Below are 144,179 nucleotides of genomic sequence, written 5' to 3'. Positions count from 1 at the left end.
TAATATATTTTCTATTTAGGAGAATTTTAAGAAATGCCAATGAAAAAATACAATATATATTCTTCTTTATTTGTAACAAAAAATTAAATTTTAATTGAATACTATTTATTTATGCGATTATATTCGAAATTTGTTTTTCTATGAATCTCAAACGATTTTATTGATTTTCCTGAAAACCGCTACTACATTAATGCAATAATATTTCAAGGTCACATATATGAATTTTTTGCATAAAAATAATAATTTTGTTTTGTGGATATATTAATTTTTATTTTCCAATAAAAGTGAATACGATTATATCTCTTAGGACCTCGATACATAAAATGAGTATATCTACTTTGGTATAATATTTGGTATATTTCGATTATTACAATAACATGATCTACTAAACATAATGCAAATGAAAATATTAACTCATTTTATTTTTAATGACATCATATTTGTTGTTCGTCATCAAAACCATGCGTTTTTGAAGTGCATTCATGTTATTAACACGACCGAACATAATCCGTTGCAATCAAATAAATTATAATAAAGGTAAAGTGCGAATCGAATTTTGTATTTTTTGGCAACATTGACAGTTAACAACAACAGCAACTCAAGTCTGACGCGTATTAAGTAGTAAACAAAATATGTTGTGTGCGTGTCCTTAAGTGTTGATGACTTTTAAATACACTTCAGAAAATCCAAAATTTAATATGAATTAATACCCTACAGTCGGGCAACTATTTTATCGAGTTTTGCAAGAAAAAACGTTTCGTTAGTTTTGAAATTGTAATCGAACTTGCAATTTTTAATAGAGATTTGACATGTCTTGACACAAATATATATTTGCATATGTAGTACAGTATAGGAATATAACTATATGATTCTAATGGTGCCATTGTCTTTGGCACTTTAGAATCGAAATTTAGGAAAGAGAGTACCATTCAGTACTTTTCGAACACATAAGTACACATTTTGAAGGCTACCTCCATATATCAATCGTACTTCTAAGATCACTAAATTTAGTAACATTTAATACCAAATTTTAGGTTTCCAGCTCTTTCCGTTACGCAAATCTAAATTGTTCAAAATTTAGTGCATTTAGTGCTATTCGTACACCTATATTCGAATTATCAAAGCTGTCTCCATAGCTCAATCCTTTTCTTTTAGTACCAATAAGTACGAATTTCCAAAACTACCTCATTCATGCATCCAATAATAATCTTAAGTCCACATTTAAGACTTCCAGCTCTATCAGTTTACCAACTTCCAAATTGTACCAAATTTAGTACCATTTATTACTTTTTGTAGACGTAAGTTCGATTTTCCAAAACTTCTTCAATTCAACACTCCAACAGTAACTTTAATCAAAAATTTAAGGATCCAGCCCTATCCGTACTATATTTAGTACAATTTAGTACTTTTCGTACGTCTAAGTTCGAATTTCTAACACTACCTCAATCACGTACTCTAACATTAATTTAAATTCCAAATATAAGTTTTCCATATCCATCCCGATTAATGCTTAATCCGGATTATGGTCATTGGCCCCGGATTAAGGTCATTGGCCCCGGATTAAGGGTCATTGACCCCGGATTAAGGCTTAACCCGGATTAAGGTCATTGACCCCGGATTAAGGCTTAATCCGGATTAAGGTCATTGACCCCGGATTAAGGCTTAATCCGGATTAAGGTCATTGACCCCGGATTAAGGGTCATTGACCCCGGATTAAGGCTTAATCCGTGTTAAGTTTCATTGACCCCGGATTAAGGTCATTGACCCCGGATTAATGCTTAATCCGGATTAGGGGTCATTGACCCCGGATTAATGGTCATTGACCCAGGATTAAGGCTTTATCCGGATTAAGGTCATTGACCCCGGATTAAGGTTTAATACGGATTAAGGTCATAGACCCCAGATTAAGGGTCATTGACCCCGTATTAAGGCTTAATCCGGATTAAGGTTCATTGAACCCCCATTAAGGGTCATTTAGTACATTTTAGTACTATATTTAGTACAATTATGGTACAATTTAGTACATTTTAGTACTAAATTTAGTATATTTTAGTACTAAATTTAGTACAAATATGTACAATTTAGTACTAAATAGTACCATTACCTTACTTTAATCCGCCTTAATCCGTGGTCAAAGACCTTTAAATTCGTACTTATTGATACGAACAGTACTAAATGAACGGATAGAGATGGAAAACATAAATTTGTAATTTCGAACTTAAGGATCGAAAAAACACTAAATGGTACTAAATTTGGTACTAGATTGTACCCTATTTAGTAGTAATTTCTGCTATATTATATATGTACTAAATTTAGAACTAATTGAATTGTACCATATTTGTACTAAATTGTACCATATTTGTACAAATTTTATACAATTTAGATTGGTGTGAACGGATAGAGATGGAAAAGTTATACTTGGAATTAAAATTACTGTTAGTGTACGTGATTGAGGTAGTGTTGGAAATTCGAACTTATACGTACAAAAAGTACTAAATATAGTACAGATAGGGCTGGATCCTGAAATTGTTGATTGTTAGATTGTACAATTGAGGGTGTTTTGAAAAATTGAATGTTTTGAAATTACGTCTACGAATAGTAATAAATGGTACTAAATTTGGTACAATTTGGATAGAGCTGAAAGCCTTGAATGTGGACTTAAGATTATTATTGGAGCGCATGAATGAGGTAGTTTTGGAAATTCGTAATTTTTGGTACGAAAAGTACAAAATTTCGTACAACTGTAACTTTGGTGAACATGTTGAACTGGAATCCAATTAAGATAAATTCGGAGTGTTGGAATGAGATAGTTTTGGAATACAGGTATGAAAAATACAGAATGGTACCAAATCTGGTACAATTTGGATTTCGATTAAATTTATGATTACATACGATTACGATTTGAAAGCAGGATTGAGGTGTTTTTTTAATTCGTACTTATGAGTACGAAAACTACTAATTTTGGTAAATCCTGGACTTTGGTGGAATTAAAATTACTGTTAGAGTGTGGGATTGATGTAGTTTTAGAAATTCTTACTTATGAGTATGAAAAGAATTAAATGGTACTAAATTTGGTACAATATGTATTTGGGTGAATGCATAGCGTTGAAATCCTGAGATTTGGAATTTAGATTACTGTTGAAGTGTAGGATTGAGCTATTTAAACAGCTTTTTCGAATTTATTTGTACGAATAGTACTAAATGTACTGAATTCGGAACAATTTGGATTTTGGTAACGGAGAGAGGTAGAATCCTAAAATTTGGTATTAACTGGTACTAAATTTAGTGAAATTAGAAGTATGTAGGTAGTCGGGAAAATGTGTATTTATGTGTTCGAAAAGTGCTGCGTGGAACAAAATGTGGAACCATTAGGTATTTGCTAAAATATATAATTGAATTTCCCATCAATTTTGAATCTGTATAATGGAAAAAAGAAATAGATTTCGGAAAATAGGGTTTATGTTTATGAAGGATACTTAATGTTAATATAAAGTTTATGATATTCGATGTAGGAATATAAGTGGAATTCGGAATTATAGTACAACACGATTTCCATATAAATATTATTTATTCCCTTTCCGCATACTAAGTACCGGGCACTTCCCGAATATTATAAAACTATGGACCATTTTTCAAATACAATGCTCCATCCGTCCGTATATTGGATGGATACACATAAGTACATCAATTTAGCTAGTCGAGATATGTTTAGGGTCAATATTTCGTAGGGGTTGTGTAGAACACAATTATGGAAGTGCATTTTAGGATGTACTCAGAAGGTTACATTACGCCATCAGCAGGATATTTTTAGTGTGTCAGTTCATTACTATATTCAAACTTGATCAAATGGACAGACATGCCTGCGGTTTAAAACACTAAATCAGGATTCTAATGAGTCTTCTGAGACAGTTAAATTTTACAAAATTATTTAAGGCGAAATGGTATTTCGCCTTTGTGGTAATCACACCACATCATCTACACATGATGAACTTAATATGCCACCCAGATTATTAACAACCAGAAATTCCTCTTTAGATTGAGTGATTTGTACGCTGATGAACAAAACAAAAACAAAAAATACACTGAACAGAGTGCGATGCACTTTCATATTTTGTATTTCTGGTGCAAAGCGATTTTATGTAAATTTTGCATGAATGTCGTCGTTCGCGCTTGTATTGTGTAGATGTGTGATGTCAATGTTCGGCAAGGCAAAAAAAAAAACTTTCAAGAAGACAATTATTTTTATGTTGAAATGTGTGTCGGTATAGAGTGTGTGTCCTTGCATGCGTCTGTCAGTCTACTGGGTTCAGTTCAGCTTTTCGCATTTTTTCAATAATTTAAGCATATTTTGTTTGTTTGTGTGTGCGTGTCATCATATATTATGACAATGCATTTTTCGGAATATTTCTGCATTCTTTGAGAGACAAGTAGACAAAAAACAAAAATTATGAATTTACTTGCAGTCTTGTATTTACAACTTCTTGCTGTTAAAACTTCAACCGAAAAAATAAAGCAACAGCAGTTCATCTATTTGAAGTGTGGAAAGGATGAATGATGTTTTACGATTTTACTATTGCTCTGCATTATGGATTGACGGGATGAGTCGTCGTCGTCTCCAAAGTTGCAATTTAAATTAATGACAACTTCATGATATGACAAAAGACGTTTTTTTTTTTTGTTAAACGACTAGCTTAATGAAAGAGCGTTTTACTATATAATATCCTATTCGAATACAATGTCCCAGTTGTGGTATGCAAAATATGCGGATATAAACAAAAGATATTAAATTTAATGCTCTCGTTAATTTAATAATATTTCTCATAATTTAGTCCACACTTAGAAGAAGTGCTAATAAAATTAATAGGTTTTAATTAAAAAAATATTTGAAATTGTAGAAAAGGATTAAAATGGCTAAGTGATGGAATTAAACATCTATGGTATGGAGAAGTACCCGATCTACTCTCGAAAAAGAAATTGTCCAACATAATTTTCTAAAAATTTCCTGTTTGCATAGAACCTCCATGTTTTCGGTATACGAAATCGATTTCCAATCAAAATTCCTGTTTTTTCGTACGCTTAAAGTATAGACATCCAAAATCCTTTCCTTATATCAACCCAACATATAACGAGATGGAAATTCAAAGTATCTAAAAATATTGTTCACCAGAAAGAGTGGACCGATATTCCCCTTTTTCGAACTGGAACAAAGTTTGCAAGTAATATTATGATGTGCAAAGTATGGATGAAATCGAGTTATCGTGCGCACCAGCCGGCCAACAGACAGACGGACATTTGTAAATCGATGCCAAAGTGTCTGAAACAGATTAGGTCCAAAGAAACATGGGGACTAAAACCAATATTTTGATGAGGCACATTTTTCCAGTATCAAAGTATATATCCCTCATTAGCCATAAAGATGAGCTGGTCTAATAAGGAAAATGCGAATATTTATACAGTATTTTCCTTATTAGACCAGAAATATATTAGGTCGAAAACGTCGATAAAATCGGAGAAATTATCGAAGTTCACCGACATGTTAGCAGTACTAACTCGATCAAGAGCTAAAAATCGACCTTAAAACTATTTAAAAAAAAGCTCGATGTTTGGCTGCAACACCAATTAACAGAAAAAATAGGATGGATCGAATTTCCATCTGCGAAGCCTTGGTCAAACGGAATGAGATATACCGTGCGAAAACTATCGTGATCAAAGAGCGGTGAAGCACCTCAAACGGGTTCTGCTATGCATTTGGTGGAACTGGACGGGAATTATTTATTATGAGTTGCTTCCATATGGCCAAACGATAAATTCTGATCTCTACTATCAACAACGGGACCGTTTGAAGGTAGCAAGGTATAGCATCCGCCATACAATCAGTCCGGACTTGGCACCAAGCGATTATCATCTTTTCCTTGCATTTCAAAATTTATTTAATGATAAAAAATGGGTATCAAAGGAGGATCGACTACTGGAGTTCTATGCAAATATGGAGCAGGACTTCTATGAGAGACGCATTATGAAGTTACATTTAAAATGGCAACAATTCATACAACAAAACGAAAAGTTCTATAGGTTATATAAAAATAGTGGATTTAATTTTCCCAATCTAATATATAGTGGTACTCGGAGGATTTTTTTTTTTTGTCCGATTCAACAGAAAACCATTTTTGATGTGCTTCCATAAATGTAGTCATACTAATTCTACGTAAACTAGATCGGTTCACCCATTACTAAAGATTCAAAATATTTTTGCCACATATAGGAAAATACTTCACTTTTTTCCTTTCCCAGTTTGCCACGTGGTTTCCGACTTGGATCACTTGCCACGAAATATAATGATTCATGATTAGTCATAATTTATTCTAAATGTTTTTCTCACATTTATGTTTTTTATTAAAAAATAGAATATTTTGTTGAAACTTTAGTTTAGACGGAAATATCCGAAAAAAAAAGATTTGCCATCAAAGGAAATCGTGTGGAATTTCACAAATGTTGTTGCTAATTGAGCCAAAACATGCTTCCAAATGATGTTATTATGTGAGACGCGTGCAACAAATGGTTTGCACAACTTTGCGCCTCATGAATTACACGATTTCGAAAATCATAATTTGGCGATTTGCACAGACTGATGGCAGCAAAGGACGGGTGTCTGTGTGTGGTGGTAAAGAGGCGGAAAGCAAAATAATTTTGTGTGTTATGCTAACCAAATTGAATGGAAATTCTAAAACTAGGCAAAAAATCTTAAAATGTAAAATAATAATGATTCTTAAGTTTTAATCTAGAAATGTATTTTCTATGGCCTTCAAAATAAATAATTTTATGTAAATTTATTCAAGCATCGAATTTTCAGAATTGCCGCAATAAAAATCTCAATGAACATGTGTTCAGATTTCAGATCACTTAAACCTACTAGAAATCGTGATTATTTACAAAATAGTAAAATTTTCCCCTCAACAAGAAATATTTTTAATAGTTCTTTTCTACATTTCCCAAATTGGGGTAGGGAGTGCATGAAATTGAGAGGTCAATTGTAATGTTCTCTGGAAATGCTTTTGTGCATTTACACACTTCGACATGCCATTAAGTGTGTTGTTGTTTTTATATTCTTTATTATTGCTTTTTTATGAAATGATTTTCAAAATATTTGAATAACGATTGAACAACAAAACAACTAAGCACACTCTTTCACACACACTTCAAGGTCTTGCTCTTTTGATGTTGCAGCAGCAGCAACACAAATAATGCCAACAGCTGAAAGACGAGCATGATTTATGAATGAATGAAAGGAAGGAAGAATGCATTGGTGATGGTGATGAGGGGCGAATTGATAAAAAAAAGTGTCGGAAAATTAATCATTTCAATTGAATTCGAATGGAATAGAATCGAAGTACTACTTGACTGGAAGGGTTAGAAATGTGTAATGAAATGAATTGACCTTGACTGTTCTGTTCTGTGCTGCGGATGCAGCCAGAGACAGTGAGTTGTTAACGCGTTCTATCCAATTGTTTATGTGTAGTTTTATGGAAAATGTTGGTTTAAACAAATAATAAAATCGAATAATTATTTCAATTAATGGAAACATTAATTATATTAGATGATAGATGGAGAAAACATATCTAATCAATTTATCAATTCTCTTTGAACTTGACACAAGGTTAGCATGATGGATATTATGAATATATATGTAACATTATCGACTACTCCTGAAATGTTTGGTACGTCCCACGTTTTTATGGCCCCAGTTGTCGATATTTTGAAACCTTTACATGCATTTTCCTGAATTTAGGCATTTCGAGCTTTAAGTGTTTAAAGAACTTCTTCTCAAAAAATGTCCAATATAGGTCCACGTTTTGACATAGCCGCCATATACAAATCCGATTCTATTCTAGTTAGTTTGTTGTTTCTTGCGCAATTTTCCAACCGAAGTGCCTGTAATGTAGCATTCTAGGTTATTTGTGGGTAGAAAACTTTTTTACAAAATAATGTCGATATTGGTCCACGTTTTTGTGCGTTTACATTGGTTGTTCTTAGAGTGTGGAAGACATAGTTGTCGATGATTTTTAATATGGGTCCACAGTCACTAAAGTGAGTATAATTTATATGTTTGCAGAAAATGTTCGATATAAATTTATGTTTTGACATAGCTTCCATATAAAGCTGTCGCTCTATATATCATATTTGGAAGGATATCCAATTGTTCGGCTTCTTGGAGGGTGAAAAAACGTTGATATGGGCCACTGTTTCAACATAACCCTTATATTATGATCTCGATCCTTTTTTTGGTATACTGAAAGTTTTAGCTGCATTTTCCAAGCGAAGTAGGTGTAGTTTGGCATTCCGGGTTCTTAGAGGCTAAATAACTTTTTGACAAACAAATTGTAAATATAAATGGTATGTTTGGATATAGCTCACGCACCATTTTCGATATTTTTATGTTCAAAATAGGCTCACGAATTGACATAGGCCCAATATTATTGTAAAGGTTTAACCGAAATTGTGCACCAAAGTGACTGTTTTCTGCTGGGTTTCCTCTTTCATGGTGGTTGACAAGAATTTTTGCACACCATTTTTCATATGGATCCATGTAAAGCTGTTAAACCGTATTTTCCCACCGAAGTGGCGAATTAAAACCTATTTTGATGTGTATTAGATAATCCGAATGAATCCCGTTTAATATTCGGAATTAAATCGGTTTAAGTTCATAGATCGGTTTCCACCTTAAAAGCCTTAAAAAGTCTTTAAATTGATATTCACTTTTCTTAGATACATTGTCCCCATACAAAACCCGTACATAATTAAGGAGGATACACTAAGGTAGGTATTATCAAGAGATCGGCCGAACTTTACCACGTTTATACTTAGATTTGTGGCAATTCGAAGTGATATGACCTAGAAATTTACTTTTTTGTATGGAAACCTATAAATATTCAGGAATGTCCTTCTCGAATTTCATACCAGCGGAGAAGTATAGTCGGACGGGGCCGACCATGCGATAACCTACAAAACTTCCACGAAACTCTAACTTTCTGCGAATTTTTATTCCGAGCCTAAGCAATATGTCGTGATAATTGCACCTCTTGCACGATTAGAGGTCAACGGCAAATCTTTTCGGTCCACTTCATCCCAAAATTATTATCTGATCATCATCGAAAATTATAGGCCTTGTCCTTGACCATAACTGACGCTATTGCTATAGAATACAAATTTCGTAATTTTTCACACAAAAGTCTAGTCCCATTTGACCCGCTAAATATTGACCGATCTTTATCAAAACTGACATACCCAATCCCCTTCTCTTTGTAAAAATTCATCCTCTAAATATTAACTGATCTTTACCAAGATATTTATGTCCATATGTATAAGTTTTAATCAAAGCAGATATGAAACAATTTTAATAATTTTTATTTTATTATATATATATTTTTTACAATAGAAACACTTACAGTCCTCCCATCTGTGCAAGTCCCCCTTTAGCTATTTATTGTTTATTTCATTTCCCATAATTTTACTACAACTCCATGTCCTCCAACTAATCTCATCATTTTCATCAACAAATTAATAAACCCGAATTTAATGATCCGTTAAGTCATTGCCTGGTAATATGACATTGTAATTATCGTGTCGTTGTCATTAACAATAACCATTTCAAAGAAGACATTCATTTCAATTTCAATTGTGCACAACAACAAAAACACAAACATCAAAACAAAAAATTCGAATTTGAATTCAAATGGGATGAAAACAAAAAATATTCTCGTCTACAAATGAAGAGAAGAACCCGGAAAACAAAAATTCTGTCTATTTTGGAAAATGACCGACAATCGTGCCTTAGTTATGAACATTCTTTACAATTCCATTTTGATTTCACATGCTGCCACACCAGCCACTGCCACTACTGCTGCTGATTATCTTCAACAATATTGGCATCCAAACACCCAACATAAAAGCCAACCAACCAACCAGCCAGACACAAACGCCAAAAATGCTGGTGTTATTGTTGCCACTACTAAGACTGGTGGAAGAGTCACCATCAGACGAGGTCACACTGCTGGTCTTTGTCGATGTTGTTGTGTGCTTGATATTCATAGCAGTCAAGTGGTTACAATAACAACAGGAACAACAACAGACCAGAAAACACCATCACATGGCTGGCCACGGAAGCAGCATTGAAGCATTAGGTGTTTGATTATCTGCCTAAAAATTGAAATGGAAAACCAAAACAAAAGCAGAGCAAACAAAACAGACAGTGAAAACGCGTGTTCTCAGTGTATGCCACGCACCGTATGGCATAGATAAAAATCAGATTGTTTTTTCTACCGAAAAAAAGTTCAAACCGCTGGCACGCACTTCTCCGTGTCGGAACCACAATGCCGCAAGTCATTACACTCGTCGTTGTCCGTACGTACAATGCAAATACATTAATGAAGTCATAATGTAGTGCACTGTGGTGATATTGTGACGATTTATTCAGATTAGACTAATGATATGGACTCGAGAGGTAATAATGCAGGGTTTAACTAATATATTATTACATATGGCGAAAATAAAAGGCTATTTGAGTGCTAAATAAATTTTGAACTTTTGAAGTGTCTGTATATCCGATTCTTTGCAAAAAAGTAGGTCCATATAAAGGTCGTTCTACATTTTTGGACCAAAACCGTTTCAGACACTTTGAAGTCGATTTACAAATTTCTGACTTGCCGTCTGGTGCGCACGATCACACTCGAAGGGAGTAACCGATCTCATCCTAACTTTGCACTTCATAATATTACTTCCAAACTTAGTTCCAGTTCGAAGATGGAGAATATCGGTCCACTCCTTCCAGTACCTCTCCATAAAATGTTTTTTATTTATAATATCATGCACAGTGCAAGATGGAAACAAAAAATTATTAGCACATATTTAAAACTCAATGATGCGAAACAGCATCCTATTCACCGAATATTTTTCAAAATACAAAAAACCGCAAACAAATGCAAAATATTTTGGATAGGCATCTCACAAAGACAACACCACACAACGACATATCCGTCTAAGGAATTTAGCATAATTTTCATTCTGTGGCTATTCTTAGATCAATTTTTTTAAATACTGAAGGAGAAAAAATCCGCAAAAAAATAAGCTAATAAGTAATTAGCAACACACGCTCAAGTAGTAACGATGGGGCGGGTGTATCGAATATATATTTTTTTCATTTTTTTCCATTTTCATGGCATGAGCCTTCAAATTATTACAGACACTTGTTGCGCCGTTGTGGGATCGCTTTAATCAAAATTTTATTGATAGGCTGACTGCCAGACGACCAGCAAAACAGCCAAGCAACGTCGAACGATGACTGGGTTACTAGTCTGCTGTTTGCTGATATTTTCATCATTATTCGCGTATTTGTTTGTATTTTTTTCGTTTTTCTCTATTTTCAGTTTATAAATTTATGACATCATCGTTTTGTTGGTCTGATGGCGTAAATGAAATTCAAATCTATAATTAAAATTTACAATTTACAATGTGTTTGTATGTACAATTTACATACAGTAGTATTTTGTATGTACCCGATTAGTTGTTGTTGGCAGAAAACAAGATGATTACCACCCAGAGATAACGTCATCGTCGTCATCATTACAATTCAGCAAAAAAACACACAAACAACAACACCAACATCAACAACAATTGCCATTGATTGTAAATTTACAATTCTGTCTACAGCTATTTAGTCATTCTTGTACAGCAGCAACACTTGTCGAAAGACGCTGTTAACTCAATCAGTGGCTAGTTGACGGGTATTCTACCTCTATTCATTCGTTCGTTCGTTTATTCATTCATTGCTTCGTTGGTAGAGTGGCGTATGATTAACTCTGACACAACAACAAGTTCGCTCTACAAAAATATGGTAATTTAGAACACCTCCTGCCATTTTTGGAAATTGATTGAGATGTAAGGTTAAATTTGGCATAACATTTAATTTATAAAAAATTAATAATAGTATTTGAAATAATAATATTAATACTATGGATTTTTTGAGAGATTATTTGTGAGCGGAATAAACATTTTAATTTTTTGAATACTACAAGGACTGCGAATTAAAAAAAAATCCGTAATAAAGGGTGGACTTTTCATAAATACTTTTCCCAGAACTATCAAAGCTTGTAATTTTTTCATAAGAGTGGAATTTTAAAAACAGGATTTTTTCAGACTATACAATTTTTTTTTTTTAGGGCATAGACTCATTATCGTGGATTATACCAACAAAATTTTCGTAGAACTATCAGAACTTATTTTTAGAACTATCGCTATTATATGATCGATTTTTGATACCCTCGATCATAATGCGGAGTGTACATAAACGTATTTTCCCATTACAGAACCTCGGAATATTGACAGATTTAGTGGTGCCTGTCCGTCAGTCTGTTGGGATCACGGTAGATTTTGTAATATGTACGATAGATATACGCCATAGAATTCAAATTTAGTATTTTTTCACACAAAAGTCTTTATCAAAACGGGCATGCTTATTCTTTGGCCCGATCCCATTCTCCATATTAAATTTCGTGATGTTCGGGGTACCAGAAAAGCCGACAAAAATTAAATATTTTGTCCTTTTCATCTCTTATATATTAACCGATCTTTATCAAATATGGGTCTTCATCCTACATGAACAATTTCGTGAAGATTGGTCCATAACAGTGTTGTATCTTGTTTACAAATTGAAATGGACAAATGGACGGACACACATAGCTCGACTCAGCTAGTCGAGATATGACGATCGGTAAATAAAGGTGGGTCTAGGACCAATATTTCGCAATGTTACAAACTCTTGGGGCTGCCCAAAGCTATAATACCGTGACAACATACTTGTGTAGGGTATAAATATTGACTCTTTGTGGGGCCGATACCAGAAGGAGTTGACCAAGAGGTCCCATCATCAGATAATAGGTTCAGAAAAGTTTGGTTCAAATCGGACAATCCTTTCGCCTAATATTTCATTTATATGCATTGGAATTTTTGTGAAGAGGTACCCGAAGAATCATGATATTAGGATGTGCAAATTTCGTTAAAATCGGATTTTCCATTCAATTTATAAATCTTGAAAATGTTAGCCAGTTGTGGGAGATGTACCAGAAAGAGCGGGTCAGTCGCTTCTATTTTCGGGCATGTTCTAGGCTTGGTAAATATACTAGGTTATGCACAGTTTGGTTCAAATCAGACAATCCATTCAACTATTATTGGATTTGTAAATATTGAATGGGGAGGTACATGGTATAATAATATAAGGTAAAAGCAAGTGTTGTTGTACAAAAAACGATACAACAACCACATGGAAATTTGTTGTTGTAAGTTCTAGTGTCAACTCATTTGACAGAAAAATGTAAACAAACAAACAAATTATCATCAAATTATTTTTATTTTGAAAATGGAATATTTTCGAATCCTCAAAATAAAAATTGAAAAACATGAATGAAATTCTATAAAATTTATATTTCTATCGCTTCAACATCTTTCCTTTAATTGAGCCATTTCCATATACAGTGGCTCCATCGAATAATCGGACAAGTGTTTGTCAGATATAATAATGCTATACATTTCAAAAAAATGTCTACATGTGTAGTTTTTTTTCGCTTTTAGTTACACATTACTTACTTATATTTCTGAACAATACAAAAAGCAACAACTTTCCTAGTGATAAAAGTAAATTTCGTCAGAAAAACAAAATTAACTCAATTTATTGTGTTCAACGCAAAATCGGACAAAACAAAGTATCAATGTTAAAAGTCCCGTTATTATGCAAATATGAACTTCAAATCTGTATTTTGTTTGTCGTATTCATTTGTAAATTGCATTTAGATCAAGAAAGTGGTAAAACTAAATAAAAATAAATTTAAATGGCTCCAAAAGGGAAAAAATTCAGTGTGGAAATCAGACAATTAATAGATAAATTGAATTATGAAGGTAAAACAGTAAGAGAAATTGCCGTATTGGTTGGAATGAATAAATCTACTGTCCACGACATTATAAAGAGGTTCCGTGATGAGTTCAGATTGACCAATAAAAGCAGAGAAGGTCAATGGAAGATATTGAATGAGCGAGAAGAGCGTTCGATATTAAAAGAAATAAAACAATATCCATTTAAAAGCGCAAAAGAACTTAAAATAAATTTAAAAACTCGCACTTGAAAAGTTGTGTGCCTAAATACTATTCGCAATACATTACATAAATATGATTATTATGGAAGAGTTGCAAGAAAAAAAGCATTTATAAGCCTTAAAAATAAAAACAGTAGAATAAAATATGCCAAGGAGTATTTACTAAAATTAGAAGATTTTTGGAAGCAGGTAATTTGATGATAGATCATCTTAAAATACATTTCTATTGATAGTTTCCATTATATTAAGGATCTGTTTACTGACGAAAGCAAATTTAATTCGCACGGATCAGATGGAAAGATGTATGTGTGGCGTAAGCCAAATGCTGAATTTAATCATAAGAATACAAAAGCCACTGTTAAGCACGGATGAGGTTCTGTTATGTTTTGGGTCTGCATGTCGAGTGCGGGAATATACAATTTGCATTTTATTGATGGTAAAATGGACAAATTTGTCTACCTCAACACTTTAAAACAAAATGTAAATCAAAGTGCAGACAAATTGGGTATCGCGAACAACTTTGCCTTTTATCAAGACAACGATCCCAAGCACACATCAGGTGTTGCAAAGCTTTGGTTGATCCATAACTGTCCCAAACTTATACAAACACCTGCACAGAGCCCAGACCTTAACGTAATTGAGCATCTTTGCGAAGAATTAGCTAGAAGAGTGTATGAAAAAAATGTAACTCCTTGGTACAGCTTAAGGAGGCTTTACTGAAATCGTGGAACTCCATAGAGCCGGAGGTATGCCAGAATTTGGTCAAATCAATACCGAAGCGTTTACAGGCCGTTCTGGACAACAAAGAATATGCAACTAAATATTAATTTCTCGATTTTTTGCATTTTTTGACATTGATACTTTGCATTGTCCGATTTTGCGTTGAGCACAATAAATTGAGTTAATTTTGTTTTTCTGGCGAAATTTACTGTTATCACTAGGAAAGTTGTTGTTTTTTGTATTGTTCAGAAATATAAGTAAGTAATGTGTAAATAAAAGCGAAAAAAACTACACATTTAAACAATTTTTTTGAAATGTATAGCATTATTATATCTGACAACCACTTGTCCGATTATTCGATGGAGCCACTGTATATGTGTAACACATATGACAATGCTGGGAATAGCGAGTAATTCCTTCAAGAAAGATATGCTTCCTCAAACTTTCCCAGCAGGCAGATTGAGTAAATTGAATACGGGAGCACATTAATAAAGAACAATTTCAAATTGTATGCGTTCCCAATTTTCCTGTTGGGTGATTTTTAAAAACATAATTTGTCAAATTCATATTGACACTAGTATTACGTTGGAATCAAATCAGCTGGGATTTGCTGTTACCTTTTATAATTGTACCATGGGGGAGGTACCAGAAGGAGTGGACCAATATGTCCCATCTTCGGACTTGATTTAGGATTGGTAAAGATAATAGGTGTTACAAGATAATAAAAGATAATAGGTGTTGGTTCAAATAGTATAGTCGTAGTAGTTCGTATGATATTATAAAATAATTTTATGCACAATTTTGGTCATTAGAGGGGGGAGGTACTAGAAGGAGTGGACTGATAATCCCCATCTTCGAACTTGAAAATAATTTGGAAGAAATATTACAAAATTTGGTTGAAATCGTTTATTCCCTTCGAGAGTTATCATGCGCACCAGCCGGCCAGACCGAGGGACGGACGGACATTGGTAAATCGACTCCAAATTGTCTGAAACAGATTTGGTTCTAAGAAACATGGGGTCTAAAATCGATATTTCGATAATGCACCAAAGTGTATATACCCCCATTAGCCATAAGGCTGAGGATATAAAAATATTTTCCTAATATAATACGAACTTTAATACTGATTTTTTGCCATTTTGCGACATTGCATTTTTAATACTTTCCAGGACCCTATTTTTTAATGCTTATGTTCCTATAGCTGAAATTGCGTGAATTTTAATTAAATTCTGTTCTGCAGATTTTATCAGAGACATATGAGTGTTTTTTAAAGAATTGTTTTTCATAACACTATCTGAGCCGTGATTTTGTTAACCTATTTTTCATGGAACTACTAAAGCTAACGATTTTTAAAATGTTATTTGGAGAGAGAGAGAGATTTTTGAAGAACAAGCCTGACGGTCGAATTTTTTACATATTTTTTAAAGGATCCATCCTCGAAAGTGCATTTAATAAAAATTCTTAAAAAAAAACTAGCCATAAAAGTGGCATTTATAAAATTCAATAATTTTTAAATGCACGCCCAAGCATTTAAAAAATATTATGAGAATTGAATATGAAATAAATATTTTTAAACACTATTCCGACTTTTCGATTTGAGGTTTATTTACAAATAATTTTATACAAATTGTATAGGTTATAGTAACTTCCGCTGAGTTGTTTACTAATTTTTTTATCAGATATTAAAAATGTTTTTGCATTTTTTAAAATCCATAAAAAAATACTATTAAATGCTTATTATTAACTTCTGACAATTAAAAAATTTTGTTAATATTTTAATAATTATTGTCTGCGAATTTGGCAGCATGCCGCTTGCCTTTTAATAAGCATTCATATTTCTATAAACTGTGAACAATTTATGTCTGAATATTAGCCGTAATAGTAGCTAACCACCCACTGCCAATCGGATACAATAAAGGTGTTGCTGGTGGCTGGCTGACGTACCCAGTCGACGACATGGGTAGCATGAATAAAAAGGTGGAATATCAAGCAATAAAAAAGCATTCAATTCAATTTCATAGACTGCTAAAAAATTCTGCAACAAAAAAATAATAATCCACATCATGTACCTCCTCCCACACATATATACATGATAATGCATATAAATTCCATCTGAAGAAGATGCTCTCAGTTAAATAGATTCCCAAGAACCAATTGTGTGGAGGTATGATATGGGTTTCGAATTCAAATAGCAATGCCGCCAGAATAGTGATCTTTTAATTAGAAAAAAAAACAAACAAACATGTCTTACATTGAACAAATTTGTAATATGATTTATGCAAATTGTCTGATAATGTTACAAGGTACATCGATGTGTGCGTGTGTGTGTTGGTTTCCATTTAAGACTTATACAGGTTTATTGATTGGTGGAGATGATTTCCAGCAGAGTTTTGTCGATTGCCCACGAAATTCGTAATTATGACAGTTCAATGTTATTTTCGCCATAAATGGCGTACAGGTTTATGCCAAATATCATATAGTTGCTGATTTTTCTTTCAAATTCCCTGAAGGCCGCTGAACCAAAATATTATTTAAAAACAACAACCAACAACAATATGATCCGATGTATCTTCTATTTTTTACATATTTATCATAAATTTTTGTTATTTTCACAATGCTGACTACCATTTTCATCCCTACGATTGAAAAAATATTAAATTCCAAAATTGTTTGATTAATTCTCTCTCACCTTGATCTTGATATGTTGACATGCTATTATTATAACCTTTTTTTCATAAAATAAATATATCAATTTCTGTCACTACAACTACTAGAATAGTTTTTTTTTCAATTCTTCAATGATTTATTCCATTTTTCTGCGCACACATCTGCAAACGGTTGAAGTGCAAATTATAGAGGTATGAATGTAAATTTGATTAATTGCAACTATTCAATCGTTGCAATCACGAGTATACCACCGTCGTTTCGAAAAAAAAAATAGATTTATGCATATTCGACAGCCTTTTTAATGATTGTCATTAAAAAATCATTAACAAATTAATGACAACAATATCGACATATAATTGTTTTAAATAAATCAAAACATGTCTGTGCGTTTTAATAACGAAGCGTGAGATTATTTCGATTACAGTATTTTTTTTTTTTTTTTGTTAAATTAGGAAAATGCATGCTGATCAATGTCAATGTTGAACAACTGCAATATAAATATAAATTAGTTTTTTTTATTTTTAAATGTAAATACACTGTCAGGATGTTGCTAATCCTTAGAGAAAATTAAATGACAAACTGAAGGCACTCAGGTCGAATATTGGTCTAGAAAGTTAAACGTACCGAAAATTAAGTGAGATCTTTGAATTATGGCTATGGACATTGACCAAAATTAAAAAAAGAACTATAAAAAGAAACTAAAACTGTGAACTGACATTCCACAAATTCGATATTGATAATGTATCAAATATCTATAAAAATCATAATAAGGGTCTTAAAAAAAATTGTTCTATAAATTAATCTAATGGGTGTCTTTGGGGACAAGCTAAAGGGTGTTTTATGGATGAGCTGAAGCCAGACTTTATAAAAGAGCAGGGAAAGGAGTCTCTTAAGACTCAGTATTTTTAGACGAGGAAGCTGAACTTAAGAAAAAATCCTAGCTGACGAAACATTTTTATAAAATATAATTCCCCAGGAAGTTAGACAAACTTTTGTCTATAGAAAAATTATGTGAACCTTTTCATAAAAAAATAATTCCTCACATCACAGAGGAAGACTTTTTATAGACAACTCTACATGTTTTGCTATAGAAGAAAACACCCAGATCACTACGACGACGAAGTTTTCCTTAACTAATTTCAGCCTGGATTTACTTTTTTCTATATAAAAAAAATCGTCCGCCCCCAGGCTAATTTATTCACAGAAAAAAAAATCCCAAGCCTTTGAAGAGGATTTTTTCTATTGATGAAAATTTTTCCAAAAGAAACTAATCTGTAGTTCACTGAAGAAGACTTTATTCTTCAAAAACAACTTCATTATTTTTCATAATAATTGTTTCATATATTTAAAATAACAATTTGGTAGGTTTTGGCTGATTTGACCCATGGAATATTGACGATCATCGTCTAAACAGCCGTTCAAGTATTTTGTCAGATCCCCTTCTAAGTTATATTCTGCATATAATAATGGCCTCTTGAGCTACTAGAAAATCTAACAAAACAAAAAATGTTATCGGTTCATTGCACCCGCCTAATTATCATCTCAACAGCCCCAACAATTATTGAGTCCCTGTCCTTGACCATAACCGAAACTTCATGTAAAATTCCAAGGCGATTAGTGCTATTTTTTAAACGTCAACAACTCCTCTTGGATGTACAATCAACTTCTTGGTTCAATGGCCCTCAGGAGTAAAATATATTAGCCTTGGAATAATTGTAATTTTTCACACAAAAGTCTAGCTCAATTTGACTCGCTTTATATTGACCGATCTTCATCAAAACAGACATGCTTATTCTTGGTTCAGATTCCCTTTCTGGTGTAAATTTCGTGGTGTTTGTGGCATCTAGAGCTACCTAAAAATATAGACAAAAAATGTTGGTCCATTTCATCCCCTAAATATTAACCGATGATTACCAAACACAATAGGGGTCTTCTTTGACCAGAATCCGTCGTATATGAAAAAAATTGGGTCTATAACTTTTTTTTAGTCCATAACTTTGGCCTGTATCGTGTTTACAAATTAAAATGGACAGACCTTCTAGATCGACTCAGCTAGTCCAGATAAGACGATCGGTATACTTAAAGGTGACTCTAGGACCAATATTTCCGGCGTTACAAACTCTTGGGTCTGCACAATGCTATAATACTATGACAACATAGTTGTCAGTTTATATATTTATAGTTTATATACATATATATAGAAATGAATTAAAAGAAGACTTAGCCCCGAAGGAAACGTTCTTTCTGTAAAAATGTTTATTCCTATAAAAAATACTTAGACCTTTTTCTATAGAAAAATCTTAAGTCTACTGTTTGCGATTTTTTATATAACTATATAATCAGCCTGCCGCCAATGTATTTGTCTATAGTAATTTTGGCACTGGATTGGAACTATGGGTCCCATATACGGACTAAATTTAAAGATGATAAAAATACTACCATGTGGAGAGTTTAGATATATATGATATTTACAAGTTTTCAAATTTTTGACGCTTTGTAGGGGATGGCTAGAAGGAGTAGACCGATAAGTCCCTTATTATTACATTACAAAAGATTGGTTAAAATGTTAGGTTGTGTAGTTTGGTTCAAATCGGATGCTCTTTTCGTATTATAATATACTTATGGACGATTGCCTGAAACGAATTTGGTCCAAATAAACATGGGGTATACAACTAATATTTCGATGAGGCACATTTTTGCCGCAGGATGTATATATATTCGTCTGTCCTTTTTAATTTGTAATGGTCGTTCTACTGGTCACATCCGAACATTACGAAATTTCACACGGAGAATGTTTTTTTTGTATAAAATTTATGGGTCAATATTTAGCCGCTAAGGATATTTGTGTGAAAATTACATTTCCATTCTCTGTCGTATAAATTTAGTAAAGAAAGGCATGTACCGGAGAAGTTCCCGCTGGATAAAAGAGGGACAGTCGACCTCATGGCATTGATGTATGTGGCCGAATATGAAAGATATACTAACATATCGCGTAACATAACTCGATTCATATACTCCCGAGGGAAGTTAGTTTCTTTCGACGTAACTACCCATTTCCTATAACAATTTCCTCTCAAATATTAAACTCGAAGTTATTAATTATTAAAATAAACTAATCAACAACATTTCCTTTCCTAAGCTATTCTGTCTATACTAAATAATAATTGAAGGCCTTTGCCATCATAAATTAATAAAAAAACAATAATTTTCTATTTGTGTATTTAGTATTTAAAATGTAGTTGCTAAATATGTCATAAAATATATTTTAATGTTGTTGTTGTTCTTCTTTTCTTTTTATCATCGTTAATGAATTTATGGACAATTTTATTTATTTCTAAGGCTGATGCTGCGGCTGGTGTTCTTTTTTCCTCTGAAAAATAAACCATAAAGCTAACATAGAACAGACTGTTAATTGAACCAAATTATTGGCAAATTTTGAAAATGATTATTTGCTCATGAGCCGAATGGGTTGCTTCTTGGCCTTTCTGTGGAAATTATAAATGTTGTAAATATTGAAATAAAGAAATCATAACTATAAATTCTAGAATATTTGCAGAGAGGCAAAAATAAGGACTGTTACAGAACTGGGATGTTAGTAAGTGTAAAATATATATCCCAAAAATTCAAAATAAAAATCTCAAATTAGATTTTATCAAACCTGAATAAACATTTTTGTATTCAGTTTATTTTTTTATAGTTCATTTTTTTCCTTCACGGCCTTTACATCCAATGGAAATTTGTCTACTTGTTTCGACATGCAAAGTTTTTCTCCATTTATTTGCCTGCTTTCATTGTGGGTGTCATGGAATAGTTTTGAATTTTAATATGCTTGCAATACTGCTGATGTTGTAGTATATTTTATTGTGGTGTGAACTAGAAACCGAATTGCGAAAACAAAAAACAAAACATTTTTTTTCTGCAAACATTCGGCCGCAGTAAATGTTTGCATTTATGACTCGGTACATGGAGAACCAAACAGAGAAAAAACATGGTCCGAAATGCAAAAATCATATCAACTTGTTCGGCACATGGACCACATGTGTTCTAGTTGTTCTAACACTGTTTCACACTTCCTCCCACCAAACACAGACGAGCGCACACACATACACTTTTGCACTTTTCTAAATTATAGTCTTGTATGCGAAACGTTTTTTTATGTTTAACGTGTGGCGAATTGTGGCGATGCGTCTAAATTTTCATAGCTTCTCGCCCATTTCTGTTTAGTTTTTGTGTTTATTTCACTATTGAGCTTGTCCGACTACCATACATTTTTCATATCTGATGAATGTTTTTCTTATTTGGTTCAGTTCCAGATACTTTTGTACGCATTTCTATGGTTAGTTGTGATTTTGTTGTTGTTGTTTTTGTATACGATTGTAATTGAGCAATAAATACTGCAAAAATAAACTTGCAACACCAATATAATATTGAAATGAAAAGAATTTGCAATCGATATTCTAAATTGGACTGTTAGTATGGTTTATATCTTATTTATTTCTTAGGTTATATGTATAATATTCTTAAAATTAAAAAAAAAACCCCATGCATGAACAGGTCGAACAATTAAAAAATCCACGCTTCCGCAATTCTTCCATAGGTGCAGGAATAAAAATAAGGCAGTGGCCAGACTGTACAACAGATGTAGCATTATATATCACCATGATTAGTATTGTCATAGCGCACCACGATTTGTATCTTTTCTCCACAATTGTGGTGCACCACTCACAATTCTGCATATGACCACTTTTTCCAAATAAACAAGTGACCTGTTACTTCGAAGTGCCTCATTTTCGAGCAACTGTCCTCTTTTATTCGTAAAAAAATTGTGGGCTAACACCCAGTTGCTCAAACGGAATTGTCGTCACGTGACCAGTTTAGCGAAATAAACATTGCTTCGAATTTCCTCTTTCACGGCAAATTACTTGGTATTTGACACATATTCGAAGACCCACATTGTCGACTGCTTTCTTGCTTACGGTTCATTCACATAGATCCATGAGTCGTCACCTGTGACAATCATGTAAAGATCTATTGACACATAGCATTAATATTTATAAAGTCTGGGGCCAAACGATACCAAAACTTTTCGTACGATCAGGTTTTCTTGCAATATCAAATTTATGCTGGAAGAAGAAATCCGTGGTAATTTCATCCGCCAGTCTCTATCTTCAAGTGATTCGAAAATTTGTATAAACAGGCTTACATCCGCCTCCACATGAAATGCATGCAATGACATCTAGCATTCTATTAACCCAGGCCGACATCAACACTTGGGAATATCAGAATGCCAGGAAATAGCGCCATCCAGAGAAAAATGGCAGCACTAAATAAGCATGGATGCCAACCACTGGATATCATTCAAAGAGGCGTTACTTCTAGGCAACGATAGATGTCAACCTGATCTATAAAAGGCTACAAGAGGCCAATCATTTAGAATAAAACCAAAACACACTTGTCGAAATTGAAAAGAAGGCGTTCTTGCAATATCAAATTAAAGGGTTTTTCGAATATGCATTCACATGAAATGCATCCAGCATTCGAATTATCCAGCTCTGCATCAACACTTGAGGATATCAGAATGACAGAAAATATCGCCAACCTGAGGAAAATTTCAACACTAACGAAGTAAGGACCCCAAGCATTACACATCATTGAAGGAGGCGTAGCTTGTAGGCAACGATAATTGCATTCAGAATGACAGAGGATAGCGCCATCCAGAGGAAAATTGCAACACGAACTAAGTACGGATCCCAACCACTGCACAAAATTCTAGAAGCCGCTGCCTCTAGGCAACGATAGATGCCAGTTACATGGCCTAAGGCAGGCTACAACAGACCAATTATCTACTTAGCTAGAATAAAATCAATAAAATGATGAACGTAATTAACACAAAAGCTAATCAAGTAACATGGCGATGCCTGTGATACAGACAAAAATTGAATTGTTCTTCATCAGCATATAAAGATGTATGTTCACCTATATACACTTGTCGAAATTGGAAAAATTATGGCATGACATGTCCATTTCCAGTTTTTGGCAAACTGACTTTTCAAGTCATTGTAAACAACACAACACATGATCGTACGTCAAACTGTACTGAGTACGTTTATGCTAAATATGTTAATCTTTCCAAAGGAAATACCAAATGGCTTCAGATCTCCAGGTCAAGATCATGCCAAAAACATTTTCAAAAAAAAAAATCCATCTTCCTATCCCGATAGTCCACGAAAGGCTATCTTTTATAAATTCTTGCTTCTAGATCCGAAAGTCTATGGCAAAATATAATTTAGAAAATTCACCATAAAATCTGGGATAGTCCTTTAAAAATTCACGATTATTAAAAAAATCCCTCCTATGACCTCTATCCCCCAACAAGGTGTCGCAATGATCATAAAATCCACAAAAATATTTCTTTTTTTGTCATTTGAAATCGTCAACTGATTACTCACAAAGGCGAATGTCCGCCGTCAATTTTTGTTTGTTTTGCAAACTATAGCCAACATACATACATATTTTGAAATATTATATTTTGATACACATATTTTGACTATTTAAAAACTAATAATGAATGGTGTTAAATACACATTTATGACAAGCTGTGTGATATGTTTGTTTTCATTTATTCATTTCGTTTCCTTCAAAAACCACACCAAGAAGAACAAGAAGAAGTGTGTCAAAACGTCAACTGAATTGTCTGCCAAATTCAGATGATCAAAAGATTTTTGGAGGGGGTGACAATAGATTTCAGCGTACATAAATTTATGGCTAATCATTTAAGCAAGTGAATATAGCTATTTATATTTCGCAATATATATTTATCCATATAAGCAATAATATCAGTTTATATATAATAGTTGATTGTTTGAACCATATAATGTTTTGAAATGACAATAATATATATATTCAGCTAATATATAATTTTTAATTTTTGATTTTTCAAGTCACTGTAAACAGCACAACAAATGGTCATACGCAAATAATTAATTTCAAAAATTCCATCAACTATTTATTGTTACCGTGTTATGCATAGTAGCTCTCGTAGCCCTTGAAAAATATGCCTAAAAATCAACTCCTTTAGCTCTAAGAGCATTAACAAAATTCTCTTAAAATATTATAAATATTTTGAAATAAATAATAGACAATAACCAGAAATGATAACATGTTACCACAATCGATATTATATGTACAAATGTACATGTGCACATTTGCCCAAGGTCATTTAATTGCCAAATGTTTTAATTGCCTCCTTAAGCAAATATGATGCAATATCATAAATTGGCAGCTCGATACCCTCGCTGTCTTTATGTCTGTCAATTATTTTTTTTTTTGCACCATGACAAAATTCGAATAAAATAAATAAATGACGACATCGGAAAGACCGGTGCTTACCAAAGATCCGCAAAAGATTTCTCTCACGTTTTGTTCTATGTATGGCATAACAGCAGATTAGCAACAGGTAAAGAAAATTGGGAAAATAACATCAACAAAAAATCAAATGCAAATGCGAATGGAAAACACAAAAGAGAAAGGAATGCGAAAGAAAGTGAAAAGAAATGAAATTCGAAAAGAATTTCAACTATTTGATACTGTCAAACTATAGACAGGCCGCTGTCTGCAAATCGAAAAAAAAGTGTTGATGTTCATTGTCAATTTTTAACGTGATGATTAAGGTAGAATGACACTGAACAACGACACTATTAAAGCAATGGCAATTCTTTATAACAATTTTGTCATCATCAGAGAAGATTTTTTAGAGAAAAAGAGCAATGAATTTGTTTGTGGACATTTATGTCACAAAATCTATTTTTGATTACTTCTGGCTGTTGCCAATGTCATCTACATTCATACCTCCATACATACATCAATTTTTATTTGATTGTTCTTTATTGTATTTGCTGCCAATGTATTTATTGTCAATAATAAAAGTAAAATTGGTGTATTATTATGATGGATTGGCCATTAAGTGAGCCATTTTCGGAAATGTATTTTACAATCAATATTACTCAATTAAATTGACATAGAAAATTTGAACATTTCTATCTCATAATTGGAAATGTCATATTCATATGTAATGTTTATACATACATACATATATAAATATGTCTATCATAAAAAAACTTGTGAAAAAAATTGAAATGAAAACAGAAAAATCATTTTTTTTACCCGAATATGGAATTAGAATTATTCGACAAAAGGAACAAGAAAGGAATACAGTCCGACAGCGTTGACTACATGAAGATATGCAAGTGATGCATATTATTACAAAAGGGCTACTATAGAAATTTCTGATACATGCAAGGCTAAGTTTTTCCTGCACAATGACCCAGAATTGCCCTCTCCCTACAAACAGCAGCAAAAGCAACACTTGGGTACTAAAGACAACCATTAAGAAACACATGGTACGATCAGGAGTGTCGTAATGGTACTGATTTGAAAAATGCAGCATATATGGCAACCCTGCAGACAGTAGCGAAACAGAAAGAGAATTATCGGGAGAAAAGGAGAGAGGATAAAATCGGAGTACATCGAGATGTATAGGAGTTAGAACGAAGTCCGGAAATTTTACCAACGAGTAAAACACCAAACCGAAGACTTTGGTGCAGGCACATCTTCCTGTAGATATGAAGAAGGAAACCTGGTGACATATACAGACAGCGTGTTGAAGATCTGGAAGGAGCATTTTGAAAAGCTTCTGGTATCAAATAGTGGCGGTGAAGAAGATACCCCAGAACCAATAAGAGATGACGGTATAAATTGTATACCACCTAGCCAAGATGAGGTCAGAATAAAAATCAATCGGCTGAAGAATAATGAAGCAGCAGGTGCCGCTAGAATACCGAACTATTCAAGGCCGGTGGTCAGATGCTGATGAGTAGCATGCACCAGCTCATTTGTACAATTTTGCTGGAGGAATGCATGTCCAATGATTGGAACCTCAGCATCCTGTCTCCCGTGAACAAAATAGGAGACAAGACAATATGTGTCAATTATAGAGGAATAAGTCTTCTTCCCATCGCATATAAAGTCTGGATAGCACTTACTGTGTGAACGACTGAAGCCAATGGCTATTGTCATTATTGGACCATATCATGAGGCTTCAGACCTGGAAAATCCAACATTGACCAGATGTTTACTCTGCGCCAAATTCTGGAAAAGATCCACGAAAAACACATCAACACATTCCACCTATTCATTGACTATAAAGCCGCTTTCGACAGTTCTATCCGTTCAGAGGTGTTTAAAGCCATGTCTGCGTTCGGCATTCCTGCAAAATTTATACAGTTATGCAGGATAACATTAACTGGCACAATATCAGCAGCAACATCCTGCTGTAAAAGGTCATACGAGAGGCAAAGCTGAACAAAAATGGCAGTCTGTACACCGAACAACTCATGTTACTCGCCTAAGCCGATGGCATCGATATATCGAACATTGCGAGCGGTAACAGCAGGCTTTGAACAAATTGAGAGGGCGTCTGCCAAAGTAGGTCTGGCAGTAAACGGCGAGAAGACCAAGCTGATGGTATCAAAGCGAAAGACGTCCAATAGGCTTGGACCAATGGTACCGCCATAAATAAAACTAATGACATAAAGTATGAAATTCGGAGAAGGATAATGTTGGCCAACAGATGCTGCTATGGTCTAAGTAAGCAGTTTGGAAACAAAGTCACCTCCCGTCAGTCCAAACTCACACTCTACAAGACCATTGCTGTTATATGGATCTGAAGCATGGGTACTGGAGCGAGCAGATGATGCAGCTCTTGGAGTGTTTGAGAGAAAAATTCTCCGAAAGATCCCATGCCCATTCTCAAAAAACGAAACAGCTGATGGTTCACACAGAAGGGAAGGCCACGAATTAGAAGTAAAGATCAAGTGGATACAACATTTCGGAACATGGCCCTTCAAATTGGAAGAACTGTGCAAAAGGCCGATGCGCATTGAAATCTTTTTCGGTTTATGGAACGAAAGTTCTGTCACAAGCCAGCTAAGTAAACAAGTAAGAGTTGCCTGGCGTCTTCTGGCATTTACATTGGAAATTTTAACATATTTCAGCATAAAACTATTGAGCCTAATTTCTCCAGGTTCTCCTGGGATGTTTTGAACATCAGTATAGAATTATTTCCGTTTATTTTATTTTTAAAAAATATTCTTAGAAATTATAAATATTATTCTCACAGGAAAGTTAAAATTTCCGATGAAATATGGTTTCCACCACACACACTCACCCACATTTTACTAGCTGTGAAAATTCTTTTGATTCCATAATTTTACAAATACTCGTATCTTGTGATCTGTCACATTCTTGGTTTTTTTTCTTTCATCCATCATTGTCACTTGGCTAACTTCTAACATCTTGTTCGAATGTGTAAACGAAGCATCAATGATTAATACAACAAACAATGCAAAACGCCATTATTCCATCAACATTTAATAACAATTAAACAACAAAATAAAAGACCCAAAGAAATCATTTGAAACAAACAAAAAAACTAAACAATATTCTATTGTATTTCCTGTTACAAATAATAAAAAAAAACAACGATAATAAAAAATAAAAACTATATTCTAAGAAAATAAACAAATTTTCATTAAAATAAACCACACAAAACAAAAAAAAAGTAAGCCAGCAACAACTATTTGATCGGCAATAAAAAAAATTGGTGACCTTAATGCATTCCTCTCCTCTCAACTCAAACGAATGTCCGTTTGTCTGGTCTTCGATGGCGAGCGAAATGATAAATGAAAGCAGAAATGAATAAATGAATGAACGAGTGGACGTACGAATGGATGGGTGGATGGATGAATATATGGACGTTAAATGAATGAAAGATGCCACACACTTTAGTGACAGCACACTACACTCACAGCTCCTACAACTATAGCTGTTGCCGATGATGATGACAACAGCAACCACAACAACAGCGACAATAAAATGACAACGGCTGCCAAAGAAATGATATCATGGTTTGGTGCAAACTAAAACTGAAACTATGCGAATTGAATGAAATTGGTTTATAAATGAAATTGATTAAAAATGATGAATGAATTGCCAACAACAAGAACAACAACAGCATCAAATAAAGGAAAAGTGACAATATTTATTTAAGTTTATAGAAGTAATATGCAAGAAAGTGTACAATCACTTAGTAACGTCATTAGTGTCGGCATTAGTTTATTCTACTCCATGCGATGAGGGGTATGTTTGTTTTGCCATTCCGTTGGTATCATTTAACGTTTCATCATCAAACTGAGATGACAAGAATGGTTCTGTTTTCGCCGTTTTGAATATATAATGATCGACAACATTCTAAGATCTCCATGACTTTATGTAGCCTGAATTCCGCCCTGTTGCCGTTTCTACGGCATAAGTCTATCACAACATTGGGATATATCGCACTCAATATTCAAGATTTTTTGAACATTTTTAAACCAAATCGCTGTATTTTTATATTTTCTCATTGAGTATAAAATCTCCCTTACAAAATCTATAAATATTTGCCAATTTTGGTACTCCTAATTTTTTGCTATTCTTGGCTCGTTTGTAAACCGAATTGGCTCTAAATTGATAAATTGTGTTCCCATTGAGTGCGGATCAGTATAGTAAGGGGTTTAAATCCCGAACTTGTGCAAATTATCGCAACAGTTGTCCAATATTTGCACCTCTATACACCAAGATATTGGAAATTATTTGCATATTTTGTCAAATTCTATAGACCATGGCTTCCTGGGAAAAAATGTACTCAATACATGGAACATTTTTTAATTTTCCAACAGATCATAATTCAGGTTATTCATTGTCCAGATTCGCTACCATGTGGTGGTCGGATCATAAATGTGATCATCATCGAAAACTGTACACAGAAAATAAGTATTTTCATAATATTATTCATAGTTAATTATACCCTACACAACGATGTTGTCACGGTATTATAACTCTGTGCAGACCCAAGATTTGTAAAACTGCGAAATATTGGTCCTAGCCACCTTTAAGTATGTCGATCGTCATATCTCGACTAGCTGAGTCGATCTAGACATGTGTGTCCGTCCGTCTGTCCATTATAATTTGTAAACACTATACAGACCACAGTTATGGACCAATTGTCATGTAGGACGGGTTCTGGGCACAGAAGACCCCTATTATTTTTGGTAATCACCGGGTGATGAAATGGTCCAAAAACTTTATTTGGGTCGCTCTGGATGACACAATTATGACCCAAACACTACGAAATGTTACACCAGAAAGGGAATCTGAAAGAACAAGCATATCTGTTTTTATGAAGATCGATCAAAATTAAGCGAGTCAATTGAAGCTAGACTTTTGTCTGAAAAATGACAATGTATTCTATGACGAATATATTTACTCCTGAAGGACATTGAACTGAGAACTTTATTGTATATCCAAGAGAAGTTGTTCAGCTTTAAAAAGTAGCACTGATCGCCTTGGCCGGCCCGTCCAACTATACTGCTCGCTCACTGTTTTTTCGCTTTCAATACAAGTACAAATTCTTTTAATCATGAGAAAACCACTATTTATTACAAAAAAAAAAATCATTAATTTCACAACTATTTTCCTACTTCGCTCCATTTTACCAATATGTGTGTTAATTTTTCCTCCCAAGAAAAAAAACACCACCACCACAACCATAATTCAATTTTGTTTTAGTATCGTTCTCCTCCTCTCCCCTTACTTGGTGCTTATTATTTTTGCAATCGTTTCAGGATATGAAGGTCGGTATACTAAAAGGTGGACCTAGAACACTTATGCCCAAATAGCACGATTACGTCTATGGTATTCTCTTTTCGACAGTCATTTTTGATGATGATCACTCAGTTACAATCTCAATTTAGTTCTGCTCAACACTGACCTAGAACCAATATTTCATGGCGTAGGTAAATATAACGGTACCTCCAATTTCCGGCACAAATTAACTTTACGTATTTTGAGGATGGTAAAGGATATAAAAAGTTCAGCCCAGTTCAGTCAATGTTGTCAAATATTTTATACACAATGTCGTCCGTCAAAGTGTAGGGTATACATAAGACGATTTCACCAGGCATAGTTAAAATTATTTGCTCTATTAATTGTGATGGATAGAGCAGTTTTAAAAGCATTTAAAAAATCGTTTGAAAAATTTTAAACAAGGGGCACGTGTTCTATTTTTCCCACAACAACAAAAAATCAAATCAAACTAAACTACTAGACTGGACATTTTGGCACCCATACCACTAATGAAGCAGCAGCTATTGAGGAAAGTCATCAACAGCAACATCGTGATCATCAACGCAGACATAAAGACAAATTTATTTTCATTATAAATCAATTAAGAATTCTAAAGTAGCCACAAGACACGCAACAGATCAAAAGATTGGAGCAGAATGTTCGTTTTCTTTGTTCTTGTAGTCCAACTTCAAAAGGCTATTATGCTTGCAAGTCATAAAAATGTTCGAAAAACTAAAAAAACCATATAGTTTTCTTTATTTACGAAATAATTAGGTGGAAGGTATCAATTTTAGATCAAGCTATTTTCACAGCGATTTTTTTTTCATTTGTGGCGATTTTGTTTATTTTTAGTTCTTGATATTAGTTTTTTAACACATTTGTCTACCATAGTTTTTTTCCTCATTGTTATTTAGCTATTCATTAAAATGTATTTTTTTATTTTTGCTTTTGATTTCTTCGCACTTAAAACGAGGTGCCGAGTTGTTAACATTTGATTGGCATCATCCCATCGACAAAGGTTATCATCCACTATCAGCACACCATCATCATTTTAACAACAGCGAAGAAAAATCAAACAGAGAAAACGTTTTGTGAAAACTATTTAAATTGAATTCTTTTAGCAAAAATTTTTTGTTATTAGAATTTGTTGCAGATTATCACACTTATTTCTTCAAAGAATTTTCTTTTTAAATGAAATTATTTTATAATTTAGAATTGTATACAAGGATTTTTGTTAACAGCTAAGAAAAACATTACATCATCTTAAAATTTATTTAATATCTTCCAAGAAGTATAAATTCAATTGTTTGAAATGATTTTTATTTGAAAAAAACTTTTATAGTCTATAAAAGTATTTATAACAGTTTTCTAAAAAACATTTTTTATTTCCCGCCTATGATAGTACTTAAAAAATATTTTTTTAAAAATCTACACTTATTACAGTGTTTGAAGTATATTTTTTTGTAAGTCCTCGTCTAAGATAGTCCTTTAAAATATTTCTGATTATGAAAAAGTATTTTGAACTATATATCCTTCTTCGAAAAATATGTAAAAATAAACCCATGTTTATTACTTATGATAAAACTTCAAAATAAAAACAAATTAACAATCCACGCCATTTGTAAAAATCTTTCAAAAACATTTAAAAACTTTCCTTTCCAAAAATATTGTAAGCCAGTGGATACGAAATGCTGGACTTAAATTGTTAGTGGCAAATGTCAATTCTGTACAAATTTGCGGGACATTTTCTCCATATGTATTCATATGTCCGAATACATACTTCACTTACTTAGCTTGACAAAACTTTCGTTCCACAAGCCGAGCTTACAAAAGATTTCTAGGCGCGTCGGTCTTTTAGGCAGTCTTTCCAATTTGAAAGACCACGTTCGGCAATGTTGTCTTCCACTTGATCTTTCCATCTAATTCGTGGTCTTCCCCTTCTGCATGAACCATCAGCTGGTTCGCTTTTATATGTCTTTTGAGCTGGGACATCTTCATCCATTCTCTCAACATGGCCTTGCCAACGTAGTCGCAGCATCTCGATACTTCTAACAATACCGATATTCGAGAATAGATAGTGCAACTCATGGTTCATTCGATGGCGCAGATCAGTCCATAGTTCTTTCGGAGAATTTTTCTCTCAAACACTTCAAGAGCTACCTCATCTGCTTGCGTAAGTAGCCATGCTTCTGATCCATATAACAGCACGGGTAGGATCAGCGTCTTGTAAAGTGTTTGGTCGGACGGGAGGTAGCCTTGCTTTTGAGTTGCTTGCTCAGACCACAGTAACATCTGTTGGCCAACACTATCCTTCTCCGAATTTCAAAACTGATGTCATTAGTTTTATTTATGTCGGTACCAAGGTTTATAAAATCATTGACTACCTCGTAGTTCCACAGTTGGTCCGAGTCTTTGGTAGACTCCTACTCAATTTGTTCAAAGGTGGCTGTTATCGCTCGCAATGTTCAGCCCATTATATCGATGTCGTCGGCGTAGGCAAGTAACATATACTGTTTGACGTGCAGAGTGTCATTTCTGTTCACATTTGCATCTCGTATGACCTTTTGCAGCAGGATTTTGAAAAGGTCACACGACAAACTGTCATCTTGTCTGAATCCTCGTTCGGTATTGAAGGACTCCGAGTTATCCTGCATAGCCGAAATTTTGCAGGAATGCCGAACGCCGACATGGCTTTAAACACCCCACAACGGATAGGGCTGTCGAATGCTGCTTTATAGTCGACGAATAGATGAAATGTGTCGAAAATCTGGTCAATGGTGGATTTTCCAGGTCTGAAGCCGCATTGGTATGGTCCCATAATGTCATTGACCATTGGCTTGAGTCGTACGCACAGCACGCCATGCTATCTGTATATGTCACCAAATTTCCCTCTTCATCTCTACAGGAGGATGTGCATGCACCAAAGCCTTCGGTTTGGTGGACATTTTTGCTGGAAATTTTACCAACGTGTAAAGGTAAAATTTCCAGGTTTCGTTCTGATTCCTGCACATCTCGATTTGCCCCCGATCAAGTTTTTCTTGTTCTTCTTTCTTTTTTCTGAAAACACGTTTCTCTTCTCTCATTTTCTCCCGATAATTCTCCATCGAATTGCGTCTTACTACTATCTACAGGATTGCCCTCTACGCTTCGTTTTTCACATCAGTAGCATTACGACACTCCTGATCGTAACATGGGTTTCTTGATGGTGGTTTTTGGTACCCAAGTGTTGCTTTTGCAGCAGTTTGTAGGGAGTGGGCAATTCATTGCCTATGTGCTTCTATACTATTATCGGGACAAGAAGTGATTTTGTCAAGCAGGTGGGTAAGTTGAACGGAGTAGGCCTCGGCTACCTGTTGTGTTTGCTGCTTTTCGATTTTCCATGTTACATTAGATCGCACCTTTGCTGCTACATTAAGGCCGGTGCGAACCTTGGACGTCACAAGGTAATGGTCCAAATCGATATTCGCTTCTCGTATCGATCGAACGCATAAAACACTGAATGAATGCCTTCCGACTATCACAACATGATCAATTTGATTTCACGTTACTTGATCAGTAGAAATCCATGTGGCTTTGTGTATATCGAGATGCTTAAATCTGGTGCTGCTAACTACCATGTTTTTTGCTGACGCGAAGTCAATCAAGACGAGGTCTTTTATTCTCCTGTTAGCCACAATAATGACGTCATTGTACCTCTTGAGTACATCCGCCAAAGCGAGAACTGCGCCTGTTCTGTACAACGTGCGCACATTCCAAGTGCAGATTCGCAGATCGTGGTCCTTTATACGTGGTTCGGTTTTATTTTGTTTTGCTTTTTCATTGTAAGAGGGGTTTTCCCAGTATGGGCAACTAACTCGACCTCTCAACCCATTTTTTATAGTTCTTATGGGTGAACTCGCGTACATATCAGCTCACTATTTCAACGGGTGATGAAAGTAGCTACCCCAGGTGACACCGTGGGAAAATCAGTGTCCACAATTGATGAAAGAGGAGGTATTGCTTAGTATCTATCCACATCATTCCATTTTAAAAATACACAATATTAAAAAAATCGAAAAACATTTTTAAAAACCACGTCTGGACCTTTGATTGATCTAAAAAAATCTGATAACTATCCTAAATCCTATGGAATTCTCTATATTAATATGAACTACAAAACGTAATTATCATTCAAATATTCATTCTTCGAATTGATAAAACCTTGGAAAATGTCACTCCATCTCCCTTGAAAACAAAGTGATTTTCAAGATGTCTCATGTCAATCAAAGCATTAATTCAAATTGACCCAATTAATGACATTAAATTCAGACACATTTATGTTCGTATGAGTGTAAATTTTAAGAACTTCATTTTTATGGAATTATTTTATATTTAATTAAGTCAATTAATGTATCCATCGAGCCGCAGACTGCGTGCGTGTGTGTGGCGCATCATTGTTTCGTTGTGTGTGTGTTCTGTGTTATTGTAATTCTGGTGTTAATTTGATTTAATTCTGAAACATCCATTCAGCCAGTGAATCTGTCTGTCCGTCCAACCATGTCCATGCTTTGTGGCCATAAATGCCATTTACACAATGTGTTACAACATTTGGAGAGGAACAACGAGGTCATGGTCGATGAAATTTCAATTGTCGGCGAAAAAAAACAAAACTGACAATGTTGACACATTGTTTGGAGGGTTTATTAACAGAAAAAGTTCAATAACAAAACTAATGAGGCGGGTTATACAAATTTACAAAATAAATTTGTTAATTTGCCAAGAATAAAAAAAAAACAAAATTGTAAGAGAGGGAAATCATCAGAAATTTATTTCCGACAGAAGGCAAGGCAACCCAGATACCCCTATCTGGGTGGCATTATTGATTTTACAAAGACATATGTAATTTCTGTATTAAATATACAATTTCTTTAGAAACCTATATGTTTAATTTCCATGTTCAAGAGAATGTAGTAGAATTCTTCCGATGCAACTATAAAATTTAGCAAATATTTTAGACCTAACCTAATATTTGTTTTTGGTAATCTTTTTTATTGTTTGCCATTTTTCTTTCAGATTTTCTGGTAAACAAAATAAAGTATAAATATTTATATACAACATGTTGCAAGGCAACGCTAAACAAGTTGTACAGCATTTGTTGTATTTTTGTCATTTTATAGAAATATATCCATGCGACTCATACCAATTTCGTAGAAATAAAAATAAATGTCAAAATTATAACATGTTCTGCAGTGCGTCTTCACCCCACACTGAATTTTTATCCTATACAATTTTTATGACTGCATTAACAACAGAGTGAATCATCCGGCTGGTGAGTGTGAGTGAGTGAATGGGAATACAAATGTGCAATTTGCCGGTTATTCTCTGTATTCGTAAATAGAAGAAACAAATTGTGGCTAAAACAATAAAATATTTATTTGTGTTTTTTCTGTTGTTGTTATATGCACACTGTTTTGGCCTAAAACAAATATAAACAATGACAAACAAGTCAATACAAAGTAAGGCAAAAACTAATAAATATTTAATTTAGTTTAAAAAACTAGCGTTGGAAATTATTGCTTACTAGCGTTATAAATGGGCTAACCGCCATGAATGCATTGCGCCTGCTGGGAAATTCAAATTTATGATTAATTTTTACAAAATAAATATTTGTAAAAAAACTATCTAAAAACTATGAACTATAGGACTTTACTTAACTGTTTTTGCTGTATTGCGGATGAATTAAAACTCCCCAACCAACCTCCCGCAGTTTCTGGCGAGTCACTGTAGATGTGTGTGGTCTAGCGTTGTCCTGGTGGAACACCACACCTCTTCTTTTGGCCAATTCTGGCCGTTTCTGGTCAATTGCCAATGGATTAAAATAGTTTTATGGGGGTCGATGGGTAAACACATTTTCTCTTTCTTTCTCCTTACGTCAGCCGTTTTTAATGGTGAATTCTCAGTTACGCTCGCACACACTTGCTCTCAATTTAATTTTGGCCAACACTGTTATAAATCCAATAGCAAGCGAATGGAATGTGCGATTTGCACCAAACCTTGCACAACCTGTTGTCTTTACTCCGAAGATGGGACCCATTGGACCATTCATTCTGGTGTTTCTCCCACAAATGGTAAAAATTCTCAATATTTATAAATCGAATCTTAAGCGAACGAAATGTCCAATTTGGATCACACCTTACACAACTTATTATCTTCACAAAGCCTAAATCATGTTCTCCCCCAAGAAGGGTCAGTATTTTTAAACATATATTTTTTTTACTTGAAACAAATTAAATAAACAAATCTAAACCCTCTTTAATAAAAACATACCATATATAATTGGTCCAAATGCAATTTTTAAAGTAATGCCAACTATATCGGAACAGTTATATTTAAATATTTATAGTGGCCTATTTATCCATATATTGTCGATTATAAACATCGAATTTTTTATATATGACGACAATCGTGGCGATGTGGGATAAAGTTACATTTTTGATGATGATCGACATTAAGGGAGCAAATGAAGCAAATCGTTGATATTGTTTTTTTTTAGTCGCTCTATAGACCACATTTAAAAATAATAAAAATTGTCATTCATTCTCTAAGAAGACAGGGTTTAGAAAAGTCTAAACATATGGCAGAGGATCGTTTGCCCTATTTTGATACACATGATTCTATATATTCAAATATTGTATATTAATGATAGAGACTAAAGTATGCGCTACATCCAGTGTAGATGTGTTGGCTTTTACAATTTTGGCATTTTCAGTTTACTTTTTTATTTCCATTATTTATTTAAAACACAATATTTTTTTAATAATGACTATAGCTTGTATTTTCTACCTCCAATTAGTTATGGAACTATTTACTCTTCACTCATCACGTAGTGATGTATCTGAACCACTCAATTTATTTAACACGAAAATAAAACGAAATCGCTTACATAAATTTGCAAATAACTCTTTTAAATGTAAATTCGTCTTCTGCTTAACAAACATTTACGCGAGTTGTTAAATTGTACAAACAATCACACAAACACACACACCTAAACAAAACAATACAATAAATTTCAATTTCAATGAAGCAGGCTGACTGGCGTTAAATGCCTACAGCAGTCGCTTTGAATTAAACGACCCACCGACCAACCTAGCGTTTTTCTTTTTAGTAAATCTACTGACAAACAACAACAAAGTAAAACTGCATAAATCAGCGGCATAATAAATTGGCAAAATGATTATTTGGCGGCTCTTCGTGTTGTTGGCGGTGATGTGTGGCCCACAGTCAGTCAGACAGACATTTAAACAATTGAAGTGTAATCGATTAATAACTGTGCCAACAAATTTAACTGCAAAAATGTTCGACAACAAAATGCAATTAAATGTTAAAACAACAAGATTAGTTATTGTTGTAATTTGGCTAAAGCGCATGCGTAACACATTTAGCACGAAAAACTTAAAAGCAGTCAATCAGAACTGCATTTAATCTGAGAAGTAAAAACGATGCCGCCATCTGATGCCAGTCAGACAGTCAGCCACTCAGATAAATAGCTTAATCGCCTAAAGACAACATCAACAACAACATCAATTGATAATGATCAGATCCGACCAAAGCGTTGTTGATGAAACACGTTATCATTAAATATTGATTCAAAAACCTCAATGATTAGCTTGAAATGTCATTTCCGTTACTCAACGCCAATCGTTTTCTGGGAGGGAGTGAGTTTTTGATATGCCAGAAAAGAGGGGGTGAGAGCAATGAGTAAGTATGGAATATTTTTTTTTATTATTTGTTGCAATATATACAACGCAATCATACCAAAAACGTGATAATTTTACTTAGCATAAAATTGATTCACTTTTTAGCCATAAATGTCGAACAATTTCTGGCATTAGTCATTACCAGCAAATTGGGTTACACATGTTACAAACAGCGGGCTATTTCGATCAGAGATGGAGTGTTTGATTAAACAATGTTGATTTTCTCCTAAAAACCTATAAAACTGTTTAAAAGTCCCTGCTTAATCTACTTTTACTAAACTGAACTCATGAAACAAGATCACACGAAAAAAGGTTAACAATCACATTTATAACATTTAAAAACTTACCTTTGATGTTATATTTGTCAAATCCAAGTCTGTTTCATTTGTTCTCTTCCAAAAAAGACTGAGAGAGAGAGCGAGTGAGTGAAGGAGAGTCGAAAGGTAAACAAACACATCGACCGGCCGAGAAAAAACAAAACGAATGTCAACAAGAACTTCAACTTTCGTTTACAATTTACGACGGCACATCCACACAAAACTATTCAATAAATTGACAACAAATGATTAAATTATTAACTAATAATTAATATTATCACAATAAATCACAGTTTTATTAAAAATTACACATTTTTATCACAAATTTGCAAACATTTGACGCGAACGAAGTAAACGACAACCGACGACAATGAAAAACAAAACAAACTGAAGACAAAAAAGAAAATAGAGTTGCCAAATGCGAATTATTTAGAAACTAGTGTTTGCCAACCTAGAAAAACACTTGGGGAACACATTGGGGACGTATTCCTTAAAAATTAGAAATGTTTAAAATGAATCAATGGCTCGGAACAAAATACGAAATATATTGCATATGCAAAGACGAAAGCATAACAATGATTTATACCAATTTAGATTAGGTGAGTTTACTTGCGGCAAGTCTTTGTTTGTAGGAGAGAGGGGAATAGAAATGGAAAAAACTGCTCGTACCGCAATTTTCTGGCAATTCGTTTGTGTATTTCGTATTTGTTGACATTTTATATATATATTTATATGTGAAAAAAAAAGAAAACTATTTAACAAATAAAGAAGGACATATTTTTGAAACCGAATTGCCTTATATAGACGCCAGATGCTAGATGATTTCGACCGAGCTGTCAAAATGCTTTCAATTTTGACTTTGTCGTAGGAAAACGTAAACCAAATATGTAAAAAAAGTGTGAGTCGTTGTTGCCGACAGATATATACCCTAACCCTCTGGAGGAGGAGGTCTTCGGAGTTATAGACTCCTTTTATTATTCTTTTTATATAAGGTGTATGTTTAATTAAATATGTTTCGAATTTTATGTGGATCGAATATATAATATTGACCCTTATTATATGATGTTCCAGAGGAGAGGGCAGACCGATCCCACCTTCAGACTTGATCTAGGCTTCTTAAAAATAATAGGTTGTGCAAAATTTGGTTCATATCGGGCATTCCATTCGCCTAATATTGGATTTATAAATATTGAAAATGTTGACCATTTGTGAGGTAGCTACCAGAAAAAGTGGACCAATGGATCCAATCTTCCTACTTGATATAGGCTTGGTAAAAAAATTATTGGTTGTGTAAATTTTGTTCAAATCCGGCATTCCGTTCGCCTAATATTGGATTTATAAATATTTTAAATGTTTGCATGCTATTATACAATTTTTTGCACAATTTTGACCATTTTGTGGGGGAGGTACCAGATGAAGTGGACCGATATTCCCCATCCTCGAACTTAAACTAAGTTTGGAAGAAAGTTTGGATGAAATCGATTATTACCTTCGAATGCTATCGTGCGCACCAGCCAGACAGACGGACAACGGACGGGCGGACTTACATGTGTAAATCGACTCAAAACTTTCTGAAGTGGGTTTGGTATAAAACCAATATTTCGATGAGGGACATTTCACCGTATCAAAGTGTATATACCCTCATTAGGCAAACGGCTAAGGGTATATAAATTGAAAATATGGGGATTTTCTACCAAAATTACCGATAAAATTAGCTTCTTACATAACCTGTTTAATGGACCTTGGTATAGTCGAACGGGACCAGTCATATGGTACCCCACACATCTACCTCTGGAATTTAAGTTACTTCAATGCTAATTCTATTGCCTAGACAACATTTTAGATAAGTTCAAGTGTAGTTTTTGGCCAGAACCGAACCTACATGTTATTGATCAGCGTGAACTTTTTATACGCTCCACTCCAATCTGCCTAATTACAAACAGTATCGGAATAGCCAGACTGGAGAAGAACCGAAATGACGGAATTGACACCAAACGGGGTTTTTTAAACATCAATCCCCTTACAAATCTGGTTCATAGTCTTCCTAGAAAATATCAGCCATAAGCGTTACCACAAAATGTTTGATATTTTAATGACCCGAAACGAATTTGCCGTAATTTAGCGTATCGAGCTCGTAAAGGGATAAATTACATCATTGTAAAAATGTCTGCGTTTTAAAATACGATATTTTATTATAAAATATTATCTCACAAAAACGTTATCCCTGCAGATGGTTGACGATATCAAACGTTTAATAACCAAATTTAAATAAATAATACAAAAATTAAATATCCTTTACTGACCTTAAGCCTAATTATATTAAACAAAAAAAAGCTCATTGAGTAGTGTAGTAGTCATTTCAAATGTCCATCCCCGCGTTTATTAATCATTCTTCCGCATATTCTTCGAAAAACACACACACACACACATTCTATTGACGCATTTATCATTAATCGTAATAGAATTTGACATACAAAATTCCGACTGATATTTACATGGAAATACACACAATTTCTAGAATTTACAAAATCATAGCCAGAAAATGAAATAGTTTGTCTATAGTGGAAAAAAACTGCAAAAATTAATCATATTTTTTCAGCATAATATTATCTGGACTCAACGTTTCTTAATTATTCGTCGTTGAAACAGTCCATCAATGACGTCTCCATTTGAATTACACATCCAATTTATTTGTTTATTTTTTAATGTACATTTTATCTAGTTATGTACACTCGTATAAAACTGTAATCATAACGGTGCTGATCTTTACAAAACCACATTTTACAAATCCCCGGTATCGTCTAGAAAACAGCAACAGGTAATGTCATCAGCAAAACCCAACGGTTTCGATGCAGTCTTTTCTCAGGAAACTCTGAAAACGTGCAATTTCCATAAAACCAAAGATGATGAATAAAATGTCTGTCCGTTTGTCTATCTGTCGCATATCTGGGGTTAACAACAACTTAATATTACTCAGTCTCAAGTAGGGGGATATGTAGTTGAGTACTTATGCAAATTTTAATGGTTTTCATTCACAATAGTGATGTTTTGTTGTTGTTATTTTTATATTCTTTCAATACAACAACTTGTTGTTGTACAAGTAATTCCATTAATATCAAATGTACCGTTTTATACATTATTCATTTATATTTTTTATTAAGGAACTACATGAAATAAATATTCAGTTAGCTTCATTCACAGTTGCTGATGATGATGACCCATGAATGATGACGAAATTTAAATATATTGAACGTGATGGAACTGTTTGGAAAAATATGATGATATGCATGTGACATCATATTATATATTAAATTCGATGTTTCGTCATTGCAATTTCATGACTCAGCCAGAGATATTGTAACTGTTTTGAATATTATTACACATATTTGTTGCTAGCATATTTATATTTTAAGAGATATCAGAGCCATAAGGGAAAACATTTAAGGAATAGTTTTCCTTGGATTATTTAAGGTATGAGCGTGGATTACATTTTTTTCAAAAGCTGTTAGTGGAGAATCTTACAGAAATTTTTTCAAGTGCTGTCAGAGGTAAAGGCGTCGATTTAAAGAAAAGAAATGTGGACGTGGATTTGTTAAAGAATGTTATTTATAGGATTATCAGTTCCTAGATGTTGGGATTTTAAATATTTGTGGAGGTATATTTTTCTTCGGCTGTCGGAGCCTAGAGTGTGGATTTTAAAACATTTTGGAAAAATATTTTTCTCAGGATTAACAGAGCTCCGAGTGTGGAATTTTAAAGATTTTTCATAGACTAACAGAGATACAAGCGTAGAATTTTTAAGGACTAATAAATAGGACTTTTGTTTTTTTGTGATTTTTATTTTCTTTGGTCTATCATAGCCACACGTGTGACTATGGTGGGACCAACTGAGCCATAAACGGGATTTAAAAAAAATGTTCCCTATGACAGAGTCAATAAGAAAATATCGAAAGTCTTCAAGATAAATTAAAAGGCTTTGAAGAGTTTCCAGAAGGCCTCTCGGGACTTTCAAATAATATTTATAGAAGGCTTATGTTGTCAGGGAATTATGGTTTTGTGTGGCCAAAAGAGTGTGTAACGTCGCGAAATATTGAATCTAGTCACACCTTTTAGTATATAACATAATATATCGTAGTAAAAAGTAGTAGATTCTTGCAGTACGGGAACATACCAATAATTGTATACCCTACACAACAATGTTGTGAACCAATTATGGATTTGATTTTGGCCAAAAAAGACCCCTATTGTGTTTTGTAATAATCGGTTACAATTTAGGGGATGAAATTAACCAAAAACGTTTTGTCTTTTGTTCTGGTCGCTGTAGAGACCACAATAATGACCCGAACATCAGGAAATGTTACATGGGGAAGGGGATCCCGTCAATGATTAAGCATGACTCTTTTCAGTCAATATGTAGCGCATCTAATGGACCCAGACTTTTGTGTGAAACACGCATTCTATGGCGTACATGTTCACTCGTGAAGGGCCAATAGCGAATAACTTGATAGTACATATATGTAATAGGAATGGTTGACCGTTAAATAAATACCAGTTACAGTATGTACTGGAATGTGGGAGTTGTACTTAAATATTTAAAGAGGTCTACGTATTCTGATACTGTTTAGTATCCTATTGTAACAATAGAGGAGAGAAATGTCGCTGTAATCGCTTTGAAATTTTACATGAAGTTCTGATTATGGTTAGGGACGACGTCTATAATTTCCGGTGAGGATCAGATGACATTAGATTGGAATTTTTAAGAATATTTCTGTTAAGACTACCTGAGCCATAATTACGAACATTATATCGGTCTATTATTAGAAGTCCTATCTGACCCATAAATCTGAATTTTTTAAGAATATTTCCAAAAGGTCAATGTTTACAGGAGCATTTTTGTCATTTTTACAAATATTTGTTCTGTTCCCGTACTGCAAGATTCTACTACTTTTTACTTCAATAACGAATTTTCCTTCATGGTATCCAAGAAAATAAAAAAAAATCTTGTAGATTCTAGCAGTACGGGAACAGACAAATTTTCTTCTTTGCATTAGAGCGATTTTTAAATATTTTATCAGTCTATATTCGAAGGCCAAGCGGAACATAATAATTAATTTTTTAATATATTCCTTAAGCCTCCTTTCTGAGTTTTCTATGAACTTCTTTCGGATTTAAGTCCGCTATCAATCGAATCGAGACCTCACTCTATATACATTTGAATAAAAAAATCTATTAACAGCAAATAACGTGTTATGAGTCATTCGTTTAAAAAGGCCTACTTTTTATTGGAATTTTTTTCTGTCGATTTGTTATTATTATTTTATTTGCATACGGCACAATTTCTTATTTAAATACCTATGTACGAACACTTGTTTGGGTATTTTCAAATCAACATCATCATCACTGCTGAAAAAACAACAACAAATTGCCAACATCGACATATTCAAGCCCAATAACTGAATGGTTATCGTATTTGGAATAGATCCATAAATTTTAATTGCCTAAACGCCTCGTTTTTTTCTGTTGTTATTCTTGGCATTGCTTACAAAAAGGGGTGGGTGCACCACCTCCTGCCTGCTTGTCATCGTCTTCTGATGGAATTTTTCTTTCTTTACGATTGTGGTGGCTCAATTAGATTGGCAAAAGAAATATGATTTACACAATATTTTAATTGCTATTAATTTGTAAGATTTTTGTTCTATAGTGTACAAAACACAAATACAACTGTTATGTTACCCCGAAGAAGGAACAAATATGGGGCCAAAATATAAACCCATATATATCCTTCCAAATCTCAACTCTATCACATGAATTTTTAAGGCTATTTTTGGGGGACCGTTTTATGTTAATATTTAAATAGACGATTTTTTACAAAAATTTTAGTAGCACAATTTTTAGGTGTACTGTCGGAGGTATAGGAATTTATTTAAGGACTTTTTTCAAATTAACATCAGAAGATTTTTAAGACTATTTTCATGTGGACCATCAGAACAATAAGCATATATTTTTTAGGAATATTTTTTGGTGGATCAATAGCTTGGATTTTTAAAGTATTTTTGGGTTAGTTTTGCAAAGGATGTCAAATGTACATGACAACTTTAAACATTAGTTCAAAAAAAATCTGACCATTGAACGGGGTTTTTAACAAATATAATTGTCGTAGCCCCAACCATTCCAACAATTATTTAAAAAATATTAACCTAACAGAAATTCTTTGGCACAATTATTTCGATGACAATATTATGTCAAGGTTTTGAGAACATTTAATATTTTATGCGACACAAATGTGTGCTGCTAACCACAGACCATATGTTCGGCAACATTTTTGGTTATTAGCTGAACAGATGCGATAGATGAATGAACTAACAAAATACTAAAAATATTGGCACATATTTAGTTTTCAGAAAATGCGCTATTAACAACTACATACATATACGCGAAAACAATTTTAAAACGAATATTCCATCCTGACGTCATATCAGAATATTGACTAAATTAGCGGCATATTTATGTAGATGAAAAAGAAACCACCGGCTATTGGCCAACAAGAAAAAATAGAGTGCTTAAGAAAAATTGATTTTAGTTTGAACCGCAAACCCCATCAACATCATCGCCAATGTCAGTGGTTGGCTATCAGTGATAAATTGGCTAATATGTCCATTATTGGCTGCCAGCCATGGTGGCGAATGATATTTACAAAAGAAAAAAATAAGAGAATAATGAAAAATGTTAACTATTAATTGTTCTTCATTTGTTTGGTCACCGCTGAAACATTGTTTTTTTCAAGAAGATGGCTGATTTGGGCGCCAGTTTTACAAAGGGCAAATATTATAAAAATTGTCGGTTTTGGGTAATAATATCAAAATTATTTTAGGTAATTTTACTCAACTCTCTCAATTACAAACTAAAGAAATTAGGCCTAATGTTAATTGGGACTAACAAAAATAAATTCAACATGAAATAGAACGTATTGGAAAATATTGTTTAGAAATTCACACTATTGGTTCTAAAAGTCCTTTGGAAAATATTATTTCCAAGACTACACTTTTGGGTCTGAAAGTCCTTGGAAAATATTCTTTAAATATTCATACTCAGATGTAGCTCAGATGGTCCTTAGAAAACTATTCTTTAAAAATCCACGCTTATTCCTTAAATAGTTCTTCGAAAAAATATACTTAAAAATACTGGCTTGTAGTTCACATGGTACTCTGAAAAATATTCTTAAAAACCACTCTTGTAGCTCAGATAGTCCATAGAGAAGTATTCTTTAAAAATCCACGCTTAAAGCTCTGATAGTCTTTAGAAAAATATTCTTAAAAAATCCAAGCTTGTAACTCAGACGGTCCTTTTAAAAATGTTCTGTAAAAATCCTTGCTTAACTCTGATATTCTTTAAAAAACCACGTTTGCAGCTTAGATGTTCCTTTAAAAAAGATTCTTTAAAGAATCCAGGCTTAGCTCTAATAGTGCTTTGAAAAATATTCTTGTAAAATCCACGATAATAGCTCTGATAGTCTTTAGAAAAATGTTCTTAAAAATTTACACTTATGGGAAGTGTTCTTTAAAAATCCATGCTTGGCTGATAGACGTTAGAATTTTTTTTTTTTTTTTAAAATTTTCGAAATTTTATAAAACAATATAAATATTCTTTAAACAATCCACAACTATAATTTGAAAAAGTTCTTATAAAATCCACGATTGTACATCTGAAAGTCTTTAGAAAAATTTTCTCAAACAAAATCGCGATAATGGGTCCTTTGAAAAATTTTCTTTAAAATCTATGCTGGGCTAATAGTCCTTATTGAAAACGCTTTAAACAATTTACTCCTATAGATCTGATAGTCCTTCAGAATTAAAAAACTGAGCTCATTGAAAAATCGGGTAAAAAATCCACACTCAAAGTTTTGATAGAGACTACCCTTATGTCCTTACAAATTATTCCTAAAAAATAAAATTTGTCCCCTAACAAATCATACCAAACCTTGATCCCTAATATAGTTCAGTTCATTCACATGTAAATTTTATTTTGAAACACTATTCAAACCTATGGAAATTGACATTTTATTTCCAAAGTTTTATGAAATTTGATTACAAATGGATATTGACAAATTATCTAGGTCGTAAGCGAATAATTAAAAAAATACAAATTTAATATTTTTCTCAATTCTATTGCAGATCTTTCACATCCCGTTTTAAGGCAGTAAAGGAAAATTCAAAATTACATTTTTCCATTTTTCGTTTGGGCTTTGTAAAGAGGAAACTTCTAAAAGCATTGACGGTGTATGTGGCCACAGCTACCATTTGTCAAATGGCATCGAAATGCAAGTGAATTAAAAACAAAATTCAAAAAAAAAAAAATGTCTTCGTAGTTAAGTTCTAATCAAAGTTTGTAATTTTATTTAAATATTTAAAAAACACGTTCTATGTCACATATATCTACATATGTATATATGCATGTCTATAAGGATGGGTATATCTTGACAAATAAACTCTTTAAAATATCAATATTTATAAATACTTTGCAATTTTTATTTCTGATGCCATAACATTTCTTTCTCACACTACCATGCGTTTATCTCTCGGCTGTGTCTGTGCCTCAAAAATCACAGACCATGATTTTTCGGCATGTTGTATTTTCTTCGGCACGTTCAAAGATTGAGTTTTTCTAAAAAGAAATAATTATAATTTACAACATGGCTCAGTATCATAAGATATTCGAATATATTATCTAATTTCCAAATCAAATCTTACCTTAAATCATGCAACACCTTTTGACAATCTTCGGGAATACATAGCAATTTAGGCTTAGGCCGTAATTCAAATAAATCACTATTTGACTTGTTCGATGTTGTGGCACACAGCATCCCACTTCCTGGAGTAGATTGTAGGGATCGAATTTTTGGTACAGCACCGTTAGACATTTTTTTCTTGTATTTTTGTTTTCACCAAAAGAAAATATGAAAATTAAAGAAATATTTATTTTCGAATTTTCTACTGTACTGACATTTAACGATGTCAGATATCGACATTATAGCTATGTTCCAGAACCTGCACGAATGCAAAATGATAAAAAAATGTCCTTTATTGGTCTGTTCCTGCAATAATCTATTAATTTTTTTCTTCGATATTATAAAGGAAAAAAATTACATTTTTGCAGGTTCTGGAACAGACAATGATATCGACAATATAGTACAAATTAGTAGATTCTTACAGTCCTGGATCTGATCATATATGTTTCTTTATATAAACGCAGTAATCGGAGAAATATAGCAAGGAGGGAACGATTATAGAGCTCAACTCTTCCGAAATGCATGTCCTCTAGACAAGCATATTCTTTGGTGACCTCTAGAACAGACAATAATTCAATTGTTGGACCATTTGTTCTCCTAAATATTCGGTCATGTTTTCCTAAATATACGGTCATTACCAGAAAGTATAGTCTACCGAAATACAAAATTTCGTGACGATGTCATTCAAATATCAACGCTACTGGATGTCTTCAAAAAATCCACGCTTTGGCTGCGATAGTCCTTTACGAATAACTCTTTAAAAACGAAATATACGCTCCCCCGGATCCGATAGTCCTTAATATGATATTTAAAAAATCCTCGATAGACCTAAGAAAAAAATATTCAAAAACGTACCGCATTAAACGGCATACATTAGAACTTTTTACCGGGCTAACCTACTTTATGAGGATTTATTTGACATATATGCAAAGGAATTGACAATTGGAACCCACTTGGTTAACGAAATCCGGTTAAATGTAAACGATTATTTCACTGGTTATTGACATTATAGTTTCGTTCAAGAACCTACAAATTATTTTGTACACTGAGAGCGATTTTGAATTTTTTCCCATTTCTAGTTTTACTACTAAAAAAAGTACTGGAACAGACCCTATGTTAACCCTTTATTTTTTTTCAAATGTACTTCTTTACCTAATTTGTCAATAATTTTTCAAAAAAAATTCCCCATTTTTTTTAAAACATTTTGTGTCATAAACTTCAAAATAATAATAAAAAAATAATTTTCAGCATAAAGTCGATAAAACAAATAAAATATAAGAATTTGTAAGAAATTCCCCTCGAAACATGGTTCGTTACAACCGAATAGTGGTCGCGATCCTGATGATACCCTACATAGCTGGTGGCATCTATTTGGGCGTACTTCTCATGAGGAGATACCATTGTGATTCGAGATATTATTATTCGGGAGATCCAGCTTTGAATGATGCTGAAGCGCCTAAAAAGAAAAAAGATGGAAAGGATGAAAAGGCTAAATTAGTAGATGAGAATAATGCCCTTGTTCTTGAACCACAAAAACATTTGGATGAACGTTATTGTGCCGGAGGCTATCATCGATTATTGTGTTTGATTGCAACTTTGTTGCTGGGATTTAGTGAGTTTTTGAAAAAGAAACAAATCAATAGGAAATTTAATTAATTATTTTGGATTAATCGCAGCCATTATTATTTATCGCCTGCTAAATGGATACCGTACCCGCACCGTCAAATACATTCATTTGCTTCTGCATTTGATCACCTTGAGTCTGCTCGTGGGCAGTATCTGGTGTACCCGTTATAACATGTACACCATATCCTACCACAAATACGATTATCACACCACATCTTCATGGGTGGTATTATCTCTATACGTTGCTCAGGTTCTGCTTCCAAGTCATATGCCTTCATTTGCTTCGGTTCTATTTAATTGATTTAAACTATTTCTTTGTAGTTTGTTGGTGGGCTCTCGATCTTCGCCTATTTCTATGAGAATAGGAGATTACGTTTGTTGGCTGCCCCCTTCCATGATATTATCGGCATTTGGTTATACATTAGTTTTGTGGCCTGCATCATCTCGGGCAAACGTCACGCCCTAATGGATTATTCGGAAGCGAATGATATCTGGTTCACTGGTGTGGCCTATGCAACATTTGCTTGCATTCTCATTGTCATTCTAAGTCCATTCTTTGAATGGGATCTGGTAGGTAAGGCTTGGGATTGTTGGATATTATTAATTTTCTTATTTTAGGTGGGACCTTTGTAAATGCCATATGGGAATTCAAGATTTGTGCATTTTGAATTTAATATTTTTTTCGAAATAAATGTTAATTTCGTTCAATGGAAGATGTTCACTGTTGCAGTTCTTATTGTTGGAGAATGCTAATGGCAAACGAACAATAGAAGTTTGTAATGTTAATAATTAAAAAATTAGGATTTAAAATAATTTGTCTGCATTACCGTTATATTCGAAATCGCTTAAAACTACGCAGTCTATAATTACATATCGATTGCGAATATTATCGGCAAATTTGGTTGAAAATCGGCCAAACTATAACATTGTTTACATTTTCATACGATTAAGTCAAAATTAAAAGCATTTTGACAGCTCGGGTGAAATCATCTGGCCTTTTTGACCATTGTGCCGACAATAATTTCGCTTTTATGACGTTTTTGTACTTTTTACAACGTGTCAAATCTATAGGCATTGATATGAGTTATATTTTGGTAATTTTTTGGTTATTTTTCTTTTATAAAAGCACTTTTGGTCATTTTAGGTCACATGAAAATGGTGTACATGTTTGTATGAGAAAAACAAAGCATCAGCATGATCTTCAACCCATGTGAACGTGAACACGTTGCTTCTATCAAATTATGTAGCATATTTTTAGGCGCTTTATTTAACATGACAATTACACAGTATTGTGAATATCCATATTTATCTACGCTCAACGGCATAAACGAAGGTTATGTTAAGTTTTTCATTCCGTTTGGCTTCCTACCTCCCCGAAATCTTCTGGATCGGAATAAACTTTATTTATATATCGCTCCACAAATATATATATATATGGGCAATATTGCCAATTTTTAACATAGCTGAAGCGGAGGTTCACCCCTTTATAACTCGTGAACTACTTAAGTATATGAAAAAAAGTGAATAGTTTTGGGTTAATTGATCTGTCCTTGCAAACTGTTCATGATATTGACCTCCAAACTTTATCTTGGTGGAAGCTGTGTCTACTTTAATGTAAAAAATGTGTAAAAACAGGTTGAGTCGAACCAGTTTTTTTATGTTCTCTATCGATTTGTGACTAAGCAACTCATTGCACGGTCTTTGTGTCAAAATAAAACTAGAAGCCAACAAAATGGGGACTACGCCCCTTATGTATTATTTTTCAAAATTTTAACTGAATATACCTTTAAATGATGCTGACATTTTGAGGCTCGGTTTTGAGTGTTTTTTTTTTAATTTTACTTCTAGCTTTAATACGCAAACAGGAATTTATAAAAATCGATTATAAGATTATTGTAGTCGCGAATCTGGGTAATTTGATATGTATTTTGTGTATGTAGTATGCACAGCTTCAGAGTAATACTCATCCGAAGGTGCGAATTTTGTGCGATCAAATTTCTAAAAAACCTATTTTTCGGGCCAAATTTTTAGATCTCTCAACTGAATGATATGGGTACCCGCGATCAATAAGGTTTTTTACGTTTCGGATGATATAAAATCTTCTTCCTGAAAATCCATCTACTAGAACGGCGGGAACTGGCCTTCCAAAAACACGAAATTTGACAAAAAATGTTTTTGAAAATATCGCGGATTTATTTGCGTTTTCTATGGATCATTTCCGCTTCAATAAATGACCTCATACGGATTTTGATCTTGTTCGAAAAGAGAACTTTAAAAACTGCAGCCGAAAGAGAGATGTACCCAATTTATCTCAAAACTAGTGTGAGCCGGCACATCCATAGATAGATCGATGTATTTTTTTTAGGGTGCACACCGAAATCGGATGCGCGTTAATGGCATATGGAGTTTTCGAAAATTATTCGCGTTTTACGATTTTTTGGGTACTTCAATGTAACGTGCGGCACATCTTAGCCGTCAAATGAAATTTCGCAAAATATATATGGATTGGAAGGTAAACTTCAGTACTTCCTGGAAACCGCATGCGCATCAAATGATTTTGAGAATTACGCGATTTAGACGCAATTTATCTCAAAAATAGTGTGAGCTGGCACATCCATGGTTCTTAATGGACCACATTGAAATCGATATAGATCGATGTATTTTTTTAGGGTGCACACCGAAATCGGATGCGCGTTAATGGCATATGGAGTTTTCGAAAATTATTCGCGTTTTACGATTTTTTGGGTACTTCAATGTAACGTGCGGCACATCTTAGCCGTCAAATGAAATTTCGCAAAATATATATATTAAAACCTCGATAACTTTTGCGCGCATCAACCAAAAATTTGATCGCGAACGGTTTCGGAGTCAGAACATTTTTCTCTATATGTGTACCAAAAATCATAGATGTGCCACAAAAACAAAAAAGCTGATTTTTTGAAAATGGAATATTAAAAAATTGGCAATATTGTCCATATATATAGACCTCATATTATTTACCGTCTTTCTCCCATATGACTTTAAGGGACCATATGGCAAATAGTTTTATAGAGGACCATATAACACTTTAATAAAATCCTTATTATCCTTAACTATGGTGATGGAGATTTTTTATACCCTCAGTCTTATGGCTACTGATGGTATATATACATTGCAGACGCTTTGGAGTTGATTTACAAATGTCCTTCCGTAATATTTTTTTCAAACATAGTTCAAGTTCGAAGACGTGGAATTTGAGTCCACTAATTTTATAATATCATGCGAACGGGCTAGCTGAAGATGGGACCCATTGGTCCACTCCTTCTGGTACCTCCCCATATTATATAAATCCAATATAAGGCGAATGGAATGACCTTGACGTAATAGTTTTATCATGCCTAGATTAAGTCCGAAGATGGGATCCATTAGTCTACTCCTCGTGGTCAAAATTTTCAATATTTTTAAATTGGAATGTCCGATTTGAACAAAACTTTATACAACCGATTATTTAAAAACAACTGGGTATTTCTACAGCAGATCTTCTTTTGAGACGTAATGAAGGTCTTATAAAAATATCAACGAGTATTGCTTATAAAGGGCGTTTTTAATAAAAATACAATCGTACTGGTTCTGATGCAATTGGTTGTATTGAGTTTTGTTGTTCTTAATGAATCGAAAATATTACTTTAAAATAATTTCCTTTTTTTGCTTCTGCGAAGAATATGCCTTCGTTGAATCTCACATATTTTTATAACTTTTCATAACGACACACTTTACGTAATTGTTGCTCTTACATTTATGGTTACAGAATAACCCATCCGAATTATTTCACAGACCAAGCGTCACCAAACTTTTAGTGATTTGACCATTGAAACTATGGCCAAATGGCAAAATAAATAAACCGCTAAACAACCAACCTTCAGCCCCCTCAACAACGGACAAAATATTTTTGGTGGCAGCTACCAGGTGTTTTTATAGTAATTTGTCATTCGAAAACAAATCAAATAAATCATATCGACCGAAATCGACGTCACTGCGCTTTAATGACCCAAAACAAGCAACAACAAAATTGACACAATCGCAAAAAAGCAGTACCATTAAGTGTACTTAAAATATCCATCAATTGCACATAAATAGGAAATCAAAAATAAAATCAAAACAATACGAGTTTCATTCCTTGAATTACCTTGATTTTATTTGCAAAAATGTAATTCCAATATGCTAAAAATTCAATTGAATTGTGAAAAAAAAACACATCGAAATGTTTGCTCTTGCCCATTTGAACCTCTAATGACGAACGTCAAGTTTAAATGGCGACCTTGCCTTAAGCACCACATCTGTTGCGGCTACTCTAATTTAAAGATGAAACAATGTACGGACGCACACACACGCACGCAGACACTCATTTACTGGAACGTATCACTTCCCAAAGCAAGATTTCGATAATGAAAAAACCTGCGAAGCAAAAGAATTAGAAAAAAATCTATCGTAACAATCAATCAGTAGGTCATTAATTCGTCATGCCTACTATTATTCACTTAAATATTTAAAGTATTTTTTGGAGCACTTCAACATTCCAATCTGAATTTTAAGAACATTTTCTAAAACGATGTGTGGTATTCACAACGACATTCACATACCCTATAGATTTCCCAGCATTATTTTTAATCCTTTAGTTAATTTTATTGGTTGTCTATTTGTTTCACTGATTCTGCAACTTCCTAATGAAAGGTCCAAATTTCACAAAATGTTATGCGGAAAATCTGATCCATTCATAGACAAAATAAACTATTGCTTAAAATTTGTAAATGTGTTCACGAAGAGGAAATGCTGTCAGCCCCCATCGGTAGGGTATTTCCCATATGATTTGTTTGGGTAGCAATTCAAAAACCGCTTAGTAATTAAAGCATCGTTTTTAAATATTCCGACACTTGTTTAGAGGTAAAAATAATTGACAAACGAATTAATTCTGACATTAACGGAGCAACAAATCCATTTATGTGCAAAACATTCAATACGCACTTATCTTCGTATTTATATCGACCAAGATAACCAATATTTCATTGACGCACAGTGGACGATTTTTAATCAACATTTTTAAAAGACTAATAAAAATGTGATGTACGAGGGTTAATATATAAAGGGCGATTTTCTAAGAGCTATTGGAAAGTTTTTAAAAATCATTATTTGAATTTTTGAAGATAACGTCCAAAAAATCAATCTTTATCTGGCATTGGCAACACCAAGTATTGCCTGGAGCAATTTGACACTTCCATTGGAAAGTTTGACATTTTATAATCAGTACGGTTGTACGTACGATCAAGTGTTGTATTTTTTATAGTGACTGCGCTAGGAAGCACCATCCACTATAAACCACTGGTTTAATGAATTAAATACTAGTTGACAGTCGGTCAAAGACAAATATCGTCCACCTTGCTGCAAAATAGTTTGTTCTACTAAGATTCCGCACAATTTGGCTGAACTTCCACAGTGATTTGGACATTCAGAATACCTTAAAATCCACAAGAAAATTTATGAGAGAACTGTGTTATGGTAAATTGTTTCCAGGAGAAAATGAAATACCAAACTACGGGCAATCAGATTAAAAATAGAACATACCAAAAAAGAAGTGGACCGATATTGATAATTTTTGGTATGGGGATCTGATACCCTATCCAAAACATCAAATTAGAACCAATTCGATTGGTTGACGTGCCAAAGTCCATAAAATATCGAATATCCATTATCCAGGTATCGTTATATGGGTTCCATCCTGAATATTGGGCCCATCTATACCAATAAAAAAGTAAAGTGATTGACTGACTGACTTAACGATTTTCAACGCCCAGACGAAACAGCTGAAGCTAAAATGTTGAAATTTTGGGTGAGGGTCAATCTTGCCCCAAGGGTGACATATAAGGCTGTTTTTTTTTTTTTTTTTTTTTTTTTGGAAATTTATACTAGAAGGTATCGGAAAGTACTTAAAAGTAATAAATATTGTATAATTTGTATTTGACGAACCGGTAGAGCTAGAACTCTGAAATTTAGATTGAGGGTATTGATAAAGTCTACCAAAGGGTTTTTGGAATTTCGAATTATAAGTATCCGCAAAGTACTAAAATGTACTAAATTTGGTACAATTTTTCAATCTGTGAACGGATAGAGCTAAAAAAATTGGAATGCGAATCATGTTCATTATAATGAGGTGGTTTTGGAAGTGTGTACTCATGTATACGAAAAGTACTAAATGTACTAAACAGTACTAAATTTGAACTTGGCGAAACTGATGGAGTTGGAATCCTGAAAATTCACATTACATTACCGTCCGAGTGTAGGATTAGATTATGTAGGTAGTTTTGGAAATTGTTTACTTATGTACACAAAAACTACCAAATCGTACTAAAATTGGTACAATTTTGATTTGGGAAAACCGATGGTACTAAATGCTACCAAATTTGGATTTGGGTGATATATTTTGAAATTTGCAGTTAGGATCACTGTTGGGGTGTAGGATTGGTCTGTGTGGGAAGTCATGGAAATTCATATTAATGCGTACTAAATTTGGTACAATTAAAATTTTGGATGAAACGATAGAGCTGGAATCCTAACATTTGGGGTATATACGAAATACATACTAAAGTCGAGATTTGGGAGGTACCATTATATGGAATCTACCCTAAAAAGTAGACCAATATTGACCATTTTTGTTAGGAAGATATATCAAAATACACACATTCATTTGAAAAACTTGGAGAGCTATACCAAAACGTGACCAATATATACATTTTCCAATACCAAATCTCCTGGGAGTAGTAGCAATGTATGTTCAAAATTTCAAATGTCTATATTAAATATTGCGATCTCTATCGTGATTTTAAAAGACGCGCATGCCTAAATCGGCTTCATAGAATCTCCGACATGTACAAAGGGAATGACTACACCATGTAATGCATCAAAAGGAGATCTTAACAAAACAGCAATCAAACATAAATATTTAAAAAAAATTGAGCCAAATTGTTCATGGAAGGAAAAGTTCGAATCAAATAATCTCCACTTTCTTCGGCCAAACTTACCATATGACACTTTTTGCCTGAAGTCTTCGGGAAAATCAAAAAAAAAAAAAACATACAAGAGAAGGTGAATATTGTGCACCATGACTATATCACATATCGGCTCAAACCAGCGCATTTTTGGTCGCCAAAAACGAGGAATTATTCCGCACTTCTTTTTGATAATAAATATTCACATAAATTAAAAAATATATTAGGCCAAAAATATATAACAGTTGTCCTCAAAGTATCTACATAACATAAAATATTTAATATTGTTTTTCATAAAATCAAAAAATACAAACACCTCACCCACTGTGCCACTGTAAAAGAAATATTTTAATGAATGAATGCCTTCAAGACAAGTGTGGCGAGCGTGACACACAAACAGACACACACGCAACAATGCTACGCTATCAAAGAACAATTAACAGGTAGTAGTTGGAGTAGTAGGGCAGTGGAGCCAATGATTCAGCATTGAATTGGAGTGGGAGAATTATCGACGAAGAAACCCGAACGCACACACACACACTCAACACTGATCACTGATAGACATCTAAACAGATCAGCAACAAATCATTTGACAATTGAAATTGAAATCAACATCAAAATAAAAAAAAAAACAAAATAGAAATATTTTAAGTATTAAAACTTAATAATACATTATAAGGTGATTTATGTACATCCACACACACACCATGGTAAGTATCGGATGTCTGTTACTGCCAATAGCACAACAAAAACAAAATGACAACAATTAGTTATAAAGTATCTTAAACTAATTTGTGATTTGTGTGTGTTTTTAATTTACCATTATTATTTGGTCTTGTTTTGATTGTTGTTGTAGTTCTGGTTTATTATTATTTTATTTTATTAAGCGTTGTTTCCGCCAAGTTGTTCTGTTACTGTGTGTGGTATTTTTTGTTCGAACTTCTTCATAGACAAATTGCGTTCGATATTGTGGCCGTTGGCCGTGTTAATGGAATGCTTAAATTTGGTGCTTGTCCACTTGAATAGAAAAAATAAACGGCCAGAGTCAATGGGATTCTTCGTCGTCGATGTCGCCTAACAACGGGGGAAGTTTGACTTTGGTGTCGATTTGGTGGATGCTTAAAGATCTGAAGGCCTCTTCTTCTTCTTAGCCACCATCAAGTACTAGTTTTAATTTCAATTTTTGATTGTAGTATAAATAGTCGCCGTTGTTCTTTATTTGACAACAGTTCCTATTACATACTCTACGAATTAACAAAGAGCCCATCTTCTATTGTATAGTGTCGGGTGGTAGCATCAAAAGCGGAAGTAAATTCTATAGTCGAAGAAAACAAAATGGTAAGTGTTAGACATAGGGAGGATGCAATTAAAGAACATTTGGATTATTAAGGAACAATGTGTGGAAATAAAATAGGAATACGTAAAGTTTTGAATGAAAGCCGATTTCCAGTTATAATTGAAAGTATTGAGTTATGTGTGATAATCGATAATAACATATTATTTATTTATTTTTTTTGGAACTTCAAAATGATGTGTGATCATGAAGATTTATAACCTAATTTTACTCCTCTTACATGTAATAAAAATAATTAAAAAAAGAAATGAATATTTACAAATCGGGCGACACAATTTTGCCAAAGAGAGAATCAATGGTGAGTGGTTTTCCAATATATAGAGCATTCATCCTTCTACGCAGTTTTTCCTTTTCATAATCACAATTATCATCAGAAAAAGCGATGCTGTTTTCAGTCGAAGATTAAACATTTTGTCATTGGGCGCCACGACTGAGCTGTATGGATTTTAGCCATGATTTCTGCCTTTTGCTAGGCGTTGATTTAAGCCGATGTGAAAGAGTTCGCAATACTATTTCAAACCAATACATAGTCATTTTCATACAGATTTGCCCTACCAAAATTTTGTACCTCTGCCGTGACAACTGGACAGTATTATAAAATTTTAATATTATTTTCCAGTATTGACCGCATAAAAAATGTAATATTTTCATATCCCTGTAAAAAAAAAATTCGAATCAGAAATTATCTCCACTTCTATATGGTATTTGTCCACATATTAGAATTGTAAAATTTTTAGTAACAATTTAAGTTAAACCCCTTTAAACTTCTAACATATATTCCACATTGAAGTGAAACATTCCACACTCTTCTTCAATGTAATTCAAGGCCATTAAATACACCCAATAATAACGTTACTTCCTCATCCTGTATCCTTGACCTACTACTATTAACCATTATACAAAGACAATATTTACTCACCCCGCTTGTTGCCCTCTTCTGATTTCAGAAAACACTTCTGGTATCATTAGCAATTATTGCTGTTGTCACAGCTGATGTTTCACATTTGACAAATCGTTATTTGCCACCAAATCATCAGCAGCAGCAGCAACAGCATCATCACCATCACGAACACCCACAGCAACGCAACCAAAGACCTTCAAATGAACGTGTCGAAACTACCATCGAACAACATGAAGTCATTGAATTGCCAACACAAATTGAAATTGTCAAGGATGGCCAACCTATCTATGGCATCCAATCAATGCCCGCTCGCACCGAGGACATGCCAGAAATAAGAAGTCATTATTTACCACCACCACAAGAAATTGAAAATCTCCAACCACCACCAGCTAGCGTGGAAACTAGGGAACAAGAGGTGCCGTTTGAAATGCCCATGCGGACATATTTGCCACCCGTGGAAGTGGAAACAACTATGGCCCCCGAGACCACCACAGCTGCTGCCACCGAAATGCCCACAACAACAACTGAAGAAATCATTTCCACCACAACTACAGAAGTGACCCCTGATTCCACTACCACAACAGAAATGAATGAAGACACCACTACAACGGAACAAATGAGCACCATGCCCATGTCCACCACAACGGAACAGGAAGATATCGACAGCACCACAACTGTAGCAAGCGAAACTACAGCTGTGCCAATCAATCATTATTTGCCTCCCACAGCAATGCCCAAGAATCACTATCTGCCACCTGTTACAGCCATGTTGGAGAAACAATATTTGCCACCATCGGAAATGCCCGAAAAGCAATACCTTCCACCCGCACCGCTAGAGAAACAATATCTTCCTCCCGCACAAATGCTTGCCAACGAATATCTACCACCGGCAAAGCCCGAAACTCACTTCCTTCCACCCGAATTACCCGAAACACAATATCTGCCACCCACAGCCGAACCCGAAAAACAATATCTTCCTCCCGTAGCCGCCACCGAAAATCAATACTTGCCACCTGAAGTACCAGAAAATCATTATCTACCCGCAGCTGCCGATGAAAACACTGCCACTGTCCCAGAAAAACAATATCTTCCACCCATGGATGTAATGTTGCCACCACCTGAACCCCAACCCCAGCCCACCTATCAGCAATACCAAGAACAACTTTTGCGCCAACAACTGGAACAACAAGCCTACCGTGAGGAACAAATGTCCGATATGATTGATGCCATTTCGCAAATGGAAGAGCAAAATATGCTCGCATTGGAACCAAACGACGATGCCGACATCGACAGTCATCAGCCACCACAAATGCAACCTGTTGCCCCCGTTGAGCCGGGCCATGTTTTGCGTGAAGATGGTTATCATTACAAAACCGGCGAAGATAATTTGAGACGTTTCCGTTATCGTCATTAAATTGACGTTCAATTTAAAGAGAAAAACTGGAAGCGATGTTATGTTCACGTTTTGTTAGTTGTTATTCACATACAAATGTTTGTTTGTATGTAATCGTTATTATGATAATTTTTGTTAAATGTTTGATATGTATGTAGGTTTTTTTAAACGACTGTTAATTTTTATTAAAATGAAATTTAAAACGATTTTTTGGAAGTTTCTCTTTTACCAATTATTACATACGTACATACATACATATATATGTATATATTTCCAAACAGGTATCAAGATTGGACATTTATCCCCTGAGAGGCCCAATGACTAAATTACTGACACTTCTGTTGAAAAATTTAGCTTGGTGACTTGTGACAAAGACCTATATTGTAGCATTTTTCTGAAGAGGTAATTTGTACATTTCCAGTAGCACCCTTTCAAGTGACCCAAATAAAATCGATCTTGTCATAATAAAGTGATTGTTATGTTCATGGATTTAAAGCGTTATACCTTGATCCCACTTGGTGAACATTTTACTCCTCATTGCATCTTCAATTGAAAATTATTCAAAATGATCATCAAATTTGTGAATTTTATTTCCAATACACAATTTCCACACACACATACTCATGTATTATGATACTCAATGATTCTGGTTTGAGCTTGTACCACCAGCCTCACCATCCTCCTCCTCCACCGAAGCATTCTCAGGTAACGCTTCAACTTTGTACAGCATAAATTGGACATTGTAATAGGGAATGTTCAGCGTGACGACGAGGCAGTAGAGTAAAATTTGTAAATATTTTGTACGCAAGACATAGGCCGCCCCCTGGCCCTTGGCAAACAATGGATGATCTCGACTCTGACAGTCGAACATAAAATAACCACCATCCGGACCGGCTGCTAGACGACCAAATGCCAAACACTTCTTGGAGCATTGTAATAATCCCAAATTATGATGCGATCGAAAGAAATACAACAAAGCTTCCGCTAAATTCATGCGATTACAATTCGGACGTGAATACAATTTTCCGTAGCACAGCGGCTCAAGGTGTACCTCAAATTTTACATTATCCATTTGACATACAATATCCAGATCTTCGACACGCATTTCATAGTCCCGAATCTGTATGTCGGCAATACTTTGCGCATGGTACCGATCGCCATTGATGATAATCGAATCCACCAGTGCAGAACTCCAATCGACAAGTCTATAAAGGCGTGTAGCACACAGGGCCATTACACAACAGGCCAGATATTGTTTACCACGATTGTTGCTATCGAACACGGCGGCTTGAGGATGTAAATTACCCCACAGTGACCAGAGCCGGTTGTCAATTTCAATATCGAATTTCTTATATTTCGCAACAGCTGCGCCACGGTAAACCCCAGCGGAATTTCTTCGATTTAAACGACTCCATATGGGGAGGCAATGTTCCAGCCATGCAGGGGTTTCATGGTGAGCACATATGGCGGTTTCTTCTTCACCGGGGATGTTGCAGGGCGTTACGCCGGTAAGTAATTGGAGCATATTGGCTGTTAGGGGGGATTTCTTATAAGAGATAATATCGAGCACCTAGAAATAAGAAAAAAATCTGAAAATTTATAAGGTCATGCTTAAGGAATAAAGATTCATAAAAAAACCTTAGACCTTCTACATAACGAACGCATTCTAATTGTAGAAGAACTTTGACATGTTTTTCATCCACAGAAGACCCATAGATGGTTCTCTATCTATAAAATACCCATCGAAGGTTTTATATCTTCAGCAGTTCTTCTTGCTATAGAAGAACTAAAGAAAAAATTTTTGAAGACCCGTAAAGCTGTGGGATACTACACATGGAAAAGGTCTTCGATCTCTTCGATTATAAATGGGAGAAGATCTTATATCATAAAATTGTCCCCTTTAGAAGCTGCTCTTCTGCAATCTCTGTTCTATTTATAAAATATCCATAAAGGCTCCAGAAGGCCAATAGAAGGTCCATATATTCTTCCCCCTTCAAAATAACTATATAATATTATATTCAGAAGACATTCACTCTTTATCAGATCTACAGAAGAAGTGCCAGAAGTGCTACTTATAAAAGTGCCATGAATACTTTTATATCTGTAGGAAGGCTATTGAAGATATAGAAGGTCCTTTTACTATAGAAATCTATATAATATATATATATATATATATATGTAAATCTGTAAAGTATAACTCACCAAAAAAGAATATTCCTTATTTTCCTTCCACGATGGACTGCATGCCCGTTGATCCATATAATACACCATCGACTTTAAATCCGCAAATAAAATCCATGAGGCGGCATTACGTTCACGATAACGCTTAATACCCCTAACAGCTTTCGGTCTCATTTTTCTCCTCTGCACTCCGTCATCTTCTTCCACCTCATCGCCATCACCATTTTGCATTTTATCCAAAACATGCATAGAAGGATACGGATCAAATAAATGATAATAGGTGTCCTTACAAATGGTGTCCTTACAAATGGCGTACGTGCAATTTGACGTTTGCAGCAATAAATATTTTCTCAACTTGTTTGCCCTTTCAATTTGTTGGCCCAGGTCTCCTATAAGACCCAAAGGTTGAAAAACCTTTATCCATATATCGAAGGTGTAATCATCGGCACTGATATTTTTAACAATTCTTTCCGATGAATTGGAAAAATCGTCAATGGCCGTGCAAAGTATAAGGGTGGAATCAATAACTTGATCTATCCTCTGGCTGGTCCATTGATTGTGGGGTTTGAGTATAGCATATAGGATTGCAAGGGTACTGGCAAAGAAGCAGGGTTTAATTTCATCCATAAGACATTCATCACGACCTTCTAAGAATTTACTGCCTTGGATCTTAAAGAGATAGTCCTGGTGGCGTAAATGATAACCATAGAGCAGAGGTTGAGGTGGTGATGGCTCCTTCAACTCGGCCAGGTGGGAGCCGAATTTATGTTTAGTTGGCAACGAAACGTTGTCATCTTCATATTCATTATCTGCAACCACGGTGTGATCATCTTCTTCATCTGCTTCCATTTCGGAAGAGGTCTCTATATTCCGAGGCCATTTCGTTTTTCTTGGCTTCGCTCTCGCCTTGGCCATTTGAAATTCTTCTAGCCGCTCCCTTTCAGCCAGTAATTCATTGTTCAAAAATTCTAATTTGAATTTCTTACTGGCATCACGTTTTTGCTGTTCATTCAGACTGGCTTGATACATGCGTTCCTCCACATTTCTCGGCCATGGCCTATAGCGACCAATTTCCTCATCGGTAATATCGAATACCTTAAATGGTATCACCACGTAATTGGTAATTTCACATCCTTGAGGATTGCAACCGAATTCAATACGCTTTATTAACGAGTCCAATTCAACGGATCTAAGTAAACATCCTGGGGCCTTCTTAAATTGACGATACCCCACCGGGGTAACTGGATAACCAATAAACATATAAAGGAAATTGTAACGCTTGACAAGGACACAACTGAATTGCTGGCATATAACCAAAATCCGATTGTAGTCAATCAGACAATCGAGCAGGACATGTCTTAAGGGTTTCTTCAAATCTGATTTTATGATTCTCTGTACTTTGAGCTCGTAACTGCGATGGCCCAAACACAACGAGGGTATTCTTGACGATAAAATGGCGCCCAACAAATATTGATAGGATTGGAAATCCTCTTCAAATGTTGTTGTGGAATTAAGGGCATAATCGATTAGCTGGCTGGTCCATGAGGATATTTTATAACGGCCTGTGAGGCTGAAAGTAACGAGGCACGACAACAAACCCTTGACCTTGGTTTGTTCCTCATCTAAACGTGGCTGTTTTTGGGAACCCAGAATTATCCACGTACCATCTGACAAACTTTGGAAATTACTGGGACTTGCTAATTCTTCTTCTAGGCTTATCATAGGCGGTTCGTTTGGCGGATGTGTGGGGAATGCTTCATGTACATTATCATAATCCTGATCGTGTTGGACCATATATTTCAATTGTTGCAGATATTCTTGATCGGATCTCAGCAATACCTGACCGGCAGGTTTATACAATTTCGGTCTATCGACAGCCGATTCTGGAAGGGAATCAATTATTTCGCAAACTATTGCCTCCGCCAAATGCTCAATGATTTCAGAATCCTCTAAGAGAGGTATTCGTTCATGTTCCTTTAGGGATTCAATGCTGCAAACCCTTTCCAATTTCTTTTTATCCTTCTTATCTTTTTTGGTCTTCTTTGATTTTTTGGCTTTCTTGTCACCATCTTCTGCCGCATTATTATCATCCGGCTGATCTCCTGCAGCACCACCTTCCGCGGAGTCATCTTTTAGATTTTCAATCACATATGTCTCAGGTGTCAATTTTAATTTGGGATACCTCAACTTCCTTGTTTTCCCATCCATGATGGGCTTGATGCAGCCCACATTGATGGCATGCAAAAACAATTTTCCACCTCGGCGCATTTGCAATGCCTTTTCGTGTAGTATTTTCAAAAGAGATTCAAAATTCGAATGCATCTGCAGGACGGCATAACCTTTGGACATATAATCTTCAGGATCCAATACTTGTCCCACCTTTCCCCGGCGAAATGGATCATAGACGTAGAACAACTCACCATCCCTCCAAGTGGACACCACCGAATTATCGATTTGTATTAAAGCTGCCTCCCATTTGGCATCGAACAAACCTTTCAGGCCAAACGCCAGCAAAGAATCCATGAACTTTTTACACGACTCGTTAACGGTACCCGTATAGAAGAAAGCGGCCTTTTTCAATGAGGCCTTAAAGGTGCCCAAAACATATTTATCTGGCAGATCGTTGACATTTATCTGCTGATTATCTTTCAATTTCAGCTTGCGTCTCAGACTTTTATAATAGGCCGTTCCAAGGCGTATTAGTTCATCCACTGTATCCGACTGCCATTCCATTGGCCTTTCGATCAATGCATACAATATGGCCATGACCGAGATCAACATGGATGGATTTGGTATTAAATCTGAATTCGGTTGAAATAGGCCATTATTACAACCCGGTATTAGGGCAAAGCTTTCATTCACCACAATCCACAGTTTGTGCAACGTCTTCGGTTGGGGTTTCTTGGCCAAGGGTTCTGGGATCTTACCAAAACTTTTCAAATAGATTTCATACAAACGGAATTCCTCGTCCATATTAGCCTGGCTAATGTTTACCACCAAATGGACCAAATGTTCGACGAAATTAGTTGAAATCAGTGAACATCGGCCGTTCTCAAAATCCCGCTCACAATTCTCTGCCCGCCCATTGGGATCGAAAATGTAATAGGAATTTTTACATCTTTTCCATATCAACAAATATAGGTGGGCGGAACAAAGGACACAGGCATTGTATTTGTTGAAATACAAACTCATTGCCTTATAAATGTTGGGTTCACATCTCAGGGCACCCTTGAAATGCAGTTTCAAGTCCAGCTCTGCTTGCCTCTCTTGTATTTGGGGTATAATATCGTAATCGCCACCGGGGCTTTTATAATTCATTTTATGGCTTTTGGCAATCAGTTTGTCAGCCATTTTCAAGATGTTATCCAACGTTTCCATAGTCCAAAAGTCAGCATTTAAACGAAAACTTTCTACGAAGGCTACAAAAAGGCAGGCCATTTCTTTGGGTCGGTTATATGATCTTGAATCAAAAGAATGATCAGATAAAGATTTTGTATCAAATTTAAATCTTGGTTATCAGGACTTGGTACTTTTAAACATGTGTTGAAATATTTTAAACTCAAACACTTACTTACCCCTTCTTTTTTATTAGTGTTTCCAATGTGAGAGCCCGGGAACCAAAAACTACCTGGGCCCTAAATGTCTTTTCCAAATCATTGGGTATTTTATAAACCATAAGTTCCGCATTATTGCAATCTGTGGATTACATTTTTATTTCAATGTTTTGTTTTATGTTTCAATTGCCGAATTCAAAATTTTTTACCAAATTTATGCACCGCAGCATCTATAAAACGACGATCCAAATCACTTTCCCTCTGCTGCAAACCCAAATTCCAAGTCCACAAATCCTTTGACGTTCTACCCGTTATTATGTCAATTTTCTTTAGCTGTTGATTATCAAATTGTTGTTGTAGCACCCGGGGATTATAGGTACTAAAGGGTATGCCATCGGTGGGATAAAAATTTGGTGGCTCACTTTCATTGATATACACACCACTTTTGGGACGTTGTAATTCAAGCTGTGTGGTGGGGCAGGAGGAAAGAAGAGTATGACAATTAGAAAAAAAGATCTCAAGAAAGATCATTTGATATAGAATATAATAGGGGTTCTGTACAGTTAAATAAGGTGTTCTTTTCATAAAAACAACAACGAATGGTATTTTATATACAGAAGACTCCACAGAAAGACTAAAGGTTATATACAAGTTGTACTATATATAGAAGATCTAATAATATATATTTACTATACAAGAAAAAAGAGGACATATAAAAGATTTCCTAGGAATACAATATCTATAAAGTCTTCCGTTTATAAAAGCTCTAAGGAACTAAAGAAGGTCTCCTAACTATAGGTCAAAGAGGCATATAGGGCCTACATAAGTTAGTCTATCAATAAAATTTATCTACAGAAGACCTGTGGAAGATATTTTAAACTTTTGGGAAGTTTTCTCAATTAGTATCTATATTTATACTATATAAATGCCCTTCCTATAAGGTAAGGGTTTAATTGACTCCCTCGCTGAACCGACTGTCGATCGACCGAAATTATATAAACTTGCCGGTCAGGTATTGCTGAGATCCGATCAAGAATATTTGCAACAATTGAAATATATGGCCGAACATGATCAGGATTATGATAACCTGCATGAAACATTTCCCACACATCCGCCAAACGAACATCCTCTGATAAGCCCGGTAATTCCCAAAGTCTGACAGATGGTACATGGATAATTCTGGGTTCCAAAGCCAATGTCATGGGTTTGGTGTCGTACCTCGTTACCCTCTGCCTCACAATACGTTATAAAATACGCTCATGGACCAGTCAGTTAATCGACTATGTCCTTAATTCGACAACAACATTTGAAGAGGATTTTCAATCGTATCAATATTTGTTGGACGCCATTTTATCACTAAATTGTTGTGCAGCTACGAGCTCAAGGTACATATTAGAAAATAGCCTATTTTAATTCAAGAACTAACCGAAATCAGTGATCCAATGTCGTGCCTTGTTACTCTCAGGCTGGCAGGGCGTTATAACATATATTCAAAGACCATTCAAGTAATATATTCTACTGCAATGGAAATTGAAGAAAATAATAAAGACTGTCAATATTTTTTGGGCGCCATTTCGACATTACGAATGCACACATTGGGTTTGAAACAACAACATAAATTTCATTTATGTTTTTACTGGCTCTTCAGTTGGCCAGAGTTATGTCAGTTTCAATGGAATCATTCATGTGTCTTACATGTCAAGAAAACCTATAAAATGTATGCTAGAAATCAAAAGTGATCCGCACATGAAGGATTTCATATATCTAAGATTTTCAGTAAAGCACTTATGAATTGCAGAAATAGAGAAATTTTAACGTAAATAGTGAAAATTATCATGGATATATATCCGATAATATTCCCAACATATCTAGGTTTAACCAAACTTCAAGGGTGTGATATGTGAGTGGGTGACACTGTATATACCACATATTAGACATGTTTTTTTTTTCTTTTTTGTTCTCTTTTATGCGTCCTCCTACATAACCCAATTCTGTTACTATGGTTTCCATAGCCACTATTCACAACAACACAAGAATGTAAGTAACCTCATAAACATAGCAGCTATGTATGTGTGTGTGTGTGTGTGTGCGTTTTCCCCTCAATTGACAGAAACACCTCTCCCACCACCCCCTATGACTCATGTTTTATAATACGCATACACTCATATATATTCACCTATACTCTGTAAAACGTATCATAATGGGTGACAGTAATGCCATATCTGAAATACAAACAAGTATGCAAGCAGAACAAACACACGTACGCACATGTGTACATAGTAACAAATTTACATAAAATATAGTAGACATCAGACTACTGCTGTTCTAAACCGACGAAGCCATATGAACTTTTAAACCAAGGCAGAGTTCCTCAGCATAACTAATTATTGTCATTACAATTGAAATAGAGGTTAATCCAGAACATAGGGGGTTCATTACATTAACTCACAGCACATATACACAAATACACTTTGGACAATTTTTACAAAGGCAAATACTGAAGTTCATTGATTCAAATTCTGGGAGTCCTATCACATTGATCTTAAACAACAGTACATACTTCATAAATTACCAGAGAATTATTTAGATACACAAAGCCGTACATAACCAGAATAGCTGCATTATTCTTTGGAAGGAATTAGTAGCACCTAAGAGGATTGCCTACCACACACAAACACGTAGATTAGAACATTGCTCACATACATTAACACAAAACATTATTAACAGGATCCAGAACAATAGGGACGAATGACGAAACGAGAATTGCAGGAAAATAAAAACTAAAGCTTCACTTTTCAAATTTGTCATAACAAAACAGACTTTTTGCTCGGCCTTAATTTTAATTTTTTTTATACATTCTAGTTTTGCTTCACATTGCCTTATCACAACTCCATAGCCATGCCACCGTGGTGGTATTATAAAAATGTTTAAATAAAAACAAAAAATTCTTACAAATGATAACAACAACCGTTAACATTCATACATACACTTGTCATTGTGAACGAATGACAACCATTTCAGAGAATCAGCCACGTAAGTAAACAAACAAAGAGCAGGTGTTTAAAATGTACACACACATATCAAATATGTCTGGCTAACAAATACATGCACACACATGGACAGATGATAAACAATGAAATATTGAGTGTACGTTATGACACTCACCTGTATTGTGATTTGATTATTTGCACCTTTCCATCAAATGCTGAGAGAAATATAGAGAGGGAGAGAGTGTGTGGGTGTTCGTTCCAACTAAGAAGAGTAACTAAACTGATATTGTCAATAGGTTGATGAGCGTATAATAGACCAATTGGAATATATAATAAAAATATATATGGAAATTATTCTATGAGATATGGGAGAACCATTAATTATGGAAGTCTCTCTACAATGAAATCATAGGTAACATTTTATATCCTTCGCCATATGATGGAGGATATATTAAAATTTCTCATTTTATGAGTATAGAGTATATGTATTCCTGATCAGTTGCATATGACTTGCATATGTTTTGGCCCAGCTAAAATCGAGTTATCCATTTTGTCAATATATTTTACAGCAAAATAGCAAACATTTCTGGGAAAATTTACAATTACAGTATTTTTCGGTTAATTGCACATCAAAATTTGCACAATTTTTCGTTCAATTAACCGAGAAACCAATTATCCGATACCCGCTTAATTGAACTGTTTGTTCAATTACAGAAATCACGCATAATTCGGCGAAATTAATTTCTAATGTTATTGTTAAATACAAATTTAACAAATATGATTTCTCGCGGCTTTTCCATAGAAATAAACATATGTTTTCAATTAGTAGAGATGTACCATAGAATTTTTCATAAATGATGTCAAATATGTATGTAAAGCCAGTAAGGACTGGGCCGACTATATGATACCCTTCACCATTTTGGTGTATTCCACATATGTATCCTAATAGACGTCGTTCTTCGAGGAACATTGACATGAACTTGAACGATATTAAATATGTGATCTTTATCTATCTATATTTATGTGAACCGACTAACATCAATCCATCCATATGGCTTTTTACAACCTATGCTAAATTTCAAATTGGAAGTTTGGTGCACCATTTACCTAAAATCCAACGAAAATATATGTGGGAGCTATATCTAAATATGAACCGATTTCAACGAAACTTATAAGAGATTAATTTATATTAACTTCAGTACATAGTACAAAATTGTGTGAAAATTGGACAAGCTTTGGGACTTTCGCACACAACTTAAATAAAAACGGAAGAAAATACATGTATAAAGGAGCTATATCTAGTTCTGAACCGATTTTTACAAAACTAGCACAAATCATTCTAGACTTAATTCAGTACGCTATGCAAAATTTCGTGCAAATCGAAAAATATTAAGGTCGGACGAAAATATATATGGAAGCTATATTGAAATCTGAACCGATCTTCACGAAATTGGAAATCGAAATCGGATTATAAATGCTACCTACACTTTGTTTATAGACGGACGGGCATGCATAAATCGACTCAGAAAGTGATTCTATGCATATTCTAAAATGTAACCATGGGTCTATAAAAATGCCAGATTATTTTTCAATACAAATGCAATTAACTGGTGAAAAATAAGGGGAAATTTATATTAGATGACATGCATTTTGAACCAATTAAACGGGAAAATCAATTAACAGGGTTTAATTATCCGAGGAAATTTACATGTGTTTTCGTATGCAATATTTTTTTGTCCCATCATGTGGTTCAATTAAGCGGGGAAACCAATTAACCGTAGGGTCAATTAACCGAAAAATACTGTACAGTTTCAACTGAACCTAAAGCATTGAAAGATACCAAGTTAACCTATTTTTAAAATTCAAATAAACATTAGAATATTTCCACATATTCATTTTCAGTTGCATATGTTTTGACAACCACTGTATTTGTCCACGTGTTCACAAAGTCTTCTTACCAAAGTACCTTCCGATTTTCAAAGAAGTTATTCTTAGAGAAAATTTTCTTACAGAATGTCAGAAGGCTCTTTTAAAGAAGACAAGAAGTTCATATTATAGAAGAATTTCACCATATTACATAAATAGAAAATATTCTTGTAGACGATCGGAATCTCTGCTTATATGTGACAAGAAGAGCACCTTATCAAAAGAACAGATTAGATCAGAATGTGTTATTTTAGAGGAAAAGAAGGTATTCTTACAGAAGAAGGACAGAAAGTTTGCTTAGTAGAAGAAGAACACAAGGGCACCGTACAGAAGACAACCAAAGAGTCCTCTTAATAAAAAACAGAAAAATATCGTAAGGACTTCTTAAGAAAAAGATGTATTTGTATTATTTTTTAAGACCAGGAAGTCTCCTTATAATTGAAGACCAGTAGAAGAACAGAGGTCCTTCTAACAGAGGGCGACCAGGTGGACTCGTTAAAGCGAAATCGCAGAAAATCGTCTTACAGAAGAACCCTTAGAAAGGTCTTATCCCAAAAAGTCTTCTTACGGTAAAAAACCAAATGGTCTCCAACATAAGAAGAACGGAACATATCTAGAAAGTCTTCTTTGAAGAGCCGAAATTTATTTTACAGAAAAATATGAGAAGGTTTTCTTTAAAAAGAAGATCAGAATGTATTGTTTTTATGAGAGCAGTAATTTTTCATATAATAGAAGATCAGTAGAAAAACAAAAAAAAAACCAGAAGTCTTTCTACCAAAATAAGACCAGGTGGCCTTTTTAAAGTGAAAGTTCAGAAGATCTTCTTACGAAGAACCCCAAAATTTTCCTACCCAGAAGATCTTCTTACAGTAGAAGACCAGAAGGTCTCCTAGACTTCTAACAGAAGGAGGTCTTTTGACCATTAGAAGCTAAGAAGGTCCGCTTACAGATCAAGATAAGAAGACTAGATGATCACAAACTTGAACGTTTTCTTATAGATGAAGACCAGAAAGTCTTACTACTGAAGAACAACGGAAAGTCTTATTACACCAGAGATTTTTTTAATTTAATTTGATTTAAAATAAAAAACCATTTATTCAATATGTTCCAAATTTTACCACTTTATTCTGGACCTACATAGCTATAGTATGAATTAATATAAATATAATCCTGACCTCATTTCCCAGCTTAGGCGATTTTCCAAAAAAAATAATTTTCTTAAGACCGCCATTATCGAGCGACGTCAATAATCCCAATCCATACCCAAAGCCAGATATGTACTCTTTCTAGTTGCATTGGAATTTTGAGATTTGGATGTACCAGTGATCGTCGCCGTTGAAATGGAGGACTTTTCTTTATTTGCAAAAACAAAAACAACGCTTTGCCAAACTATGTTCTTCTTTAAGTCTTCAGATACATGTATGCAAAGGTACAAGTCTTCAACATAGTGTATGCTCATTTGCCAGGTGGTAGAAAATCGGCTTATAGCAGAAAAATACCAGAAGATCTTCTTACATTGGAATATCAGAAGTATTTTTGCAATAGAAGACCAGAAGGTCAGAAAAAAGTCTAAAGTTCTTACAATAGAATATCGGAAGCTCCATTTATAGTGGGTGATCAGCAGGTCTACTTATATAGATTTCTATCAATTTAATAGCATTCTACTTAAGATCAATAGAATTTTACCATTCAATTTAAGGGTTTCTACCAGTAGGACATTTGAAGAAGTCCGTATGATTTATAATAATATACCTATATTCCAAGGATAGGCATTAAAGAACCTGAAAAAAGTTTATAAAGGTTTTATGGTATAACAAATTCCACGTACATTTGAAATCATTTATAATGAAATATCGGTTAAAACGTCACAATTCTGCCATATATTTGATATCGTTTATAACGATAAAGCGACCAATTCGGCCAATTAAAGCGACCAATTTCGCTAGTCCCTTGAATTGAATATTGAATAAAAATAGGTTATCCGATGCGAAACATATTTTAATACTATATTTTAATTTCAGATTCAAATAACACAGATCTAATTAAACAAACATTAACATTGATAAATATTTGTTATAACTTCAAACACGCGTCTTATCTTTATACAGACATATGTATGTATGTGTCACCTACTATGGTTAGCAAAATAACAAATAAAATAGCATTTGCTAAATAGTATGCGGAATTGCGACAGCGACACTATCTAAATCACCCCCCACAAATATGTTCAGAGACACACTATCTAGCCAAGTCGGTCGTTACACGTTAATAGAGCTAACTGATATTATTTAGTCATCTGGTAGCCGACTCGTAGAACTACAAGTTAACCTGCCAACCGACACACATACACACATGAACGAACGAACACACAATACCACTCATGCATAGTTCCACAATTTGATTGTGACACGAAATGTTCTGACGACTGATATGATGTGAGCGTAAAAATAGAGAATTTGTTCGCCCATTTGCCCGTTTGCTGTTCTGGCGAGCTTTATTCTGGTGTATATTGGGCCAAATACAATAAGATCGTATATTTGTTTAGAATTTTGATATTGTTTAACATGCTCGTATTTTTAATTTTTTCTGGTAAAATCAATTTATAAAAAAAAATGATGGTATATTAATGCTTAGTAATTGAAGACAAAAAAAGGCAGATTGTTATCAAAGCAATAGTGTATCACTCGTTATTTGCCGACAGATACACATATACCATAAGCCTATAGGATTTATTATTAAAGAATATTTTGTTGGGGTCCCTAATATTTATTAAAGAATATTTTGTTGGGGTCCCTAAGAGGCGTGGATTTATTAAAGAATATTTTGTTGGGGTCCCTAAGAGGCGTGGATTTATTAAAGAATATTTTGTTGGGGTCCCTAAGAGGCGTGGATTTATTAAAGAATATTTTGTTGGGGTCCCTAAGAGGCGTGGATTTATTAAAGAATATTTTGTTGGGGTCCCTAAGAGGCGTGGATTTATTAAAGAATATTTTGTTGGGGTCCCTAAGAGGCGTGGATTTATTAAAGAATATTTTGTTGGGGTCCCTAAGAGGCGTGGATTTATTAAAGAATATTTTGTTGGGGTCCCTAAGAGGCGTGGATTTATTAAAGAATATTTTGTTGGGGTCCCTAAGAGGCGTGGATTTATTAAAGAATATTTTGTGGATTTTTATTAAAGAATATTTTGTTGGGGTCCCTAAGAGGCGTGGATTTATTAAAGAATATTTTGTTGGGGTCCCTAAGAGGCGTGGATTTATTAAAGAATATTTTTTAATGGTCCTCAAGAGGCGTGGATTTATTAAAGAATATTTTTCAAGTCCCTAAGAGGCGTGGATTTATTAAAGAATATTTTGGGGTCCCTAAGAGGCGTGGATTTATTAAAGAATATTTTGTTGGGGTCCCTAAGAGGCGTGGATTTATTAAAGAATATTTTTTTGGGGTCCCTAAGAGGCGTGGATTTATTAAAGAATATTTTTTTGGGGTCCCTAAGAGGCGTGGATTTATTAAAGAATATTTTTTTGGGGTCCCTAAGAGGCGTGGATTTATTAAAGAATATTTTTTGGGGTCCCTAAGAGGCGTGGATTTATTAAAGAATATTTTGTTGGGGTTCCTAAGAGGCGTGGATTTATTAAAGAATATTTTGTTGGGGTTCCTAAGAGGCGTGGATTTATTAAAGAATATTTTGTTGGGGTTCCTAAGAGGCGTGGATTTATTAAAGAATATTTTGTTGGGGTTCCTAAGAGGTGTGGATTTATTAAAGAATATTTTGTTGGGGTTCCTAAGAGGCGTGGATTTATCAAAGAATATTTTGTTGGGGTTCCTAAGAGGCGTGGATTTATTAAAGAATATTTTGTTGGGGTTCCTAAGAGGCGTGGATTTATTAAAGAATATTTTGTTGGGGTTCCTAAGAGGCGTGGATTTATTAAAGAATATTTTGTTGGGGTTCCTAAGAGGCGTGGATTTATTTAAGAATATTTTATTGGGGTCCCTAAGAGGCGTGGATTTATTTAAGAATATTTTATTGGGGTCCCTAAGAGGCGTGGATTTATTTAAGAATATTTTATTGGGGTACATAAGAGGCGTGGATTTATTAAAGAATATTTTGTTCCACGTTTGAAGATATATGAAATCAAAAATTCATTTCAGTTTTATTTTTCAAAAATGTGACAATTTATGGAGAAGGTACCAGAGGGATTGGATTCTAGGAAGAGGTAACGGAAAGCGTGGCCGAATAGACCCCATCTTCAGATGAAATATAGAGTTTTTAAACACTTTTAATTTTGATTCTTAATTACGATTTGCACATATCCAAAATGTTGATCATTTGTGAGGCAAGTACCAGAATTACTGGTCATTATAGAAAATATTAGGTAGTGCGATGATTAAAAAATCAGTAGAACAGAAGGTCATTGTACAGAAGACAAGCAAAAGATCATTTTAAAGAAGATTAACAGAAGGTCTTCTTTTAGAAGAGAATCAGAGGGTCCTTTTACAAAAAATTACCACAAGGACTTTTTAAAAACCAGTAAGGAAAGTAGTAAAGTCGGACAGGGCCGACTATATGATACCCTTCACCACTATGGGTATATTAAACAGGACTATTATCATGAAATTGGATGAAATAAAATATGCGATATTTATCTAAATGTGAATCTACCTAGATCTATCCATAAAGTATGTAAATCGACTTCAAACAAATATAAATAGGTCATCCGTTGGGCTATGTCTGCACTTCTAGAAAACGCAACTATATAATTTTATGCTCAATTTTGTACGATGTGCAAACTTTGATGTCAATCTGACTAACATGAGGAGTTTGATGCCCAATTTACTTGAAATCGGGCGAAAATATATATAGAAGATCTATCCAAATATTAAGCGATTTCAAACAAACTTGTCACAGGTTAGGTTATACTAATTTCAGAACGTTTTGTTCTTATTGGTTCCTTGGTGCGTCAATTACTTAAAATCAATCTATAATAAAAGAGAGCTATATCTATCTAAATCTGGACCGATTTTCACGAAACTTGGCAGACATCATTCTAGACCTAAATGATTAGGCTGTACCAAATTTCGTGCAAATCGAAAGATATATAGGGACTTTGGGGCACCATTTACATGAAATCGGACGAAACTATATATGGGAGCTATATATAAATCTGGACCGATTTTCTCGAAAGTTGGCAGACATCATTCTAGGCTCAATTCAGTACGTTATGCCAAATTTCGTGCAAATCGAAAGATATATAGGGACTTTGGGGTACCATTTACATGAAATCGGACGAAACTATATATGGGAGCTATATATAAATCTGGACCGATTTTCTCGAAACTCGGCAGACATCACCCTAGGCTTAATTCAGCACTTTATGCCAAATTTCGTGCAAATCGAAAGATATATAGGGACTTTGGGGCACCATTTACATGAAATCGGACGAAACTATATATGGGAGCTACATCTAAATCTGGATCGATTTTCTCGAAACTTGGCAGACATCACTCTAGGCTCAATTCAGTACGTTATGCCAAATTTCGTGCAAATCGAAAGATATATAGGGACTTTGGGGCACCATTTACATGAAATCGGACGAAACTATATATGGGAGCTATATCTAAATCTGGACCGATTGTTACGAAACTTGGCAGACGTCATTCTAGACCTTAATGATTAGGCTGCACACAATTTCGTGCAAATCGAAAGATATATAGGGACCGTTTACATTAAATCGGTTAAATATATATATGGGAGCTATATCTAAATCTGAACCGATTTTTCCCAATTTCAATAGGGTTCGTCCTTGGGCCGAATAAGTGACCTATGCCAAATTTCATCCAATTCGGATCATAAATGCGACCTGTACTTTGTTTACAATTTAACATGGACAGACAGACGGACGGACATGCATAAATCGACTTAGAAAGTGATTCTATGCATATTCTCAAAAGGGACCATGGGTCTATCTCGATTATTTTTGCCTGTTACAAACATATGCACAAAGACATAATACCCTGTACCACAGTGTGGTGAAGGGTATAATAAGATCAGAAAATATATTTACAGTAGAAGACCAGAAGGTCGCCTACACAAGGAGACTAGTCTTCTAAAAGAAGATGGCCAGCAGAAAAGACTATAAGAAGACAATAGGGTCCCCTTACAGATAAAGATGAGAAGACTAGAGGATCAGAAAATAGAAGGATTTCCTACAAGTGAAGACCAGAAGGTCTTCCTATTGAAGAACACCAGATGGTCTTATTACCTCAGAAGGTATTCTTAAGGCGTTTGAACTAGGATAAATGTAATCAGTGAAGATCTTCCCTATTTTCCAGCTTGGTTTATGGTCGAAAATATACGATATTCCAAAAATAATTTTCTAGGTGCTAATTTTCGAGTGAAGTCCATAATCCTTGTTCATACCAGAGCCAGATATGTACTTTTTCTAGTTGCATTGGAATTTTAATATTCGGATGTACTAATCGTCGTCATTTCCTCATACCCTAGCTGACCACTCACATCATCGGCTCAATTCCTTCACCAAATTATCTAAAATGTGTTTTGTAGGTTTTGGTCCTCGGAGGCATTTAATTTCACAATTTGTGCCCTAATCGTAACTCTATCATAGCCCTGTCATTTGTGATACTGATATTTGCTTTTATATATAATTATTTTATATTTCCCTGAATGCATTACTCATTACATTCCTGCCTCATGAATAACTGAACATGATGTGTTTGTAGGTAGGTATGTGCATATGTGATATACATTTTCAATGAAACGTCTCTAGAAATATAAACATAATGCATTATGAACAATGTCACATACCATACACGCACACACATATTTATGCATGGTATATGACATATACTCCAGTGTATTTTTGTTGCAACCATTGTACACATACACGCGATTGATAAGATTACAACGAAGTATAATGGAAAACAAGTTGAAACGTAGAAAGAAAACACGCTGAATTTATGAACGTTCAAGTACCACATTCACTATATCAGATATTGGTAAATGTGTGTGTGTGTGTAGGTTGATGTACGAGAAGCTCATTCAGATGCCTTGAAATCCATACATTCATTTGTATGGATACTTCATTAGCCGATTAAGTCTACAACGCAATGTCTCGCACACGAGAAGCAGATTCGCGTCTGTGAGCGTCCCCGTCTCGCATTTAGACAAGGCTGCACTGCACTCAGATCTTCGACTACTCGCATTTAACAAACGTGTCTGAATGTCTTTTGATGGTGTTGTTGTTTGCCAACATCCAAGTTTCACTGTGTGTATATTCACAATATTAGGTTGTCCTGGAAAAAAGGATCAATACAAGAATTTGTATCCTGTGTATACAAAGCTATGTTATGGTAATATTTGACATTATTTTCAATGTGAATATTTCAATTTTAATTTTTTGTAATAGTAAATATTTCCATTTGCCCGCACACACCAATATTCGTGAATAAAAATGCTGTCGTATCTTTTTAGTACAATGTAGCAACACGCGCACATTCATCACGAGCGCATGCTAACGTGAGAACGATTTTTCTTTCAGATATGTGGAATCTCTAAATAAAAGAGCGCCTCGCACAAGTTTACTAACCTTTTTTCTCTGGCTCAGTTAGTCAGGCAGGCACTCAGTCTGTTTGTCTGCCGTATGGCTAGCTTTGTTTATTTTTTGCGTTCTCTTATCGGTTGTTGGGTTTTACTTTTTCTACAACTACACCAAAGCGAGCAGAATCGTCGTCGTCACAACCACACAGACACATCGTTTTATTTCGATATTTGCTTGGCATATAAATATACTGTGAATGCTGAGAATAAATACCCAAGACTACTACCATGCCAGACAATGAATTCACAAACTCACACAAATACAATTTGATGTGAGCATAAGAGCACGACGTTGTGCCATAGTCATCATGTTCGTGTGCATGCAATGGATTCGTGTATATATTTATGTAGGTAGGTAGTGTGTTTATTAAACAACATTGGAATTTGGACTTTGTATTGGGAAGACATGAGGAGTCGGCTTTTGATCGAATACAAAGGAAATGGAGAGGAAAATAATAAAAAAAATTTAAGAAACGCTGGTTAAGAATATAATATCTGTATGCGAACGCTCAAAACATTGTTACAAAGTTCGTTGCGAGACAAACAAATATTTAAGGTTGTGCTAAGGTTCTGCTTTCACTGGAAGAAAAAATCCGAAGGGATTAAATCGATTTCTTAAGCCGCCCTTAGATTGCATTAAAAAGTAACGGCTAATTCCGATGATGTTGTCTCCTGCAGGGCGTCCCTGATTGCTTGATATTTAACGATCTACAATCTGAAATATAGAAAAATCCCATTTATTTATTAAGTAACATCCTTTGGTGCACTAAAATCGTACCGAAGGCCCTGTTAATGCAAAATTTGTTATCCTACAAGACCAAGTTTCATTTTGAAAATTTATGACTGAATAAGATGGGGTTTTGATTTTATAGATTGGTACACACATTGTACACACATTCTCGCTTTAAAATAGTCGATTTTTTATTTTTATTAATTTGAACCTATAACTTCTCAAAATGTCTCATTTAAATTTCAAGTGAAAATCTCAACTACTCTTGAAGATATAGCCGATTTATTGTGTCAGCATGAAGAGATTGCAAAACAGCGTTTTTACGGATGACGGGCACGATAACCCAAAAACTAATAATTCAATACGTTCCAAACATGTTATTCTGGACGTACATAGCTATCCTATGAACTGGAATAAATATATTCGGTAAAACTCTGCTTATTTCCTTGTTTTTTTTTTTCAATTTTCCAAAAATAATTTGCCTATGTCCCCCATTTTGCTCATTTTCGTGCGAAGCCAATAATCATAGTTCATACCAGAGCCTACATATCTGGCTCTTTATAATTGCGTTGAAATTATGAGATTCAGATGATTCAAGTCATCGGCAATCATGCTTACCTCCGAAAAGGAGTTAATTTCAAAAAACAACATTAATTAACTTAATTACAACAACAACGTGCCGATCATATGATACCCTACTCTAACTTTCTACGGATCTATATTCCAAACTTGAGCTCAATTTCGATACATTTTCAATTTCTTAACCGATTAGAGGTCTTTCTTACCCTGCCATCTTTTCCGAATCATTTTTTCTCGTAGTGAACATTTACGCCATAAGGGTCAAATTTTGTTATTTTACACACAAAAATCTCATTTGTCCCGTTTAATATTTTCCGATTATTATCAAAACAGGCAATATAATTGATAATCCAGATTCCCTTCCTTGTTGCATTTGTGAAGTTCGGCGTATAATTGTTAACTGTAGAGCTTTTAACAAAACAGTCACACATATCATCCGATTGATACCGAAAATCATATGCGTATATGCATGTACAATTTGAAAGCGATCAGTGCGACATTTCCACACTCCAGTGAGGTAATGGTAATACTAAACAGTATCAAAATATGTATACCCTCTTAAATATTTATGCATAACTCCCACATCCTGTACATACAGCAATATAATTTATATCGATTTAATGGTCAACCACTCCTCTTGGATATAATGTCAACTTCACCGTTCCATGTCCTTCAGGAGTAAACACATACGCCATTGAATTTTTTGACACAAAACATTATTTTTTGACCAGATCCCCTTGCCCATATACACACTTTCGTAATGTTCGGTTCATAGTTGCTGCCTCTGGATCCAATTTAAAAACAATACAAAAAGTTTTTGTCCATTTCATCCCTTAAAACCTACGCGATCATTACCAAAAACAATAGTGGTTTTCTCTGATACATGCAAAATTTTGTGACGATTCGTCCTTATCTGTGGACTATATCGTGTTTGCAAATTATAATGGACAGACGGACGGACACACATGAAACTCAGCTAGTCGAGATATGACGATCGTTTTCGCGGCGTTACAAAGCTATAATGCCCATAATTGTATAGGGTATAAAAACTACTAGTATTAAATTAAAGAGAAGATAGCTGGTAATACTGTCAACTTTGTTTAACTACTTTTCATATTTAGTTACTGGATTTTTCCTTTCTTTTTGAACGCAAAAAATATTTTCTACTGTTTCGTGCTGATATTAGGAAATCCGGTTTCACGAGCAACAGTAAATCCATTGTATATTGGAATGTTCCATACGTTCTAATTTTATATTATATAACATGTTCTATGTTTTAAAAAATATTGTATTTTTTCTGCCTTTTGTAAACGCCGGTTAACCAGTTTTAAGTATTTTCATTCAAAACATTGTGAACGGCAACACCTTTTCTATGGACGTGTAAATATCACACGATCATCTGCATAGCATCATAGCCATCATCAACTCTCATTTATCGAAAACTTCAAAACAAACGTGAATCTCATCTTCATTTCGATGACACCTCCATTGAGAAGAATTGGCGAGAGAATGGGAGTAGAGGAGAATACCAACGCTGTTATTGTCACCATCAACAACCGAACAAGTAAGTGAACAATGGAGTCGAAGTGCAAAAACAAAACACACACGAGTAACAACAATAACAATTGCTAAATGCTAATAATATGATGGAGAAGGTAAGTAAAATAAAAAACAATACAGCAACAACAACAACAAAATAAGCAATACTCATTGCTGGGTACTCTGAGACAACTCACATGAACAAGTGCAGCAACCTACGTCGTCGGTATGTATGAATCGGCATAGAAATAAAGCATACAGTCATCATATACATACATACGTATGCGATATGTACGAATAGCTTCGTATGTTTGCATGCATGTTCGACGACTCTTGTATGATATGCCCAACGAATGTAGTCATCATAAATAGCAATAGCCAGTTGACTAACTGACTAGTCAGCCAACCAACCAAGCAGCCAGCCAAACAGCTACTCTCACACAGTCAGCTGAGTTAAAAACAAATGAACATTGGTTTGTAACAAAGCATTATTTCGATGAGGGGGGTGGGCGACCAAAGGGGTTTGCATATTGCAGTTATGCACAACACCATCGGCAGTAACAGCAGTCGTTGTCGTCATCACCAACGACAACAACAACAGCAACAACAATTGCAAATATACCACTATGAATAAGACTCACTTTTATGTGGAAATGTTATGCACAATGACAGCCAACCAGCCATCCGACCAGACGGTTAGCTTTTTAACTAACCGGTGAGTGGTGCATAAACTGAGGTATTAATAGTCTGCATGGTATATTAAGTTAAAAATTATATAAAGACTAGAAGTTATCTCCTGCAACTAAAATGTGGGTGTTAAATTAATAAACTATACTTAAAAACAACATTACGGAAAAGAGGTTCTACAAATTTTAAATATTGTGCCCTGTAGGTATATTCTGTAACATTTTAACAACATTCGATATTGTTTATTTTACAACAATTTCATTTGTTTGTTTAATTGTTTTTACAATAACGAAAGAAATTTAAACAATATCGAATGTTGTTTAAAGTTACAGAATAGGCCTACTGGGAAAGAAACCTAAGGTAATAAATAATCAAAATCGGTAAATGTTATCCAGGCTTTGTTTCGATCAAAATGACATACAATTGAAATCTAATTTATGTACATTAACAAAAGTATAAAAACTTGTTTGATAGTTTTGATACTACATCGACAAACTTCTTCCATTACATGATTTTGCATAAAATTATTTTAATGAGATAGAAATTATCAGTCGGCCTCCGCGACAGATTGATAACCTCAGCATGCGACACACATATCTGCAAAATCTAGGTAGAGGTACTCGTATGTCCCAATAGCCTTTGCACAAAATTTTCTTTTAAAGTGTGCAAAGTTTGGACTAAAACGGATAAAAATGTTGCCCATTTAGGGGGTAGATTCCAAGAGGAGTGAAACGATTGTTCCAATCCTTTTTAACTTGATCTAGTGTTGATAGAAATATAACCATTTGCGAATTGTAATGTTCTTTTTGATGGTTGAGTTTAGTAAAATGTATACGATTAGCAAGTTAAATCGTTAAGTTAGGCAGGGACGAACTTTTTTATACCCTCCATCATGAGATGGACATTTAAAATACTTGTAGTCCGTTCGGGACCTTAAAATATGGTGGAGTATGCCCTTGTGCATTTTTCGTAGGGAGATTTGAAAAGCAATAAAAACCAAATAAGAGCCAATTCCTTCAAGGGGACCCCACCTCGATTTCAAACACCGAAAAATTTCATCCGGCTGGCAAATTGTAATACATTGGGCTAAAACTTGTAACTTGGCATACATGTTTACATGAAGACTTTAAGAAGAAAATAATTTGATAAAATGTTGTTGTCTTGATTTTTATTTATTTTATTTTTGTTTTGTAATTAAAAAACTTCTTTTCGACGGCGGGCATGATTGCCGACTGAAACATCCGAATCTCAAAACTCCAACCCAATTAGAAAGAGTACATATCTGGCTCTGGATTGACTTCGCTCGAAAATGAGCAAATGGATTAATAGTTTCTGAGTTATCGTGCCCGTCGTTTAAATTTTGAGAAGAACTCTTGCCATCGCTTGATGCTGACACAGTAAATCGACCATATCTTCAAGAGACAATTTGATTTTTTAAAACCGGGAATGAGGGGTCCCTTTAAGAAAGCGCCCTAAAATACACAAAATGCCGAATATGGGGGGGCTTTCCTGCCTTTATTTAGGGTCTAGCCTGAAACGTGGTACAATATAGATAATTTTTGGTAAGAAAATTTACAATATAATTCTAAATTATACCCATATGGTTGAAAGCGTGCCTAATCGAAATTTGTGAGGTACCATTATATGGGGCTTATCCTAAAAGTAGACCAAGATTTATAATTTTTGGTAGGAAGATTCGAAACAACAGCCTATTTATAATTAGATTTATAATTTTATAAATTTTTGACCACTTGTGGGAGAGGTTGCTATAAAATGCAGCAGAATTTTTCACGATGCCCCAAATATCAACCAAATCGGAACTACATTCAAGAGTTAACGTGCGATCTTTCACAAAAATTGTCCAAATTGCACCAAACGATATTTATTTGAAAGATAATTTTATTGGTTTAAAATCGATTATTTTAAAAATTCTTTATTTTTAATAATAATAAAAAATCTTAAAAACTAACGGTTTTTGACCATAAAAGGTTCGTACGATATTAATAAACCTATTTCAGAATTAAATGACATTACATTTTTTCATTAATGAACGTATTTATTCTAATATTCATATTCATTTGTGCACATTTTGCAGTAATTTGTTGCGATCAAATCCATATATCATTAATTCCCCCTGCAGTCATTATGGGTTCATTTCTAAATTGCCTTTTTAATATAGCCCATGCTTTTTGAAGTGGATTTATGAAGACACTTCCTCTTACAATTGGATTTATAAAGACCAATAGGTCTGCAGAGAGACCCAGGAATGTATATAGAGGCCACAGGTCGAATTGTTCTGCATAAAGACCACAGGACTTTATAAAGACCAATTGCTGTGTAAACAAACAGATGGAAAGTGTATAGATATCACAGGTCTGCTGAGAGAACATAAGCCTTTAAAAAGACCAAACAGTCTTTTTTTAAAATTCGTCGCAAATTTCTAATTAACAAACTCAAATATAAATACAAAAATTATTTAAAAAATTATTATAAAACAATGAAATCCAATCATCAAGCAATTATACGCAAATGTTTGTTTTATTAAATCGGTAAACGCGTTTTCTTCATAATATGTAGCTTATAAATATATAAACACATTTTCTTATTTAAATTAAAACTACAATCTTGTAAATCCCCCACATTTGATAAGGAATGGGGTTTTACTGAGTTGATTTATGCGACTTGTCACCATAAGGTGTTTTATGTAATATCAATTGTCTTGAGATTCCAACAATGAAAAATCGATTATCCCACCAATAATAGTAATTCCCATTGACATGTCGTGGTCCTTTTGATATCATCTCTAACGAGAGAAACTCAAACGATGCTCATTAACAATTTGATATAAATCGATAAACAAGAGATCTCTTGGAGAGTAGAGACTAATTGATTATTATAACTAAGATTTTAATTGCATATTAATGCAGCTCTGATCTGTCTCTCTAGTTAATAATAAACACGAGAATATAGAATAAACCACCAGCATTGTTATTGGACTTGATTTAATCGTCAAGGCCATATGTGTTGAGTGTGTATGTGTGTATGGTATAATATTTTTTGCAAAACCTAACAATACCAAAATCAGCATTACTTTCATAAAATAAAACAGCAACACACACAGCAATTGCAAATAATCTCGTTGTTGCTTTTCTTATGACAAACATATGTACGACGTAAGAAGTATTCCACATTTTGTACCTTCTTCTTACCGAGTTATGTTCTGTTCTCCGTGTTCTTATTTCTCATATGTGCATTTGTGTTTGTGTTGTTATTGTTTTTGTAGCCCATATAATAATACACATACACTCACACACACACAACAACTACAGCTAGTCCACAAAACACACTCTTTCTTCTGCTGTATGGCAACGACACCGACGAAAAGCAAACAGGCGGCAGTTGAACAACGAACAGCACATAATTTTATACAAATAGCAACAACACAACACAATGATATACTACTCTGACAGTACAACGAACAAAAAGCACTACTGGAGAAGAAAACAAAAACAACTGGCGTTCGTTGTGCGACGCGCGAACACAACAAAACACCAACACAGGCTCACTTAATACCGTTTTTATTTCATACGGGGCGGTAAACGTAACGACAACGACGAGTCTGCTTTTATTTCATTTCGTTTTGTGTGTGGTGCTTGTGCTGTTGCTGGTTCTGCTACGGCAGCCGTTGTTTAGTATCAAAGTGTTACTCAGCACATAAGCACACACAGAATAGAACAGAGAGCCAGAGGACAGAACAAAACAAAAATATCAAACAAGAATTTCAACCAATTTATGGAAGAAATAAAATAATAACAATAACACGAAACGAAAGCAAAACAACCGTCGTTCGTACGTACTATTGTGTGAGATAAACAGTCGTAGTGGATGGATAGATGGTTGCTTGGTCAAACAATTTGTTTGGCAATATAAAATTGAGTTAGTCCGTGTGGAATAAAAGTGAACTACTACCAAAAGAGACTACTTGCCAAAATTCTTGACAGATAAGACAAGTACATTTTGTTTGGATCACAAACATCAGTTGGCAGAAGAGCAACGAATTGTATAATCGTCGGCCCGAAGCCAAGACGTCAATGAGAGATAGAGAGAGAGAGAAAAACAACTATAATAACAAAACAAAAACGTAATAAATGTCAAAAGTTTTAGTGTCCATATGAAGTAGTTGTTGTTCCTAAAGTGAGTTTGGCATCGACTCCTTGTGGCATTAACATAACCTCAACACAAACACACACCGACACGCTCGCAAAGGCACATCGAAAGCAATATAAAAAAGCTATTTGGCTGATTTTTCAACCAATACATTAACACGTTATTGTGGCATTTAATCGCCGGCAGAGTGTGCGGAAAGAAATAAACTTGTGGGACTTTATGTTATATGAAAACACACATCTATTGAATTCGTGTAGGTGTATTGCGAGTGATTAAGCGAAATAAGACCTTTTGCAGCCGTAGTAGTGTTTTCTTTTATGGCATAACAAAAACAACGACACCAAGAGAGCTTGTAAACTATTGTGACATTTTGATTTGATGTGACATATCACTCACTCTCATTCCATACCAGAGTTGTATTTTGTTAAGAACTATTCTGATTGAGTAAACAAGAGAGCAAACGACATAAGAGATATTTATATAAAGAAAGAAATGAAATTGGCAACAATGCCCCGGCGATCATCAGGTGGAATTTCAAAACTAATGGCTCCAAAAACAACTGAAACGGATGTTGAGACAGCAGTTCCCGCAAAGAAGGTAAGTTGTTGTTTTTTCTTTCATATTTTACTATAATTATTAACTAATGTTATTTATTATTACATGAAGTATGTTCCAGTACTTTTTCGCAACCATTACTTCCTTAAAAAAATATATGTAACATAAAATCTTATTTCTATAGTCCGATATTATGTTATAGCTCTTAGGATGTTTCGCGTTTTGTATAGCATCCATATAACGTAACATTTTGGTATAACCGCCATATAACGTTTCAGCCCAATTTTCTGTATTTTGGACACGCTTTTAATCGGCTGAACAGTAAAATATCGATAATTCGGATTTCACAACTCATTGCATATTCTATAGTCCGGATTGTAGCAGGGCACGAAACAACAGTTAAAATTGCGAGCAATGAATGTTTTCCTTATCTGTGTAGTTTTTTTTTATTTTTTGCATGAAGAGTTCACACAAATTTTTACCTATTTTAGGGAAAATTTTACCTATTTGCAATAAATGATTTTTTTAATAAAAACAAAATTATTTACATTAACACTAACTTAATATAAAAATTTAAACCAATTAAAAAGAACTCTTTAATCCGGATTTGGGTATGTAATCAATTGTCAAGATTAGCGAACTTTTTCTGTGGTTTCTCATAAGACAAAAAAAACATCCTAAATTTCGGTATATTGAGGAGTTTTGTCAGGTTTTTCAACCAAAGTTGTTGTAATTTTCATGGGGTATAAAATCTCCCTACAAAAAAATTATAAATATTAGCTTCGGGATAAACCACTATTATTCTGTATTTTAGAGATTTGATGCTTTTTTCAATAGAATTGACTTGAATTTGATATTATGGATTTTCATTGGGTGTCAAACTACGTCTTGGCATAGTCCGATATAACTGTACCCAAAACTTCCAGTATTTTAGTTTAATTTTAAAAACATTATAGTCTGTAGTTAGGTATGTCGTTTTATCCTGGCAGCAATTTACCATCCCTATATAAAAGTCTTGTATAAAGATGGTGGATGTGGATGGTATAAAGTGTTTTGAGGAGATTTCTACCCATATACATGGTTTAGAAATGTGCCTTGAGCTATCTATTGAAAACATTTCGACTTCGAAGTTTACGCTGATCAAAAAATGTATGATGCTATTCTACGAGATACAAACCGAATAACAAAACCATTATCTTCACTATGTTAGAAAATTGGAGTCACCACAAAAACGGAGTTAGAATCGACGTTTAGCCAAACGTTGTTTGAATCCGTATCCTGCAAATTGAAAATAATATATACCTAAAGGGAAATTTTGAGTTTAAATGATAAAGCAGATTTGTGGATAAGAATATTGTTGATCATATAAGGACAAACTTCCTCCAAAAGACTGGAATCACTTTTATAAGGCTCCCCATAACTAAGGCATTTACCCAAGTGTCTTAGACGTTTACGATTATTTGTAATTCTCCATATTTATGAACTAGTTTTTTTTTCTTTTCTTTTAAAAATGTATTAATTACTCGTGTCACAAACGAATATTATAATAAAACGTAAAAACTGCTAACCCTTTCATCAGGCACCACATTCACATTCATACGCTCACTACATGCACATTTCCATACTTACATACATACATATCAATACTATTATTATTGAACAACATTGTGTTGTATTGTATTAACCCTTAAAATCATTAAAACCTCCAACGAACAACATTTAGAACAAGGCAACAGCAAAAAAACGAAAGAACAAATGTCTATGTGAACAGACAGACAAACCAAAAACAAGAATGTGCTATTAAGAACTGTCATTATGGCATATTCTCATTGTTGCAAACTACAAAAGACATTCGCATAAAAAATTGGGGTTTTCTTCGTGCACGTGTATGAAACCACTCACGCACACACACACGCGCTCTCATGCTAATATTGTGTACGCAATATGGTACGAACTAAGAAAATAAACAGAAAATATTGTTGTCGTTGTCAAGTAACTGAACGCCAGCTTTTACACAGAGCATTACAACTACCACTACAACGGCGACTGGTTGTATGAAAGACAGCCTGCCTGCTATAACATCTGTGAGCCGTACTAGCTAGCTGGCCGGGTGGCTGGCGAGGAAATGGCAAAGGTGTGAAAATGAATAGGAATTTCATACCAACAACGAATGTCGTCGTCATCATCATCACTATCGTCGTCGTAGTCATAGTCATGCAATTGGCATCGATGGCTTAAATGCGCACTTACACCACGTTATTTATATATCGCAATATACCAACACATCGATACATTTACACATGCATGAGTCTCGTTGTCGTTTATGCCATTTCTGCTGTGAATAATCATCGTGTGCTCTCTAGTTTTGCTAATGTGCTAAAGTCTCCCCCTCCCACGTCCCTCACCTGTTTGAACCAACTGATGGAGCAATGAAATAAACACTGAAACAAACGACTAGCCAAGCAACCAAACAACCCATACAGTAACAGCTTTCATGGCGTTTACTATTGTTTCTGTCAGAAGTATTAAAATTAAATACCAGCTGAAATGATCGAAAAACAAATAAAAACGTAAACTTAATAAGACTTTGAAGTATGGTATACAATGACAGGTGGCAGGTAGCAGACTCATACAATTTTAGGGAGACTTTTGTATGTGTAAGACTTCTAAGATAACTTCTATTGGTGGGAGGTAAGGTATTTAAAGAAAACTATATATTTATAAAATTATATATATTATAATTAGAAAAACTATAAGAAAAAAAATATAAAAGTTATTATTCGTATAAGAAGTAACCTATTTAGACCAATCCACAAGTTTTTTACAACATTTCTAATTTTTCATTGTAAAAAATTGCGGATGTGTCTTTTTTGAAAACCTTTTTCTATATGAAGGAGTTGCCAGATCGGAACAAAATTTAACTTGTGTTCATAACAGAGATGGAAGTTTCCAAAACACTTTACTTTTATCTTTTTATAACGGGCTTTTTGTGCTACGCTAAGAACTTTCCGAACTACCCTCGTATAAGAGGTATTACATGCAATTGGCATCGATTCTTCGTATAAAAGACTTATACGAGATATTATATATATATATAGAAGTTCTATATGGAGGCATATATGTTTAGGTTTTATAACAGGTTTTGTATGTAAAGGAGACGTATAAGAGGTCTTCCACATTGAGAAAATTTATAGAAGGTATTCTATGTATAAAAGATCTATAAGAGTATAGAAGTCCTATCAGAGGTATTATTTGTATAAGATACATAAGAAGTTGTCTATGAATAAAAAATTTAAAGAAGGTATTCTATGTATAGGAGACCTGTAATAAATTGTCTATGTATAAAATACCTAAAAGAGGTATATGTATGAAAGATTTATAATAGATCTTATAGAGGCCATAGAAAGAAATCCAAAAGGTTAAATGAATGTGTATGGGCTATATAGATGTATTCCATTCCAGGTCTATATGAATAGAAGTCTTAAAGAATTTGGTTAGTTTGTGGATAGAATACCTACAGAAGAAGATTTCTACAAAAATAACTATGTTGCCAATTTTCTTTCTCTTCCTTTCCAACATCCTCATATTCCCGCACTTCTCACATCTCCCCCGTTAAGCCGATTGTGGGTGGTGGTAGTTGTATGTTGATTTAGTTTGTTTGTTAACTCAGTCAACAAGCATTTCATAGTTAACAGTAAAATATGGTTACAAACAAATGTATCGCAAGCCACAACGTTGCTACGGTCACGGCACAGATACACACATACACATACATAACAACAGGCACGCATACTAATACTTAGCCGGGTATGCCATAAGCGATGGTTGTTATTATCTTGTGTGTGTTCTGTTTTCATTTTCTTTTTTTTTTTTTGGTTTCATGTGCCGCATGTTGCAAGTAACCAAGAAAAGAAAATAATGCCACCCAACATACTATCAGACGGCTTAGGAAAACAGTTGGCAAACAAATGCAAGATTCATGTAGGACGACGTTGTATGCATTTTTTGGGAGATGGAATTATGGACACGGGTAACATATTCACATAATGTGTTGGGAAAAAACAAAAGGTAGACCTTGTTGGAAAAGAATAACAACACGAAAGGATATTTCGATTATAGAAATATTATACAAAAAAGGATTTTAATGGATTAACTACAGTTTTAAAATATATTATAATTGAATGTATTTGAATGTTCAGAAAAGTGATTTGAATTTATTTATTCATTCAGTAATAAAGAAGCCTTAACGGTCAATTATATATTACAAATTCAATATACACCAGAGAATAATTTAATATTAATAATAATAATGAACCGAAATTCTTGTATATACAGATTTGTTTTGAAATGTTATCGATTTCTGTAAACCAATTTCAATTTTTCCAACAGGGTATTCGAAAAAACAAATGTAGTAATGCTGCTTTTCGCGGCAATATTTCTGGGGTGGTAAAACACAATTCGTTTTTAAGCCCTATTTGCAATTGTGGTCGTTAGTAACAAATGAAACGAGTATTATAGCCGTTCTTTACACAACACACACAAGCAACATTGGAACAGAGTCACCTTTCGAATAGCCCAACAATGATATAACAACAAATGTTGCTTCCTGTGCGTAACGACAAACTCATATTCCATATAATGAACACTCACACAGGTATACAACTTTACAGATACCAAAAAAAGATTCGAATAATTTTTGTTTAGGAGATCTTCAAATATTATAGAGGGTTTGTTAAAATGTTAAGAAAGTATTAGAAATATTGGTTAAAATCGAATACTGCGTTAGCATCCCCATTCTGATACACCATTTCCAATCCAATCTGTATTCCTTCACCCAATACCAAATATAGTATGATTATCAATTCCAGTACACTTTTAGTACATACTAGCATATGTCCGCTACTTCGTTAGCGAATGTGTCATTTGAAAACCAATACCGTATTTCCAGAACAACCTCTACCAATTCTGATCGCAACACAAATCTAGCTCTATACTAAATTTGGTATCATTTATAACCCGTTGTACTTGTTTCCAAAAAAATTTACAAATTTCAAATATAGATTCACTTCAATCCAAATTTTGTAACCGTTAGTATTAATATACATTTCCATAACTACCTACGTTAACAATCATAAGCACGAAACTTCCCAACATACCCCAATTTTAATTCCAAATTTCAGGATTCCAGCTCTACAGGTTCACCTAAATCCCGATTGTATCGAGTTTAGTACAATTTAGTACACATAAGTAAAAATTTCCTTTACTACCTACATTATGCAATCCAATGTAAATCTTACTATCGGTTTAACCAAATTTAGTACACATAAGTACGAATTCACAAAACTACCTACATACCGCAATTCTACAGTCCTACAGTAATCATAATTTCAAATTTTTTACTGTTCCGACTCTAAATCTAAATTGTACCAAATTTAGTGCCATTTAGTAGACATTTCCAAAACATCCTACACCCCAACAGTGATCCTAACTCCAAATTTCAGGATTCCAACTCTTTTGGTTCACTCAAAATTCAAATTGGACCAAATTTAGTACAGTTTAGTACTTTTCGTAGTTTTTAGCTCTATCCATTCACATGATACGATTTTGTACAAAAATTATTACGTTCCGATACTTGTAGTTTGAATGTCCAAAAAATCCTTTGCTACATCTATTCTACACTCCATAACTGACCCTCATTTCAAAGAGTTCTAGCTCTACCCGTTCGCCAAATAAAAATGGTACCACATTTAGTACATTTTTTGACGTTCTAGTACGAATTTCCAATAATTGGACCAAGAGTGACCTTCACCCCGAATTTCAAGATTCTAGCTTCATCTAACCCTTGCCTTTAACAATTATCGGTATTCTATTCTAAATTCAATTTATGTGCCACTCATAACTTATTCCTACAAATATAATTATTTCCACTATAAGACTTATTGCTCTAAAAATATACAACAACCACAAGGAAACGATTATGTGCGCTGCGCTTTGGAGTTAAATATATTTTAACTTTTGCGTGCGTTAACGCGATAACAAAAAATGCTCAACGCGAACATTCTGTTTAGCCCTTTAGAGCTTCAATACTTCCGAACTAAATATTTTTTATAGTTGTCAAGTAACAAATACTAATTAACAAATTGCCTACTAATAATCAGTTTATTTATTTTTTACTTTCAGCCCAAACGTCGCAATGAACGTAACATACTAACATTTTATGAAAAAATTGCCGTTATACGATATTACGATGAGACGAATATTTCACGCAATAGTTTGGCGAAAATGTTTCACTGCTGTGCAACACAAATCCGACGCATACTGGAACGCAAACAGGAGCTACTACAACAACTAGCAACACTCAGCGAAGCTGATGCTTCAATAATCATCGAAGAAATGACACGGAAACGGCGAAAATTCGAAATGAGCGCAATTAGTTTTATCCTGCATCAATGGGTGGAACGTTGTCGTCATATGCGCCTGCGTAAAAGTATCACCAATGACACGCTTAAGGACACGGCAGTAAAAATGGCTGCCATCTTAAATTTACCAGCATTCCGACCATCGTATAGATGGTTGAATCGTTTCCGTGGCAAATACAAGTACAACGATGAAGATTTGGGTGCAGGCAATGGCCCAGACACAGTACCCGGTGAATTGGCCGTTGAGGATATCATCATCGAATACAAGGATTCTCTGCCTAGTTTTATGCAAAAAGAAATCTCTGCCATAACATCGACAGCCAATGATTCTCTTCTCAGTTCATCGACGACGGCCGTTGCAGCAGCCGTGGCAAGTGAAATTCTGAAACCACGTCAAACGGATGTGGCAGCAGGCAAGGAGACGAATCTGCGCCAAAGTATGGATGAATTTGAAATATCTGAAGATGATGAGGACGATGACATGAATGATAGTACGGAAAGGCAGAGTGAGGAAGAAGTTATTGAAATTAACACGGCGACATCAAATGCCAGGCAAGAGGCGACAACAAAAACAACCACAGAAGACACAAATAATAACAATAATGAATTGTCCACTGAGGAGGAGAAAATCACCGATTCTACACCCAACCATGAATTCCCCATGATGACAGCTGGCTCGGCTGCCCTGTTGCACAGTATATTCCCACACCTGGCTGTAATCCATCAATTTGCCTTACTCAACTCGGATGTTAAAGCCTTGGAACTGATCTCCCAACTCGGCGTACACATGCAAACACGAGCCGAAGAAGGTGCCTACAAACAATTGTCGCTGGCGACAACCTCAACAAACAACAACAACGACGACGACGATGCTGCTGTTGTTGACGATGTTGATCCCAATGGTGATATGTATCCCGATATAGATGATATTGTTTTAATTGAATAGAAATGAATCGTAATTAAATTTTTTTTAAATTTCTATTTCCAATATTTTTAAAATCCAAATGAAATCTACCAAATCGTTTCAATGCCACCACCGCTGCCGTTTTTTATACTTAAATCATCGTGATGTATTTATTCAATAATGAATTAGTCGTAGCAGTTAAGTTAGTCTTAAAAAACAGTTTTACTGTATGAAATAAATATTTTAGTTTTTTTTTTCTTTTTTTTTAATTTTTAGTCTCGTTATTTACCATTCAATATATTATTGAAGTGAATTGAATTTAATCACAACTGTTTGTCATCATATTCCAGACAGATAGATTTATGTATTTAAAAGAAAAACATGTAATTCATGTATGTGAAATAAATAAAAATAAAATTTAAAAAAATATTAGTATTATTTGAATTGTCTATAATTATTTGAAACGAAGAAGGATTTATACATAACATAAATCATTGTAAATTGTTTATTCGCAAAACTGAAGAGACCTATTATACATAGGGATATATTTTTGGAGGAATTATTTGGAATTTATGTGCTAAAATTCTTTAAGGTATTGAATTTTGATTCCGTTCTAGACAAAATCAGTATAAATCACTTTGTAGAATTTTTTTTTTTTTTTAATTTTAAAAATATTTTACTTACAATTCTTTGCGTCGGTACATATAGCAATTCCATACTACATTCAGGACTGGCTAATTGTGGTCTAATGTCAGTTTCCCCTTCTTCTTCTCCTTCCCACTCTCCGCGATCATCTTCATCCGAATCCCCGGGAGGACTTTCTAATTTTATCATATTCGCATGAACAGAATAAATATCATTGACGTCGTGAACATATTCTCCCATATTCCGTTGTAAATGTAAATATTTTTCACGTAATACCCCGTGACGTTTCAAATCTTTTGGCGAACGCTGAGGCATTACACAGGTCAAATATGAATCAGTTTCCTGACATTTTGCATTGTTGCAACGTTTAGTGTAAATATTAGCTCGCGTACGCCGATGAATTTTTCGTATTTCCTCTTCCAGTGTAAGTGTCCTTCGTTTATCCGGTATTTGAGGACGACTATCACAGTGACGATCATAACCACAATTTTCGGTTCTCCATTCCGGATGTTGTGATTTAAGAGGTTCTCCCATATATGTCCGTACTTCATAGGGATTTTTCGTTGGACTCTGTGTAGCATTGAGGGGTACGAATTTTTTGTACATCTTTCTATTTGCGGGAGAATTTCGATTTTAATTGATAATTTTAAAAACAAAATATAAGAAGAAAATTTTCTAATTGAATTTATTTTTACAAATGAATGTATAACACAAAATTCAAATATATTGTGATTTTTATTTTAAATTTGTTGACATGTGTAGGTATTTTTGAAACGTTCAGTAATTATCGATAATTTTGGTACACACGTAACGTATACCATACGATCTGCTACATATAATTCTAATTAGAAATCTTCCATAAAAAAACAAAAACAAATTTTGAACAAATTTAGAACGTTTGGATTCGATTTTGAAACATCGGTATATCAGGTTCGTTAATTAATGGAAATGATCGAAATGTTGAATATTTTAATATATCTTACAAATTCATACTTTGTTCGCAAATGGTGATTATCGGTCCACAACAAAATTCTCAAAACATGAAGGAAACATAAATTCACAATATGCCTGCAAAATGACCTATTTGAACCATATTCCTAATGCCATTATATATATTTATCTAACACATGTATTTTACGTGTATTTTTCTTTTGCTGTCAAAACATATGTTTTATTTGAGTACCTCCAATAATCTTCTATTAATCAAAATTGCTTCTGATTGAAATAAATTGAAAAATGTTTTACCACTTATTGGGTACTGTAACAGACCAATAAACGTATAAAAATGTACTAATTTTTCCTCCATCAGAATAATTTATTTCCAAATCTAGTGATTTATTGTAAATTTGCCCATTACTTATCATCTGCCACACGTTGATATTGAGTTTCACCATTTGTGTCACAGATGTGAACAATTAATCGAAAAAAAAGATTTATCGATTAGTCGAAAATATAAAACAAAACAAAAATAAAGCAAAAAAGAACAACACAAAGAAAAGAAGTCGCAAAACGCAGTTGCAAAAAAACAAGTTAGAATCTATAAATTCGCATAAAATTCTTTAATATTATCGAAGTAAACATTGCATATAGCTAATAAATTGGTTATTGAATAAAGAAAATGTTTTGCGATATTTCCCAATATCGGAATGTAAACAAAATACAAATTACAGTGGAAATAAATAAACTTCAAGTTACATAGCGATTGCAAAGTGATGACACAGGGGCTTAAAAACAAATTGGGAAAACTATATGGAAATCAATACACCATATAAGGAGTATACCTAGCAAATCAGTGACCGGTTGGCAGTCAGTGTTTTATTTTGATTGTTTTATAAAATTGGAATATTTTTAGACACATCCATTGGAATTTTAGTGTCTCAATACGACTTTGAGCCACTGTGTGTGTGTTTGTGATTTTTTCAAAGCGATAAAGCCACAACCAAAATAAAGTGTTGGGAAAGAACAAAAACGAAAACTTAAAGTTACTTTTTTTGCACACAAAAAAAGCAAATAATAGTGCGTAAAAATAATATACAAAACAAAAAAGAATACTAACTAGCTCCACTCACAAAAAAGTTGAAGAGATACACAACAACAACAGCAACAATTGCAAATTAATTGGAACTAATTGTCCATCCAGCCAGCCAGACATCCATTCACTTGTTTTTCTGTGTATTATTTTAAGAGTAGAATTATTCTTCTTTGCCTGCTGCTATTGGATTCCATAACATCATCAGCCATCGGAGGGCAGGAAGTACATGCGGCAATAAAATGTGGATAGAACCTAAAGAACTTTTATTACCTTCGCCATTTTGGTAAGTCCACAATCTGTTTTTTTTTTTTTTGTTTTTTTACTAGTGGTTAGGCATCCAAAAACAAATAATAAATGTAAACCCCCTATTTAATGATAATGAAATATATATCGGACAATTAATTTTTAAGAGGGGAGGTGTACGATTCACAAATATTTTCTTCCGAAGTTGTAAAATAGATTTGTGTTTGCGTTTTTATTGCGTTTGGCACTAATCTATAATTTGTTAAGGCATTATGAAATTATCAATTGTCCAGAACCTGCAATTTTCTATAGATTTTTAAACTGCACTTACGTTGTCAATCATACACGCCAAATAATGCAAAACAATTGAATAACTTGGAAAGGAAGGGGTTTCCATATGTCAAGGGTTAAATAATCTATTGCAATTGGTGAAATCATTTGGAAGTCTTTTTGGTGAAATCACTATAAGTCCACTAAAATGTTTCAATCGCATGATTATACGCCCACCGGAATTCATGGGAAGATGACCGATATTGGGCTATTTCGTCTAATGTTTCTATTCCAACCAAATTCATATGACCGGAGATTCATGTCATCATTTTTTCTAGGCGACAGAGGTAGTTATTTAACAATATTTGGTATTTGAATTATTTACTACATGTAGGTGTTATTCCTCTGATCTAGGATTGGTAAAAATATTATGATGCGTTGGATTTTACATTTGAATTTAATCGTCATCTTTGTAGAAACATCATTTTAGTTATGAATTTGAAACTACAAAGAAATGTCTACTGGGCTAATAAAATGATTGGTAACTCTATTCAAAATGGTACCGTATGTCATGTTTTGTTCCACCGTTACTGCTCTACGCCTTCATTAAAGGAAGTATCAACTAATAATAGGAAACAATTGTTTTGTTTTGCGCGTTAACTGGATATTTTGTTTAAATATTTTCATTTAAATTTGACAAACATGTCATCGGCACAGGGAATGCTCTGCCCTTTGGGCGATGAAGAACACCTTCTGAGGGGATCTGGTGTTTACATTACAAATCCACGCCACATCAGTTTTGTCAAGAAAATGTTTCCAAACTTTCGATCACGCGAAAAAGTCTGTGCCGAATGCAAAGTAATGGTCGAGAAAATCTACAAAATTAAATACCAGAGAGCTTTGGAATTGCGAAAAAGTCGTTCATCTGTTTCTTCTGTGTCCAGTGTATCTGACGGTTCCAAAGAAACTGCTACTCCAGCTAGCAGTGATAGTGATCGGCCGACAACTAGTCGTGAAGCTGCTGCCAGACGTAAACAACGTGAGGAATCGATGCTTGCAAAAAAGAGACAAGATGCAAATAGCCCTGGTATAAATGTTCTAAAGGGACGACGTTTACCACATATACAACCAGCTCCGAGACGCCAACAGGCTGTTTACCCGAATCCCGATATAATGAATATATTACTCAGTGATATTCGCGGCGGATAAGTGTTTTTTTTTTTAGTTTTTAATTATATTGCCTCAACTTATTATCGCCTTAAAAGGGTATTTAAAATTCTATATCACAAACCCAAGTTATTTATTATTTAAAAATTTCGAAACTGAATTTGAATTTGTATTTGATATTAAATGTAATAAAATGCTATAATAATTTACAACTATTCAATTATTGTTTTTTTTTTAATTTTTTTCAGGCTTGCCGAAGAGCATTCCAAATATTTTGTGCTGCAAAAACGTCGTGGCCATGGCGAGTCACGTGGTTTGGGTTCCATTTTGGTTGGAACATTTGATAGTGTTTTTGATACCAAGCCGGCTCCATATCGGATACTGCATCAAACGCCAAATTCCGAAGTTTCATATGGTAAGTAACGTTTTCAGTAAAACTATTTGCGATAAATAAATGTAGCAGCACTCATTGCTAGTTCCAACCACGCCACATGTTTAAAAAAGTTTTATATTTTGAAGAATGTCGTCCTACTACAATCTCAATTTATTGTATATTTAGGTTGATATTAAATGGCAATAACATTTTATCTTTCAATAATCAAAATGTCATTTGCTAAAATATCCATATCTTTAACTTTAAATGTTTTGCCTTTTAATTTAATTTGCACTTTATCAAAGGCACATAGTCTTTTGTTTTATCAATTAAGTCATTGTCCGTATAAATTGTCATATATATATATATATATATATACCCTGTATATACCACAAATCTGCCTCAATAGAAGTATGTATTGGTATTAGACCCCAAGTGTCTTTGTACCAAATACGTTTTAAACGATTCGAAGTTGATATGTATGATTGTGCTCTTATTAATTGACAACGGAGGAGGTTTTAATTTGGTCTAATTTAGGCACATTGTAATATTCCATTTGAACTTAGAATAAATTCGTAAATGGAGACTAGTTTCCTTTATTTATGAAATTCTGATCTGATATATATTTTTCATTTTGTTTATTCCTATTTGCTAATTTTAATTTCGAGTTAATGGGGCAATCTATGTTTAATTATTTTCTAACATTGTCATGATCAATAGCAGATGTTCATCAACATCACCAAAATACCTTGACCAAAGTTATGCATTACATTTCCGATTTTTATTGCGTATTTTTTTCTTAATTGCAATTGAAACAACTACTTTCCCATATGTTCTCATTTGATAAGGCTAGGCAAATTTGTTGCTGATTCACACTGCATTTTATTGATTTTGAAACAAAAGTGTTTTGTTTTTCACTTTCAAGCTACAGATGATGACGAATAACAAAGAATATTATGATTACAATTCTCATGATCATAGTTAAACCCCCTTCTTAAATCGTTATATTTGTACAGTGCATAACTTATGTGATTCATTTCATAAATATTAACTTAAATATATTGAAATTTTATAATATTTTGAACCAATTTATTATTCTTTAATTATGTTTTTAATTGCAGAAATTGCCATTGGTGTCAATCAAGAAGAAATCTATAGAGACTGGAATTGGTTATCGAATAATCTTTTCAGAGTCCTAAATGAAATGGAATGTGAAGAGGAGATAACAAATTTCACAATTTGTAAAATTAAATCCTTGTATACCCAAAATCATCAAGATGAAACAGGAGATTCGGCTGATTTTAAAGTAAATCAATCGAAATTTCGTCAGTATTTCAATATGCCCGAAGAAGAACAACTGGTGAATTATTATTCATGCACGTAAGTATGGGAACACATGGGTCCTATGTAGGTCAATACTAAATAGTATAATTGTTATTAAAATGTGTTACTTAACATTTTAATGTAGTGTACCGCCTTATAGTCGAAAGACCAGGCATCATGAATTTGAAATAAATAAAACAAATTATGGGCTTGATAGCCTTGGATTAAATGTGAAATAAATGAAATTAAGGTAACATCAATCAGGCATGTTCAATGAATTTGGCATAATGACATTATTTTATCAAGCACTTTGTAATGATACAAATGTTGCATCCTTCTTCAAAATTAAAATATAAATATTGAAAATTAAATGTAGATATTTCAAAATTAAAATATAGATATTTTATCGATAACTTACAACATCCTCTTTTATAACTTTCAGTTATATAAAAAACAAAATTCCCCGTCAAGGTCATTTGTATATTTCGCTAAATCATGTGAGTTTCTATTCATATATGCTGGGTCAAGAAACCAAACGGAGTATTCGCTTTACGGAACTGGAAGAATTGTCGCATTATGGCAACACGATCTATTTGAAAACCAACAATAAAATGCAATATAACTTCACCATACTCTTTGATCACGTTGAAGCCTATGAACTAATAGAGCAATTGAATAAAATGGCCATACAACGGATAATACAGGTGAGTAAATGATATATATCAATACATCAAAAATGATGATGTTTTGAAGACATACATACATACATTGATAAAACTAATTAATTGTTTGGTTAATATTGTGTATATAAAGTTATGAAGTTGTATTTTGGTAGAAATTCACCTTCTAACGAAATATTTATTTTCTCACTTCTAGGATCCTGATAGTCCAATTATAGATAAGGAATCTTCTCTATTGCAACGATTTGGTCGTAGATCTTCAAAGAAACCGGCATTGTGTACGGATTTAACTGCCAGACAAAAATCCGAAGAGTATCGCATGTATTTCCGTTTACCACAAAGGGAAATTATTGATGGAACCATCAAAGGTGGGTAATTCGATTGAAACAAATATATTTAATTTAAACCCAATATACTTCCATTCGTTTTGTTTTATAGCAAATTTATTTACGCCTTATTCAAAACGTTATGTTCCCGGCAATATTTATCTATCTACGAATTTCATATGTTTCACAAGTGACACCAAGGGATTTGTCAGTGTTGTCATACCTTTACGAGTTATTAAGGTAAGCGAATTTTCTTTCTTACTGTTGTATATTACATTAATGCCACATTTTCTCTCTTCCAGAGTGTTGAAAAGAAAGATGATGGCGGTCATCGTTATGAGAATCAAATTGTTATAACCTCATCAGAAAATGTACCCTTTGTCTTTGCTCAAATTGTAGATCGCGATGTTTTGATAACGAAAATTACAAATTTACTATCGAAATTCCAAGTGTAAGTACATATCATAGCGTATGTAATGCAAAACAGCATACCAGCCAAACATTTATTTTATGTATTCGATATTTTAAAACATAATAATTAGCGGAGTATTTATTTACAGTCCCATCCGTAATGAACGTCCTAAATATGATATTTCCTGGAGCAAACAATCAGCCCTGATCAATACATTCAAAACGCAATTTTCTCCAGCCATGCTAGACAAGCAAAATCAAAAACTTGCCCGTTGGGAATCACATTTTCGTGATTATGGTCGTGGCATTTCAATGTTTCGTACTACCGATGTTATAAATCTAATTGCCGAGGGGGTGCCCGATAACTTGCGTCAGGAAGTTTGGCTTATATTTTCGGGAGCCATACATGAAAAAGATATGCATCCCGGTTTATATGAAGACTTGGTCGAAAAGGCGGCATGTATTAAACAATCGTCAATACACGAGGAAATTGAACGAGATCTACGTCGTTCGTTGCCCGAACATCTCGCCTTCCAGAGTGAAGATGGCCTGGGCGCGTTGAAGCGTGTCCTACAAGCATATGCCTTGCGCAATCCTCAGGTGGGCTATACACAGGGTCTGAACATAATAACATCTGTATTTCTGTTGTTCTGTGATGAGGAAAATGCCTTTTGGTTATTGGCCAGTTTGTGTGAAAATCTACTACCTGACTACTATAAGGATAAGGTTGTTGGAGCTCAGATCGACCAAGGGGTCTTCAATGAACTCATTAAATTGTACCTACCCGAGTTGCACCAACACTTAGACACGTTGGGTACCATCAAAATGATAACAATCTCCTGGTTCCTAACAATATTCATTAGTGTGATATCCTACGAGAGCGCCCTGCACATTATAGACTGCTTCTTTGTGGATGGTGCAAAAATCATGTTCATAATTGCTCTGCAAATTCTCGAATGGAATAAGGAGGAGCTGCTCAAGTGTCAGGATGATGGCGAATCAATGATGTTGCTGTCCATGTTTCTACAAGGCATCTACAATCCGGACTATCCGTCGCCACTGGAAAATGAAAAACGAAAATGCAAGCGCACACAGACTGTCCAAACACTCATCCATGAAGCCTATACGAAATTTAGCCACATAACATTGCAGAAGATAGAGGAGCTGCGCAACAAGCATCGCCGTCTGACAATGCGCAAATTTGACCTGGACAATGAGGAAACCATTGTGAAATTCCATGCCGAAAATCCCTATTTCGATAAGGACGAACTGCGTCTGCTGTTGTCGATAATACGCGAGGAGAAGATGGCTTTTCGCAAAGCTCATTTGCAAAAGATACACTCCCAGGTTGGTGAATCTCCCATTCTAGTGCCATCGCCATCAACAAGCCGTCCCAAAATGGGTTTCTATGAGAGTAACTGTAGCCGGGCCGAGGCCTATGGGGTTGATTTCGATACATTCCGTGTGCTGTTCTATGAACTAATGCCTTGGAAGTCGTGTGTCACCATTGATTTGGCTGAAAAGTTATTCAGGGTATGTTCGATCCATGTCCATCATTCATATTTCGTTTTTCGATTATTTAAATTGTTGTTGTTGTTTTTCTATTCAGTTAACGGATAAGAAAAGTACTGGCACTTTGGAATTTGCCCAGCTAGTAAATGCCTTTGGTTTGTTGTGCTCCAAGAAATACACTGAGAAACTAAAACTGCTATACATTCTGCATTTACCGCCTCTATTGTCGAAGGCTGAAATCGAACAGGTACGTAAACCACAGAGCAAGGCCAAAGATGATGCTGAGGAGGCCATCGAGGCAGAAGATTTCTTCGAGGAAGAAGCCTCAGAATCGATTGAGGCCTTGCCATCGCCAACCGACAACAATTTCGACGAAGATGATTATGCATTGATAACAGCCACGCGCAGACTGCACAATTTGGCCGGTATTTCGGGTAGCACATTTATGGATATATTGAGACCACCGAACAATCAATCGGGTAATTCAAACGCTTCGTCGATGGCAGTAAATGCAAGAACATCAACATTTTATGTAGATCTTTCAGAGGATGAAATAAGCATGCCAGGGACTAGCGGCGGCGAAGGCGGAGGTGCCGTAGGTGGTGGTGTCGGCGGTGTTTCAAGTTCACACAATGGTTCTGCAGCAGCGGCATTTTTCCCACTACGCCAAGAGGGTCGATTCGAGTCGATAGATACATTTTCAGACATTTCCGATTTGGGTGTAACGAAAGTAACACCACCCCAACTAAATGTTGAAACAATTTCGAATTTCTCACAGATTAGTGATCTGGTAATGGCCACAAATACCAAAATGGAACGAAACGATTCCAATACAGACACAAAGAGTTTGGGTAGTCTGAGAGCACTGTTCGATCAGCCGGATGGCAGTGCTTCAACCAATAAACAAATACCGAACATGAAAAAGGCGAATTTTCAAATATTATGGAGAAGTATACATGAAATTTTAGGCTCGTCGGATGCTGACATGAATAATGCATGTATGTTAGAATAGAGACTTGAATACGATTAATGTAATTACTAATAATGTCTAATTGTTTTCTTTTCTCGTTTTAGATAAAAATCTCATTGAAATGGGTAATTGTAATTTGAAAAAAGAATCCAGCCTAGAAAGTTTTACCCAATTGAATTTAGGTGGCAATGAAGAGGTGAATAGCAGCAGCAAATCACAGAAATAAATATGCACATAAAATTAATTATTTTATATTTCATTTCACAGCCCGATTCAAATGGAAACCCAACCACACCATGTGAACCCCCCGGCACCACAAAACTGTTCATGGATTTGGAAGAAGAATTGCGACAAGCACGCGGAGAATCAAATTCATCGTCTAATCAAAAGTCCAGTAAGAATACCAGCAGCAGTAATAGTTCCATTGATTTTGACTGTTGGGAGATATCCATTAATCAATTCATTGGCACAGTTTTAAATGTGAAGTCCATTGTGAAAGGATTTTATACTCGAACACCGATCAAGGAGAATATTGAAAAAATGCAAAAGAATAGACGTAAATGTGTTGCAACGAGCTACTGAATGGATGATCAAATGGATAATTGTTGAGACAAAAAAAATTGGTGGCAAATTAATTTTGTTTTGAAAACAAAAATTAGATTTCGTTAGGAATTAAAATATACATACATATATACATATGTTTTTGCAATTATTAAAATTTTGTTTTACATAGACTTATTTTATAAACACAAAAAAATAATTATTTAGCTTTAAATTTTCTCAAATGTTATAGCGCGCTAAACGAATTAGTTCATGTGATCAATTTATCTTTTTTCATACATATACGTATTGATATGTTTTTGTTTTTTACACTAATTATGCAATTAACACATCAACATATACATTAGACTGTCCTAGGCATTTGGTTTGAATGACACATATGTTTGGAAATGCAGTCCATTTCAATGTGCTTCACAAGGCTGGGACATTCTAATTTATATACACAGAAATCGAATGTTGAATTTTTACAGGTAGTATTGGATTTGAAAAGAAACAGAACTGAAATTGTGTTTTTTGTTTCAAGGATTGTAAAGTATGAAAAGGTTAAAGTTTTTGATATTATTTGAAAAACTAAATAAATATATTTCATAAATTATATAGATTCATATACACAATATTCAATATTATTAAATATAAATATTATATAATAAAGTACATCAAAAATATTAAATATCAACGATTTCTATGAACCATTAATGCTGACAAAAAATCAGATTTAAACATGGTAAGTGTGCTTCATTGCAGTGTGTATAACAATTTCAGATTATTATTACATTAGCACTTACACCATTACGATCGTTTTGCTGGCAAAGAACAAATGTTACATGACTATATACGGCCTTTTTCAAACGGTGTTTTTATGACTGGACTAACCAAAAAATAATCAAATCGGCTCAAACTTGTAACACACATCAATGGTATGAACATCCACCGATTGTATTTATAATCCTTAACCTTAAGGTTACAATTTGAAACGTGGGCATCATAAAATTATCGTATTTTGACCCCAAGAGTCTTTTTGACTCAAACAATTTGGAGTCAATTTACAAATGCCGGTCTTGATGAATGGAGTGCACATTAACTCACGGGAGATACCGACTTTATCCAAATTTCGAATATCGTAATATTTCATGCAAAAAATAGAGCAATTTGGAAAAAAATTTGGTTCCAGTTAGAGAGAGATCATATGCGCATTAAAAAAAATTGATTTTTGTTTGATCACATAAAAAAGCAACAAAATTATGTACATTTTTTTCTTCTCATTTATGTCACCAGAGGCCTACAAAATGAAATGAATTTAAATCTATTTATTCCACTCTCTTTTACTTTGCAAATATCCAGAAGCAGCGTTGTGGTCCAAATTTATTATTTTTAATTAATATTTTCATTCAGTTACCAATATTTTTTTCCATCGAATCTGTCATCTACACATAAATGTATACCAGATTTTTGCAAAGTAATTATTTTTCATCAAAACCGCTACAACAACAACAAGTTATTTTCCAGCCCAATGGGATTAATATGTTTTTATTAATAATACATGTATACATAGATAATATGTACATATACATAAATCGTATTGTTTTTATTTCCTACAAAGGTTTATCTAAAAATAGCAAATAAATACGTTGCAAAATTTTGTTCTTGTTTTAAAACGTATATGAATTTCTTTTTAAATATCCACATTGACATACATATACGCTTTTTTGCATGTAGAAGTACCATATTCGGAATTAACAGCTCATTAACTCATAAATCGAACATAAATAATGAGTCATCGTTGACAACGTCATTTTCAAATTAATCCAATCAGAAAATTCAGATGATTTGCTATTTCTGGCGATAACCAAAATACCACAACATCATCGTTATTGCTGTTATTAACTACATATGTACGTTAGTAAGCTATTACTATATATGATTGTGTGATATATGTATATTTATTAACAATCATTACTCCTGTTTGAAGGTTTTCGTTTTGCACACATTTCACTCCCAAACGAAAAACGTTTACGTATTACACGCTATTAGAAATATGCAGACATTCACTGGTTTATTCTACAAAAAATACGTATGTAGGTAGCATCATGTACATACATATATTATATAGAACCAATATAACATAATAATAACAAATAAACTACTTTGTTAATTACAAACATAAATATGAGAGTTCTTACTATGGAATGAATTGTTACATTTTTGTTGTTGGTTTTTTTTATAAAGGCTAAGTGAGGAATATGTGTTTTGTTATTTTTTGTAGCAATATCTCATTTTGTTAGGTACTTTTGTTTGATTTTTATATAGAGCTGGACGAGAAGCACACAAGAATATAAATATTGTGCTATTTGTTGCTATATGCACCGTTCGAGAGAACATCAACCCACTTCTCCGCTGTCATTTACATATCGGTAGGAAGTATATCGGGTATCAAATATTTACACAACTCGGTCTCGTCATTAACAAATACCACCTTCTTTGCGGTATTGTCATCAATCAATTGGCGTATGAGGGGCCAGACCGTTGAAAACAAACCCGGCGAATTGATGATTAGACAAACGCCCAAACGTTCGGGATAGTGTCGCGACAATAGCCATATCAAATTCTTAACCAACTGCATGTCCAGGCAGTTCATATTGAATTCGGCCAAGTCAAACACAATGCACAGTCTGTCCGTAACTTCCTCAAAGCATTTCTTGCAAGCCTCCTCCAAACATTTCACTATGAACTTCGTCAATTCATCGATGTCACGCTCACTGTTGTGATTCTTGGCTGGTATGTATATGACCGGTCTTCCGATGCAATCTCTGTGGCGCAATACTCTGGCCTTATCTTTATACTGTTCCAATGACGTATTGTTTTCCAAAGCCTCGACACCGTACTGCTCCCGCCATTTGTTTGTCTTCAATATGGCCTGCAAAGTGAAAGCAATGTCATTGAAGACCAATAAAAGGCATTGACGAAAAACAAGAAGAAGAAGAACAACAACGTACCTGGAAGGCTTCATCGACTGTTTTGAATGCCCGCAAATAACGTTTCAGTGAGAAATCGTTATGATATTGTTTGGGATCAGCCTGAGAAATTAAATTCATACGTTCCTTTAAGTCTTTCAAATCATTGGGATTAACAGGTGTTACTTCCTCCATATTGATGACGAGTACTTTGATGTTGTGTCTTTTTTCACTTTCTTCTTCTTTTTTCTGGTCGTCGTGATACTATCAAATGCCTTATCTGTCTGTTATCGTACAAAGAATAGAACAATTAAAACTTTATTGCAGAGGAGAAAAAATTAATAATTTTCTCTTCTTTGGAGGTGACAATTTCAAAGATATCGATGGATATCGTAATCATTGTGGTTAATCGATATATACGAAATATTTAAAAGGTAGATAGAATGGTAATATTTGCTACGTAGATGTCGAAAAAAATTATAAAAATTAGTAGATTATTGCAGCAAAGGGAATAAGCAATATATTAGTACAATTTTACTTTTATAAATGCTTATAAACAATTGCCTGAAGTGGCAGTGCGACAAGAGGTAATTCCTACGAAAATTGCAAGCATCGGATAAAGCGATGAACACGCTAGCACTGGTCAGTAATCGATAAAAAAGCTGCCACTCAAAAGTGCTGGTGTGTACACCGCTTAAAGGAATATTACATGGGTCGATAATTAACCCGTTACCGTATTCGAAAAGTTGTTAAACCTTTCGTATTTATAACGGAATATTGGCAGGTACCTATGTGGTTATAGTTCAATATGTTATGTTAGGGATGTACGGTTGAACGGATGCTAATGTTCACTCAGATACATTTGTCCCTTGTGATCATCCTTCAATACTTCGAAATTTATATTCAATGGTGTATATACATATTTAAAAAGTGAACGAATAGTGAAATCAAGAATATACTAGTTTTTACTATTTTGTTCGATATCATAAAAAGTAGTAGATTCTTGCAGTACGGTAAACCCAAAAAATTGTACAAATTACCGAAAAAATATCGAAAAAAAATTCTTGCAGTATGGGAACAGACCAAAACTATATTTTTTACATATTTATATATGACCTGTTACTGTACTGTAATAATCTACGAGTTTTCAATATTTTTTCGATATCATAAAGGAAAAAAGTGTTATTGTAGTAAAAAATAAAATATTTATTAAAAATTGGCCTGTTCCCGTACTGCAAGAATCTACTATTTTTTCCGATATCTTAAAGGAAATATTGTTATCGTAGTAAAAACTAGGAGATTCTTGCAGTACGGGAACAGACCAAATGTAAATAAATATTAATTGACATTTCCATAGTTAAATCTTGAGAATGTGGAACTTTATGCCATGTTCTGACGGGCATTCGAACAACGTAGTTCGCTCTCAGAATTACGTACATGAATTAACCCGTTCATACGACACTATTTTTAATTCATGTCATCAGAGTTTTTTATTTCAAACTTTTGGTTTCTTGTTTTACACAAAAATTGTAACATATTTACGTGAATCACACATATATCTAAATAGAAAAAATAATGCTCTTTATCCTGACTATAGTATGAACCCATATCTATTTACTTTTAATTCATGTTTTCCATTTTTTCTGAAAATATTGTGGTTTTAAATATATTTTCGAATTTTCTCAATTCAAATGTCACATATGTATATGTAAATAAAAAATTGGAGAATTTTTGTTTGGGTTTCCCCACATTTGTTTCTCGTTTTGTACGCAAATTAGAACAAAAGGGAAAGAAATGCATATTGCATTATGTAGATTACAAAATTTACTTCCTTCTGCATATATAAAAACTATACAATTTTTTACTTTTCATTCATCATTTTCAATTTTACTGAAAAAGTTTGAAGAATTTATAAATATTTTCATGCTGTCAAAATTAATTTATTTTCGATAAATTCTCTCATTTTTTAGGGATGGGACAAAATTCTTGGTTATTCAGAGAGTGATTCGAATTGAACAACGTACAAAAGTCGGTGTTCGCTCAGACAATTTTGTATGGGGAACTATGTAATTACTTCATAATTAGGGGTCGAACAACGAATGAGAGAGCGAACGACGCTCGTCTGTACATGGCATTAGAAAATATAACTTTTTAATTTGATGAAAATGTGCACACAATTGTATGAAATTAATTTTTCATTTTAATTGAAATTTATAGATGAGTTACAAACTCAAAAGGTTTGCCATTATCAATTTCTTAAATGATACAATATTTTGTACTCTTTTAACATATAATACTTTCAAATGTACACTAGTTTTCTGTCGGTAAATTTGAATGATATTTCAAATATCATCAGTTTAACACAGTAATCGATACTTTCGATAACACGAAAAACCAAGAAAATGTGAAAAAAAACAACAAAAATGATTAGAGAGATAGAGAATGAGGGAACCAACAATGGATAAATTTGTCAATTTGTCAAAAATCGAATTGTATAACCCTAGTTTCCTCGTGTTTTGTCGTTCGTTTGTCATCATCAGTCTTGAATTTATTTATAACAACACAAAAATATTAAATTTTAACACGGAACTTGGACGAAATTCGAATCGTTATTCTCGAAGGCCCTACGACAATTGTTAATTGTGCCAAGTGGAGCTAGGCTGGACATTGCATACGCATTTCCAATTGTGCAAAATCGCGTGTATACGGGCTGATTTTAGTGTGTATTGTGTGTTTGTATGTAGAGTGTGCTGGACACAGAGCCAATCCAATCCATCTCGATGTAAATTACAATCAGCAGCTAAAAAGCACACTGATTGATTTGGTTGGTAGTGCTCGCTGTACTCTGCTGCTCCTCCTCCTCCTGCAAAATAAAAGCCAACATTCATCGGATCCGTATAAAAACAAAAGACTTCCTCGTAAACTCTTTCAGTGTGGCAGTTCCGCGTCAACGCATAATAATTGTTGAATAGAAAATTCAGAAGAGATACCAATTCTCAAGGTCTTTGAAGCAGCTTTTTAGCTGCGCACGCATTTAGAAAAATAAATTTGGTCGTGTTTTTGGATCACACTGCTGGCGACAACAGACTATCAAAAAACTTAACAACAAAATAAGTGAACAAAAAACCAAAAAATATAAGGAAGACAAAAGCAAGAAAAATAGAAAAAAAAACTAAAAACGAAAAAATAATTGTCACCGTTCTTTGTTGAGGTGGTGTATGTGATTGCTGGTGCTGCCGCTGCTACTGCTACCATCATCAACCAACACCACGAATTCAACGTGAATTCGATTCTTGCCCTGCTCTCCACGTTCGTTATTTCATTTTCCCATAAGAAAATATCTGGTGCAACAATTCAGCATTATGGCTGACGTGAGTGACCCCAGTGAACTCTTTGTTCTCGAACTCCACGAGGACGAGAATCCCCGTGATTCAGATGATGATAAAATTGAATTGGACGATGTAAGTAGCAAACAAATAACAACGCATTCTAAAAATGTTTTCTTCTAACATTTACCCTAACCAACACGAATGACAACAGCAACAACAACAACATCAAAAACCATTGTCCAAACAAGACACACAACGAACTTGTCAAGACCCAGAGAAGAGCAGCCAGCAAAGCTACTCAAGAATACAACAACAAAAAACGTGCTGCTGCTCTTGTCAATTCTTAATTACGTATTTACAGACAGACCGACACACCGAACAGAAACTGCTGAGTAACAACAACAACAACAAAAAACGACAGCGGCGACAAAGACGTCGTCAGCGACGACGACGAAGACAACAACAGTACACGCTCGTACGAGCGGACGGACAACAACAAAAACAAAAGAATAAGAATTAATAATAATACCAACAAAACTTGATCAATTTGTGATTGTCGCCTTCGCATAAATATTTATTAGAAATAGAAAACAAAAACGCATTGAATTGAATGTGAATAAAAAGAAACAGAAAGCGAGCGAGTTTATTTCGAAACACATTTGTGTGGGTCAAAATAAAAGTAACGCAGCAATCTTCTTTCTTGCATTCTTCCAATTGGAATGTCATTAACCCAATAAGAAAAGCATCAGGTGTAGACGACAGGAATAATGGGCATAGATAGATTCGTTTATCAATATTAATGTAGTTGTGTGTGCAGTTCAAAAAGAAATACACTTCTTCTGAATTGAAAACAAAAACAAAAAGCTCCCAAAAACAATCTAGAAATTTTGAATCGCCTTGAGACAATTCAATAAAAAATAAAATATTCTCATCAAAATAATTGGTGGTCGGTCGATTGCAAAAAATTAAATTTGATTTTTTTTCTTCAAATAAAACACTAATTTCATTTGACGGTGGTGGTGACCATGATGACAATTATTTTTTTGGAAACAATTAATGAACAAATTATTGTTGTTGTTAAATCATATAACATGAAGCATGTGTGCGTGCAAGTGCATGCAGAGAGAGAGAGAGAGCGAGTATGAATTAAGACTGTTATTCTGTTTGAGCAGAAAGTCTAGTAGTAGAATAGGACATTATCGGATTAAATACCCCAACGGACTGGACTGAAGAAGTAAACGTATAAAGCATATATATATATACCATCACGAATCTTATATTTAATTAATATTTGTCAGGCGTAGCGGTAGAAATCATAAACTAAGTACCACAATACAAGTATGGAGGAACTCAATAAATCATTTTGGGGCATATAAAACCATTGAAATACGGGTAAATAACATTGAATTTGAATTTATAAATAGGTTCTATAGAACGAGGTCCTGGTAATCACTAATTATTTGAATTAAACCATAGATATCAGTTACAGTCAAATATAAAAAGGAACTGAAACGATAATAGAAGAAATCGCTCTCGTTTGTATGTTCTCCTCGGTGTATTTACAAATAATTGATTTGTGTGACATAAGTTAGAAAACTATATTTCTGAATAGTAAATCATTTTTAATAATTTCTAAGCAAAACTTGTTTTAATCGAAAATATGTTTTAAAATCTGGCTATTTCGTATAGAGTTACCCCAAAAAATATTTGAAAATAGGAGACAGATATACCCATTATAGAATAATATTTATGTTCGATTTGTTTTCTATTCTTAAAGTGAGCTAAGTATTTTCCCCTACTCTCCTCTTCATCTTTCAATTGCATATTATTTACATCGGTTAGATTGATCCCCTATCCCTTGATCCTGTTAATGTTTCAAAATTTAAGTTTTAATATTGTTGTTGAATTATATACAATTCAGTTCAGTTCGCATTTAAAAAATATGCACTTATCCGAATACCCTTCCACATTTAAAGTCGATCTACAAACAAATTTATGACGTGCTTTGTTTAATATATTTTAATTGCGATATTATAATTTTTGTTTGAAAATACAACATTTTAGGTTAGTTTATTCCCAAATACATATAATAGTTATCGATACTATATAATTGTTTTATATATATTAGCATTAAAATATTTATTTCTAAGAATGTACCTATATGGCACATTGCTACTATTCGACAAGATCCGTCAAGTTGTTGTGCATTATAAGCAGTATTGTACCAATCTAAATTGAGATTAAGTGCGAGAGGGCGGTACTTATAGTTCATTTTCAAAAACGACTGACGAAAAAAGAATACGGGCTTAGACACCGATGCTACAAATTTTTCCATAATTGTTTTGGTTATTCTTATTTGCAAGGTTTGCTTTCATATATGACATTCCCACCTGCCAAGGTTTTTAAGATGGTGCTTTAAGATATTCTTTTAATTACTTCCACGAGTTTTGCGTCTCTTGTATCCTGCCCTTCATTGGATAGATCCTCTTCCGCAAAGTTGCCTCATTGTTCTTTATTTTTCGTTTTAAAGCTCTGAGAAAAAATATTAATGTGCATGATCTACCAGCAGAACCAATATGTCAATTTTGTAAAAATGGCCTCAATAGCAAAACCGAATGTCGGTCTGTGGTGTAGTATCTACTCTTGGTAGATTATGAGGTAATCATATTAATATTTTGTATAGATTATGAGGTACTAGTATTATCTGGATATATTTAGAATAATATACTGAATCGACGTACATATGAGTATATTAGTATTATTCTAATTACGATTAAATTTCGTTTTTTTCTATGTTGCCCGGTGTTTGTTGTTGAGCATTTGTGGGACTCGCCTTATTCATTCGAAATGTGTTATTTTCACATATTTTCCATGGATTTATTTAAGAGATATCAAACATATTCTTGGCATATGTTGTTCCCAAAAATGTATCTATATTGATACAATTTAACAAATAAATTATTTTTAATTATTTTCTATTATATTGGCAAGTAATATAATTTACAACTTTTATTTCATAATTCTAGATAACTTCTCTTCCTTCTATATCTCTACAATGGCAGACATTCCGTTATCATGCCTATCTCTAATTAAATAGTGATTTTTTTTTTGTATTTGTTCCAACTATTCCATGATAACATTTATATTTCCTCTTGGGGAAGTTTGGTTCCATTAATCACTCGGCATTATCAATTCTGTATATTTTCCCACGAAATAATTACCATTTCATGTGTTCTACTCGACATAACATTTGTAACAACACACAGACTATTGGGTTTGATTTTTGTGCGAAATCCTTTGCAGCAATACTGATAAGAATCAATAAATGAATGAATGTTAAGGTGTTAAATGAGTGATATACACCTTTACCCCCACATTTTTTATATGAAGATAGATCGCAGTGATGTGGTAAAAGCGAAATAGACATAATGGAGCTCTTATTAGTAATGTAAATAACATTTTATTGTGTCTGGATCTTCACCCCAGCAAATACAAAAAGACCCAATGCATATAGTTTGAATAAGAGTGATTGAATCCCCCCATAATTGTATTTCCGTTATCAAAAAAAGTAGTGTTTCTGTAGACCAACCACGTACAAAAAACACTCATATCAGTCTAAATGTGATTAGTGTATGTCTGACGACTAACCCTTGCTGTGCACTTCACCGGGAACGTCTAACCACTCATAAATCTATAGTTTGTTAAACTATTTACAAAATAAAAAAAAAATTAAATATTATTTTCACTTTACTCAAAATCTTATCAAGTCGCTGTGTTCTCTCTTATTGTGGAACATTTTGTTAGGCAATAATTGATAAGAATTTATTTTCGAAAAAATAATTCCTTCCACTTTTTCTGTACGTTCCTAGTCTAGACCAACCGGTAAATAATTGTAGTTTACAAGCTGGTGGAGGGGTAGGGAATTTTGATATGTTAATGCTTGTGTATTTATCTTGCACCATTCTAAGTAAAAGTATTTTAACAAATACACACAATATTGTTAAAAAATTTCAAAATTTTACAGAATTTAAAATTAATAAATTTTGGTTTATATATATATATATATATATATATATCGTCAGCTAAAATGCAAAAAGGCGTAACTAACAAAAAATTGAAAATTGACTTTTTGAATGAATATTGTAAATGTCAATAAACTACATGTGTTGACAAAGTTTTACACGTCTGCGGTCAAAACAGGAGCTTCTATTAACAAAAAACAAAAAGACGTAACTACAAGTGGGTTTATTTGATAAATGCAAAAAGGCGTAACTAACAAAAAATTTACGTTTTTACTTAATTGTTATAACTACCATTAAACTAAATAACTAAATTTGTTAAAGAAATTATAGTCTATTATTCGTCATATGCAATATCACCCTGCCGGGCACACTTTTCCATTTCACATGACATGTTTATAGTTTTCATTCAAAACAGTTTTTTGCTTCTCCTACACAATTATGTTTTTGTTAGTTACGCCTTTTTTGCATTTTAGCTAAAGATATATATATATATATTTCGTTAGCTAAAATGCAAAAAGGCGTAACTCACAAAAAATTGAAAATTGTCTCTTTGAATAAATATTGTGAATGTCAATAAACTACATGAGCTGACAAAGTCAATTTCAATTTTCAATTTTTTGTTAGTTACGCCTTTTTGCATTTTAGCTAACGATTTATAATTGGGGTCACATAATGACCTGGTCCAATAAAACAGTAATAAAACATTTAAATCGAACTTAAAGTATATCATATGTATATTCAGTGTAATGGTTACATTTGCACCTATTTATTAAAATTTATAAAAAAAAAATTATAAAATAAAAAATTTGAAGGCTGACTGTACTTCATAAATGTATGTGTGGGGTTTACAATAAGTATTTGTCAAGAATTTCCATAACCAAAAGCCCGATTTCTTAAACGATCCTTTAAAGGTATCAAAGAAGATTTTAAAGAATATAATTTGAAGTGAAAACAGAGATGTTTACAGACAGCAGCTCAGGTATCATTTTTGATAAATATAATTTAAAGAGCATGGATTAAAAAAGAGCTTATTAATAAACAACAGCTGATATAAAAACGTGTTCTCATCATTATTCGTTATCAAAAAATTTGAGACAGCAATCCAAATGATATCGATATATTACATACAACACCTTTTAACATTAAAAAAAGCTAAATACGTTATAGATATCATGTCTTAACACAAAGTCTGCACCTATAATATGTTTTTTTTTTATTTTTCAAATGCAATATGACATGTTAATCTGTGTATTCATCACTCTCTCTCCCTACCTCTCTGCAATATTTTGTCATAATGAATTATGACATGGATCTTATATGATGTGGTGGTGTGGTGATGTATCGATATGTAAATTCCATAAACAATTCGACAAATTTGTCTATGGATTACATTGTGCATTAATATGGTCGGTGAACAATACTGTTTTTTCTAAATATTGGAAAATTATTATTTATGACAGTGGGTAATATATAAAACTTGTTCTCGATTAATGATGGTTGGTCTAAAATTCGTGTTCGTATTGTAAATTATGATTAGCATGTTAATAAGTGTTTTTGTTTATCTACTCGATGAGTGCGGGAAAGAGAGTCAAACTCGGAATACATGAATTATTATATTGGAATTAATCTAAGACAAAAAGTAATCGCATCGATTTTTATCTCGATATTTTTTAATATATTTAACAATAAATTATTGTTAAAACTGCGATTTTCTCTTATCATTGATTTTTAGATAACACATTTTCTATTACTACATTTAGCTAATATTGTACTGTATTTATTAATACGCAAATCGTCTACATATATTGTAACACACGTAAATCAATATTGTAATTTACAATTTGTGCAATATTTGTCTGAGACATGAGACCGATAGACAGACATACTAAACTTTATTTTAAATATTGCGATTTCCCACACCATTCTTTTTGACTCTAATTAAATTAATTAATATACAAACGACGGCAACGGCATCATACTAATGAATTTTATTTTGTTTTGTTTCATTTTAGGTTGATCTAGAACCGGAATTAAGCATAAATTTACAACAAGAGTAAGTTGTGCACTATATATAATTTATGCACACACACAATCACATAAACATATTTATACGATTTACAAATGACTGCCAATTAAAAATAACATTTGATTATGACTGGACGAAATGTCTACAAGATTTAAATTCCAAATCTTTGTAAAAGTATTTATTTTTATAATATAATAATTGCCTCCGGAATTGTCTGCTTCAAGATTAAATATCTCGCTGCTATTGCAGTGCAAATTATTGTGCTAAAACCGAAAGATCTTCTCTCCACCTATTTTACGAGGTAGAAAAAAAACTGGTTGTTGATTTTTTAGGATTACCATTTAATTTTAGAATTTTTAAGTGTAAACACCAATAAGAATTTCTCTAGACAATTTCCTTGTTTGCAGGGTTACTTTTTCTCTAGCATCCATGTAGAATTTACATCGATGTAAGATAAACTTCTTAACTGATGTTTTTTTTTAATAAGAAGTTTGGATATCCCCATTCATATGGGTATTGTGTGAAATGAAATGTTAGAAAAACTTGTGGGGGTTAGAACCACTTATTATAATGACGTCAAGGATGGATCTGGTTTGGATTTTTAAAACAGTTTCATGTTACCTATAAAACAATCTATTATTTTTTAGAGGACAAAGAATATATTAATTCCTGCTCTTCGTGGGCCAGCCAACCAGTAGGTACAAAAGGGACTTAGTGATAGTCGATATTGAATACAAAAAGCTCATATTATATCATAAAATCAATATAAAATAAATCCTAAAATAATATTTTATAATTCACAGAGCCGAAGGACAAGAGACTATACAATTGTCTGAAGAAAATGTTAATCCCGGTAAAATAAAGCTTGGACCAAAAGATTTTGAATTGAAAAAAGTTTTGGGTAAAGGTGGCTATGGCAAAGTATTTCAGGTATGCATTATTCACTTAAATAACTACTTTTACTAAATAAAATATTAACTAACATTTTGTTTTTGTTTCAATAGGTCCGCAAAACATCTGGCCGCGATGCTAACAAATATTTTGCCATGAAAGTATTGAAAAAAGCCTCCATAGTCACAAATCAAAAGGACACAGCCCATACGCGTGCCGAACGTAACATTCTTGAGGCTGTCAAACATCCATTTATTGTCGAATTAGTCTATGCTTTTCAAACAGACGGCAAATTATATTTGATTCTAGAATATTTAAGTGGTGGCGAACTATTTATGCATTTAGAACGTGAGGGTATATTCTTGGAAGATACAACATGGTAAGAAAGAGAATAATTATGTTTTGTAATTAACTATTTAACCTATTTTGTTGCAGCTTTTATTTAAGTGAAATCATTATGGCATTGGGCCATTTGCATAAATTGGGAATTATATATCGTGACTTAAAACCGGAAAATATTTTATTAGATGCCCAAGGTCACGTAAAATTAACAGATTTCGGTCTCTGTAAGGAACATATACAAGAGGGCATTGTAACACACACATTCTGTGGCACCATTGAATACATGTAAGTAAATGTACATTGTCTGATTTGAAGTATATACTATAATGTTGTTGTTTTATTTTATTTGTAGGGCACCAGAAATTTTGACTCGTCGAGGACATGGTAAAGCCGTTGATTGGTGGTCATTGGGTGCTCTGATGTTTGATATGTTAACTGGTGTTGTAAGTAGTTTTTTTATTATAAATAATATGTAATTTCAACATCCTGCAAATAATACAATAATTATATATCGAAATAAGAAACTAGTAATTTGTTTAAGTTCACATTTCAATTTTATTCAACTTCAGAATCATAGTTAACAGTTTCTACTTAATTCAAATTTCCATTGATTCAAGGAATCATTTAAATTTATTGTAAACTATTTAAGTCACACGTTATAATCTGAAATATTTTAATTGAATTGAAATTTGAGCTGAATTTTGTTTTAAGAACATTATTTAATGTATTAAAATATTTTTAAATTTTTTAGCCTCCCTTCACCGCTGAGGATCGTAAAAAGACCATAGAGACTATTTTAAAAGCCAAACTAAATTTACCAGCTTATCTAACACCAGAAGCTAGAGATTTAGTACGTCGCCTAATGAAACGCCAAGAGTCACAACGTTTGGGTAGTGGCCCCGAAGATGCAGCTGCCGTCCAAGCACATCCCTTCTTTAAACATGTTAATTGGGATGATGTATTTGCTAGACGTTTAGATCCACCAATTAAACCATTATTGGTATGTTCGACCACTTCGTGGAATATTTAATAGGAGTTGCAATTGAAATGTGTTTATTTTTCTTCTATTACAAAATACAGCGCAGCGAAGATGATGTGTCACAATTTGATACCAGATTTACAAGACAAATACCCGTAGATTCTCCAGATGAAACAACTCTTAGTGAAAGTGTCAATTTAATTTTCCAAGTAAGTACAAAAACATTTTGCAAACAATTTTAAAGAAGTGATCGATTTTGAAAACATATACAAACCTAAAAAAATATACATCGATGAACGTCCTCTGTAAATGTTGGGTCGATAAATAATTATTCAAAATGTTCTTCCAAATTTCATTTAATACATGCTCATGCTCTGCTCATATTGATGCTCTACACCCTAGTGTAATGAATATTCTTCGAAAATTATACTCAACTGAATTCTATTTGCCACGATTTGTAAAGAGAAATCTTCCTTATTCTCTGTTAATATCGCTTATTTCTTATGGTATAGAAGTTGTATCTGGCACCACACATGAGCATTTTAACAAAATAGAAAAATTGTTCCATATGGTTGTAAGGTACGTTTATAATTTACGTCGATCAGATCATGTTTCAGCTTATGCGGCTGAATTTCTAGGAGTACCGTTTTCTGTTTTCGCAAAGAAAAGAGTTATTTCATTTCTATATAAATCTGTCACTTTAGATCTTCCCGGTGTCCTGCGTGATAGACTTGTTTTCTCTAGATCTACCAGGAACACTCAGTTAATTTTCCCGCGCTATTCCACTTGTTTATATGAAAGATCTTTTATTATTCGTTCGTCACGTTTGTGGAATCAACTTCCTGTTGAACTACGACATTTTTCTTTTTCGCGCAGTGTATTTCAACGCAAGTTTGTAGATTTTGCTGTTAATTACATGCTGGACTAATGTATTTTTTAATTTGTTTGGTAGATGCGACTTTATTCAGTTCTTTTGCTTAGATATTACCAACAATAGTCTTTACTGCTTTATTTTTACATGGCTGGGGAGCCTTTTCTGCTTTGTAGTTTGTTAATTAAAATCCATATATTATGTTAGTATATGAACTGTTTAGTTTTAAAATGAATTTAAATATGCTTTAAAGTTTGTTACTTAGAATTCATAATTTATATTAAGATATATATAGCTATAAGATACGTTTTATAATGTGAAGTACACTTTTGTAGTTTTGGCATGTTGCGATATTTATTGGCCAGATGGCTTTTTCGTGGCAATAAAATAAAAAAATAAAAAAAATACATGCTCAGAATGTTGATATAACCTTGAGCATCAAACTATATATTTAACATGCGATTTGAAGGAGTATATATTTTAGGAGAGTAAGATCAATGATTTAGGGACGGTCATAAAGGAATCTTGCAAGTCGTGTATTCAAAGGCTCGCATTCACGCTCACAGGGCTCATATCACTTCTGTTTCTTTGTTATTCCAAAAACGTCTTGAGTTCTTTTTATATAAAAATGTATAAAAATAGATTTATTTTTATTATCAACAATTTTCCAAATAACAGAACAGTTGAACAATATATAAGAGTAAAATAATTGTCTAAAATAAATAAATACCACCAACATAATAAGCAGTAACAAATTAAAATACTGTCATACACACTAAAACACATGAGCTTATCTATAGGAGGCGCCACATTGAAAATGTGGTTCTTTCAGTGGTATACCAGTTGGTCCATCGGTGTACTCGCAAAAATTCAAACCGATACGCCTTAATGGATGACATTTACTTTTCGGGTTACCCCACTTGCCTTTGAATGAAAGCCAAGTGGGTGTCAATGAACGTCCTGAAAATAAAACTGGATTAGATTTTTATTTTACAAAATATCAAATCGTTTTCCAACCAACCATATGATTTTAAATTTTCGTATGTTATTGTGACACTTTTCCAAGTATTCCATGGTGTACCGAATCCATTTATATCATATAAACGAGCGACTTTGACAAAACGATGTTTTCCAGGTGCTGTCCATAAACCATGGGAACCCTGAGAAGAAATGTTGTGTTGTTTTTATTCGAAATATTTCATAAATTATCTCCCTTACCTTTGCTGCAAATAGAACGGGATGATCATTAAAGGTCGTTACAGTTTTTGGAAAATTGGGCCTTTGTAAAATACCCTTCCTTGTCTCCTGTCTTTTAAATTCAAAAGAGCCTGTCAGTCGATTATATGTATAATATGCACCTGCGTCATGTGCTGAAACATACATGGCTTCCGGTTCCGCTGCTCCAGTAAAATACAAAGTCATATGTTCCCAGTCACCAATATGACTGCCAATGTCTTTCTTTCGTCCCAAACAGTACCCATAGACGGCCGGAAATGGTATGCGACCAAATGGTCCCAATTTCAATGTACACATATTTTTGCCCTGACTATATGGATAGAACATCCAGTAGGTGACATGAAATGAAGGCACCGGAGTACCTTCTCTATAGGCAAATGTTTGTTGTGGTTTATTTTCATTGGCCAATACATTTTCCTGTTCATTGATAGGTATACTGAATTTGACATTATCCGATAAATTGGCAATAAAATTATTAACATTCTCATTATTGTCTGTGGCATCGGATTCCTTTTTTGCTACTGCAATTGGTGCTGTTAACATTTCAGATGCTGGAGCACTTTCACCCATTACCAAATCGAATGGTGTAATTGGTAATTGGGGTGTTGCTAAATTGTTGGGATATACGGGAGTAATGTTACGTCTAACCCTCTTGAAAAGGGGATACAAACGAGACGAACGTCTTATGGTGTTGTTGAATTGGTCTTGTGGTCCCAGTGTCACTGGTATGTAGGGTCCTCGTGTGGCTTTAGTAATTTCCACAGGTGTGGGCGCATATCTTTGTTGTTGTACTAAGGCTAAAGGGACAACTGGTGAACCGGCAGCAGGACCATGTATAGGAGGTGCAGCATAGTTTATTGGGTTTATAGGCGGTTGTTGTAAATTTATATTTGCTTGGTTAAATGTCGGTTCCGTATTTGGTAAGGGTAATTGTTCCGTGTGACATAATGTAACCACAGCATATATGGGAACTGGCGATACATTTGGATTACGTCCATATATAAATGATGTTTCGTTTTCCAATAATTGATCTTGAATGTACATGAATGTAATTTTTTTTAATAAATTACCTTGTTTGTACTATCAAAATAAACTGACTTACCAATTTCTGCATTTGTTACCAAATATGATTTCTCCGAATTCTCACCAAATGATATTCCCGGTGTAAACGAGTTGTCTTTGCTCTCAGGATGTACATGCGCCAAGAATTCCTCTACTCCCAATGGCATAAATTTCTCTTCCGGTGCCAACCATACCACAGGTGCCCATTGTCTGATAAGTCGCTCCACTTATGATAAATACAAAAAGTTTTATTTTGAAGTAAATAGAAGTTTTATTTTGAAAGTAAATATTGTGTCTCATGCAACCAGTTATAATTTCGCCTATAATTCCTATATAACCTATTGTAACGAATTCTGAAAGACAGTGGATGTTTCCCTTTCCCAATATGGACTATTAATTGCAAAACTCAATTTGTAAATTACGTCTTTGCATATTAGGGATCATTTTTGATGAGGCACAATATACTCTCAAAGGTTTGCTTTCGCAGTTTTAAAATATGTTTCAGCCAATCTCGACTCGATTGCATAATTATGAAAAATCAAAGCTGATAAGTAGTTACTCACATAAGACATGAGGTATTCATAGCAATTTACCAACGAAGGTCCACGTTTTGTCATATGTATTTCCATTGAAAATTATCGTTAGATTTAAGGTATAGAACTTTCGGTATATCAACATAAATCCAACAAAGAAAAATGCCCATTATATAATTAATTGTTGTGATCAAACGAATTGTCTACAGTTTAGCATTTCTTGTTATCAACAGGTTAAAAACTGTACTACAATGTTACCATTGTCGTTCTATATATAATGAAACTAATTTTTGTGTCCAATAAAAAAGGATGCATGTCTTTCTTTTTGACTCAATGGCGGATTATTAAATCTTTTTAATTACACAAAAATTCTTCATAATTAAAATGGTTTACTACTATTTTTTTTTTTTTTTTTTTGCAATTTTGTTTGGAAATGTGTTTGCATTAACTAATACCTGCATGGTGTAATAGAAACATATTATATTTCACAAATCTAAACCTGTTTAAAAAAAGAGATTAACCGTTTATTGTTAGGTGTTACAGCACAAACAGCAAACGGAAAAAATTCACTTAACCCATTTTCAATTTCATGATGTACCTTTTTGATAATTTGAAATAAAAAACAGCAACCAAACTTGTTCCTAATTCATAATAATAATATGTTTTATATAGAGCGATTTTGATTAGCTTCCATTTTATGGACATCAATTAACACAAGTTGTTGTATTTGTAATGTAAAGAGCACCTCAAATCAAACCCGAAAACAAATATTTAAACAAAAAGAAAAAAATTAGTCATGCACAGAGTGTGAATGACTGACTGGTTAGTTTGGCTGTGCCTGTCTGGATGGTCAACAGTAGAGGTAACAGCAACGACGACGAAAAATCCAAATAAATTTCACTTTCACGCAATGTAGACAATTTTAAGTTTTTTTACTGTGTTACTTCTTGGTCGTTTGCCGTTGTTGTTGCTGTCTTTTCTTGCAGATTAATGTACATATTTAAATTATCTTTATATTTATCATCAATAAACCCATGGATACAGTAGCATACCTACTTCTTTATCAATATCTTGCAATGCTGCATATTGACGACGTCCTTTATTTTGTAGTGATGTTAGATTTTCATTTGCCAAATTTTCTATGGATAGCTGGGCATTGCTGGTATCTCTGTTATAAATCTTATAAATATTATTGGCATTTGTGTGTTGCTGCTGCTTTTGTTGTTGTTGTAGATATAGACCCTCATCAAGTGGTGTTTGTGCAAATGCCGGATTCACAATAAACAATTGTGTAGCCAATAGACACCACCACCAGCACCAACCAGACCAACATCTAATGCTGTTGTTGCTGTCATAACTTTTACCATTTCTTGCAAACTTAACATTAACAGCAGTGCTGCATATTTGTTGCTGCTGACATGAAAGTACTGGAAACTGGCAATATTGAAGGCGTTTTGTCTTTTTGTAGTAGATGTTGTTGTTTTTACTTTTGTTATACCAATATGTTTGACAAGTGTCGTCTGCTATTTTACACATATTTTGTTGATGTTATCCTTTTTATGGGTTATTTTGCGATTTTTGCGAACGTAATCAGCTATGCATTTCTAGCGCTATGCCTTTGTAGTTAATTATTGGCACGGAACTGTTAAAAATGGAAATAGTTTTGGTTGTATTAGTATTTTGTCTTTTCGTAAAAATACACCTAGGCCTATGTTATTGAAACGAATCCAATTAAATGTTGTGTATATTTATGTTAGGAATTCGAGTTATTTTCGAGTTTTTATTGTTATTCCGTTTTGAAAAATCACAAAATACAATTTCTGGAGTAGTCATAATCCAATTAATCAAAATCTGTTTAATTTGCATATATAATTTGCAATATATACATATATATAATTTTAAATTGGTAAAATATTTTTTTAGTAGTCCACTTTAAAAAAATGATAAAATTTATATTTAATTGTGAAATGTAGTTTACAGTCTTAAGGTCGAAAGACTGGGCAACATGGAATATAAATTAATAAAAAATATGTTCATTTGTGATTCCATCTATTCTAAATAGATTTAACTTTTTTAAAATAGATTATCAGATACTTATGTTCTCCATCTCTTCTTAATGAAATGTTCTTTTATGAGTCAAAAGACATTCTAGCTTCTAACAGAGTTATATGATATGCATAGTATATTATTTCAATATCTTCCAATGGCATAAATTTCTCTTCCGGTGCCAACCATACCACAGGTGCCCATTGTCTGATAAGTCGCTCCACTTGTGATAAATAAAAATACAGAAGTTTAATTTTGAAGGTAAATATTGTGTCTCATCCAAATAGTAATAATTTCGCCTATAGTTCATATATAACCTATTGTAACGAATCCTGAAAGACAGTGGATGTTTCTCTTTCCCAATTTGGGCTATTATTTTATGAGTCATAAGACATTTCTGCTTCTAACGGAGTTATATAATATGCATGGAAGATGGAGATTATAGGTCCACTCATTGTGGTACCTGCATTGGTGAACATGTTGAAAAGAAAAAATTCTAATATCATGCAAAAGAGTATTGGATTTGATACATGCTTGGTAAATCGTCATATTTACACATAACATATGTAAGTGTTACAAACTTACGATACAATATAAATATTGGACCCCCATATTCACAACTTTTTGTTGTTGAGTAAAATTTACGAAGTGTATGGGATTAATCACTGTACTCAAATGTAAATGGCCTTTTAAGGTCATTAATATTTGATAAAAAAAAATTCCCTAATGGAATTTGAATATAAAATTTAAAGCTACAGTTATTAGTATTACAGTTATGCGGAATCCTCTGTAGCGTTAATTATGTTTTCTCTTAACAACTAACTTTTCCAGTTGTAATACCCAATAACACAAATTATTGCCCTTAATCTCAAAATTAAATTCAACATTTTTTAATACCTACATAAAATAAGACCTAAGTGAATTTCAATTTTTAAATTGTATGTATTTTGAAATTTCCCAATATATTTTCTGTGTGTTTAATAAATATTCGATGGTGATATTTTTCTCAATACCCAATAACTCAAATGCTTTCCTTAATCAAACAACTAAATCCAATCCAAATCTAATTGATAATTTTCCAAAATCCTACATAAAATAAGACCAAAGTGTGTGTATTTATATTTTAATTGTAAATTTATATTTCCCAATATCAATTCCCTTTTTGTTTTATAATTATTTGATAATGATGATCTCTTCGAAAAAAAACAAACGATTTTTTTATTGCTATTGTTGTTGTAAGATTATATAACATTTTGCTTCATTATTCATTGATTGGATGAAGATGTCTGCCTATTTTGTTGTTATAACATCCGAAAATCATCAAACAGATGAAACAAACAGCTCTTGTATTTTGAAATACCAACAAATGCAATAATGCTGATGTTGTTGTTGTTGTTGGACGCTTCACATTTTATTCATTAGGTTGTGACCACCGGCCAAAACAAAAACTAGACTTAGGCTATTGACTGTTGTTGGTTTCGGCAAAATCATAAACAATAGGTGGTGAAGTACTGTTCGATAGTGAGGGGTTTAGATCTTGTTTTGGGTTTTTGCTGTTTGTTTGTGAAAAGAAATTGCACTTTCGAATAAACATGTTTCAGGCCAATTTTTGGTTTTGTTTCGTTTGCTAACCAAAAGCTACAAACAAATATTCTTTTGTTTGCTTTTTGTTTAACTTGTCCCATATTGTGGAAAGTTTTTCTTTCATTCAGCATGGTTATAGCGCATATTCTTAAACTCACGTTCCAAAACGACCTCTTTTTATTACAGTTGTTTTTTTTTTTTACTTTTTGGCCAAAAAAAACTCTCTCTCCCTACTTTTTCTCTTTATTTTTATTGTGAGTACATTCTTTTATTAACCAGCACATGCTGGTTTGTTAAGTTTCATTTAAGCTTGTGTTGTGTTGTTAGTACATATTTTTTGAGCGGTAATTTTGCGGACCTTCTTTGCTTTTCAATATTTTGAACGAGGTTTATTTTTTTGATTGTTATTTATCAATGGGAGTTAATCCGTTATGTCTTGTAATTTCGCTTGCTGCTCATGCGCGCGTTTACCGATTGAATTGTATGCGTACGCGACCAACCGACCACCTTGAAAACAAATACCTTACTAAAGTAATGGATCAGACTTTATTAGCCATGAACCTCTCTTCTTTTGAAGACAAAACAAAAAAAATTAACACCACTATTTTGTTTCTTTCGTTTGTTTGTAGTCTTCGGTGTTTATGTTGTGACAACGTTTTCGTTAGTACCATATTTTCTTTTAAGCCAAGCAGTCAGTCAGTCAGCCAACCAGCCCAACTTTGAATTGCATTTCACACAATATAAAAAAAAAATACAAATTCCATTACACACCATCATGATGGTTAGTGGATGGATAGCTGAATGCTTGTTTCATTAGGGTATCATGTCTTTCTTTTGCTCTTTTTTCTTTGTTTTCTTCTTTTTAATATTTCAATAGTGGAAAAATTGTTCTTTTTTATTTTCTATTCATTCACATGGGAATTTATTTGATTGCCACTTGGTGGTTATTTCGCTTGCCAATTGTGTGTTTTGGTTTATAACACTTCCATGCCTCTCGATTATGTAAATTTTTGATATTACCCATTTCTGTTGAACTTTTCGTCTAGTTTTTTATTTTTTAATTTCTTTCAGTGATGATGATTATTATTCAGGTTTAGCACAGTTAATTAAAATGGTGGCTATATGCACACCACCAAGCATTACTGCCTTTAGCCGCCAACCGGCATTCGTGTGAAAATGAATTTAATTTCTTTACACGATTACACCAATGAAGGATGACAATTTATTATCTTTTGGAATACATAACAACATAACAAATTAAGACTTAGTTTCTCAACATGGTGACATCTGTGTGTTTTTTTTTTTTGGTTATTTGTTTTGAATAAAAAATTATGTTTGAAATTGGGTCTGCGGTATATAAAAAAGTGTATGTGGAGCTTCCTAGAATGGGTAGTACTAAAATGTAAAAAAAAAATAAATTAATTATTTATATAAATAATATTCAATTAATTCTATTCTCAGAATATAATCGTAAACCAAGCAAATAAGAGGATGTCTACTTTTACCCTTGGGGGGAAGGGTTCGTCTCACATGTCTTCGGCTACATGGTAGATATACTAAACATTTATAATGAATCAAATCGAATCGAACTTTGAACAGTGTTACAATTCAGAGCCAATAAGATTTCTGTAATATTAGATAGTAGACCCCCATACTAATACAAAAAAATTAAATTAAGATAAAAACATTATAATTAATTTTTATTATCAGTCTTATTTCATTTTGATCTTAATTAGGCTTGGCACTATTTTTATTTATTTATTTTTTTCTGTACTAAAATTTTCTGTTTGTTTTTAAGGTTTGTTTTTATTACCTTGAGTTATAAACGTAACCTGTTGTGTGTGTGGAGGGCGGCGGCTGTACAATTATTTTTGTTTTGGTATTTTTAAAATAATAAATCAAGGCTTACGCTTGACTTCAAATTTTGATAGCAGACCGAAAGAAAAACACACACAGAGACCACTGACACGAATATACATACGTATAAATATGTGTGCATAGACAATGTTAACAAGTATTAATATTTCATTTAATTAGTAGTAATAATTAGATAATTAGATAGAGATATATAGTAGGGGACTAGTTCAGAAGAAGAATATATAATTTGTTGCCACAAATGGATTATTTATAAAAATATATAAATATATATATTTATATAAATATCAACATTTATACTAAACAGGTGAACAAATTCCAGTTGATATATATTTTTTTAATTAATAATTAATTTTATCCAAATTTGTAAATTTCCACTTTCGGGATTTTTTTTTAAATATGCTAATTATAGCTAATTTTGTCCAGTTTCTCTTATTGTTTGACTTTATCTGACTTATAGTTTTTCGTCCACATGACTGCATTTATTAAATATAGTGGGTAGTACCACTATTATCCAAAATCAAAATTTTTTTTTTCGAATTCTCATTTGCTTAAGCGGCATATACATTAGAACTTTTTACTGGGTTAACCCACTTTATGAGGATTTATTTGACATATATACAAAGGAATTGGCAATTGAAACCCACTGGGTTAACGAAATCCGGTTAAATGTAAATGTACTATTACCGTTTTATCTTATTATTCTTACAGGGTTTTACATATGTAGCGCCATCCATATTAGAAGAGATGCATAGAGCCAATCGTATGCCGGCCCGTTCACCTAGACGTACTCCAAGACAAACACATGATGGTTCCTATCGTTTACAATATCCCATGGCCGCTGCTGCCGCTCAACGGGGAATGTATGCCAGAGCGACACCACCACATTTGCAGGCTTTCCCACCACGTCCATCACCCCAAGACGAAATGATGGATGTTCAAGGTTTACCAATGTCGTAGTGCAAACATAAAGGGAGCTGTAACTGCAATTCCCCTGCTGCAACCAGCAACAACAATAACAAAAGCCGCAGCAACGGCAGCCATCATAATAACATTATCAAAGGCAAGGGTTAGGAGGTGAACAACAAAGTAAACAAACAAAAATAAAAAAAACAACTATTAACAAAAATTGAAAATTAAATTTAAACAAAAAATTGATAAAAAATGGCGTTTGAAATGCTAATCGACCACACACATACATACATACATATATACATAGATTTAGAAGATGAAAACAAACAACAAATTATACTAAAAGTAATGTCAACTATTATCAGAATGGTAACAAAAGAACATGTCAAACCAACAAAATTTAATAATAATTGATTTGATTTCAACAAAAACAAATGGAGAATAATAAGAAACACACACACATACACATGTTATCATTACAATCTGAAAAACAAGTAAAGAAGCAATGGAGTAACAATTGATTTGGACATTCTATTTGAAACGTTAAATATTTTGAAAGTACATAAATTATTAAAAAAGAACTCAAAAACAGTTATGGCAAGAATAATAGAGGTTAATAGAAATTAAAATTAGGGTGTTTGCACCTTTCTTTTGTTTCATTGCTATAAAACGCCGCCACTCAAACATACAAAAGCTATTTCCAGAACAGTTTACCTTAACAAATTTATAATAAAAAAAGGAAAATATTTAAAAAAATAACTCCTCAATGCTGCTGTTAAATCTTAAAATAAAAATCATAATGATAAACTATAAGGAAAGTGAAATAACTTGTAAAATAAAACCAATAACAAACAAATCAACAACCATAGCAAGAAATTTCATATGTGGGTCAAGTAAAAAGTAAGAATAAATCAATATTTTCTTTTTAAATATTTTTTAATTTGTTGTTGTGACATTTCAAAGACACAAAAAATTAAACAAAATGTAATAGATGATCTTGTTTAGATAATTCAAAGGAAGATCCCCCCGTATAATGTTATTATCTAATTACAATTTTGAACTTCACAATCAGCAAATCACATATTTGTTCAATTGTTTGGAGTGGAGAAAACATGAAAAGGAGAATGAAACTCTTAAAAATAACAATGTTTTTCGTTTTTTGGTTTGAAATGAAACAACAAATCCTTACGAAAACGTAATATTTGAAGAAGTATTGATGGATTCGTTTGTTTTAACTCACCCACAAACATATTTCATACATAAAACATATAGTCTAGTAAAGATAAAGCTCCAAAAATAGTAAAATTTTCTTAACTAAATACAAAAACAAACAAAACAAATAAAACAACAATAAATAATACTAATAAAATAACAAATATCAACAACAAACAGTTAAAATTCTAAAACAAACAAAAAATACAATTTAAACACAACCCTTTAAATTCATCCAATGTAAGTTTAAGTGAATATTTATATTATAGAAAAAAAGAAGATGAAAAAGAAACACACAGATTGTAATAAAAAAACATTTTGTTTATTATTTTTTATGTTAACTTTTTATCAAATTTTCTTATTGTTAAACAAAAAATAAAACGAAAAAATGTTATCTTCATAAGTAAAGAAAAAAAGTACGTAAATTGTGCGAAAAAACAAAAACATTTATATTTTTCTTCTGTAAAAAACAAAAACAAACAACATTATAAAAACATTTTGTTTTCTTTACATGCATATTTACATAAAGTCGAAAAACAAAACTTAAAACCATAACAAATATTTCATATATTTTTTTTTCTTTTTTAATTTCTTCTTAAACTTAATTTTTTAAAATTAAATTAATTTTGTTTTTTTTTTCTTTTGATAAGGATACAAATATTTTCTACTTTAAATTGTTTGTTATTATAAAAAAAATCATATTAAAAATTAAAATGGCTTTTTTGTTTTATTTTTTTATTTTGGGTGATTGAATACATTGGAATTTGGAGGGGGTAATCATTTTGTTCAATAAGAATCATTTATGTATTTTTTATAGCGGAGACCACACAATAAATTCATATTTTCTTTTGGAAAGTTTTGACCTTTTGTTACAATGTTGACAATGTTAATTTGCAACATACATACATTATTAAAACACACAGAAAACAATTAAGCAACAACAACAAAAAAACAGCTTGTGTACCTTAAAAAAAAAAACAAACCGCACTGCAAAGTGGAAGAAGATCTAGAGCAATATCTCATTTTTCCTTGGTTCAATCAATGGCCAATCGAACACAATACTTATTATCAACCACCAAATTATCATTTTTTTTGCTACCGAATAATATACATATTTATCTCAATTATATTTTAATTTTAAAGAACAACAACAAAATTAAAGTAAAAACACAAATAAAATGAAATGAAGAAAAAACAAAATAACTTAAGGGACTGAAAATACACTTTTTTATGATGTTCTACAAACCGTATTGAAATTTAAATAAAACAAAATAAATAAAATACTAGTGAAATAAAGCCCGGGACTTGAAAACAACAACAACAAAAAGTAAAAAAATAAAATAAACTAACGAAAAGAAACAAAACAAAACATGTAACTACTGTAAATGAGATAACAAAAAAAGCATAAAAGAAAAAAATACCTCAGCAAAAAAAGTAAAAAAAATGGAAAATTCATTACAAAATAGAACAATTTTGCATAACTCATGAAAAGAAAACATAGCCTAACACATTCGTTTTTGTTATGTTTAATATTTTTATTTAATTATTAAAGTTTTTCTTGAAAGCTCAATTTTACAAAATGTTGTAGACTTGGAGGTGGGATCAGTAAACGAAATCGAAATTTTTCTTATCTACACCACATTTCTACAACATTTTTAAAATGTTTTTTTTTTATGAAAACATATATTTTTTATAAAGCTCTCCAGTTAAATATTTATTAAATGCCAATAATCATGGAATTCTTATATATGTTAAATTATATATATTTTTAAACGCATTTTGATTGTTATTAATTGCCCTTTTTTAATTTTGCCAAAATGAAATGAACTGAATTAAGTAAATTTTTGAAACTGATCAAAAAAAAATATAAATGAACAATTGTAAAAAATTATACACTGCCTAAAAAAGAAAACCAAAAATACAGTATAGGTGACAAAAAATGATTTCCTCTCCCTTACCCCAGAAAAAAACAAACAAAAATAAAACCGAAATGAATAATGCAAAAATCACTCTATGGAACACCAATTTATTGAAATAAACAAAATGGAAAACCAAAAACTATTTAAAACCAACACCAAATAAATAAATACGAAAAGGACAACAGACAACAATTTGAATTTCAATTAAACGTTTTATCGAAAGCATCTCCAAATGGAAAGAAATTCGACTTTGACTTTAAACAAATTAGGGATTTCTGGAACCGAATGATTTAATAATGTAGGTAAACATTTTGATGGAACTTATTACAGGGGACAATTCATTTTGAAATATATGTGTATTATTCATGTGTGACTGTATGGGTGCTTGCCGTATCTCTTTGCCCTTTGACAGAGATGATTTGGAATATAACCAATATTAATTTCCTTCAAATTATGTATAGGCCAGGCCAGATTGGACTATTCCTTTGTCAACAAATTAAATACGGAGTAACCATTTGTACACATTAATATAATAATACAACTCACTCCCAGTCCATAAAAGTCTTAACTTGAAAATAAAAACTACAACAACAAATATAATCATTGGAACAAAGGAAATTCTAACAACAACCAAAATCCTAATTTGAAATTAACAATTTCTTATACATACAGTTATACAGATTTCCAGACATATACATACATATATAATGTACATTTTTATATACATACAAAACATAAATATAATTAACGATAACAATATTTCGAATAATACTACGGAATCTTGATGTTGGTTTTGTTTCTTTGGTTTCGTCACAATGACAAGATAAACAAACTAAAAAGAAAATAATGTTGCAAATGTTGGAAATATCTATTCGATATTTAAATAAAAATTGAATGAAACAACCCAAAATATGAAACTATGAAAATTGTATGTAATTTTAAATATAAGTCGATGATGATGAAGATGATGACGATGTAACAACAAAAACTATAAGTTTAAATTTAAGTTCAATTCGACAAAAGAAAAAAAACAACAAAACCAAATATACGATATTTAAAAATTAATGATAATTGAATAAGTTCTAACTAATGTTGAAATATATAATTGTGTGGTCCTGTGCTATTGACTGAATGACTTATTTATTTGCTCAAGTCCAGGACATTTCATCGCAATGTAGACATTTTCATGGAGTGGTCTATGAAAAAAAAGTTCACTACTAGGCAAATACATACCTCTACATGCACGCATATGTCAAGTAATTCGAACTGTTTTGCTGGAACCGAAATATTCCCAAGTCTATTGGGTGACAGACTTGGGAATATTTGAAGACACGTTTCCTAGATAACCATTACAATGCCTTCAAAATGCCAGCATAAACACGATATCATAAATTTATCCTGGCAACCAATGCAAAGTTATGTTGTATAATCAATAATATGCATATTAACCCATTGTCAGCACAATGTATGGAAACATATTCAACAGGACAAATAATCCATTTCTTTTCATCTTGCCAGTTCTTTCATCCTCACACATATTTAATTAAGTCTTTGCTAAATTTTAAACAGATATTTTTAAATGAGATATTTATACTCTTTCGAGTCGAGCATAATGATCTAAGTTTTGCAATGAAAAGGAAAACCAGGAGAAGAACCAACGCACCCACCATTATGCGACGCTTTTCGCCGTTGGTTAAGCGGCTCATCAGGAATATTGGGCTATGTGGCCTTACAAAGGTCGTATGTTGATAACTTTTATTTATTTCGCCCTGATCCGGACTTGCATATGCGCATTTAATTCAAATTTGTCAAGGTTCGACATTTGTCTTCATTCTAGAAACAGTCCTTCTCAAAATAGATTTTTGTTGTAGCGATGTTGTAGCATGGCATACACATGTTTTTGCCCAACCTGGTCTGGCATTTTTTATTTTTAAAAGCCCACTTAAAATTCTTTGGTATGCCTTCTAAAAATCTAAAATTCACTGTTCACTAATACAAGTTTACAAATATGTTTGTAAATAATTATAAAAAAACATCTGAAATACATAGGTGTCCATAACTGTGCCTTGATTAAAATTTCTGTTGTTTTTCCAAAATGTATTAACCCAATTAGTTGGTTTCTTAAAGGGTTAATTAACTTCCTTTTTTGCAAAAAATACTTATACACAATTTATTCCTTTCACCTACAACCACAGGAAAAGGGAAAGCAAAATTAACCATGCTCCATGCAGTGCTCCATTTATGGATTGTTGATAGAAAGGGGCGGCGATAGTCGTTTTGTTTCTGTAGTTATGGTGACATTATGAATCGAATACAAAACAAAACCAAACTTTGATTTGAGTTTTGATTTTTCTGGATTCAAGAATAACCATTCGAATAGATAACTTCGCAACCTTTCGCTTCTCTTAAATCAACAGAAATAACAATTTTAAGAAAATGTTGAATAGTATGCGCTCGAAACGTTTAAATGGCCTGCATTTGACCGGTTGCAATGCAGGACCCATGGCTAGACTACCACCCAAATACTCTGATGAAGATTGGGATTTCAATAATAAGGTTAAGCTACGCATCACCTGTGACCAGGAACGTTTGGCGGAGCGCATCATGGAGTAAGTAGATTTACCATCTCATATATTCGTAATATAATGCCTTACCAAATATTGCAGAGAATCTCGTCGTGTCATGGACGATGTCAATGACACCACCCGCAATTGGCAACGTGAAGTGGAACATCAGATGCGTGAGCGCGCCAGTGAAATACGTTTCCTCTGTGACGAGTTGAATAAACAGAAAAAGACGGCTCTACTGGAGGATGAAGCCCTGAATACGTATCGCATGCGTATTCTAAATGCCATTGGATTTCTAAAAGAGAAATCCTTGGCCATTTGTCAACGCTGTTTAGTATTGCGTGAAGGACGTTTAGGGGTCGACCTCTGTGAAGACGAGGTAGATCGTTCTTTGCGTTGCGAGCTCAAAGTTATCAAAGGATGTCAGTGTCTAATGGACAAGGTATTGAAGGAGACGAATGAACAATTGCGTAGGTTGCGTGCCACAATGTATTCGCTGGATAAAGATCTGTCGCAAAAGGACAAGTCGCTAATGATTGACGAAAAGAATTTGACATTGCGTGGAAGTCAACGGGAAATGGGAGCTACTGATTTAGCTCACCATCATTGGTAAGAAAATGTCTTGAGGACATTTTAAAACTGTTCTTAATAATTACTCTTCAACTCTTCTCTCGCAGTCAATATTCCCTTAGCGAATGGCAACATACAACCTATAAGAACTTGGAGACGAATGCTCGAGAACTGAACTCCGCCGCTCAATTGCGTGCCTACGTCGATTTGTTGCTGAAGCAGGTCTGTGAAGATATGCAGAATCAAACGGATCGTACAAATGAAGCTTTTGCTCGTCGTATTGCCGAACAGAGACATGTTAAGGCATGCTTGGAGAATAAGCATAACGACACAATGAATCATATTCACGAAGTACAGCAGAATCTTCAGCTACTCGAAAAGGAGATATGCGATAAAAATCGTGCTCAACAATTGTGTCTAACACGTTTGGGTAATCGTGCCACACGACCTGGCGTTGAGTTGACATGTGACGAGGTACAAGATGCTCTCTATCATGAACTGGAAGCTCTGAAAGCATCGTTGTGTAAATTAAATACCAAAGTGCAGGAGAATAAGGCATCGTTACGTTATTTGATGCATGTCCAGGTTATGCAGGAAGAGGAAATCAATATCAAGGCAAATTCGATCAAAATTGATGAAGTCGATTGCATGACAATACGCCAGGCTTTGAAATATCAATCATTCTAAAGAAAATACTTTATTGAATATTTGAATTATATAGATTCGATTGCATAAATATAAATAAAAATTCAAAATTAATTTCCATATTTGAAACATAAATGTATCATTTCCTTATTTCCTGCAGTGTTTTGAAAGATTATTTACTAGACCAACAGAAGTTTTGGCATTCGATTTATGAAGGGTTTTCTAATAGGAGGTGTTATGATGATTAAATCATGAATGTAAATATGGTACAAATGCTATGTTTATACTACTAAATACGCTTGATATACATACGCCTTACGTCAACATTCTTATTGAGATACTCCTACTGCGTAAGAACGTTTGCATATGTAAGCACGCCCAACTTGCCCGACTCGACTTAACACTGAGGACAGTGTCCGTGGGTGTCAACAATGCGTTTCTCATGTAGTCTCCACCCCAACTCATTCGTAAATATTTCAAAATACTACTTTGTGTTATTCTTTGTAAGTATCTCCCCCCGACAACAACAACTGCTGTATCAGCTACAGTACTTTGTCAAACCTTTTCAAAATCGAGTTTTAACAGTTTTAGCTAGTTCTCGCTTGAGGTCGCTTTGCGCTAAGGAAAACGCGTAACGCAACCATTGTGATCCCTTAAAGCGAATTTACATATAACATTTAATCATGATTAAAGGCTGAATCAGGGTTTATTTTCTTAATCAGGCTAAATTTACCATGATTTACCACACAAATTTAAATCATCGTGCTGCAGGATTTATTTTAAATCATGATCGAAATCATGATACTACTGAGATGCATCGCGGGTTTTGTACAAAAAAATACAACTCTCTCACAATGTACCAAAATTTGCAACTGTTTTTACATGCCGTTTGTTTTTAAATTTAACGGCTGACAAATACAAAAATGACAGATCAAAGGAAAATAAAAATTAATTATAGAATTTTTGTGTTTTTAGGTGTTTTTTTTTTACTTTCCAAACGATCACAGTATTGCAAAAACATTTCCATTGTGGTAATTCTTCTATTCTTTTTCAAATTGCAAACAAATATTTTTGCCGCAAATTAATAATTTTGTATGTATACTAACAAACATAAGCTGATCGGCATTTAGATCATGATTAAGGGTATGTGTATACAATTAGGGTGTATTTCTTGATTTCGTTAATCGAGTCGATTTAAAATCGTATATGTAAATGTACTTTTAAAGGGCTAAACAGAATGTTCGCGTTGAGCGTTTTTTGTTATCGCGTTAACGCACGCAAAAAGTTAAAATATATTTAACTCCGATGTTTTATCGTTTCTTTGTGGTTGTTGTATTTTCGATAACACATAACGCAACGGATGGCTCAACGCGAGCATTCTGCTTAGCCCTTTATGCCATGTACAGACGAGCGCCGTTCGCTCTCTCATTCGTTGTTCGACCCCTAATTATGAAGTAATTACTTAGTTCCCCATACAAAATTTTCTGAGCGAACACCGACTTTTGAACGTTGTTCAATTCGAATCACTCTCTGAATAACCAAGAATTTTGTCCCATCCCTAACAATTGAGAGTATTTATCGAAAATAAATTAAGTTTGACAGTTTGAAAATATTTATGAAATTTTCAAACTTTTTCAGTAAAATTGAAAATGATGAATGAAAAGGAAGGAAGTAAATTTTGTAATCTACATAATGCAATATGCCTTTCCTTACCTTTTTTTCTAATTAGTGTACAAAACGAGAAACAAATGTGGGGAAACCCAAACAAAAATTCTCCAATTTTTATATGTCACATTTGAATTGAGAAAATATAAAAAATTATTCATAGCAACAATATTTTCGGAAAAAATGGTAAACACGAATTAAAAGTAAATAGATATAGGTTCATACTATAGTCAGGAGAAAGAGAATTATTTTTTCTATTTAGATCCATATGTGATTCACGCAAATATGTTAACATTTTTGTGTAAAACAAGAAACAAAAGTTTGAAATAAAAAAACTCTAATGACATGAATGAACGGGTTAATTCATGTACGTAATTCTGAGAGCGAACTACGTTGTTCGAATGCCCGTCAGAACATGGCATTAGGCTTTCAATACAAAAATTCGATTAATCAAGTAGTCAAAAGTCAATTTATATATCCCTAACCTGTGTGAAGTTTGCGGCGTCGCTGACTTTCGATAACAAAATTATTATCAAAGTTACAGGGTGACACAGAACATTACAATTTCACATTTAGTACTATTTTATCAGTAGTGTTTTCAAAAAGATGGTCTATTCCGTACGAATTTTACTTTATGATGTCGAAGAAAATAGTAAAATCAAGTAGATTCTTGCAGTACGGGAACAAACCAAGAAGGTTATTATAAAATAATAACTTTTCAAAACTATTAATGAAAATGTTTACCTAATATATTAGTAATGGGAAATAATCAATAAGAACATTTTTAAACATATTTTATTATAAACTAAAAATAATCTATTTCCAAATCATATACATTTTAATCCACTGAATCAGGAGAGAAGACTGCCTCTGGAAACCTCCGTATACAAACCTCGAACACAGTATTGGTACCAAATGAAAGAGGCAGTCTTGACGAGTATAAAACGTCATTTACATTATAACTTTTTACCGGGTTAACCTACTATATGATGATTTATTTCACATGTATACAAAATAATTGACAAATGAACCCCACGGTTTACGAAATCCGATACAATATAAACGTACTATTATGTCATTAATTATTTTTAAAAATTATTATTTTATAATATTCTTGACTATCTCTGTTTGCAAGCATTGTTAATAAAATAGTACACTAAATGTGAAATTGTTGTACTGTGTCACCCTGTAATTTCGATATTAATTTTGTTATCGAAAGTTAGCGACATCGCTAACTTCACTCAGGTTATCCCTAATATACATATTTTTTTCGGCATATTGATCGACGCAAGGTAGATATACAAGGTAGCCGCATCGGCGAATTTCTACAACAAACATCGGTTGTTGTATTTTGATATGTCAAAAATATTTTTCCAAAACAAACAGATTGACAAGATTTTTTTACACAAATTCTTGTAGAAAATGTTAATAAAAGTATTGCCAAAAAAGCTCTTCGAAATTCGGAGATTTTCATTTATAATTTTGTTTTTTAATTTTTTGGTTCAACATTACAACAACATTTTTGACATTTATTTGTCCAACAGCTGGGCCGATGCGGCTACCTTTTTAAATATACCTTGGATCGACGGATTGGATTTCTTACATTTTTCATTATTTTAAGTAATAAGAATATATAAAAGTAAATAATTAGAATAAATGTAAGTACAACACACAATTTACACATTTCCGCACCTATATTAAAAATTAATTTACGCACTTTTAAGAAAAAATCACGTACCCAGCCTTAAATCATAACTCGATACTTTACCAACATGTTTTTTCAAAATATTGGAAAAATTCAATGGATTTGGTAATTACAATTGGCTTGGGTTGAATCATTTTACAAAAAATAGATAATTTTCAATATCTATTCTTGGACAATTCCGCAATTGTTTTTTAATTTGTATTTTTCTTTCTCTTCTGTGTAGTTAAAAATGTCTAAACGTGCTGCTGACGACACCAGCGGTGGTGGTGGCTCTGCAGGCTCCGCTGCCAGCTCAAATCTTGGCCAACCACCCATAAAAAAGGTCCACTTCGAACCCCATCTCATCGGTCCGGTGTCCACTTTGGAGGAGATGGACATTAAAGTATTAGAATTTCAGAATAAGAAATTGGCCCAACGCATAGAGCAACGTATGCGAACAGAGGCTGAACTCCGACATCGTATAGAACAGCTCGAGAAAAGACAGACACAAGATGATGCCGTTCTCAACGTTGTCAATCGTTATTGGAATCAATTGAACGAAGACATACGTGTCTTGCTACAAAGATTCGATGCCGAGACAGCCGATGAATTGGAGAATCGTAATGAAAATGAAGTTACCACCTCTTTCCTGACACAATTATCAACATGGGACAAGGAAGAACTGGACGATAAGTTGGCAAATCGTGTCCAAGTCTCAAAACGAGCTGTAGCCAAAATCGTTCAAGTAATTGATCGGGTTATGCAGAGAAATGAAAAGATAACAATGGCCCTAAAGGGCGAACCACAACCGGCTCCCGCTGCCGCCGCCGGTGCGTCAGGGGAAAGTGCCGGCGAAGAGTCGCAAACAGATGCTGCTCCCAACAATGCATTGCCCAACATTGAGGAAACTCTCAAACAGCATCACATTGAAATTATGACAGAAAATCGTAATTTACAAAATCTGAATACATCTCTTCATGAAAAATTCCACACAATGTCGTTAAAAATGAAAGAATATCAGGATGCGTTGACGGCAAAAGAAACAGAAAATGCCGAATTGAAAAATCAAATTGATGAACTGCAATACGATTTGGAAAAAATCCATTGTCGCAATGATAAATTGGAAAATCATTTAGCCGAAGCTATAGAAAAGCTTAAAGCTTATCATCAGATGCACGGTGATCCCAATAAGAGTTCCTCTACATCGAAAGGTTCAGGACATTCGCATGTCAGTAGCCATCAAGTCGAAGATTTACAAAAGGAGTTGGAAGAATATCGTGAATTGGCTAATAATCGTCTGCAGGAGTTGGACAAACTACATGCCACACATCGCGAAACTTTAAAGGAAGTCGAAAAGTTAAAAATGGATGTAAGTAAATGTAACGAGAGTTGATGAATTTAAAGGTATGGTAGAAGTGTTAGTTGACACGATGCTAAAACATAACTACAGGTAAAAGTATTTTCTGTCTGGGATTGCATAATCTTCAACTATTAAAGGAATGGAGTGGTGAATGTTTTAGGTATCATGTGAAAGGATATTAGCTCTGTATTAATTTATTTGGGATAGATCATATTTGATGGATTATGAAGATTGTATAATTGTATTTATTAGTTTGTGTGGGAAGAACAGTTTCTCGAAAACATGTGTCTGAAGAAAATATTTACTTCTTCGATAAAATATTTACATTTTTGTAATCAGGACTTCAACTAAAATTTTAATATGCATTAGGTAATATAGGGTTGGGTTCTAGGGTCCAGATCTCATGAATTATAAATATCCATAAAAAATGTGGTTAACTTTTCAAAACTACCTGCCACCGACCCCTTAGATTGACAGGTCTTTTTTGACTCTTGTTATTTAACAATATACCTATATCGCCCACTCTTAGTTTTCACTTCTTTCATATATTTTACATCTAATATACTTTCCTATAGTCCAGGCATGCTTACCCATATACGCTACCGTAACTGAGGGTCGATGGGTAAACACATTTTCTCTTTACGTCAGTCGTTTGTAATGGTGAATTCTCAGTTACACTCGCAAACACTTGCTCTCAATTTAATTTTGCCCAACACTGCTATAGTCACATCTAATTCCAACATATTTAAATTGTTTTCAAAATTCAAAATTGCTAATATTGTCCCTTTTTATTTCCACTCATTGTTACAGATTCGCCAACTACCCGAATCGGTTATTGTGGAAACAACCGAATACAAATGTCTACAATCTCAGTTCTCGGTTTTGTACAACGAATCAATGCAAATCAAGACAATGCTGGATGAGACCAGAAATCAATTGCAGAACAGTAAAAATCAACATTTGCGACAAATCGAGGTAATGGAAAGCGAAGAGTTAATTGCCCAGAAAAAGGTACGCAGTGAAATGATACAAATGGAAGATGTACTGGCCCAAATACGCAAAGAATACGAAGCATTACGCATTGAATACGAACAGAATATGGCGGCAAATGAACAAACAGCACCCATAAATCGTGAAATGCGCCACCTCATAACGTCGCTGCAAAATCACAATGCCCAATTGAAGGGTGAGGGATATCGTTACAAACGTAAGTATAAAGATGCATCTGCTGATAATGTGAAATTGCGTAGGGAGCTGGAGGAAGCATTGGCCAAATTGGAGGGCACTAAACAGAATACTCCCAGTCAGGGCACCAATGGGGATGATGTTAAGCAGGAAGGTGCAGCAACTGTTAAAGATGAATTTGCCGGTTCGTCTGGTGGTTCAGGCAGTAATACAAGTGCCTCGAATGAAGGTCTTAATGTAAAAGAGGAGGGAAGTGCCAATATAAAATCGGAAGATGAAACCATGGATGATGATCTGACCAAGGATCAAAAGGAAGGCATTAAAAAGGAGCAATCATCGCCAGGCGGGCCCGAAAAGAAAGATGTTGCTGCGGCAAATGCAGCCGGCTCTACGCCCACAGGCGCCTCTGGAACAGGTGCTGCTGCCATTAAGCAGGAAAAAGATGCCAAGGAGGCACAGAAAACAAAGGATATCAAAATTCAAGAGTCCGAGACGGTGCGAGATTTGAAAGCTCAATTGAAGTAAGCTACGCGTTTAATACGCTACCGAACATTTATGAATACTATTAATAATGTGTGATTTCTTTTGTAGGAAAGCTCTTAATGATCAAAAGGAAATGAAACTGCTACTCGACATGTACAAAGGTGTTTCCAAAGATCAGCGTGACAAAGTCCAACTGATGGCTACAGAGAAAAAACTTAGATCCGAAATAGAAGATTTGCGTCAGCAACTGAAAAAGTTACAGGAAAGCAAACGTGAGGAACGTAAAAAACTTGCCGATGAAGAAGCTCTGCGTAAAATCAAGCAACTGGAGGAACAAAAATATGAACTGCAAAAACAGGTGGCTAGCCAAAAACCACCAGATAATGCCTGGGGTCCTGGGGGACCAAATTATGCTCGGCCGTTTGTCGGCTCCCATGAGGAGGAGGCACTGCTTAATGAAATGGAAGTTACTGGTCAAGCCTTTGAAGATATGCAGGAACAAAATTCAAGACTTATTCAACAGTTACGCGAAAAGGATGATGCCAATTTCAAACTGATGTCAGAACGCATAAAGGCCAACCAAATGCACAAGTTACTGCGTGAGGAAAAACAAATACTAGAAGATCAAATGGCAACGCGGGACACCCAAATAGAAGCTATGCACATAGTCTTAAGGAAGCTGGAGGAGAAAGAGCGCAGTCTGCAGGCCACAGTTGCGGCCATAGAAAAGGAATTGGTACTGCGACAACAGGCCATGGAAATGCATAAACGTAAAGCAATTGAATCTGCCCAATCGGCGGCCGATCTCAAGTTGCACTTAGAAAAGTACCACGCCCAAATGAAAGAGGCTCAACAGGTGGTGGCCGAAAAGACCAGTTCGCTTGAAGCGGAAGCCTACAAAACCAAACGCCTGCAAGAAGAATTGGCTCAATTCAAACGCAAAGCAGAGAGGATGAAGAAAATTGAAATGGCTGGTACTACCATCGATGAAGTTATGCTGGAGGAGATTAGAGAATACAAAGAGACACTCACATGTCCCTCGTGTAAGGTTAAGCGAAAGGATGCTGTTCTATCGAAATGTTTCCATGTCTTTTGTTACGACTGCTTACGTACTCGCTACGAGACAAGGCAGCGTAAATGTCCCAAGTGTAATTGTGCATTTGGTGCCAACGATTATCATCGTTTATATTTAACTTAAGTTGGAAATAGCAATCATACATTCACATACACATCCACAAACATACATCTCCACACTCAGCAGACAACATGCACAGAAATAAAGAAGGCGCCATTTTGGGCGCTTTGTTTTGTTTTCGTTTCGAATTCATTATACTTCCATTACAAATGTGTTTGTTTACTTTGTATTTAGTGAATTTAGTACTAAATGTTAGTGAACACTATTTTACTAATTTAATCCTAGGGGATAAAATATTTCTTTCATATTTAGTTTCTCTTCAATAAATAAGTCCTTTGATGGAGAAAAACATGTAATACACATAATTATAATAATAATAAATATTATATATTTAGAGTATATAAAAATAAAAATAATAATATTAAATGTGTTTTGTTTTCATTTATCAGAAATTACAACGTTTCCTAAATTCTAACGAAGCGTACAAAAATATTCAATTTCCCCACTATGTCAAAATGTAAATACCGCTCTTGTTTAACAGCTTTTCAAAACATACCTCCGACTAATTTTGTTCGAACTTGAAACAAAAGAATTTGGTGTGATCATTAAACGTTATTTTTTTGCGGGAAATGTCGGTAAAAGCAATAAAGTCAATATACCCGGAATGTGGGTCATTTCAGATCGTAGAACCCCTTTGTCGTGGAAACGAATTTCGGTTGCAGTGTTGGTTGATCGAAGAATAACATACGGGTGTCACGTAATCGAGTTACAACTTCAGTATCGTCTTTTTCCAAAGCATAATAAAATAAGTCGTGTAAAAAGGCGTTTCAAATATATTATTTTTAAAAGGAATGCTAAATTTAGGACGTTTCGACAAAATATTCAAAATTAACGGCCATGTTCTAATGCACGAACTGTTCGAAGAGGTTCTTTATTCATTGGATGTAAGTCAAAAAAGTAATTCGAATTTTGGGTTTCTTTATAGACCTAACTGCCTAACCACAGCTAAAAGATAACTGTCATTATCGACATAGGCGTTGGTAATGCCGTATCTCCTATGCCGTTCGGTTGATAATACTGTTTAAAAGTGCATTGTTGTTGTAATTCCACTGATATAAACCTTTAGTTTGCTTACCTTCAACTGGAAGGTTGGCATCTTCTGTAATCGTGCTTCTGCGAGGTTGGATTGTGGGATGGTCTGAGGCTGGGGGTTCTGTGTGGTGGATTTCCTCATGTTGACGGAACGTCCGCACTAAGCTTGCCGTCAATATGGGTGCCATGGAGGAGTCCGAGGCATTCAGGTTGGCTAAGGAGGGGTGTACCGGGCCAGGGGTGAAAACCAGCAGCCAAGAGTCCCCGCGGT

The 144,179-nt window shown here is 33.7% G+C and overlaps 9 protein-coding genes across 9 annotated transcripts; 5 read left to right on the top strand and 4 right to left on the bottom strand.

Moving 5' to 3' along the window:
• Positions 1–46,850: 46,850 nt before the first annotated feature.
• LOC133335378 (uncharacterized) lies at positions 46,851–47,215 on the bottom strand. The gene is made up of 2 exons (XM_061543657.1): positions 47,046–47,215; positions 46,851–46,959 (listed from the first exon to the last, which is right to left on the bottom strand). The coding sequence occupies exons 1-2, from the start codon at positions 47,213–47,215 to the stop codon at positions 46,851–46,853; spliced, it is 279 nt and encodes a 92-aa protein (XP_061399641.1).
• Positions 47,216–60,013: 12,798 nt separating this feature from the next.
• On the bottom strand, positions 60,014–94,470 carry LOC133335359 (uncharacterized). The gene is made up of 6 exons (XM_061543640.1): positions 93,904–94,470; positions 65,321–65,576; positions 65,133–65,253; positions 63,706–65,017; positions 61,579–63,615; positions 60,014–60,946 (listed from the first exon to the last, which is right to left on the bottom strand). The coding sequence occupies exons 1-6, from the start codon at positions 94,468–94,470 to the stop codon at positions 60,014–60,016; spliced, it is 5,226 nt and encodes a 1,741-aa protein (XP_061399624.1).
• Positions 85,834–93,261, top strand: LOC133335384 (uncharacterized). Its single transcript, XM_061543662.1, has 2 exons — positions 85,834–85,938; positions 92,077–93,261. The coding sequence occupies exons 1-2, from the start codon at positions 85,834–85,836 to the stop codon at positions 93,259–93,261; spliced, it is 1,290 nt and encodes a 429-aa protein (XP_061399646.1).
• A 1,616-nt stretch (positions 94,471–96,086) lies between the features above and the next one.
• On the top strand, positions 96,087–103,753 carry LOC133335386 (TBC1 domain family member 8). The gene is made up of 11 exons (XM_061543665.1): positions 96,087–96,179; positions 97,825–97,991; positions 99,071–99,329; positions 99,715–99,976; positions 100,149–100,320; positions 100,391–100,518; positions 100,581–100,729; positions 100,839–102,222; positions 102,299–103,199; positions 103,276–103,367; positions 103,439–103,753. Exons 1-11 carry the CDS (start codon positions 96,136–96,138, stop codon positions 103,751–103,753), a joined length of 3,873 nt encoding a protein of 1,290 aa, XP_061399649.1. The 5' UTR covers positions 96,087–96,135.
• A 2,379-nt stretch (positions 103,754–106,132) lies between these two features.
• On the bottom strand, positions 106,133–109,571 carry LOC133335358 (uncharacterized). Its single transcript, XM_061543639.1, has 3 exons — positions 109,440–109,571; positions 106,726–106,947; positions 106,133–106,646 (listed from the first exon to the last, which is right to left on the bottom strand). The coding sequence occupies exons 1-3, from the start codon at positions 109,569–109,571 to the stop codon at positions 106,134–106,136; spliced, it is 867 nt and encodes a 288-aa protein (XP_061399623.1). The 3' UTR covers position 106,133.
• A 436-nt stretch (positions 109,572–110,007) lies between these two features.
• LOC133335369 (ribosomal protein S6 kinase beta-2) lies at positions 110,008–128,557 on the top strand. The gene is made up of 9 exons (XM_061543649.1): positions 110,008–110,144; positions 116,047–116,087; positions 116,864–116,990; positions 117,065–117,330; positions 117,387–117,578; positions 117,646–117,736; positions 118,045–118,293; positions 118,374–118,481; positions 128,191–128,557. The coding sequence occupies exons 1-9, from the start codon at positions 110,046–110,048 to the stop codon at positions 128,437–128,439; spliced, it is 1,422 nt and encodes a 473-aa protein (XP_061399633.1). The 5' UTR covers positions 110,008–110,045; the 3' UTR covers positions 128,440–128,557.
• Positions 119,934–123,124, bottom strand: LOC133335370 (uncharacterized). Its single transcript, XM_061543650.1, has 5 exons — positions 123,027–123,124; positions 121,482–121,667; positions 120,362–121,410; positions 120,165–120,303; positions 119,934–120,103 (listed from the first exon to the last, which is right to left on the bottom strand). Exons 2-5 carry the CDS (start codon positions 121,606–121,608, stop codon positions 119,934–119,936), a joined length of 1,485 nt encoding a protein of 494 aa, XP_061399634.1. The 5' UTR covers positions 121,609–121,667; positions 123,027–123,124.
• A 5,388-nt stretch (positions 128,558–133,945) lies between the features above and the next one.
• On the top strand, positions 133,946–135,350 carry LOC133335383 (tektin-1). The gene is made up of 3 exons (XM_061543661.1): positions 133,946–134,131; positions 134,189–134,698; positions 134,767–135,350. Exons 1-3 carry the CDS (start codon positions 133,959–133,961, stop codon positions 135,344–135,346), a joined length of 1,263 nt encoding a protein of 420 aa, XP_061399645.1. The 5' UTR covers positions 133,946–133,958; the 3' UTR covers positions 135,347–135,350.
• A 3,553-nt stretch (positions 135,351–138,903) lies between these two features.
• LOC133335368 (E3 ubiquitin-protein ligase Bre1) lies at positions 138,904–142,886 on the top strand. The gene is made up of 3 exons (XM_061543648.1): positions 138,904–140,022; positions 140,824–141,719; positions 141,790–142,886. The coding sequence occupies exons 1-3, from the start codon at positions 138,904–138,906 to the stop codon at positions 142,877–142,879; spliced, it is 3,105 nt and encodes a 1,034-aa protein (XP_061399632.1). The 3' UTR covers positions 142,880–142,886.
• Positions 142,887–144,179: the final 1,293 nt, after the last annotated feature.

Source organism: Musca vetustissima, unplaced genomic scaffold, assembly GCF_032173495.1.
Source record: "Musca vetustissima isolate MV318-11 ecotype Yass unplaced genomic scaffold, APGP_CSIRO_Mvet_v1 utg7685, whole genome shotgun sequence".
Taxonomy (NCBI): Eukaryota; Metazoa; Arthropoda; class Insecta; order Diptera; family Muscidae; genus Musca; species Musca vetustissima.
The sequence above is the reverse complement of the archived record's forward strand: the minus strand, read 5'-3'. Positions and strand labels throughout refer to the sequence as shown.

What these genes read in the sequence shown, in the direction of transcription:
- LOC133335378 (XM_061543657.1), bottom strand. Translation starts at nt 47,215, where the DNA reads ATGTCTAACGGTGCTGTACCAAAAATTCGATCCCTACAATCTACTCCA. An exon ending in AAGGTGTTGCATGATTTAAG is followed by an intron (nt 46,960 to 47,045) that starts GTAAGATTTGAT and finishes ATTTCTTTTTAG; the next exon opens with AAAAACTCAATCTTTGAACG.
- LOC133335384 (XM_061543662.1), top strand. Translation starts at nt 85,834, where the DNA reads ATGAAATTGGCAACAATGCCCCGGCGATCATCAGGTGGAATTTCAAAA. An exon ending in CAGCAGTTCCCGCAAAGAAG is followed by an intron (nt 85,939 to 92,076) that starts GTAAGTTGTTGT and finishes TTTTACTTTCAG; the next exon opens with CCCAAACGTCGCAATGAACG.
- LOC133335359 (XM_061543640.1), bottom strand. Translation starts at nt 94,470, where the DNA reads ATGTACAAAAAATTCGTACCCCTCAATGCTACACAGAGTCCAACGAAA. An exon ending in ATGTACCGACGCAAAGAATT is followed by an intron (nt 65,577 to 93,903) that starts GTAAGTAAAATA and finishes CCCACCACACAG; the next exon opens with CTTGAATTACAACGTCCCAA. An exon ending in AATTGACACCTGAGACATAT is followed by an intron (nt 63,616 to 63,705) that starts GTGATTGAAAAT and finishes GATGGTGACAAG; the next exon opens with AAAGCCAAAAAATCAAAGAA.
- LOC133335386 (XM_061543665.1), top strand. Translation starts at nt 96,136, where the DNA reads ATGTGGATAGAACCTAAAGAACTTTTATTACCTTCGCCATTTTG. An exon ending in CCATACAACGGATAATACAG is followed by an intron (nt 99,977 to 100,148) that starts GTGAGTAAATGA and finishes TCTCACTTCTAG; the next exon opens with GATCCTGATAGTCCAATTAT. An exon ending in TGCTGACATGAATAATGCAT is followed by an intron (nt 103,200 to 103,275) that starts GTATGTTAGAAT and finishes TTCTCGTTTTAG; the next exon opens with ATAAAAATCTCATTGAAATG.
- LOC133335358 (XM_061543639.1), bottom strand. Translation starts at nt 109,571, where the DNA reads ATGAATGTTGGCTTTTATTTTGCAGGAGGAGGAGGAGCAGCAGAGTAC. An exon ending in ATGGATTGGATTGGCTCTGT is followed by an intron (nt 106,948 to 109,439) that starts GTCCAGCACACT and finishes GGCATTTGATAG; the next exon opens with TATCACGACGACCAGAAAAA. An exon ending in CAGTCGATGAAGCCTTCCAG is followed by an intron (nt 106,647 to 106,725) that starts GTACGTTGTTGT and finishes TTCACTTTGCAG; the next exon opens with GCCATATTGAAGACAAACAA.
- LOC133335369 (XM_061543649.1), top strand. Translation starts at nt 110,046, where the DNA reads ATGGCTGACGTGAGTGACCCCAGTGAACTCTTTGTTCTCGAACTCCAC. An exon ending in TGTGGCACCATTGAATACAT is followed by an intron (nt 117,579 to 117,645) that starts GTAAGTAAATGT and finishes TTTTATTTGTAG; the next exon opens with GGCACCAGAAATTTTGACTC. An exon ending in CACCAATTAAACCATTATTG is followed by an intron (nt 118,294 to 118,373) that starts GTATGTTCGACC and finishes TACAAAATACAG; the next exon opens with CGCAGCGAAGATGATGTGTC.
- LOC133335370 (XM_061543650.1), bottom strand. Translation starts at nt 121,608, where the DNA reads ATGCCATTGGGAGTAGAGGAATTCTTGGCGCATGTACATCCTGAGAGC. An exon ending in GGTAACAAATGCAGAAATTG is followed by an intron (nt 121,411 to 121,481) that starts GTAAGTCAGTTT and finishes TGTACATTCAAG; the next exon opens with ATCAATTATTGGAAAACGAA. An exon ending in CCGTTCTATTTGCAGCAAAG is followed by an intron (nt 120,304 to 120,361) that starts GTAAGGGAGATA and finishes ATTTCTTCTCAG; the next exon opens with GGTTCCCATGGTTTATGGAC.
- LOC133335383 (XM_061543661.1), top strand. Translation starts at nt 133,959, where the DNA reads ATGTTGAATAGTATGCGCTCGAAACGTTTAAATGGCCTGCATTTGACC. An exon ending in TTGGCGGAGCGCATCATGGA is followed by an intron (nt 134,132 to 134,188) that starts GTAAGTAGATTT and finishes CAAATATTGCAG; the next exon opens with AGAATCTCGTCGTGTCATGG. An exon ending in GATTTAGCTCACCATCATTG is followed by an intron (nt 134,699 to 134,766) that starts GTAAGAAAATGT and finishes CTTCTCTCGCAG; the next exon opens with TCAATATTCCCTTAGCGAAT.
- LOC133335368 (XM_061543648.1), top strand. Translation starts at nt 138,904, where the DNA reads ATGTCTAAACGTGCTGCTGACGACACCAGCGGTGGTGGTGGCTCTGCA. An exon ending in TCGAAAAGTTAAAAATGGAT is followed by an intron (nt 140,023 to 140,823) that starts GTAAGTAAATGT and finishes TCATTGTTACAG; the next exon opens with ATTCGCCAACTACCCGAATC. An exon ending in GATTTGAAAGCTCAATTGAA is followed by an intron (nt 141,720 to 141,789) that starts GTAAGCTACGCG and finishes TTTCTTTTGTAG; the next exon opens with GAAAGCTCTTAATGATCAAA.